Source organism: Canis aureus, chromosome 20, assembly GCF_053574225.1.
Source record: "Canis aureus isolate CA01 chromosome 20, VMU_Caureus_v.1.0, whole genome shotgun sequence".
NCBI classification, from domain to species: domain Eukaryota; kingdom Metazoa; phylum Chordata; class Mammalia; order Carnivora; family Canidae; genus Canis; species Canis aureus.
Genome location: NC_135630.1, coordinates 13,528,279 through 13,672,457, shown reverse-complemented (window position 1 = coordinate 13,672,457; position 144,179 = coordinate 13,528,279). Strand labels below are relative to the sequence as shown.

The following is a 144,179-nucleotide window of genomic DNA, read 5'->3' as shown; positions in this document are numbered from 1 at the left end:
TGATTTGAGAATTACAGTTAAATTTTAGTAAGCAAATTCACAAAGGTAGAACCCAGGAATAATGAAAATAGACTATATAAATGTTTATCATATATTTAAATATAAAAAAGGCCCACAGGGCAAAGAGAAAGAAAATTCTTATTAATGTCATTTGACTTATGGAAAAATCCTGACCAACACTTTGTTAAATCTTGAATTTAACTGAGAGTTAAAATACCAATATTCTAAAATGCCTGAGAAAGATGATAGGTAGGAAATCTCATATGTGAGCATACTTAATATTTGATAGTTCTGTAAAAATAAAAACAACCATAATAACCAAAACTTGCCAGAGGAGAACACACACCAATGGGACTGTCTCAGTAAGAAGGCTTCAAAAGGAATTTTAGGATCTGGCCTTACATTAGGTGATTTTTGGAGATGGTTTTAAGAAAATGATGCTTTGTTCTGAATTAGATAGGAAGAAGAGGTAATTCTATGGTAACTTATTTTAATACAACTTCTCTAAAACACAGGAGGAGTGTCATAAGGCTAAAATTGTACTAACTTGCCATCTCCTAGCAATATCAATGCCCAATCAATAATCCCAGGGGTTGTTGCCAACGGTGAGGGACTGTTTTCTTTTTCTCAAGGATACAAAGTATTAACAGCATTCATTCCAAATAACCCATATTGCATCATCTCTACTATCATATATGTTATTGAAGATCATGCAGGCCATCTGATCATGCATTCTTCTTTTGTGCATGTAGGAGATAGTAATATAAAAATGAAAGGGCATGACCTGTATTAACCCAAAGTATTAAAATTTGTTGCTGGAAATAGAAACAAGAGTTTTAAAAGAAATATTGCACAATCATAAAATATCCACAGAAAGTGTCAGTTTATTTTTTTTCCCTGAACAAATGGAAGATAAAAAAAATAAAACCTTAAAAGAAAAATCCCAGAGTTTTACATTTTGAGCCTGGATATTCCCTCTAGTTTTGTTGCCTACCTACTTGTGCTTCTGTATACTTTTCCTTCAAAAATCAACAATATTCTCCTCTTAGAAAGGCAGTGTGATTTCTACTTTTTGTAGACATTTATCTCCAGAATTATTGGATGTGCATTTTATCATGAACTCGTAGCCTGGCTTAGGAGGTTATTATACATGGACATTATAGTTTGTTGTTAATCTAAAAGGCCATTATGATATGAAGCAAAACGAAAATCAAAAAGTGGTGCCGATATGTTGTTATATCAGCAGCCAAATGTTTTTATTAATGTTCAAAAATATATGCGTATTTTTAAATCAGTGAATATATATCTAACTTTATTGTTAAATTGTACTAGTCATATCCACAATGTGTCTTCAAAGTTTACATTTTAAATAGATCTTGGATACTGCTCCTTCAAAGAGTCAGAAAATCATTGGGTTTAAAGAGAATAGTTAAATTAGTAGTCATTCATCTGCTGCTCCAAAAAAGCCATTGAATAATAATGTTAATTTACACACACATGTGCACACAGGCACTCACATACACACTACTGCCTTTAAGTGCACTTTGGACTAACCATACATAATCTGGGGCTGCATTTTCCAGGGCCAGGAAGTAGTAGATAACTTCCAAGTAATGATGATTTGGGGGCATTTCAGTAGATACCTGAATATTGAGCCCTGAATGTTGAAAATACTTGATATCTGTAGGTCTTATGTTGTGCTGCAAGCAGATTGATAAAATCATGATTTTATTTTCTATATACACATGCAGAGAGACAAAGAGACAGAGACAGAGGAAGAGAGAATGAACACTGAATACCACATTTCTAGTTCCGTATCATCGACCCACCTTCAAACAACACATTTTCTCACAGATAAGTTAGGTTATTTAGAGCAACTACTAAAATTTTCCTTCTACAACGAAGTTGGTAGATTGTGGGGTTGAGTCCAGGTGTGCCCTCTAGGCCTCATGTGAGAATTCAACACGAGGTTCCACATCTATCCCTTGTTTACCACCATGGGGCCTGCTTGACCAAGTCCCAGGTCCAGGCTCTGCAAAGCCTTGAGTGTAGGTCTGAGTCAGCTCCTGGAGTTGACATTCTCACTAATCACAGTCCTTTTGAATATGCCTTGATTGTTTATGACCAGTGTAAGGGCCTGTATCTCTGACACAGGATTGTGTCCTCAAGGTTTGGTCTTCCATGACAATTAAACAGGTCTAGAGGAATACTTTGTTATTAGATACATTTAGGGTCTTTTTTTTTTTTAAGATTTTATTTACTTATTTATGGGGGGGGGGGCAGAGACACAGGCAGAGGGAGAAGCAGGCTCCCCATGGGGAGCCCAATGTGGGATTCCATCCCAGGACCCCAGGACCGCAACCTGAGCCAAAGGCAGATGCTCAATCAATGAGCCACCCAGGCGTCCCCATTTAGGTGGTTTTACTGAATTACTGTTCACAACAATGATATATCTGTTGAGTTGCATAAGAAAATTCCAATTTACAATTCCTTTTTTCCCTTAACATTTTTATAATTTATTTTGATTGGGACAAGGTCAGTGATAATTCAAAGATCTCAGTGTAATTCTTTATTATGCTTTTTATACTTTTATTTTTATTAAGCTTGTCAAACTGAATGTAAAAATAATAGCATGTTCTTAATAATGTAAAAGAGACGCTATTTTTAATTTTAATGTAAATGCTACACTGAAAGGAGAAACCGCCTATTTGAGCTATTATGCATATTTCATTGATAAATTATTTTAACAAGATAGAGGTTATTGGAAATTTAAATACAGGACTTAAATTGTAATTAAGAGTTTTTCATATATCAAAATAAAACAGAGATATGTAATCTTCCTTTCTTATAGTCATCTGATTTCCATGTTAACTACTTAGGTAACATGAAAATGAGTTTAAATCTCCTTCATAGCAATAGAGGCCTGTAGTTTAGTGGCTGCTTTTTCTAATAAAAGCTATTTTAAATAAATTAATCTTATTCTCAAAACATCAAGACAAATTGATCCTGACATAAAGGTCAATTTCAAACATTGATCTGTTGTATAAGAACTTGATAATAAAATCAATTATTTAAAACTAACGTAATATCCATGATATATAATTCTAAATGTGCTCCAATCTTAAGGCTTTTTCACCTGAAGAAACTCAAGTGATTGGTGACAATATTTTCTTAATAAATAATAAATACATAGCAATTGTATTATTCTTTGAGAAAACAAACTAAAAAGTCATTTTTCTTTCTACCCTGTTGATTCCCTGCTGGAAAACGGATTGAGAGGGAGTTGATAGCATTTGCTGAGGACCCAGAATGACAGTGTAGGATTAAATCCATGGGCAGAACTTAGAATTCCAGGTGCAGGGAACAAGAAATTAATAGAAGAAGGCAGTTGTGGCTTTAACATCTATTTTTGCAAAGACTGGCATTCAGAAAGAAATGGGAGTTAGAAAATTAGTGAAAATAAAACATTTACAGAAGTAAAAGTACACCTCTAGAGCCTCAATAAATGAGTCTAATCATTGACAAGACACCATGAATTAGTAAAGAATTAATACATTTCCTTGAAGTGGGAAATACATGAGTATTAGAAAAGAAACTTTATTCTGTTGGCTTTTGTCGCTTTTTTGCTCACCAATTTTCAGCCTGTTCACCAATTTAAAGGAGTAAGTGAGCAAGGTTTCTAGTATTTTCTAATTTTATTCTATCATCTGTTTCTTAAAAGCAATGATGTCCTCAGGTCTCTGGCCTCAGATACTCTGTTGGTACTTTTCTAAAATAATTTCCATTTGGGTTTCATTTGTCACTTTTAGTCAAATCATTATCAAATCTGCATCTCAAAACATGACCTTCAGAGTCTATTCTCAAATGCCAGAGAAGCACCTCCCCAAGGTAACTTGAAGGCACCTCAAACTTAACACATCCTTCACTAGGTTTTCTAAAGTTTTCTAATTAAAAAGAAAATGAGATATTTTAAAAAATAAAAGTGGAGAAAAGAACAATATTCATTGTCCCCACTACCTGATTTAATCTTTATTGATATTGCAGTATAGTTGCTACTAAGTTTGTTTGTTTTCTATTTTTAAACAAAATCACTCAATAGCTTTTATAAAAATGGCATATTGTTATCATAAAAATTTCAAACATTACAAAAAAAAAAAAAAAAAGCAGTGTACTATCAGACTAAAGCCCATGACCCAAGTTAGGAGCACGAAGTGAGTATCACTGCAGAAAATTCTATTAATTCAAAATTTACCATGAGTTCTTTAACACAGCCCCTCCTTTACGGAGTTCAGCGTATAAGTTCACCTTTCATTTGACTAAATGTAGTGGTCAAGTGGGTAATTTTCTGCTTCACCCTGAAGAAAAACTCAAGGATGGTATATTTACTGAATTTGTTCATATGGGAGAAGTCTGTTGATTCTAATCCTAAATGGGCTGTATGTATACTGGCAACATTTCTCAAGGCACTGTCAGCCTCAGATTTTGCAGTCATTCCTACATTGTCTTTTAGCATTCATTCTGTTTGCTTGCTTTAAAAGGAGAGAGAGAAAAAGAGAGACCTGAGACCAGCTTGATCATTTTCACCTAATTTGCTCTTTTTTGCCCATTTACAAAATATTTTTTAAAAAATATGTTTTTTATTTATTCATGAGAGACACACAGAGAGGCAGACACATAGGGAGAGGGAGAAGCAGGCTCCCTGTGGGGAGTCCGATGTGGGACTCGATCCCAGGACTCCGGGATCACGCCCGAGGCCAAAGGCAGATGCTCAACCACTGAGCCACCCAGGCGCCCCACAAAATATTTTTTTTCTTTCCCCTCTCTTTGAAAAACAATTGTTGTATGGGAATATGTGTCTCTATTTTCTTAAATTCGTTAGGATATAGGACCCTTTTATGATATTTCATTTTAAGAAAGTACACTTTATTGTCCATATTATACCTTTGCACTCTAGAAATATATCATGAAACATCCAAGTGTATAGTCTTTAAATGTTTTTTCAACTATTACAATCATCTCAAGCTTTTCCACTTCGAAAGTGATTTGGTTTTTAGTGGTATATTTTCTCTTTCTTGTTCTTTCTCACTATGAAGTCCAAATGGGTGCTGTGTTGATTCACAGTTTCTTAGGTCTTCATTAATCATTTGGTGTTTCAGCTCTTATTTTACTAAATTATATTCTTACTGAGCTGATTTATGTAGCTGGAAGTAATTGCGAGAAATTTTGTTTTCTTTCTTGAACTGGCTTCTTTGACTTTGGGATATTATGTTTCTCACTATTTCATCTGTTTTAACATATTTTTCATGCATTGGTATATATTTCCTTCATTACCTGATACTATTTTTGTAGGCTTACTTATTTGGGGCCAAATCCATCCAACATTGAAATTTGCTTTGAGGACTGCATGAGAATTCTTGTCATTCTTCCCACATATCTGAGGGCAGTTTGTTTTCCCCTCTGAGCTATAGTTGGAGGTCTGCGTGTGGTCTAGAGTAGATGGATAGAGAAGGTGAAAATCTCAGATGAGCAGATAAGGCCGAAATGTATTTCAGAATAAATGAGCTATGCTCTTCCTTCTGAGAGTTTTAAAAATATCTGTACAGAAGTTCATTCCCCATAAGTGTCAGGGATCCAGAAGGGAGTACAGTTTTTATGTGATCCCAATTATTTACTCAGTTTAAGAATAACCCTGGAGAGTTAACTCTATTTAGAGAGGGTCATCTCCTTCATTTATTTTCCCCAGCCTACCTACTTATCCCAGCAGCTGTTTCCACTAATTCTCAAACAAAAAGAGAAAATAAATGATGTGCTATTCAGTTTGCTACTCCCTAGAATTGAGAGCATTAATAAGGATTCTTAAGGTACTGTGAACTCAACTCTTGTGGCACCAAGGGGTGGAACACTATGCTTGTCCTCTATTTAAGAACCTTCTATTACTTTGACATTCAATGTTTAAAAGTGTAAGACATTAGAGTAGGTAGGCTTTATCCTTTACTTGATTACCACTTGAAGCGTTTTATTTGTTTTGCTTCTTACTACACTTAGCTTATTTTCATTGGGTTATAAGAGAGTCAAATTCTAAGACAGGGTTTCATCAAACAGCCTTCCAAAACAGCCTGAATTCCTAAATTTTGCATTCCAAACCACTATTTATTCCAAACTGTCAGTTCTGTCCTCTAGCTAATCTAAGGGTATCACCAAAGGTTTTGACTCCTCGTTTCTTGTTTCTCTGCAACATCCAGTCACCCTTCGAGGTGTATCAGTTTGATGCCTGAAAATACCTTGGTGATGCTTTATTGTTTGTTTCTGAAATACATGTTCTTAATTCAATTCTACATTCCTTCTCTAATGGACTATTAGGCAAACCACTTAATTAGAATTGCAACCACTAATCCCCCTAACTTCCAAAAATAACAAAGAAACAAGTCTTTATTGCTACCAATCATGCAAAATACATTTTACCTCTCTCTTTAGTCTTCAAATATTTTGTGGCTTTCCTGTTATTACAGACGCGCCCCAGATAACACAGCTAGCTAATTAGGGACAGGATCAGGATTTGGATCTACATTTGACAGAATCCACCCATTTCCATTCCATTACTTTAGAGGTTCTTCCCTTTCTTCATATGACCTTCAGCTCAGGTCATAATCCTGGAGTTCCAGGATGGAGCTCTTCACTGGGCTCCCTGCTCAATGGGGAGTCTGCTTCTCCTTCAGCCCCTCACTCCACTCTTGCTCTCTCACTTTTTCTGTCAGATAAATAAATAAAATTAAAAAATAAAATAAAATATAAACCTAAAAGGACATTAAGGATTTTTTTTAAAAAAGCATCCACATCAGATGATCTCTCAGTAAAAAAAAAATAATAATCTTGCAATATGTGCTTCCTGACTTTGCTTCCTGACTTTTCACTATTACCAAAAGCTACTGACAATATTTTTTATTAGAACATAAATAATTGGGACACCTGGGCGGCATAGTCAGTTAAGCAGCTGCCTTCAGCTCAGGTCATGCTCTATGGGTCCTGGGATCAAGCCCCACGTGGGTCCCTGCTCAGTGGGGAATCTGCTTCTCCCTCTCCCTCTGCTCCTCCCGCCTGTTCATGCTCTCTTTCTCTATCTAAAATAAATAAATAAAATATTTTTTTAAAAAGGACATAAATAATGAAATAACTACATTTGCTCCTTTGAGATTTTTTAATGTTGAGAAGCCCTGATCAATTGGGAATAAAAATAAAATAGAAAGAAAGGAAATTATCTCTTTTTCCACAACTAAATATTCCCATTGAAAATTAAATCAAGTGTCCAAGAAACACTTCTGATTTGTTTCTCCCACTTAATAAATACTATGTATTGATTTTACAAACCAGTAAAATAGGGTCTTTTTAATAATAGTTTAAAAAAGTATGGTGTAAACATTTCAGGATTTTTTCACTTGATATTATTTTATTTGCTGTAAATGCCTTTTCACTGGCAAGGAAACTAGAATTCCATGCATTAAAGTTGTATGTGTTTACCAGTGGCCCAACAGGGTTTGATTGTATATCATTTATCCTAATTTTAAATTTTCTTCTTTTGAAATGATGAAGCTACTTTTAGCCAGAGTTCAGTCCTTTACATTGTAAGCAATATATTCCATGACATACTAGGTATACTAAACAATTTCGATCCTTTAAAATGAATAGTAATGACTTCTTGCCCTTTGAAGAGCTCTCTTTTTGAAGACAGGTATTATGATAAACTTCTAAATCAGCTTTGTGGTAACAATAAACTAACTTTGCTATTAATATTGAAATATCAAAATCAAGTTTCTATCATTTAAATACAAACTGACCATTATGAGATACCCGTGGAAGGAAAACAAGTTTACTGAGCACACAGTATGTGGCAAACAACGTATTAACCACTTTACATTTATAATCTTGTTTAATCCTAGAAAATAAAAAAGTCTACAGAGTCATATTTTATATAAACTTCAATAGATAAGGCTATAGAAGCTCCCAGAAAAATATTAGCAAGGAAATGCAGCTACCATATAGTGGAGTGAGTATTTCAACTCAGCTCTGACAGGCTTCAAAACACATATTATCTTCATTACTCACGCCCACATTAATGTGGTATAAACAAACCTTCATCCACCCACTAGACAGTTATCACCCATAAATGTGCAAGAATTTGCTGCACTCTAGAGTCAACAGAAACACACAGGAAAAGCGGGAGACAACACAAAGATACAAAAATGCTCCTCTCAGATTAGGGCGTATCCATTCAACCAAAAGTTTGCTCAGGACCAAATTCATAATCAGCTTTGAAAGCTTGAATAATAGTTCCTTACTTTGGAACAGTGTCAGTCCTCTGACTTTAAAATGATATTTACTGAATCTCAGATATCCCAAAGTCATATAATGGTTGGTTCATGATAATAACAGGATTTCCAAGCAGCTGCTTTATGGTGGGCAGAGGAAATCAAATAAATGTAAACTGATTCATGACAGGAAGCAATGCAGCCTGCTGCAACTGCCAGAAATTGACAACAATCAATCAATTTGACACTTAGCAATTAAAAACAAGGTAGCTGTAATTGAGCATATGTGTCAAGCAGCTTATAAATCAAGGGGCGGAGGCAGAGGCACAAATAGTTACGAGATCTAAAAACACCGCATCTTTTCATTAATCAAAGGGCAGACTTCATAACTATACTCTGTAATGAGCCTTACAAGTAATGTCTTTTTTGTTGTTCGAGTATCTTCTAAGTAAAAAAATGTGGATATATGTAGAGTCATACATAATTAGAGTGTAAAGCTGTGCTTTACAAGTCATGCTGTGTAGGCTTAATCTTCATTCTTTTAAAACAGTGCTAGAAATAAGGGGTGCTGTGGTGCAAAAAGGTTCAAGCAATTTTGCATAGCATTTGTGCAGCAAGTTGACTGGATGGCATTAGTGGAGAGCTATGTGCCACTGATGGTAAGAAATAAAATAAATCCTTAGGGGAAAAAAAAATTAGATTGAGCTAGGATATGACCCAGATTTTCTGAATCTATCTAGCTCATTCTGCTTCACTATATTGGTTCCATCATTAATATTTGAAAAACTTTTACGTAGTAAAACAAACGTCTATTTGAAATTAGGGGGTATGGATTTTACTCTTTAAGAAAAAAATTAGAATAAAATCATTAACTTCATCCTTCATGGAAGCAGCAAATGAGCCAAGGGAAAACTACATTGTACCATCAGTATGAAGTAGCACTTAGAATTATATAATTCTCCTGAAAATGGGAGATAATGAATCCACTCAAAGTATGGGTGATCCAAGACATGTAGTTGCAAAGAATCAGTGCCCCACGATCATGACAGGAGGATACGAACTGCTCCCTCTGGCTTTTTTTTTTTTTAACTATAGCTTGTTGAAAACAGAGATAGTAGGCAAAACTTATTCCCTGTAATAAAGCTACCAAAAACCAAAAGGCTAAAGTGGGAGGAAACGTTTTTTTAAAAAAAAGAAAGTCCTATGCTTTTTCTATTTTGATAGGCAACAATTTTTCAAGAGGAGAAAAATATTATATATATATATATATATATATATATATATAATCTATCTATCTATCTATCTATCTATCTATCTATCTACAATAGAGTCTATAGAAATATATATACATTTCTCCAAACTCGGCACTCCCACAATAAGAGAGAATATTTGAAAAAATAATGATTTTTTGATCCAATGAAAGGCAGTAATGTTTAATCTTGTTCAATCTATATACCTATTACATACAGCTAAAGCTTAAATATCTGGTGAATTTGTAGGTGGTTAATCTGCATGATTCAAGTGCTTATTGCTGTGTTATTGTTACAGTTTTACAAGTTTTCTAATCAATGTTTGGACCCTGACTAAACATAATTAGGCCTCATATATTCATCTAATCTTCCTCTTCCTAAATTCACTGCATGAATACTTGATTTTCACTTTTATTTTTTATGTTTTCATAATTTTATAAATACCAGATACCAGAATGATAGAGAAATTGAGAACCTTTTTTTTAAATCATATAAAGGCCATGTCAAAAGGTCATCAGAGATGAAAAATACAGGTACATCATGAAATATTGAACACTGTACTACTAACCCGCTTTGATAGACACATCAGAAAATATCACATAAATGCAAATGGCATTCCAGAACAAAAGGCTGTCACTTCTTTTTTTGTGAAAAATAGCTGTCTAACCTATATGTCTTTCCTCACCCTCCTAATTGCCTTCGTAAAAGTGGAAGATACACAATATGCATTGAGAGGCACATATGTGTATGTAAAAGAAAAAAAAGTGAATTCATAAAAATGAATACAGTGATGTAAATGAGTAAAAAATGCCTATATGCAACATGAAGATCTCAGATCTATCAAGAGAATAAGTAGTCTCAAGTTTTCCAAAGATTTGTAGTTCTTATCCAGTAACAAAAACAGATCATTTATTTTTAAAACATTATGAATTTTTTCTAATTTATTTATTCATAGACACACACAGAGAGAGAGGCAGAGACACAGACAGAGGGAGAAGCAGGCTCCATGCAGGGAGCCCGATATGGGACTCGATCCCAGGTCTCCAGGATCACACCCCAGGCTGCAGGTGGCACCAAACCGCTGTGCCACCAGGGCTGCCCACATTATGAATTTTTTCAAAACAGCACCATAAAACCCAGATTTAGTGATCTTTCAAAAAGATCTTTTAGTCACTTGTCAGAGTTAAAGTATTAGAAATAAGGACTGTCATCCAGCATGAAGTAATAAAAGGGATAAGGACACATATTCTCCAGGGACGTATGGTCTAAGCATCATAATTCATGTGAACAGTGTGAAAATTACTTATAAAAGTATTAATTACTTGGTGTGGTGTTTAATTTTATGTATCAACTTGACTAGATCACAGTGTGCCCAGATATTTATTCAAACATCATTCTGTAGGAGTGTTGTGGACAAGATTCACCTTTGAATTGGTAAACTAATAAAGCAGATTGCTCTCCCTACTGTGGATGGGCCCCACCCAATCAGTTGAAAGGCTATATAAAATAAATGACTGACTCTTCTGTGAGTAATAGAGAACTCTTCCTACCTGCCTGCCTGGAGTTAGGACATTGTTTTGGTTGTTTGTTTGTTTGTTTGTTTGTTTTTGTTTGTTTGTTTATTTTCCTCTCTTTAGTCTCAAGTTATAACATCAGTTCTTGGATCTTAAGCCTACCAGCATCTGGACTGAAACTGCACTATCAATTCTCCAACTTGCCAACTTCAGATCTTGGGACTTAGCCTCCATAATTGCATGAGCCAGTACCTTATAATATGTCTTTTTATATATATTTATATCCTATAGGTTCTCTTTCTCTTGAGAACCTTGACTTGGCAATAATTAAAATTGGCAAATCCATCTATTGCCTCTAGGATTTATATGTAAGAATGGCCCAGTTAAACATGTATTGGTCAAATGTTATATGTAAAGCAATCTTCAGTGCACTGTTTGAAGTTAAAAAAAGTTACATGTTCTCTGTTGTTAAGAATTTATAATAGAATTGGAGACATATACAACTAGTAATTGTACACAACTAGCAATAATGCATGCCCAGCAATTATTGGTATAATTAAGAGATACATAAACTACCAGGGTGCTTAGGAAATGAAGTGATTTAGTCTATTTAATATGAAGACTCGAATATACCTCCTGCTGCATCAGTAAGAATTCCTTCAGCAGGAAGTTTTGATGCAGACATAGAACACTTACCAATGAAGAACAGTAATATATATATAAAAAAAAAAATAAGTTAGCACAGAGCTTTTGCAATAGCTCTTCTCTTAACATTTACTTGTGGAAGATTCAACTTCTTTTTTCTCAACATTATAGAGCCTTAAGTTAGTGTAGTAGGGCCTTATCTAGTCTAGACAATGGCTCTCTTTTTACATATAAAATTACATTGGCAAAGCTCTGAGCTTCTTAAACTGAGTAGGAGTCAGGCTAACCATAAAAGACCGCAGACTTCCTGGTACCCCAAACACACACATACAGTAATGAGATTCATGACATCTATTTCCCTCAAAGACGACTATAAAACTTTAGAGTTTGTATGATAAATTATATTATACTAAAGCATATACAACACTGGGATTATCATACTCTTATGTGAACTGAAATAACTAAAGATTTTCTCAAACAGAGCTACAGAAGTAATAAATGAAAATCATATTACTTCAAACTAATCACACTGACTAACCTGCCATAGCTGGAAAATACTAAAACTAGATTCAGATTTAAGGAGCAACAACCTTTATTTTATGGACATCAACATACTGACTCTAAAGTTTATGAGAAAAGGCATAAGACCCAAAATAGTCAACATAATCTTGAAGAAGAACAAAGAAGGAGGACTGACACTATCCAACTTTGAGATTTTCTATAAAGCTACAGTAATCAAAACAGTATGGTATTGGGGAAAGAATAGACAAATAGATTGATGGACCAGAACAGAGTCCAGAAATAGACCCACATAAATAGAGTCAACTGACCTTAGAAAAAGAAGCAGAGGCAGTATGATAAAGCAAAGATAGGTTCCTCAACAAATGATACTGGAACAACTGGAGATCCACTTGCATCAAAAGGACTCACCACGGACCTTACGCTCTTCACAAAAGTTAACCCAAGATGGATCATGAACCTAAAGGTAAATGCAAAACTAAGACTACTAGGATATGACATAGGAGAAAGCCTAAATGGCCTTGGGCATGGCCATGATACAACACCAAAGACATTGGGACCCCTGGGTGGCTCAGCGGTTGAGCATCTGCCTTTGGCCCAGGGCCTGATCCTGGAATTCCGGGATCGAGTCCCACATCGGGCTCCCTGCATGGAGCCTGCTTCTCTCTCCTGCCTGTGTCCTGCCTCTCTCTCTCTCTCTCTCTGTGTCTCTCATGAATAAATAAATAAAATCTTAAAAAAAAAACAACACCAAAGACATGACCCATGAAAGTAATAATAAACTGAACTTCATTAAAATTAAAAACTTCTGCTCTGTGAAAGAGAATGTCAAGAATACAAGAAGACATGGGATGCATGGGTGGCTCAGTGGTTGAGCATCTGCCTCTGGCTCAGGACCTGATCCCAGGGTCCGGGATCGAGTCCCACATCAGGCTCCTTGCAGGGAGCCTGCTTCTTTTTCTGCCTATGTCTCTGCCTTTCTCTCTGTGTCTCTCATGAATAAACAAATAAAATCTTAAAAAAAAAAAAAAGAATACAAGAAGACGAGCCACAGAATAAGAGAAAATATTGCAAAAGACACATTCGATTAAGGACTATTATGCAATATAATGCAAAGAACTATTGAAACTCAACAATAAGTCACTGAAAAACCCTACTAAAAAGAGGACCAAAAATCTTAATGGACACCTCATCAATAGATAGCAAATAAGCATATGACAAGATGCTCTACATCATACATCATCAGGGAAATGCTAATTAAGACAATAATGAAATACCACTGCACACCTATGAGAATGGCCAATTCCAGAACACTGACAACACAAAATGCTGGTGAAGATGTGGGTCAGCATTATAAATCATATGCTGCATTGAGAATGCAAAATGGTACAGCCACTTTGGAGGACAGTTTGGCTGTTTCTTGCAAAACTAAACTTACTCTTACCATATGATCCAGCAATTGCATTTCTTGATATTCACCCAAGGACTTGAAATCGTATGTCTACACAAAAACCTGCACATGGATATTTACAGCAGCTTCATTCCTAATTGCCAAAACTTGGAAGCAATCAAAATGTCCTTCAGTAGGCAGATGGATAAACTGTGGTAGATCCAGAAGATGGAATATATTCAGCAGTAAAAAGAAATGAGCTATCTGGCCATGAAAAGACACAGAGGAAACTTAAATGATTATTACTAAGAAAGAAGCCCATCTGAAAAAGCTACGTACTACATAATTCCAACTATATGACATTCTGGAAGAGGCAAAACTATCGAGACAATAACAAGATGAGTGGAAATAAAAAAGATGAAGGTGGAGGTTGGACAGAACACAGAGGATTCTTAGGGCAGTGAAATTGTCTCTGTGATTTTATAATGGAACATATATGTCCTTAAGCTATTTTCCAAATCCATAAAATGTACAGCACCACAAGTGACTCCTAAAGTAAACTATGGACTTTGGACGATTATGTGTGAATGTAGTTTCATCCTTGGTAAAAATGCACCATTCTGGTGAGGGATCTTGATAATGGGTGAAGCTACGCATGTGTGAGGGCAGGGAGTACACAGGAAATCTCTGCATCTTCCTCTTACTTTTGTTATAAAACTAAAACTGCGCTAAAAAATAAAACTAAAAAAAGAAAGGACTTTTAAACTTCCTAAATAACGACAATAAGAGCTGATTGTCACAGTCTTTGAAGATAGTTGTTTCTGAAATAAAAATAAATGGGAATGGAAAATAAAATAAAAATGTTCTGACATTCTTTATAAATTCTGAATTTTATGTCAGATTCAGAAACCTGGCGACCATGTACGATACTTCTAAAATATTCCCACTTATTGTCTATCTTCATATGTAATATGCATACTCTTCCCGGAATACCACAAAGGACTGAGCAAACATTGACTCTACGACAGAAAAAAAGGCAACGTGTGCTTCCTTAAAATTGACTTTTTTTGCATGTCCTGATTTTGCTTTTATCTGCCCTTATGGATTAGAAAACTAAGAGATCCTGCTACCAGGAAAAAAAAAAATGAGTTTACTCCAAGATTTATTTAATTAGCATGACCAAGATTTATAGAATTAGCATGAGTACTGCTATGGAAATATTTTCCTAAAATCCATGATGTACCAGGAGACAGGAGACATGCCAACATTTGTTATGTTTTATGATGCTCCTTAGATGAGATTACAAATACGCACATGCCCAAATCCTTATTGGACTGACGTGGGGAATTTGCTAAGTATTTTGCTTATGGATTTATAGAACAACTCTTTTCCTGCTAGGTGTTAGGTACTACTCTCAGCATGGAGCTTACTTTCCAGAAGGGAAGGTAGAAACGAAACACATAAATATATTATCACACTGTTGGGTGTGGTAGCGGGAGGAGGGAGCAGCCAGGTAGAGAGATAGTGAAGGCCAGTAGGGTATCTTTCACATAGTAATCAGCAAAGAGCAGCCTGAGACAGTGACATTGAGAGGTGCTGAGAGAGTGAGTGGAAATAGCATTTCAAGCAAATACCTGGAGGTGAAAACACGTTGGTGCTGTGAGGCTCACAGGTTTTCCCTGAGTTATCTTTAAAGAAGAGACAAAAGACACTCAAGTTATTAAACAGCGACTGGAGCACAGCTAGTGTGGAAAAGGGGATACATTGTCAGCACTTGCCTGACTCTTGCTTCTCATGCAAGTCAAGGGCTTCCCTTAGCTAGAGAATTCTCTTTGTGCATGGCCAGGTGGCCAGATTGCAGATTCTTATCTGCCAAAAGAAATTCCGTGGTCAAAGAAATTCCTAGGTCCGGGTGGTTGTCACAGCAGCACAGCAGGCGTGCGTGTGCATGTGTGTGCACGCCTACATGCTTGTGTTTTGCCTCAGAGCTCACCTGCAAAATTACCAAACCCTGCCCTGCTCTTTTCCAACCCCTTGATTTCTAGTGGAGTTTGTCCTTCTGTGCTAAGCTGGTAGTTTTGTCTTCCATCTGCACTGACACGCTCTCTGTCCCCTCCCCAAGTAACGCAGGTATTGTGCGGTCAGCCCCACGTCTGGACGGGAGCACCCGCATTTCTCCAGCTCACCAGTGTCTTCTCTGCTCACTACCCTTCAGGTTCTGATGCTCAGCTCTAACAGCGAGGACGAAAAAACAGATGTGGAAAGAATATTTCGAAATCCTATTTGTATTGCAAATAAATATTGTTTCCTTGCAGTTTCACATTTTCAGAGGTTTGGCCCTGTCTTACTTTCATTTTCCGATGACTGCCACTGCATCTAATGTGACCAGTACACAACCATAAGTCTCCACGTAACACTGTCCTCTTTCCCATCATTAATCTTTGTTTCAACAAGCCTCAAAACTATTGATTGATTATATTTCATTCCATTCCCATAGGAAGGCTCTTTTGAGACACAGTCAAGCCACCTTGGCTGCCTCAGAAGAAATTATCCAGATAAAAGGGCCAGGCCAGAAGCAAAGTAGAGTAAAAATAAAGAACTTTCCTGGCCCACCGTTTCTGAATTTTTATCCCCAATCCAACACTTCTATCATTCTTTCTTGACTTTCCTTCCTTATCACTAATTACATGTTTCCTCCCTCTCCTTCCTTCCTCTTCTCCCCTTTTCCCTTTCCCTTTCCTCTCATGCTCTCTGTCTCTGTTTCTATCCTTCTCTCTCTCTCACTCTCTTTCATCTGCCTTCCCCAGTAACTTGTAAGTTTTGGAGACAAAGGATTTTCTTTTTTTATCCTGAGTCTAGAAAAGTGTCTGACTCACATAGATGAATACTTTTATAGAATGAATGAATGAATGAATGAATGAATGAAAGCCAACTAGAAGTACTGGCAGGTGACTACACAGTCATGCCATGCAGGATTGTCTATCTGCTGAATGCAAAGCCTGTCTCTTAACATTGTGGCTCAATGACAACAATAGTCTCTATGCAAAAGATTTTCCTGAGAGTACCTCTGTAGCTCTCTGATATTCCCAGTATATTATAGTTTTTGTTTGAAAGTCAGCAAATGAAGAACTAGATACCTAAAGACACCCTTCTTTACCTGAAATGGTAAAAGTTTAGTTGCCCATGGCAAAAAAAAAAAAAAAAAAAAATTATCCACCTAGATGAGCCTTGTTTGCTTGAAGACAGTCTTTTCTATGCTTCATGGATAGAGATTCTTCTCATCCAGGAACATCTTTCTGAAGGAGTAGCTGTGGAGGCAGAGCTCATAGACGCCTCTGACTGGGTGCATTCATCATCATTGTTCACTGAAACAAGGCTTGGCCTACAATGATACCAGATGTTCTACAGGCAAATACTCAATACCCTCTGTTTTTCCAGAACATGAAATCCTCCTCAGCTTGCAAGTGATGGGATTTATTGGTATGGCCACAAAATGCCCTTCAGTTCTGGTGGTGGAACAATGGTACGTGAAAGGGAAGATACACTTATCTGAGCTTGAACTTTGGACAATTTTTTTTTATTTGAATAGATTCAGTAAGGCAAAACTTAGAGTTCACATTCACCACAATCCAGTCTAATGGCCATCAGTCAGTTTCTTGAACATCTCAAGTATTATTTCAGCCCAACAGAAATGCCTCTTCTGGCCCTTTCTTAGGTGTCAGTTTGAAGCTCCAGGCCTCCTCCCTCATATTTGTGGAACCTGGAGTGAATGACAATAAAGGGCCCTTCCTATACCTTATACCAAAGTATAAAGATAAAGGGCACAGCTATGCAGATGGCAAGGTTTGGTCAAGACTACTGATCCCAACCGTAAGGAGTTAGGGTCCAACTTACATAGTTTGAGGGAAAAGTCTACACAAGATCACCCTAATTTTTTTTTAAGGATTTTATTTATTTATTCATGAGAGACACAGGGAGAGAGAGGCAGAGACACGAGCAGAGGAAGAAGCAGGCTCCATGCAGGGAGCCCGACATGGGACTCGATCCCAGGACTCTGGGATCATGCCCTGAACTAAAGGCAGACGCTCAATCACCGAGCCACCGAGGCATCCCAAGATCACCCTAATTTTTGACACCAACTTCAAATGTGCAAGTTTCTCAAAACCACCCTCAGTTTTAATACTTTTCTAGAGATTATTTGCTAGTTGAGTCTTTTTTTTTTAATTTTTATTTATTTATGATAGTCACACACAGAGAGAGAGAGAGAGGCAGAGACACAGGCAGAGGGAGAAGCAGGCTCCATGCACCGGGAGCCCGACGTGGGGTTCGATCCAGGGTCTCCCGGATCGCGCCCTGGGCCAAAGGCAGGCGCCAAACCGCTGCGCCACCCAGGGATCCCTGCTAGTTGAGTCTTAACAAAACTCAACTCACTGAAACTTATACAAAAACTTAAAATACTCATATTTACATGTATTACAGGGAAAGATACATTAAAATAGCTATGGAAAGACACACATAGGGGAAGAGTTTGACAGGTTTCCAAATGGCTGTTTCCATTGTCCCCAAGATGCTTTACTTTCCCAGCATTGAAGTGTGGTGATACACATGGAATATTGCCAACCTTGGAATCTCCTGTGAATCAAGATGTCCAGAGTTTTTATTGAGGCCTTATTATATATGCATGATTAATTTATTACCTATGTAATTGAGCTCAATCTCCAGCAATCTCCTGAAAGTTGGGCTGGTATCACTTGGCCCAAAGCCCCTACCCCCAATCATATTGTTGGTCTTGCTGGTGTGGCTACTCCCACTCACACTATTGGGTGTGGCTGTCCCCACCCTAGTAAGATCTAAGAATGATTGTGATTACTAGGAAAGAAGAGGTTTTCAACTGGGGAAATGTTAACTGAGGAGATATCCTTAAGGGTATAACTATATACCAATCCCAGAAGCAAGAACCCTTTATTACTACTTTATAAGATTATTTGGGAGTAGGAGACACACAGTACTTAAATCTGGGGTTAAGGGGCGAAAAGTCATTCCCAGTGTTCTGAGATATCAATAAACATAGAAGAAATGGAAAGAAATGGCAATACCAAAATTTCCAGCATTTTCTTGTTTTATGGAGTACAAATCTAATTTAGTGTTGGATGTAGGCAATTTCTTTGAGATAAAAATATAAGAGACATTTTAGTTGCACAAAGTTCAACTCCTGTTTAGTTAAATCTCAATGTTTAGAGACACAGCAGTTTCAAGGAGCTGGAAAAACACTGTTTTGAGGAAAAATGAGGCATATAGGTAGACAATTGTATTTAAAAAGCATATGCTAGATGAGAGGTAAGGATTACTGGTAGAAAAGATGGTATGATATGTGCTCCCAGTGTGGCCCTTTACATTGGATTTTCCTGCTTGGGTTAGAAGAGTAAAGGACAAATGTTGACATGCTGGCTCCATCGGCATGATCACTGTAGTCTTATGCATATAACACATTATAATTTACTTTTTCTACAGTGTGTAGATTGTCTAAATATTTCTATTATACTACAATTTTACAAGTGTTTACTATAACACCAATGGCATTACTGATGGAGATACTATATATATGAATTTCTATTCATATATCTATTTCAATCTCAGACACTTTTACAGATGTTGACTCACTAGATAAACGAAATGTATGTCATCTTAACAGTTCCCTGTGCTCATGGATACAATATAAATTGGTACTGCCATTTTTAGTGCAATATGATGAATATGTCCAACATGTTGTACCAGTTTCTCTCATCAGGCCACAACATTCTTCTCATCCAGCCATGAACATAATATTTTGATAAGATCCCACTTCAATCTATATAAATGTCAATAAATAATAAAGTTATCAAATTTTCATCTTTCGAATTCGTATTTTTTATTACATTCATTTCATTTTTATAACTGGCACATCTTGGTTACTAAAAGGTTGTTCTCCTTTTATTCATATAATGGTTATTTATATATTTTTTCTATTGAAGTATAATTGACATATTACATTAATTTAATTTACTTTAAAAATGTTTAAAGATTTTATTTATTTATTCATGAGAGACACAGAGAGAGAGGGGCAGAGACACAGGCAGAAGGAGAAGCAGTCTCTAGGCAGGGGGCCCAATGTGGATTCGATCCCGGGACTCCTGGGATCATGCCCTGGGCTGAAGGCAGGTGCTAAATTGTGAAGCCAACCCAGCGTCCCTTACGTTAATTTTAGAAAAGTAACATAATGATTTGATATTTGTATATCATGTAAAATAATCACCACAATAATTCTAATTTACTTTCATTCCCATACATAGTTACATTTTTTTTCTTATTATAAGGATCTTTAATATTTCTCTTTAGCAACTTTGAAATACACAGTGCAGTATTAAGTATAGTCATCATGTTGTACATTATGTCCCTATGACTTAACATAAATAAGTTTGTGGAAGTTTGTGCCTTTTACCCTTTGCAACTATTTCACCCACCCCTCTGTCTCCACCCCCAATCTCTGGCGGCAATCAATCTGTTCTACTACATATAAGCTTGGTTTGGTTGTAAGCCTTTGATTTTGACATTCCTATGTTTCTCAATACCATCATTTAAAATGTGTAGCTAGTCACATCTATCTATCATCACCATTTCCACCTAATATGTTCTGTTGATTTTTAGAAAAGTTTTCTTTATGTTAAAACTTTTAAACGTTCACTTATATTTACTTTGGTTTTGTATCTCTACGTTACGTATTTAATTTCCTTTTAAATCACTTTTTTTTTTATAATGAAAATTTAAATACAGATGATATAAATACAACTTGGGCCTCTCATGACCCAATCTCTTTTCCAGGATACCACAATTAAAACTAGAAATCTTAATGAGCAATATAGAGCTTTATTCTAAATCTCCTTAAGGAGATTTTTCTCACGTAGTCTCATTAAACATCCTATTTATTCAGTTCTCCAATTCTCTAAATGTTTCCCCTCAAGGCAAAATTTCTCTCTGATAGCTTCCCATCATTCTCTGTTCTTCACCCCCAACATACACTCTTATGCTTCTTTTCACAATATCATTCACCTGCCTAAAGATAGTTTCTGGACACTCAATCTTTCTTCTCTATTTGTCAAGAGAAGCATGTAGGACACAGTTAAAAAAATATAAATCATCACTTGCTCTCACAAATTTCCTTCTAAAAAATGTCATGGATAATAAATATCTTTTTTGTTGCATATAATCGCTAGCATTGTTTTCTGAGATTACTAGTTTTTCCGATTGACCGGTCTATTCTGTACCTGTAGCGTGTCGTAATTATTAGAGCTTTAGGATTACTTGTGCCGGTTCTCTCATTATCCCACTGCTTAAATAGCTTTATAATTGTCACTTGTTTGTTGTTTCAAATGGGTTTTGAGATATTTGTTGGAGTTTAATAAATATCCATTTAGAGTTTCAGGGAAATCATACTAAATTACTACACAAAGTTAAGATAAATGTGTACATTTTTAATAATTTTCTTCCAGTGCATGGCCATGCTATAGCTTTCTATTGAGCTGGTTGTTATTTATAGTTATAAATAAAATGGAAATAAAATTAATAGGAAAGATAAAAATTTACTAAGATAGAAAGTTGATAACATTGAACTTTTCATTGGCGTTTGTATAATTTGAAGCAGAATGTGATGTGATAGCTATATTCACAGCCTGATAAGAGAAATGGTTTTCTTTATTCAGTCCATGCACATTGCTATTATTCTGTTTAGAGTATTGACTTATTATTTTTATTATTTTTTTGACTTATTATTTTTAAATCACATTTTCTCAGTAAAACAGCAATTAACCTCTCCCAAAATAATTCTCACCAAAATTTTGTAGAGATCATTTGGATTAGCTTCCTGCAGGGAATATCAGATAGAAACAGAAACAGAGAAAAGATTTTGAGGGAAAAAAATGTGATTATTTTATATATGACATATTTAATAGAATTATTTGAGTATATTTTACTTGAATGTCCAGTAATTTGGAAGAGGAGGAAAGTTGAAATAAATAAAAAATTAATCAAAATATAGCTGATAAATGTTAACTCTCCTTTTGCCAGTGACCAGTGCAAATGATGTATTCATTGTCGAATATTTTTGAATCCCTTGTTTTTTTCCAAGTCATGTCCTCTTCAGTGGTAATTTTATCTTAGAGAATATAAATATCATTTCTGTATTGCCTAATTAGTTTCTCTTATTTCACCTGTGATATTGGATAAAACTTACTGAACAGTGAAAGAGTAATGTTGATAGGCACACCCTTATTTTATTCATTCAACAAATAACTATTGAGTTTATATTGTGTTAGGCCTCACAGATACTGTAGTGATCAAGCCCTTAGGAAATGTATTATTTATTAGTGGAGATAGACATTCATTAATAATATAATACATATGTAATAATATAAATAAATAATGTCATTGTAGATTTCAAAACGCTAATAATTGGCTTGTCAGATAAAATTCCAGGACACCCATTAAGATCCAAATTTGAGATAAACAATGAGTAGATTTTCATTTTTCAGTTTGTTTTTTTTTTGGGGGGGGGTATAAATGTGACTCAGATATTGCATTGTACATACTCATACTAAAAAACGACATATGTGCTGTTTATCTGAAACTCCAATGAACAGGTTATCAGACATTTCTATTTGCTAAATCTGGCAATTCCGTCTAAAGAATATAATGAAACAAGAAGCTACCTCAAAGGAACAGAAGAAATGAGAATTGAGAGATGGATATAAGCCGGTCTGAAAAGAACTAGGAAAAACCATACCAAACTGTAGGCATGTATGTGCAGGCTCATAGGAAGGAATAGGCTCCGTTGCCTTTAAGGAATACAAAGAAGGCCAGTGTGGCTGGATAAAATGAAGAAAAGGAAGAAGTTGAAAAGAATTGAGAAGCCAGATTGTGCAGAGCCTTTTGTCAGCAAGAATGAAATTGTTTCTGAAGCTAATTAGATTCTTCTATGGGTCTTTTCCCCGTTCTGTTTCCATCTCTGTTACTTCTATTTGATAGAAACTGTTATCTATTCTTCTATATGGTAGAAATGGTTATCTATTCCTTTTTTCCCCTTAATAACAGAATTTTCAGGTAGGTGCATGACAATTAGACTAAAACAAATACTTTTTCCAGTATCCTTTGCAGATGTGTGTGATGATATATGCAAGGGCTTATTTCTGGGCTCTATTGTATTTCTTCTGCCTATATGTCTTTCTTTATGCCAGTTCCACACATTTGGTTACAGTGGTGTTATAGTAAATTTTGAAATCAGGAGCCTTCAAATTTTTTTGTAGGATTGTTTTGGGTCTTTGCGATTCCTTGTAATTCCATATGAATTTTAGGGTGGATTTTTCTTTTTTGACAGAAATTCATTGGAATTTTGATAGGGATTACATGGAATCTGCATATCACTTTGAGCAGTGTTGATTATTGATTGTTATTGAAGTTAACAATATGAAACAAAATTTCATATTTGAAAATTCATTTTTTAAATTTTGCATACCAAGTTTATTTTTTTAAAAGGCATATAGACAATAAACAAAGTAAACGATCAGATCTTCACTTCTACCCAATATTATCTGTCTTAGAACTGTTCCATTAAGTTCCAGTCTCTAACCATCCTAAATTTCAATAATCATCCTCTTCATCAGAGTCCATGACTTTTCTTCTGTTGAATTTAACTGTGGTTTTCTTTTCTGTTTGTTGGCTTACTTTCTCAAGGATTTCTATTAAACCTTGTTCTGATACCTCCCCACTGAGTTGTCCGTATCTTGCCATCTATATGAGGTAATTCTCTACTGCTTTAGTTTTTTCAGACTTTACAAGTGCTAAGTTACTTAAACGGGCCCTGGGCTGACTGATCCAGGACTTGGGCTAAGATACTGTTTCTCATTTCTGCCAATCCATGAACATAGGAAATCTTTCCATTTATTGATATCTTTAATTTCTTTGAGCAGTGTTTTGTTGTTTTCTTTATGCAAACATTTATAGGTATACATTTCCCTCTTAATATTGCTTTCACTGTATCCCATATGTTTTTGTATGTTGTATTTACATTTTTGTTTCTCTCAAGGTGTTTTCTAGTTTCCCTCATGCTTTCTTCTTTGACCTATTAGTTGTTTAAGAATATGTTATTTAATTTCTGCATATTTGTGAGTTTTCCAGTTTTCTTCCTCTGTGAACTGCTAGTTTCAACTGTGATCAGTAAATATATTTTACATGATTTTTATTTTTTAAATTTATTAATATTTGTTTTGTGGCCTAACATGGTTTATCTTGGAGAACAGTCCATGTGCTCATTACCTTCTTTCTTAAACTCTTATCACCAGCCAGACCTGGCTTTTACTTCCCACCTGCTAAAAAAACTCACTAATTTTTGTCTCACATTTTCCCCTAAGCTTTCCTTTCTGGCTTTCCTCTTAACTCAGGAAAATGAAATCTAAAACCACTCCCCAGGTAATGGCAACCGCCCAGACAAAATCTTTAATCCACCCAGACCACCCAGACGTTTGAACCACACCTGATTAATGCCTGCACAGAGAGACCTTGTAATGACCTCTGAATTGACCTTTCATTATCTTTACCTTATTATAATATTAAAATCTCCACCCACGGAAGAGCCTCAGCCTCATTTACATACCATACAATGTAGGTGTGGGCAGGTTTCATTAAGGCGTGTGTGTGCCCTTATGCACACCTCTACATAGATGATAAGGTTTTCCTATCTAAATATTCATCCTAACCTTAAAGAGCTTTATTCACTCTCTCTCCAGGAGTCCCGGTTTTGGAAGGTATTCCCTGTGATCTTTTTTGTTGAAAATAAAAGTTTTCTCTATGTGACAACACAGCTAGTATAGCTTCTGACTTGCCAAGGAATGAACTCATATTGGTTTGATTACACCCTCTCTTCTTCTTTCTTTTATTATTTGGATAAGATGCAACCAAGACTATAATCTTTCTATTTATTGCATTTCTTAATGAAAAAGGAGAAAATAACATGTGTACCTATTATTTTACATGTATCTTTTCCTGGGCTGTACTTTTGCTCTAAAAATATCTCTTAAAAATATTACTAATTCTTGTTTTTAGTGCTGCATTTTCTTACTAGAGCTCCACTTGTTTTTAAGAATTAATTGGTAGATATTAATGGCTGGGTCCACTTGGAAAAAAAACAGCATTAGTTTTTGAGCCAGAGAACGTGCTAGATCACTAGCATCTAATATAGAGATTAAGTTTTTGCTTTTAAATAAATATATCCCAGGCATAATTTCACTTTGTCTCTGTCCTCTATTATTTTGAGTTAGGTAAAACAAAATAAATCAAATCAAATCAACTCTAAGAAAAAAATTAAGCACTACAACTCATTCTTGAATCAATTAGAATTGGTAGGCAAATTATAAAGATGCATTAATCAGCTAAATATAAAGGGAACTTCAAATACTTTCAATATTAGATCATGATAATTAAATAATTAAAACTTTTTTTCAAAAATGACTTAAGTTGCTTTTCTGGAATTTTACAGACAAGACTAAAATTTCTACTCAGTAGGGTTTCATATTTTTACTGCTAGACAAATAGGCAGGCTTAGATTTTTAATGTCTCTGGCTTTATTATTTATACATTTCACCTGCATATCTTACTCATGACAACTGAAATGTTCAAAAAGAAATATGCAAAATAGATCTTCTGATGACAATTCATTTTATTTGAAAAGATCATATGCCTTAATCCCTAAGGTAACTTCTCAGTCAAAGGCTGAAATAGTACAAGATTCAGACGCCATGTTCTATCAGAATTCAATGCTTACGTATTTTTAAAACATGTTACATTATCTTTTTATTTATGATATTCAAAATCACTCGGAAATTCCCCTGCAAGTATTTATAAAACTATTTGATCATCAGAATTCAATTCAACATGGTTTATAAACAACTTATAAAAGAAAGTAATAGAGAATAGGGTTCAACTGAATAATTGTAACAGGCAAAACATTAACTTCCTTATTATCCTATACTTTCTAGCTTATAAAATACAATCTTTACTTGAATTTTCCATAGGTAGAACACCATCACCATCTATCCAATTGGTTATACAAATTACACTTTAAAAGATGCAAATTTAATTTTAATATGTATCTATTGATTTCATAAATCATCGTATTTATAATTAAATTGTCATCCAACTGATGAAAGGACACAGAAAAAATGAAACAGCTTAATGAGCTTTCTCTAAGCCATTGCCCACCAGCTTAAAAAGCAGTTCAGTCTTGTTTACATAAAAGAAATACTTCTGTAGACCCACTATAAACTATAGATTTACAGTTATAATTATTTTTCTCATTGACTTCTCTATTATACGAAGGACCCTGCTGTGATTCAGGATCTGCTTTTAGATGCACTTTCATCAGACAGTTTTTAAAGTATATTGGCATATCTCAATTCAATTACATTAAAATTATTTTTAATCTGAACTGCATCTTTTAGTTCTTTTTTCCCCTTCCAAGTTGAATCATTCTGCCCTTGTTTGTGTAAAAATTCATGCTGATTTTTCATTTTTTCCTTATGATTTGAGAACCAACTTTGATCTATCTAATTAAAACTTCTGTGAGGAACAAAACATAAAATGACTGCCAGGAGGCAGTCTGAAGTTATTTGAAATGATTTGAACATCAATGCTCTAACTTTCCAGAGCACCCTCAAGTGTTTGCAAAACCAAGTAAACAAATTGCATGATCCTTCCGAAGTATAATTAGTCTTCGGTTATACTATACTCTGGTGCCTTGATAAGCCAATCTGATACACAGCCGTTTTAAAATGTTAGCAAAACAATTCTGATGATAGGCTATCTATAGATGAATATTGTTTGGGTGGAACAAAGGACTTTAAAGAAAAGAAATGGGATAAAACAGACTGCAGACTTTACTCTTATTTAGAAAACCAGAAAAAAAGAATAAAAATAAGAGAAATGTAGGCTGACATAAACAATAAAGAAAGGAAAAGAGCCAAGTCCCAGAAGGATGTTGATAGGAATGAAAATAGAGACATTTAAAAAATGTAAACTAGAGCTATTGCTTAAATTTCCTGTCCATAGATAGCTTATTTCCTTCTATGAAGCTCTGCAGTATTATTGCTGAGTGAGTAAGCCAAAATGTAAATGAGGCTGTTGAAGCATAAATGGAGACCTAAGAGGTGAGAAAATGTTATGCTAATAATCAAAGAGGTCTCTGAAGGTCATGGGGAAAAAGTACATACGGGCCAAGGTAGAGTTATCCGTTTGGTCTCTGGGACTTGCTAGAAATTATTCTAATGTATAAGAAAAAAGAGATTCCTAGTACTTTTGAAGATGCCTATTATATAAAGTGAATAATATGTTTTTTCTAGGATAGAAATTTCAGACAGTACAATTCTTTAGGACTATAATAAATATTCATTATACCCACTATGCCAAAAGGATATCCCTGGTATTAGACATTTATAAACATTTAATTTGGGGAATTTAAACTCAAGAGTGAAGAAAGTACTGAAGAGGTAGTTCTAAAATAAGTCATTTTACTGTGTTTTGGACATGGCAGTGATTATGTAGTTTTTATACATCCAATCATTGACTCATCTATATCTAAATCTTTCTAAGATATGATTGTGGATGCATTTTGTACTGGGAAATGCTTTATTTGGATAATAAAGTAAATAAAATGTACACGTAGTGATACACACATATCTTATTCTGTATGTCAGTCAAACATCTGAAATGTTTTATGTTGGGAATATCGTGGCTTTGCATATAAATTCTTAACTCAATAACAACTATAATAACCACTTTGATGCAAGCAGGCCGTGTCTAAGAACCCAGAAAGGGTCCTGCAGGACCAGCCTAAAGGTCTTCTTGAAGGTTGGAAATCAAACACGAGCTAACGGAGGTGAAAGCAGAGTTTTATTAAAGATATACAGAGAGATTCAAATGGAGCATCTCAGAGACTTGGAAGGGAAAGAGGGAGTCTCATTTTTGCTTGGGATCTGGGGTTTTTATTGGCAATTATGGTCTGATGCACGTGTTCTTTCAGGCTCCAAGGAGCAGGCATCCAGGAACAAGGACAGGATTCATGCATCTTTTAGAAACCACTCATTCCATGAAGCCAGGGGTCTTGATGTCAAGATATCTTGAGCTAGGGGTCTGAAATATGCATATGGCGGCTCGGTGTGGTCATTCCTTAGATATCATTTATGTTCTGGAAGACTCCAAAGATATCATTATCTCTTTGTCCCTTACAAGGAAGACATACATTAAGGCATGTATAGGGGCATGGGTGTACATCCTAGCAAGAACAGAAGCAAGAAAAGAAGCAAAGCAGCAGGGGGTGGGGAGGGCAAACAGTATTTTCTTTCAGGGGTTCCTTTTGGTTTTCCAGTCTCAATTTCAAAGGTTATACATAAAATACAAACTGCTAAATTAAAAAAATAATTGATGCATTCTTTTGAGCTTCCTTAATCATTAAAGTAGATCAACTGCATAGATACCGTAATCAGGGTAAATGCATTTAATTCAGGTTAAAACACTCTCATGTCTAATGATCATAATATTATTCTTGTAAAATGATAAAAATAATAATGAAGAACAGAAGAAAGGCAGGCAAGGCCAAAGAGGACCCGCCCTAAGAGGAAGTCACACTTACCCTAGAAGGAGCCATCCACCCTTTGCCACGTGAACAACTCCCGGATAGGTAGAGGAGCACATGTACAAAAACCTGATTGGGTGACAGGTACATGGATTAAAACAGCCCACCAACATTCTCATAAAAATCTCTAGACTTAGAAACTCCTCTGGTGCCCTGTCACTCTTCAGGAGCTTTTTGCTATGGCTCAATAAACTTTGTTGTGCTGCCCACCACTCTTCATCTGGTCTACCCCTTCGTTCTTTGCAGCAGTGACCAAGAACCGCGGGCACTAAAGAAAAAGAAACCCTGAAACAATAATAAAAAGATTGATAGATATAATTTTAATTAAAATGGGACACAAAGATGAAAAAACCAAAATGAACATATTTCTTCCGTGTAAGAAATTTAATATGGAAAAATAAATGGAAGGCAGGAACACAGTAAGCAAATCAGTGAAGTGCGCTATGTTGTCACCTTGATAAAGAACACAACAGAAACATCATGACAAAATAATGCACTTTTGTTCCATACATCAGGGTTTCTCACATCATCAGTTGTGCTATTTATTTCATTGACATTTGAACTAAAAAGTCCAGCTCCTGTGAGTTAAAAAACAACATTATAATTCCATATTTTTAGAATTTTGTTAAGAATGTCACACTTTTTTAGCAGCTTTATAATACACTTCACTTTATGCTTCCCCCAGCATTTTTTGAGGGTCCATTTCATTACACTTCACCCATCCCCAGAATGAACAGCACAGTTAACTCTTTGCAGCTTTGGCAAATGAAAGTTGGTGCTTCATTTTAGTGTATAGTTCTTTGATCACTATTAAATTGAGCAGATTTCCATATGATTATAATTCATGTGTTTTTTTTTCTCCCTGAAAATTATTTGTTCTTGCTCTTTCCTCACTTTTTGTGTTGAAGTAGAACTTTATTGTTTTAAAGTTTTTACTTTAATTCTAGTTAGCTAACATACAGAATTATATTAATTTCAAGTGTGCAAGATAGTAATTCAACACTTCATACAATAGCCAGTATTTATCACAATTGTAATCCCTAATCCCCATCACCTATTTCACCCATCCTCCCTCCCCTCGGATAACCATCACTTTGTTTTCTACAATTAAGAGTCTTTTTCTTGATTTATATCTCTCTCTAGCTCTTTTTCTTCCCTTTGCTCTTAAATTCCACATATGAGTAGAAATCACATGGTATTTATTTTATGTCACTTAGTATTATACTCTAGCTCTATCCATGTCATTACAAATGGCAAGATTTCCTTCTTTTTATGGCTGAATAATATTCCATCACACACACACACACACACACACACACACACCACCACCACCACCACCACCACCATCACCACCACCTCTTCTTTATCCATTCATCAATGGATGGAGACTTGGGCTACTTCCATACCCTGGCCATTGTAAATAATGCTACTATAAACATGGAGGTACATGTATCCCTTTGGATTAATGTTTTTTTGTATTCTTTGGGTAAGTACCCAATAGTGGGATTGCTGGGTCATAGAGGTAGTTCTATTTTTAACTTTCTGAGGAACCTCCATGCTGCCTTCCACAGTGGCTGCACCAGTTTGCATTCCCATCAATAGTACACAGGGTTCTTTTTTTCTCCACATTCTCATCAACACCTGTTGTTTCTTGTGTTGTTGATGTTAGCCATCCTGACAGGTGTGAAGTGATCCTCATTGTGGTTTTGATTTGTATTTCCTTGATAATGAGCATCTTTTCATATGTCTGTTGGACATTTGTATATCTCCTTTAGAGCAATGCCTGTTCATGTCTCTGGCCCATTTTTACCTGGATTATTAATTTTCTGGGTGTTGAGTTTTATAAGCTCTTTATATATTTTGGATACCAACCCGATGTATCAGATACATCATTTGCAAATATCATCTCCCATTACTTAGGCTGCCTTTTAGTTTTGTTGATTGTTTTCTTTGCTGTGCAGAAGTTTTTACTTTGATGTGGTCCCAATAGTTTATTTTTGTTTTTTTTTCCCTTGCAACAGGGAACCAAGGTAGAAAAAAGTTTCTATGGGAAATGTCAGAGAAGTTACTGACTCCACTCACTTCTAGGATCTTCACATTTAGGTCTTAATTCATTTTGAATTTATTTTTATGTATGGTATATGAAAGTGGTTTATTTTAATTCTTTTGTGTGTTGCTATCCAGTTTTCCCAACACCACTTATTGGAGAGAATTTTTCCGATTGAATATTCTTTTCTACTTTGCCAGAAAATTAGTCAACCAAATAATTGTTGGTTTATTTCTGGGTTTTCTATTCCATTCTATTTATCTACGTGTCTATTTTTGTGCCAGTACTCTACTGTTTAATGTAACTTGAAGTCTGGAATTGTGATGCCTCCAGCTTTTCGTTTGTTTTTGAAGATTGCTTTGGCTATTTGGGGACTTATGTGATTCCATACAAATTTCAGGACTCTTTGTCCTAGGTGTCTGAAAAATACTGTTGGCATTTTGGTGGGGATTGTATTGAATGCGTTGATTGTTTTGGGTAGTATAGACATTTTAACAATATCTGTTCTTCCAATCCATGAGTATGGAATGTCTTTTCATTTTTTTGTGTTGTCTTGAATTTCTTTCATCAGTGTTTTATAGTTTTCAGAGTATAGATCTTTCACCTCTTTGATTAGGTTTATTCCTGGTTATCTGATTATTTTTGGTGCAACTTTGAATGGAATTGTTTTCTTAATTTCTCTTTCTGGGGCTTCATTATTGATGTACATAATTCTATACTTTTAATCATGGGCTGACCCAATGTAAACCTTTTCAGTTTCATTTTTTAAAATAAGTGAAATAATTAGTAAATATTCTTGCATGAGAATGATTCTTAGTTTGAACTTCAAGTAAAGGCAATGTTCATCAACAAATGTTGTGTGGTGTTTACTTAAGCTGCTTTTAACTTATTCCCAAGGTACACACTTCTGATCCTACACAATTTACCAAGAACTTAACTATTTTGTTAGTATTTCTTTTTGAGAAATGAAATTAGAGAAATTTATCTGGGAAATTAAGATTAAGTAATAAAGATAACCTTTATCTTATTGTGCAAGTTTTCTTATAATATAGAAAATTATGTTTGTGCAGATTTATATAAAAGACACATTCATTAAATATAACAAATAACAACCAACAAATTTCAAGAAGATGTAACCAATTGCTGCAGTTTGTCCTGAGATTAGCCATAACTGATATTCTTTATATTTTTCTTCCACTGCTCATGTAGATTTCCCTCAACTTGAGTCAGCACTTCAGGTGGCCAAGAGCACTGGTGCATGGGATAAATCATACTTTCATGCCGGAGGGTTCCAATTCTTTGGTTATCATGTCTTTGCTGCGATTGCCATTTAAGATTTTGACTCAATTAAAGCATTAAGAGGTTCCCTAAGGAATCTCCTTAGCTCCAGATCTATTCACATTCCACAGCAGCAACACCACCTCCTCATGATAACTGAGGTCAATTATCTCTGCCAGTATAGTTAACTTTCTTTTTGATTGTTGTTTTATTGGCAAAAGGAGCTCAAAATAACAAAAGTAAATAATTTTAAGTTTAGTGAAACTCTTCACATGTTCCTGGGTAAACACATCCCTCCTCTCAGAAGCAGGACTTCTAGTCCATAAGGCCAAAAATTGCTAAAGGAGGCAAAAAAGCACTCAATTTTGTCACTGGGAACAATGATGAGAACGTACTCAGACAAAGGTATTTTACATTGGAAATATTATAGGCATTAGGTTCAAAGGAATCCACTCTTATACCATTTTTGCTATACTGTGGATTGCTTTTCCAAGGCACTGTTTGTGATCCCATTATAATAAATCAGTTAACTTGTCCCTGAGAAAATTTGCTGGCCAAGACAACGCATATAGAGAAGGAAAACAGAAACACATAGCCACACCCATGTCAAAGCAAAAATTGCACCAGACAGTGTTAAACAAGGAATCTCAATCTTATTTGAGATTTTGCAATAGGGAAGGGGACTGAATTCACACCCACTGAAACAAAACACTGGAGAGTTTATTAGCTTTGGGATGAGCTAGTGGAAAAGTATTCGAGGATCTTGAAGTTGGAGTTATCAGTGGCACGTATCCAGCACATTGAGTTATTTGTGAGTTTGCAAATGTTTTTCTCTAGGATCAGGCTACCTACATTTGCTAATTGTTGTTAATTGAATTTAGGCTCCTACCCTCCTTTAGTTAGAGACTAGGTAATAGGAATGTCATCTCCTTTGATGTTCACATTTTTTAAAAAGATTTTATTTATTTATTAATGAGAGACACAGAGAGAGAGAGAGAGGAAGAGACATAGACAGAGAGAGAAGGCTCCATGGAGGGAGCCCCATGTGGGACTCGGTCCCAGGACCCTGGGATTGTGTCCTGAGCCAACGGTAGACCCTCAACCGCTGAGTCACCCAGGCGTCTCTGATGTTTACATTTCAGAGAGATTGTTCCTAAGTCTTTGAGACAGACATTCCCTGAGTTTAAAAAACAAACAAACAAACAAACAAACAAAAAAACTGGCAAGAGTTTAGGAGAAAATTTATGCACATTTCAAGGGAAGAGAACAAAAATTTCCAGTCGAAAGCTTTCTGAAGTAAATGCCATAAATAATGCCAGGTCAGGGGCCTATACTCTGGAAGAAGCCTGTCTAAAGTTTAGCCAAACTGAGGAGAGCTCTAAAGTAGGTCTTGATGACTCAGGATAAATACCAATCCAAAACAGATGAATTATTTACTATTCAAGGGTAGAAAGGATCCAGTGTAAGCTATCTATCACAATCTATCACATTGGCTAGCTGAACTCCTCCAAGGAGGGTGCTATCCCTAAGGCTGACCTTAGTGTCTACTGGGAATTGGTTGAGCATTCAGCATTCTGTGGCAATATCCCAAGCTCAGTGAGAGGATGCCCATGTTGCTGGGGCATATTTACCAAGCCAGCTCTTATGGCTTTTCTTTTCATTAGGATGACTGTAAGCTATAAGGTGACTGACGCTAGGATGTTTTTGTTTTCTTGTTTTTGATTTTATTTTATTTCGTATTTTGGCAAAGCAACAGTTATTAAATCTGTGATACATATTTGAGAGAATTTTGTTCCTTTATCTCAAGGAAGCTTATTTCAGGGATGGAAGAGGTTTCAGAGCTGTGCTACAGTCCCTTTAATGGCCATTATTTTGTGTGCATGTGTGTGTGTGTGTGTGTGTGTGTGTTTTCCTGTTCACTTTGACTCCTGGTGTGTAGATCTGACTTTCAACTCAAAGTATCTCCTCACATTTGCATTCTTAGAATCCTAGGATTTGTGTTAAAGATAGCAATAGTATTTAATTACTTAATTAAATCCTATCACAACAGGAATATATGCACATGTATGAGGACTTCACATTCAAAAATGTTTTTTGATGTTTTACGTAGATGTTTTCGATGTTTTGCAACAATCTTCTTAATAGCCAAAATTCCAAATAATCCAAATGTTCATGAGTAGTTGAAGGGATTTATAAATATATTGCTACATGGGACATTATATAGCCTGAAAATGCATGAACTAAAAAAATTAACTCAAAACTGAGGGGGGTTACACAAACAGCATGTCAAGCAATTGACGTCAGATCCAAATGAATAGATACTGTGTATGATTCCATTTAGATAAAGTACAAAGAAATCAAGACTACGATATTGTGTTAGAGTTCAAGGTAGTATTTATTTTGGGAAAAGTGAGGGGCCTGTGATTGGGAGGAACATTAAGGGACTTCAAGAATGCTGGTAAAGGCCTATTCTTGACCTGTTTGTGATTACACAGAAATTTGTGTGAAAATCGTGAAGCTATTGCACATGCAAATCCTTATATCTTGAAACATGGTGAGAGTTTATTAGTACTTAGTAAAAATGTTTTACTTGAATTTTTCCTTGTTTGCCAAACAAATTCAATGTTATGAGAATAAAATGAAGAGGTATTTTTTCCCTGATTTTTTTCCCTTAAATTAACTTGTATTAATTAAATATGCCTTCTGATAACCTAATTTAATTTATTCTCCTTCTTCTTCTCCCTCCTTCTCCTCTTCCTCTTCTTCTTCTTCTTCTTCTTCTTCTTCTTCTTCTTCTTCTTCTTCTTCTAATTGGTCACTGAGACCCTTTCATTTTGCACCCAAAACTGTTGAGGATCTTGCCTGTAGATACCCTCTGAGATTATGAGATTACACTATGGATACACATGGCTCCAGACACATGATGAGAAGCAAAGTGAGAAAAATAATGTTTTGGGTCAATCACATGATTACAGAGCTAGAGTTACCAAGAGGGTTACAGATGGTCAAGTTGCGCCTCTGTGACACTTCTAAGGAATCAGTGAGAGAACATTACAGGGATGAGAGATGGGAGTAACTACAAACTAAGGGCCTTATCACTTGGGACTTTGAGCTTTCCATGGGAAAATCAGAAGCAGAGGTCTAATAAGCCCAATAGTGATGGAAGGACTCAGGAGCTTGCGTGCGCAGAACTTACATGGCTATTGGGTTTCTGAAGTTCCTGCCAACAAACTTAGCCTTGCTGTCCAGTTCTTCTTTATTTCTGAGGTACTGGCAATATTCGGCCAAGTGCTCATATTAGCAAAGTGTTCCAGTTTTGATCTTCCTGGAGCAGAGCCCCACTACCAGGCCAGCAATGAATGTGTCTTCAGTATCCCACAGGGATGAGACACCATGAAGCTCCCCCGCCCCTCCCCCGCCATGCATCGGACTGGACCAACTTGCTTGCCTGAAAAGATGTCATCTCAGAGCCAGTTTGGTTCACTTTAAGCAGGAGACAGTTGCAAGACTTCTCACCTACGAAATCTTAGAAATCTGTTTTGGGTTGGTAACTCTTTTTTTTTTTTTTTTAAAGATTTTATTTATTTATTCATGAGAGACACAGAGAGAGAGGTAGAGGCACAGGCAGAGGGAGAAGCAGGTTCCATGCAAGGAGCCAGATATGGGATTCGATCCTGGGTCTCCAGGATCACACCCCGGGCTGCAGGCGGCGCTAAACCGCTGCGCCACTGGGGCTGCCCAAGGGTTGGTAACTCTTGAGACCATTCCCTACCACCTAGATTCCTGTCCTGGCTATGAACTTTTTTTCAAGCTTCCCAGTCACCTTGGTTAAAGGGATGTTCTATAGACTGGGTAGTCCTTGATGAAGAATTTGGACAGGTCAGTCAGTTTGTCGGATGTGATATACTTACTTAAATCCAGATCACACTTTCTCTGCCCTGAAAAACTGAGGCAGCCACGTCCATGCCAATGGCAACCTTATGAGTGTAAGCAGTTATCTTGATCTCATTCTTCAGCAGCTGCTCTTTTATTCTCTAGAATGTTAGGAATAAACATGCTTCCATCCCCCATATTGTGGCATCTTTCCCATGTTTCTTATTGATGACATTTTTCAGGTTCTGGTGAACCTTTGCTCCAATGCACATGGCTTTCTTGAGGTTTGCTGCACCAAATGCGAGGATCATGAACTCCTGTATGGCCAGCTCATTGCCAACACTGTTGATCATACTCTCACTTCAAAATTGTCAGCCAAGACAGTAATGTGGAGGTACAGGGGCATCCCATTCTCAATAGCTCCAGCTTTGCAGACAGCCAGAGAAACTCCCAGAAGGGAGTTAGCATCTGTTCTATCTGTCTTTATCATCAGTTTCTCAATCTTCTCCTAGTCAGGTTCTTGCTAATCAGAGTAGATGTAATAGTTTTATTGATGTGCTCACAGTCTTTGAGACACCTTTTACCACGTAGCATGTTTTATCATTGTCTAGGATCTCTAGGGCCTCTTAAACACCAGCTGAGTCACTTTTGAGGTACAGAGATCAACTTAAAACAGTGGGATTCCCATGAGAGTGAAAGATCTCTCTGGTCGAGATCTTGAGAATAGTCATGGTTCATTTCTGGCTGCCAGATGTCATGATGGGGCAAAGAAAGAGAGGGTGTTGCAGACACCAAAGGGTGAACAGCTGTAAGGTGTGTGTGCACCAAGTTGCCCCTGAGCTCCTTTCTGTGCTGTCTGCCCCAATGTCCTGCCCTGCTACCAGAGACCTGACCATCTTATTTTAAAATGAAAATTTACAATATAAAGTTCTTTTATCTCAATAGTACCTGTCTACTCTGTCAACACATTTAGATTTGTTAGAACACTTGGACTGTAATAAGACATTTCATTGTACCTTTTCAAATACATTGCCAAATATTTATTTTATTATTAATAAAGATAATAGAATTAATAGTGGGGAGTCTTGAAAAATGTAAAAATTTTTCAGGTATTTCTAGAATAAATTTCATAAATTACTATTTTCCAGTATTTTGTATAATCTGAAATGAGGTCTTTTGTAAATTATATGAATTATAACCATTTTTATCTCTGTAGTTTGTGCTTCTGTTAATGTTTCTGTCATAAAAAGAATTTATTATTTTGTTTTGTTTTTTGTTTTAAAGATTTTATTTATTTATTTATTCATGAGAGACACAGAGAGATAGACACATAGGCAGAGGGAGAAGCAGGCTCCTCGCAGGGAGCCTGATGCGGTACTCGATCCCAAAACCCCAGAATCATGCCCTGAGCCGAAGGCAGACACAACCACTGGGCCACCCAGGCATCCCAAGAATTTCTTATTGTAATAGTCTTTTTGTTTAAGTTTTTTGCATCTATGTCTATGAAAGATATTGGCTATAACTATTCTTTCCATTATTAACTTCAGATGTTGGTGTCAAGAATTGATTTACAAATTGTTAGGAAGTTTTATAACTTTGTATTCTCTGAACAATTTTATGTAACATTCTTGAAATTTCTAACTTAAATAGAAAAATACATTAAGATTTCTTAAGTGTTCTTCTTGAAAAGATTTCAATAATGGATTTAATTTCTTTAGTAGATTAGAATACATCAGATTTTCTATTTTGTCTTATGTCAGTTTTGTAAGTCACAGTTTTCATGGATTTTATAAAATTGTTAAATATATTGAAATAATGTGTATATAATATTTTATTATTCTTATATCATTAATTGTAGAATCTTAGTGGTGTCCCTTTTTAAAAATTCTTGATATTTTCAATGTGCTTTTTCCCTCTTAATAAGAATTGTTAAGGCTTCATTCATCTTAAAAATCATTTCAAAGAACCAACTTTGTTGGTTTTGCTGATATTATCTACTATGTTGATATTACTCCCTTTCTATTTTATTAGTTTTAGGCTTAAGTTGATTATTTCCATATTATATTTCTGTTTTTTATAATAAATTTATTTTTTATTGGTGTTCAATTTACCAACATACAGAATAACACCCCGTGCTCATCCCGTCAAGATTCCATCAAAATCCTAGAGGAGAACACAGGCAACACCCTTTTTGAACTCGGCCACAGTAACTTCTTGCAAGACACATCCACGAAGGCAAAAGAAACAAAAGCAAAAATGAACTATTGGGACTTCATCAAGATAAGAAGCTTTTGCACAGCAAAGGATACAGTCAACAAAACTAAAAGACAACCTACAGAATGGGAGAAGATATTTGCAAATGACGTATCCATATTATATTTCATTTTGGTTTCTTTTATATATATTAAATAATATATATGAGTAAAATACATATTATAATATATAATAATATATATTATATATATACATTCTAAGCACCAGTTTAGGAAAATCTCACAAGTTTTACTATGTCTGCTCATTTTTATTATTTCAAATTATTCAAAAACTTTTTGTGTGATCTTCTCTTGACCAATGTTTATTTAAAATGTATTGTTTGATTTTGTATTAATTGGATATTTTATTATTATCCTTTGTTATTGATTTGTAGGTTAATTTTGTTGTCATTAGAGAAAATCATCTGAATAATTATAATCTTTTGAAATTTGTTTAAGCCTTGTAAATTGTGATTGGTTTTCTGTGTACACATGAAAGTGATGAAATCTGTTATTGTTGAATGTAGTATTTTAGACATCAGGTTTGTCAATTAGGCCAAACATAATATTGCCTTTTAGATCTTTTATATCCTTATTGATCATTTGTCTGCTTGTTCTATCACCTATTGATAGAGGTAGATGTTTCTATCTCATCTTTGTTCTGCTAATATTTTTAAAATATTGTGAAGCTGTTATATTATTTTCATAAGGCATTTTATTTTGAAAACTTCTGAGTAGACTGACTTTTTATTATTACTGTAAAATGTCCTTCTTTATTTCAAATATTGATTCTTGCCTCAGTAATAGGATAGCACATTTGTATTAACTTCTTAAGTGTTGTCCTTCATATTTCACTAACTTGATCCAGGAGTTTATTTCCTAAAAATCGTCAATAAATTAGGAACAAAGAAAATGAGGCCCATAATTGCTAAATATGGGTTATGTAAAGATGATTTTATAATTTTGATACTCATTCATTCATTCACTCATTCATCTCTTCATTTATTTAACTGGATTAATGTACCCTTTGTGTGTTTGGTACTAAGTGAGTTGAAAGGGTTGAGGAAGGGATATATTCGGCTGAGAGGGGGAGATTCTAGAAAGTTTAGAAAATCCTTGGGCAGGGGCACCTCGGTCACTCAGTCAAGCACCTGCCTTCAGCACAGGTCATAATCTTAGGGTCCTGGGATTGAGCTCCCAGTTGGGAGTCCCTGCTTGTTGGGCATTCTGCTTTTCTCTCTCCCTTTGCTCCTCCTCCCTGCTCATGTTTTTTTTTTTTTGTCTCTCTCTCAAATAAAATCTTAAAAAAAATAAAAAAAAACTTTGGGCCAATAAGAAAGATTATAGATTTTTAAGTGCTCTATATGTAGCTTGGTCTTCCTAAAAATAAGTTTCTAAACATTAACAAGTTGATGCCAAATACTACATTTTACATAGTTTCTTCATATAATCCTTGTTATAATTATAATTAGATGAGATCATTAGTACCAACAATCAAATTGGCAATATTAGGGACTAAGGAGTTAAGTTTTTGAAATTAACTTGTATTAGAATATAGGCTAGTGTTTTAAAAATGATCAAATAAGAAAGAATATGTATATACATTTGAGCAATTTTTAAAGGGAAAATGGAAGGACTAGAAAAAGAGGTCGGGAAAATTCTCCAAATAGATATGCAAATTGGCAAAAAAAAAAAAAAAAGCACTGAGACATAGCAGGTGAATTTAGGGGTTCCAGTTTTCATGTAAAAGGAGTGTTAAATTACCAAAGACATAATATAAGAGAGGAAGTAAAATCCTCAGAGAACAATTTCCAAATGCAGAAGAAAATCAATAATCTTCAATATGAAAGGCACAGATGAGTAACAGGTAGAGGAGTGAAAGGTGTTGCATATGCAGATATGTATGAGTAAACGGAAAAAAAAAACAAGGAACAAAAAGAGTTTACTGAAGTATAAAGGAAGAAAGAATATTTTTTTAAAAATGAGAACTGAATTAATATAGAATCTCTTCAGAACCTAAGAATACTGTAGGACACTAATACAATGATTGGGCGTATTTTGGATACAAAATTAAAAAAAATACCTAGATAATTAAAGATATGAGGCATAAAAATTATTTCAGGCATGAAAAGTTTTAGAGTATTTAGTTCTTATGCATCTATATCTAGGAAAATAAGTGAGATGTATTTCTATTTTTAAAAATCTAAGAAAAAGGGAACAGTATGAACTCCATGGGAAAAAAAAAAAAGTCCTGAAAAGATACACTCCGAATATGAATCAAATCAAATCAAATACATTTGAGCAAGTGATATAATAAAAGAAGACAAAATCCATTTGTTCATATACTTGAAGTATTACAAAGTAAGTGGAACAAATTTTGTTTCATAAAGTTTTCTTCTCTTTGCAAGTTTATTTACAATACTTGCTTCTGCAACATATATTAATAAATCATAGTATTGTAAATCTGTGTTGTTGGACCTTAATCTTCAGAATCTCTTTACAGACAGTATATTCACATTCAGGCTAGAATAGAATGTAAGTGTTCTAAATTTTGACAACAATAACAAAATAATTACAAATTTTGACAACAATAACAAAATAATTATATGGTTGATAGAAGTTGGAAAAGCAAGGTTACATGGAAAGGAACAGGTTAGATAATTCCATACCATGTATCATGTGGAGTTAAGGGGAAAATTCTACAATTTAAAATTTTAAACCTAACCAATGAAGATCAAAACCTTCATGAAATATTTGTAAGAGGAAACAGAAAATAAGTTGGGTAATTGTATAAATGCGCTAAACGTTGTTTCATAGCAGCATATCAATGGTCACCACCTAATTCGGTAAGTCAAGAAATGGAAGAATGACTCTAGGTATCTGCAAATTGTTATTATAGACTCCACGTAGCTTCTCTAAGCAGGAAATAATTCCCTAAAAAATATTATACGTCTCACAGCATTTTCAGGAGTGCCAGATAGTTAATCTTGGCTATTTTACAACCAGGCAAAAAGTAGATCCATTGAATTCAGGGAGAAAATTAACACAGTGCTGGAGTTCTCCAACTCAAGTAAAACCACATGTGTCACCTATCCCTCTGCATGTATGACTCTGAGGACTAGTGGCACCACAGATGTGCCACACAGCAATCCTGGACTAACAGGAGTCCTTGTATGCTTGCTACAACAAATATGCAGCTGCCACTCTGTGTGGCTCTTTTCTAAATCCAAATCTAATATGGAAGCATCTAATTATTAAAAATGCCACTGCATTCCAGAGGCAAGTGAGTCTCAGAAATGTAAACTAGCACCACTAAGATATGTTAGTGGCCTTTGTTTGTTTGTTTAAAACACAGAAATGTATTCATTCATTGATTTTAGAGGCCAGAGTCCAAAATCAAGGTATCAGCAGGGCTATGCTCCCTTTCAAGGCTCTAAGGGATGATCCCTTCTTGCCTCTTCCAGCTTCTGGTGGCCACAGGTATTTCTTGATATGACACATCATCCAAATCTCTTCATCTTTTTTTTTTTACCTCTTTATTTTTTTAAGATTTTATTTATTTATTCATGAGAGACACAGAGAGACAGAGAGAGAGAGGCAGAGACACAGGCAGAGGGAGAAGCAGGCTCCCTGTGGGGAGCCCGAAGTGGGACTTGATCCCAGGTCTCTAGGATCAGGCCCTAGGCCCAAGGCAGGCACCAAACCACTGAGCTACCCAGGGATCCCTTTTTACCTCTTTAAAATTGATAATAGATATATATCATTCATCTAACTGTTCCCTAAATTTTTCCAGCATCATTAAGATGTTGACATATAACATGTGAATTTAAGGTATACAGTGTGATGATTTGACACACATATAATTGCAAAATGAACAGCACAATAGTGTTAGTTAACACCTTTATCTCTTCACACCTTTTCTTTTTAGTGTAATTCTAATAGGTGTTATTATGAGTTAGTTTCTCAAATATTTACATTTTTTATTTAGGAAATAAGATGAAAAATGTTTTCCTCAGTAGAATTTTGTTTATTATATTCCATTATATATATAAAATATTCATTATATATATTATATATTCGTTATATATAATATATATATTCATTATATATAAAAATGTATGTCTATCAACATTGTAATACTTTTACCTTCTCAAATTAATAAAAATAATTATAGTTTTAATTTTCTGAATACTTATCTATGCAAAGCATTTTTCTCTTTACATTCTTTTACTTAATTCTCACAGCAGCTCTTGGATGTAGACAAAATAGTCTCAAATTACTAAAAAAAAATAAAAATTCTTGAAAGTTAACAGAACTTTCATACGCTCAATCAAGACAGAAAATAGCAGAACCAGGAGTGGAATTTAGATTTTTCATTTTTAATATCGAAAAACCTATAAGAAAAGAAAGTTGTGATTATATATTTTTTTAAAAAAAGAGGAAAACTTACAAAAAATTCAATATCCAACTTACATAACACAGATTTACCATTCTGGGTGAAAAAAGATATGTAGGACAATAATAAATATTTTTAAACAAACTGTTAGTGAATGTCAATATAATCACAACTTTCATAAGTGCCTGCTAATTTAATATTGTTCAAAATTTCTTTAAAAGTAATTCTGTTCAAAATCATCTCAACTCTTAAATAAAAATTAAAAAAAAAGGGGGGGGATCCCTGGGTGGCGCAGCGGTTTAGCGCCTGCCTTTGGCCCAGGGCGTGATCCTGGAGTCCCGGGATCGAATCCCACGTCGGGCTCCCGGTGCATGGAGCCTGCTTCTCCCTCTGCCTATGTCTTTGCCTCTCTCTCTCTCTCTCTCTCTGTGTGACTATCATAAATAAATAAATAAATAAATAAATAAATAAATAAATAAATATTAAAAAAATCATCTCAACTCTCAACTCTCCTACTATGTATTTACAGTTGATTTTGTTACAATATCTAAACTATCAAAATACAATTATTTTCAAATAAATATCTAGCTACAGATGTATATGTAATTTATTATATACCAGTGTGTCACACCTTTCTTATAGCTTTTGATTTACTATTTTAAATAAAAGTCCTCATAAAAATTCAGCCAATATAAGAAACTTTGAAAACTGTCATGAATAGAAGACACTGATGGTTACCAGAAAGGCAGGAGGGGGGTTGGGTGAAATAAGGGATGGGGATTAAGGAGTGCACTTGTGGATGAGCATTGGGTTTTGTATGGAAATGTTGAATCACTATATTGTGCAAGTGTAATATTATGCTGTATGGTAACTAACAGGAATTTAAATAAATCTTTAAAAATTCCCATGAATAGGGTTATTTTTGTATTGTATGTTTTAATGTAATTCCTTGATGACTCTGTACATTTGAAACTCTATGTAGCTTAAAAACCACTTCTTTTAACTTCACAAAAATTTATAATAACTTTAATTGCAATTTTTAATTTTTAAATAAATAACAAATGCAATGAATAGTGAAAAGTATTTAAAAACAAGTTTCTTTGGAGAATCATGGTTTAATGTGTACAATAAAAATGTCCTAAATAGCCTCTCATCCAGAAATTGCTACTCATTTTACATTATTACTAAAATTATGCATTAATAGCCCAGTAACTTCATTGATTTTTTAAAGACTTTTTCAAAGTTCTTGGCAACTAAATGCTGTTGATGAATAATGCAATAGTTTGCTAAAACACCTGGAGTTTCCTATTTAGGTTGGCTGTAAACCTGTGTTCCCTACTAACCGTTAGCGTTCCATCTGTTATATAAGCGATGTCATTGGAAAAGGGAATATTTTTTTCCTGTAAACTAACTTTAAAGGTTTCAAATATTGAAAAGCTCTGTTTTTTTACAGTATGTTATTCTAAGTGACATCTCCTCTGTCACTTTTTAAAAATTATTTTTGAAAAAAATTATTTTTGAACTGTGTATATGGTAACTTCAGTTTATTATCCTTCATTTTCATTTACCTGCTCATTGAGTCATCTAAAAACAGTATCTCTGCTCAGTGAAAAGGAATAAATTGTATCACATTTGAACTACCTTTCATCACAGTACAAATATGTTCACATACAACCACCAGGATTAATTTTTCTCTATATTGTATGATTCATCATATTTTGTATTATTTTTACTTCTTATAGGAAAGAAAAGAAAGCTTATAGTTATGAATTTCAGGGTTTTTAAGCATCCAGTTGACAGAATAACACTTTCCAGAATTCATTTAAACTTCAGAATTTTATGGTTATTGTGTTTTTTAAAATTTGTATTTATTCTCAACATTTTTGTTGCTTAAATAGGAAAAATATCTTACCCAATTAAATATAACCATGATGTTCATTTAGGGATGATGTGATAAAATCCTAGAATATATATTCAACTGACTAATATAGACACTTTTCTCTCTGTATAAGCCTTTAAAATAAGATCTAAAATTACCTTTATTTTATAAATATAATCACAAACTGATACAAGAATATCAGGGAAGAGGTTGTGTAGACAACTCATATACCACAAGTGGTGCCGCCATGGCGAAATGACTTTCCAAAATGTTGAATAAACTTTTGGTTAAGTTCTAAATAAAGCAAAATACAATCTCCCCAAAATGTACCCCGTAGCTCCACTCGATGTACATTGAAGTTGTATAAAATCTGTTTTTTATTTATGTGTAAAATGGAAGGCAATTCTAGGTTCTATTTAAAGTAGAGGGATGCCTGGGTGGCTCAGTCGGTTACATGACTAACTCTTAGTTTCAGCTCAGGTCATGATCTCAGGGTCCTGAGACAGAGCTCAGCATTGGGGTTTGGGCTCAGTGGAGAATCTTTGCTTCAAGCTTCTCTCCCTCTGCCCTTACCCCATAGCACTCTCTCTTGCTCTCTCTCTCTCTCAAATAAATACAAAAATTAATTTTTAAGAGAATTATTGTATAATTCTCTTAAAAAAAAGAATAAGCAGACACCTTATCCCACTCTTCCTCTATCAAAACCCATATCACTTTATAAATTCTGATAATATATTATTTTTGTCCCTCTAGTTATTATCTATTTCCTCTCCCATCCACACACACCCAGACACATTTACACACATAACACACACATCGTCTGAATGTGAACTTCTTGAGAGTGGGACCCTTGTCGGCCTTCCTCATTGCATCATCACCAAGACTGAGCCTGACACCTGGTAGGCACTCAATAAAATACCTGGTAAATAAATAAAATAACTTACTTTTCGAGCATTTAATTTCAACTAAATGTCCTTCTCAATGAATCCTATGTAATAGCTTAAGACACAAAGTAATTAGGACAAGATCAGAGCAATTCAAGCTGAACACTGCATTGTGATTAGTTGTAGCAGTGACTTACATGGTTATTTTAATGTTAACTACCCAAGAAGACAGCTTTCACATAAAAAAAAAAAAAGTATTGTTATAATCTGAATTTCTAAACTAAAAGTCAAATGAAATTATTGTAACCGTTGCACAAGGTGTTATCCAATCACAAACTTTGAAGCATTGACAGTTTTAGTCTCTGGTGTAAGAAACATAGACGTAAGAAACCTAGTCATTCAGAATGAGCCAAGGTACCCTTTAGCAGAAATATGGAATTACAGTTTGCCTGAGGAATACCAGGATTGCTCATGTTTGCGTATTTAGATTAATAGTACATTTCTACAAGGTTTGCGCTATAATTGGAACTTAAGTAACATTTGTAAAGTGTTATCCGTCAGAGCCTGAAGAGACCCAAAGAGAATGTATGTCATTATGCAAAATTACTAATTAAGTACAAGTAATTTAGCAGATAATTTACATGTTCATTTTATAATAGAAATTATTTAGTTTTAGGGTTCTCTTTGTATTTCTAAAGTAATCTTGACCCAAGGGATCACAGACTGTTAAGAAGAAGTATAAATTATGGAATGAGACATATGTTTAACTGATTCATAGAGCTTTTGTTGTGGCTAATGATTCCTCTAACAGTAATTGCATAAGGGAAAACATTTTCTTTTTAAGTAAATAATGTTCATTACCTCTTAAATCTACTGTCACTTGACAACACTAATGTGGAAAAATTTCTACCTTCTTGATTAGCTCTCCAAGGATATCCAGCAGCTTTAAATTAATATTGATCAAACAGAAACCATCATATCTATCAAAATGTTCTTATGAATGTGGATGCATGGGAAAAAAATTTCAATAGGTTCTAGGAAAGAGAAACACTTTCTTGAAATATACTGTAAATATATTGTAAAATATTAGGATGAGGAAATTATGCTGGAATGTGGGGTTTATTTTGTGGTCATTGATAAATACCAGATCCATTGAGAAAATCTTACATATTTCAATAGTAAAGATTTATAGCTGTACAGTCAAATTGTGGCCATATTACATTTATAATTATTACCTTAACACTACCACTTGGGGGAGAAATGAAAACAAACCCGCACTCCCCAACTGACAGTTTTTATCCAAATCATCTGAAAAAGGGTAGGAACTCTATTTATTCACAGCTTTAGTACCGATATCCTAAAACAGTGCTGAGTCACGCTTTAGGTGACAACTCCTCAAGTTCTATTTTCTTTTGGTTTAATTTATTGTTGGCTTTCAAGTAACTTTTCAAAAGTTTAGTGTTTAGTTATTTTATTTTTCTAATTGTTATTGGTGTATATATTTAATGTATATACTTAATGGTATCAAATTTCCCCCTCATAATTCCTTTAGCTATACCTCAGATTCTGCTATGTTTCATTTACATTTTGAGAAATATTGCAGTTTGACATGAATTTCCAGTTCCATCCAAGAGTTGTTTAACACTGTGTTTAATTTCTAAATTAAAAAAAAAATAAATAAATAAATAAAAAATTTCTAAATAGGAGAGCTTTTTGTTTTTCCATCTTGTTATTTCTAGTTTTATTGAAAAGAGTTCAGAGAATGTTCTTTGTCTTATTCTTATTTTTAAGAATGTATTAAGATTTCCTTTATGACATTAAAAAAAGATAAATTCTCATGAACATTTTCTGTGCATTTAAGAGAGGTGCAGTATCTTTATTTGGGTTAAAATTTCAATCTGTAAAGTCTAAATTATTGAAAACAAATTTGTAGTACTTCAATGTATTTTCAAAATTTTTGCTCATTTGATCTGCCTTAGATCAAGAGACATGTCTCAAATTTTATTTATTATTTTTTTAAAGATTTTATTTATTTATTTATTTGAGAGAGAGAATGAGTGTGGGGAAGGAGAGGGAGAAGCAGACTCCCCACTGAGCAGGGATCCCAGTGCAGGAGTTGATCCCAGGACCTTGGGATCATGACCTGAGTCAAAGGCAGATGCTTAACCAACTAAGCCACCCAGGTTCCCCTCAAATTTTATTTTTATTAATTGTTTTTGTCTATTTCTCCCTGAACCTGCTGTAGTTGCTGTTGAATGAAAATCATTGCACTGCTTGCATAAAATTCATGACCATTATAATTTCACAGAGAAATATTTTTTAACTTTATAAAATTATGATTTCATCATTTTATACTTCCTTTAGTCTAAGTTTTTTCTTTCCAAATATCAAGATTTTAGCCTGTACATTATTTTCCATTACATTTGAATGGAGTATATTGGTGCACCTTTTTTATTTTCTTCACTTCTTAAGGTTGGTTTATTTTTTTGACACAATTTTTAGCCAATAAGAAAATATTTTCTTTCTACTGGTGATTTAAGCCAACTTAATTATTGATATAATTGATATATTTAGACTCCAATTTCTTATATTTTTTTAAGTTTTATTTACGTGGAATTATATCAAAATGTAGTAATTTATTCTCTCATCATACATTTTGGTATTTATAAAGATTTGTAGTTTTAGATTAATGGTTACTTTTTTACTAATATGTTTTAGAATATTCTCAGTCTTCTCACTTTGCTGGATTCTGTCCATTATTCCCTTCTATGAGTAATATTGAATTTAACTAAAAAAAGAAAAAAAAATATTGAATTTAACTAGAAACACTGTTTCCTCATCTCCCTTTCTCTCCAAATTCAATTTGAAGTAATGTCTCATACTCCCAGTTAATACTTATAAGGCAATTAGTGAACTGATTTTACTTTCCACATCCACTTTCAGTTTTCTAAACCACTTTTAATTGTGTTACTTTTATCTAAAACATCAGAGCAGCCAACTAACACATGCTTTATAGGTGCTCCTTATGTTTATCACTTCTTACAAATAAATATATATTCAATGTTTATCACCAGTTTTAATCTTATATCCTTAATTGTTTATATTTTCTAAATATAACTTTCTAGCAATTTTCCTAGGAAGGACTTATCGGAACAATATTCCCTGATTTCTGTCATATTCTTAAGCTTGTCCATGGCCTTCAGACTAGAAGAAGATCAATTTAGATAGTAGATCTTTTGATCAAACTTGTTTCCCTTAGGATCTTAAATGAATTGTATGGTTTTCTGGCACAAAAAATTGCTGTTGAAAATTGTAATGTCAATCAGATTCCTTTCCTTTGTAAGTCAGTAAATTTGAGTAATTGGCTTTATTTTGTTAAATAATTCATGAATCTCATCTAGTAGATAGGAAGAAGTTCCAAAGAGTTGTGCAAAATGGAAGGGTTTTAAAAGCAGAAAGAGGGCAAGACAAGGAAAATAGTGTATTGTTTTGGGCATGGTCACCTTCCTTTTGGGGATGGGAAGGTCTATCAAGTAGATAGCCACACTAGTGCTATGTGATAATTCCAGATCAGCTGGTTAAAGGCTATAATCCTTGGAGAGGCTGAAACTCCAGTTAGGTTAGGTATTAAGTCTTGGTTTGCTGATGGTAGGCTTAGCACTAGTGACTCCATTTTGGGCCTGTTGTCTCTTTTTTTAGCAATTTCCCTTTTTTGATCAGACTCTTGGCCTGAGATATGATCAAAATTTAAGGCTTTAGCTTCACTCTCAGCTATTACTCTGTAGTTCTTGTAGCTTTTACTGATCTTCTGTATGATATTCACAAGTCATGATGTTTCTTCGCAGACTCTCTGTGTGGTATTCACAGGTTATGACTTCAGATTCACAAATTTAGTCGTTTATTTTCTTCATTCTTTTTTGGCATTCCACTTTTAGGAAGATCATTTGCTTGGTGGTTCATGGTTGTGAACAAGCATTTAAAACTTTTGAGAGGTGGCCCCGGTGGCTCGGCAGTTTGGCGCTGCCTTCAGTCCAGGGCGTGATCCTTGGGACCCAGGGTCGAGTCCCACGATGGGGTTTCTGCGTGTAACCTGCTTCTCCCTTTGCCTGTGTCTCTGCCCCTCTCTTTTTGTGTCTTTCATGAATAAATAAATAAAATCTTTAAAAAAGTTGTTAAAACTTTTGAGAGAATACAATGCCTTTAGGAGATTCTATGATTATTATAAGTAAGATAATTCTCAATGTCTGGAGTGTACTTTGGAGCTATGATGCTCAAGACCCAAACCAATGAAAATCAAGTAAGTAAAAAGACCCCCTCCCCCAGAGGAGTCCCCTTTTTAAGCCAAGTGGCTTGCTCAATCGTCTTATATGACCAAATATCTACTATCTCAGAAGTGTTAATCAAGATGCAGCAGGTAGTGTTGGCCAAAGCACAGATACCTCACTGCTCAGCCAAGATAATCAAGGGCTATCCTAACATCAAGAGCCTTGACCAGAGAGTCTAACGAGTTTTGTTGGCCAGCTATTGTTCTAGCAGCAGATTCTGCAATATTTTCAAGAGGTAAGGAGAGGTTCCTGATCATAGTCTTTAAATTTATACCTAGCAGGAAAAGTAGAGCCAAAGGAAGTGAATCCTGAATCATGAACTCCTCCTGGTCAAGTCCTGACTAATTTGATGATGTAGATTCAGGGGATTTGAACAATGAATTGTCTTGGTTCATTTGTGCAGTTAGGGGGCGTAGTTGGATATCCTCAGAGGCATTGCCTGGTTATGTGCCAGATATCTAGGCATTCAGAGGTCTAAGGGAAATGATAATCACCACAAAGATAAATCCTGTCAGTGCACAAACCATTCCAGTTAATGTGGCATTATTAATAGATTCATTCACAGGGATTATTGCATTTGCCTGTTCAAACCAGGTGTCAGTTGGGTTTTCAGCACATTCTGAAAGTAAGCCTCCCAAGCTGAAATAATTACTTTAAGTACTTTGCAAAGATGGGTGCTACTGTTGAGATTTTTTTTCATGACTGGGGGAAGACCTGATTTAGATAATCATGGGAATGTAGAGGTGCAACTGTACTAAGAGGTACATAGGTATTTGTGTTTAGTTGACCAAGACGTTATAATTGGAGAAAAGATAAAAAGCCACTGGATGTTCTGGTCATAAAAGTTGAGCTTTGGAAGAAGCTTCTAAAGGCTGTCAATCATAGTTTATGGTGACACTGGGAATTGAAGAGAAATTGGTCATAGGGAGAATGAGGAAGTCTCAAGCATCATGGATAGATTGAATTCTTTGATGACAGATCAAGCAGTCTATAAGGTTACCTCCCTTAGCAATGGCCTGAGAGACATAGATGAGGGCCACCTCTTTCCAGGCCAATGCCAGAGTAAAGGAAAGAAAGAGAAGAAAGAGTTTCTTATTTAGTTAAATAGTGAAGTTTTGATCTGGCATCTTGGGTGGAAGCATTCTATATGGTTGTCAGATACTTCTTTTCTTTATCATTTTGATTTGGAAGTCTCCTGTGTCTATATAGGACTACATGTCATACAGAGCCTTCTTTAGCTGTGAGATGTGTACCCAAGGTTCAATACCTTCTAGTTTTTGAGCAGTGTCAGTGGTCAGGAGCACTAGGAAAAGTCCCTTCCAGCAAGGCTCAAGGGCTGTCTTCTTCTGATATGGTTTCTGGAATACTCTAGTCACCAGTCTCCAGGCTATGACCAATAAGACCCTCTGAATTCGGTTCCAGCAGGTTTCTTCAACCTGTCAATGATATGCTTTGGCATAGGACATTAAAGACTTACAGTAGTTGGTCGTATTAGCATAACACAATAAAGGATCAGCAGAAAGTTGTATGCCAATAGACATTGGCCTACTGGTGACTACTTCTTGTGGAGTGAATTTATGTTTCCCAAAGGGGGTCTGTGACCACTCAGGGAGGCCAGAGGCAATACCTTAGGCCAAGGGAATCCAGTAGTTTCAGCAAATTTAGAGACTTGAGTTTGACGGTCCCATTAGTTCTCTCAACCATGCCTGATGATGGAGGGTGATAGGCACAGTGATAATTCCAAGAAATTTGCAAGGTTTTTTGCTAAGACTCTTATGATTTGTCAACTAGAGTGGATACCTCAATCACTAGAGATTGTAGGAGGTATACGGAGTGGGAAACACATTTTCTAACAGTTTACTTGCCACTGTGAGAACATCAGCCTTGAGGCAGGGGAAGGCTTCAGCGCATCCAGGATGCATATGTAACAACATGTTGATAACCCATACTGGGAGGCAGTTGCATGAGGACCAACTGTAGGTGCTCAGAGGGTCCAAAAGGAAAAGGTTTGACATCCCTAGAAACAAAAATAATTTTTTGAGGTGTATGGGCCTGACATATCAGACATTTGTGGTAAAATGTGACATTTTTAGAGTCTCCCCCCCAATGTTTGTTCATAATTTGAGTCATCGTAAATGCACTACAGTGGGTGAAGGAACGTAAATTCGGAAAACTGGGTTATGCCAAGGAGCTTGGAAGAACCAAGCCATCTCTGGTTTCCAAGTTTCATTGAACTTTAACCACTGTCTTGTGTTTCTTAATGTCCCTGATTCAGAAGTAGATTGTTGCTGTGTTGCAAGGACATCAGGATGCCCAAGTCTGGCAACATGAGGTCATTTGTTTGTTGTTTGTTAGCAAAAGCAGAAAAAATTTCAACTACAATTGTCACAAATTTCATAGATTCTATTGCTGCTGCTTTTGCATGAAAGTCAGTTAGGACATTCTCCTGACACTCAGCTTTGGTCTTTTGCTTCAATTTTGATGACAGCAATTTCAGTAGATAAGAGAATAACATTAAGAAGGTCTTTTACTCATCCATTTTTGGTTAGAATCCCAGTGGGCATAAGAAAACCCCTTCATTTCTAAAACACCCACAAAATCATAGATGACTCCAAAGATACATCAATATAAACAGTTTGTCCTTCTGATAATTGGCATGTTCTGGTAAGGGTCTAGGGCTCTATCTGTTGGACTGGTTTAGCTCATGGGAGATCTCCCCTCTCAAGTAGTTCATGTTGGATAATAACAGCATACTAGCAATTTTCCAAGTAACAAAGATATGTCTTGCACATCAAGATGTGGAGTCACAAAATGGGATGTTATTACCTCATGGTCATGGGGCTGGCATTCATCAGACAAGGGTATAATGTAACAGGATTTAGAATGTTGAGACCTTAAGGATTTAGATTAAGTGGTGAAAGCAGAAGAATCTCATTGGAAGTTAGTCAGCTTGCAGAGAAATGTTGAATCAATTCAGAGTTAAGAAGACTTTTGTATAGCGTGTGGGGTTTGTAAGTAAATGTCATTTCCTAGGGTCAAATCCACTGGGGCTTCTACTAATTTTGCAGCTGGAGCTCCATAGCCTTAAGGCAGTTCAGATATGCACAGACAACAGAATCCAGTTGTAGACTACAATAGGCCATACAGCTATGTTTATTACTATATTCTTGTGTGAGCATTCCCAGGGCTTGGTTATCCCTTTCATGCACAAATAAAGTGAAAAGTTTGGAATGGTTAGGTAACCCTTGGGCGGACAGCTCTTGTAATACTTGTTTTAGTCTTATAAAGGCCTGCTTATATTTTTGTTCCAAAGGAGGAGGTTCAGGGGCTGAAATTTTAGTAAATTCATAAAGTGAAGTGAATAAAGAAAAATTAGGAACCCATGCTCTGCAATAGCTACCAAACCTAGAAATCCACAAAGCTGCTGCTTAGTTGTGGGCCTGGAAAACTCTTGAATGAGTCAAATTCTTTTTGGAGATAGCTGGAATCCTTCAGCACTTAGATTATGACCTAGGTAATAAACAGTGTCTCCAAATACTTGTAATTTCTCCTTAATTACTTTGTCTTTCAGTTAACTGTTGTAAGCAAATAAATGGGATCCTTTATGGGTCAGTAACTGAGCATAGGTTGTCTGCATATTGTAAGAGGGTTGATTTTCTTTAAATCTTGTGGAGTGCTTGAAAGAAATAGGCAGGGGTCTCAGTAAACCTTTGAGTTATGACTATCCAGATATATCGTTGATTGTTCTTAGTAAAGACAAATGGATATTGGCTGTTAGGTCCTCTTAGGTCCTCAGGGATGCTGACAAATGCTTAACAAAGTCTGTAACAGCGAACCGTTTTGAGTCTGGTGGGACTTAAAACAAAAAGCTTTTCAAATTTGGAACAATTGAGAAATAAGGGAATAATTATCTTATTAATAGATCTCAGGTCCTGAACAAGTCACGATCTCAACACATTAGGTTTTTGGGCTAGGAAGATTGGCATTAGAGGGGCTACTCCAGGGGATATGAAACTGTGGGCAATTAGGTCTACTACTGGTGTGAATCCTTATATACCCTGAAGTTTTAATGGATACTGAGGTAATTTGGGAAGAGCTTTAGTTATGCCTGTATAAGTTTTTTTGTAGGTTTTGCATTTTTATTCTCCCTATATCAATATAAGAAGTAGCCAAGTTTTAGAAACCTTGATTAAATCAGGGGACTTTTGGGATCCCTGGGTGGCGCAGCAGTTTAGCGCCTGCCTTTGGCCCAGGGCGCGATCCTGGAGACCCGGGATCAAATCCCACGTCGGGCTCCTGGTGCATGGAGCCTGCTTCTCCCTCTGCCTATGTCTCTGCCTCTCTCTCTCTCTCTCTCTGTGTGTGTGTGTGTGTGTGTGTGACTATCATAAATAAATAAAAATTAAAAAAAAATAAATCAGGGGACTTTTGTTGGAATTCCTACTCTTCTATCAAGGACATATTGTAAGGAACATGAAAGTTCAGGTTCAGGCTGGTCTGAAATCTCTAAGGTAAGGTCTCCATTGGAGGCAAAATGTATTAGCCCTTTTAACTTAGAAAGAAGATCTCCACCTTATTGATTGACTGGGGTTGTGTCACATAGCAAAAAAAGAGAATGTTTTTCAGTAAAAGTGGTATCAGAGTCACTTGTGCTTGTTGAGACAGAAATTCTCTTAAAATTTTACTAGATACCTTCACTATGGAAGCTTTTTCACTCTAAAGGATTTTTTTTCCTGAAGGATTTGTTGTCCTATGAGAGTGGGGTTTATTTATTTATTTGTTTGTTTGTTTGTTTTTATTTTTATTTATTTATTTATTTTTTTTGAGAGTGGGGTTTAAAGTAGCAAGTGTGGCTCTGACATCTACTGAAATTTAACAAGGATTCCCACTAATTTTAATTGTAGTTCTCTCTTAGCAGCTTATGAGAATTATTGGTTGAAACCTTGGAGTTCCAACAACTCTGGGAGAGACTCATTTGGGGGCCTTTCTATGGGGATAATTATGAAGGCATTTAGCTCTGTATGACCTGAAGTATTTGCATGAACCTTTGAGAACAATCTTTTTCCCAGTGTCCCAGTTGACTACAAATCAGACATCAATCTGTGGGCCAGTGTTTTGATGATGGATCCCTAGAGGGTGCAATGTGAGAGGACCCATGTTAACTAAAGTCTCTGGCCTTGGACCTGTTGTAGTTGTAAGGCCAATAGTTTCATGGACTTGTGTTTATGATATTGTTTCAAAGTCCTTTCAAAGTGTTCAACTATGGCCATAAGTTCAGTCAGACTGGTGGTCCCCATCCCATTCTCAGCCTTTTTATAAACCCACTAATTTCAGGAGATAATCCATTTACAAATAGGGCAGCTACCATGTCAATCTGAAATGCCATAGGAAGATGACTTCCAAATGGGCTTAAAGTCTGCCACAGATTCATCTTTCAAATGGGGAACTGCATCTGTCACCAGTAGTTCCCAATATGGAATTTGAGGAAGGATTCCAAACAAATGGGGAATTATAGGACTAAATTGCTAGCATTTCTCAACATGGAGTCTGGGTATTGAACCCAGGGCTGGGTTTCCAATAAAATAGGGAATTGTCTCAACGACTAACAGTTCCCAGTGAGGAATAGGAATTCCAATCAAATGGCGACCCACCTGGAAAGCCAATTAGACTGGGAACTCAATGCAAAGAGAGCAGAAGTCAGAACCAAGAGGAACTTACCCACAGCACTTGGAAACATCAAGAAAGACACAGAACTCAAAATGGTTTGTGGGTACCATGATTGTGTTTCTCATGGTCCCAAAAGCTGTGGGAAGACTCCTCCTGTCCTAATGCTGCCACTACATCTATTAAAAAAAAAAAATTCAACTGAGTAGATTTGAATACCTAATTGATTTTATTCAATAATTCATGAATTAGGAAGCACCTCATCTAACAAATAGGAAGGAGCTCTGAAGAGCTTTTAATGAAAGGCTTTTAAAAGAAGAAAGGGGGCAAGACAAGAAAATTAGTGCACTGGTTCAGGTGAGATCACCTTCCTTTTGGGAATGAAAAGGGGTCTATTAGGTGGATTACCTCACTAGTGCTGAGTAGGTAATTCCAGGTCAACTGGTTAAAGGCTCCAATCCTGGAAGAGGGTGAAATTCCAATTAGGTTAGGTATTAAGTCTTGGTTTGCTGATGCAGAGCTTAGAACTAGTGACTCCATTTTGGGTCTATGTCTCTTTTTAAGAGCACTAAATCCAAAGCAAGCAAAAAAAGGAAGGAAATAGGAAAGATTAAAACAGAAATAAATGAAACACAATGAAAAGAGAAAAAAATAGAAAAGTAATGGGGAAAGCTAATGAAACCAAAAGTTGATTACTCGGAGATAAACAAAATTTATAAAGAGAAAGAGGATAGGGACGTCTGGGTGACTCAGAGGTTAAGCATCTGCCTTTGGCTCACGGCGTGATCCTGGAGTCTGGGATCGAGTCCCATATAGGGCCCCTTGCCGGGAGCCTGTTTCTCCCTCTGCCTGTGTCTCTGCCTCTCTCTCTATGTCTCTATGAATAAATAAATAAAATCCGTTAAAAAAGAGAAAGAGAATATATCTTGGCTGTGAATATACCCAAGAGAATTGAAATTACATATTCACAAAAAAGTTTTCACACTAATATCGCAATAATCTTATTCACAATAGCCAGGTAGTAGAAACAACACAAGTGTTTAACAAGTGATGAGTGGATAAACAATGTGGGATATTCCTCCATAAAAAGGAATTGAGTAGTGATGCATGGTTGCAACGTGGATGGAACTTTAAAATATTGGGCTAGGTGAAAGAAGCCAGGGACAAAAGGTCACATATGATATCATTTATATGAAATGTTCAAAACAGCAAATCCTTATCAACACAAATTAGATTATAGTTGCCAAGTGCTGGGCATGGGGAGGAGAGAGTGGGGAATAGGACTGCTAATGGATACATGCAGTTTCTTTTTGAATGATGAAAAGGTTTTGGAGTTGGATGATGGTGATGTTGCACAACTTTGTGAGTACACTAAAAAACACCGAATTGCACATTTGAAAATTGTTCATGAATTATAGCTCAAAAAAAAAAAAAGACATCTAGGATAATTTTTATGGAAGCAACCCAAATGTTCATTCATGATAAAAGGATAAATAATTTGCAGTATAGTCATAAGACAGAATAGTATATGACAGTAACTATGAACCCATTACTAGTACGCTAAGTAGTATGTGTGAATCTTACTAAAGTCTCTTGAGTAAAAGTGACACAAGAGGCTGCATATTCAATAAATCAGTTGGAGTACAATTCAAGGTAACTAAAATTAATCCTTAGAGTTTAACAACAAGATAGAAATTACATAGAATAAGTGTGATAGAAAGTGATTAGAAGGGGGTTAGAGGGTGTAGGTAAAGTTCTGTTTCTTTCTTGGCTTGAGTGGTAATTACACAAATATACTTATTTCTGAATTATTCATCAAGTTATATGCCTAGACTTTCTACAGTTTTCTCTGTACACATTATATTTTAATACAAATTTAAAATATTAAAAAACTAAATAAATATCCTTCACCCATATGCAGATTTTCCCCAGCGTTTTTCCCCCATACTTTCTAAGGAATATGTTGCTGCTATGTGTGTACTTCCTAAGCCAAACACAGCAAATTTGCTAAGATGTGATGACTTGCTGCTGAGTGTCATTTCTCTACCCTGTACTCCACCTTCTTAAGAACTTACAACCTGCTTTACTTTTTGGCAGCACAGTTTCCATCTCATGTTCCTTCTAGACTTAAGATCAGATTTCCGACAAAGAAACATATCTACTCTATATCCTAAATCATGAAAAAGCATAGGTCGGGAGGACAATGAACTTTTGTTTAAAAAAATAATAAAATATTTAAAAATAACATTCTAAATGTTTGAAGGTGAGCTTCTTTGACCTTTTCAAAGGACTTGCTTTTTTCTCCTTGCAACACTATGCCATGTGGTGTAATTTCAAAAAAGGTAATGCTGTGCATAAGGAGCCTTCCTTGACCCTTGTGACGAAAAATAAAAAGAAAACTATTTCCATTTTGAAAAGATCTCTTATTTACTTTGATCTGGCAAGAGATCCCCCCTCATCATTTTTTTTTTTTTTCATAAGCAAGTTGGAAGGCTCCTTTTACCCCTTGCAATAGACAACACACTATCTGATAAAAAGTTAAAGCTCTGAATGAGGAAGGGATTAACTTGATACTTGGTACTTGAAATAAAACCAGTTTATTTCCAGCATGTCGACTAAGGGAAATAGTAGCATAAGAAAAGGATTAAAAAATACACAGAGACCAAAGAATGTAAGGTCTCCTCAGCCATGGTAAAGGTTTATACCTGACTTTAAGAGTAATGGAAGACCATGACAAGTTCTTAAGCAGAATGACACGATCAAATTTGCATTTGACAGTTTCATTTTGGTCAAAATCAAAATAAATATTAAAATCAAATAAGATGGGACACCTGGGTGGCTCCGGGGTTGAGTGTCTGCCTTCGGCTCAGGCCATGATCCTGAGATCCAGGGGTCAAGTCCCACATGGGGCTCCCTGCGAGGAGCCTGCTTCTCCCTCTGCCTATGTCTCGGCCTCTCTCTGTTTCTCATGAAGAAATAAGTAAAATCTTTTTAAAAATTAAAATAAAATAAGATTACCACGTAACTTCAGTGCCAATTTTTTTTTTTAATCAATTGTAATCTCGGCAATATAAATGTCATTTGTAGGGGCACTTGGGTGGCTCAGTGGTTGAGTGTCTATCTTTGGCTCGGGTCTTGATCCCAGTGTCCTGGGATCGAGTCCCGCTCAGGCTCCCCAGAGGGAGCCTGCTTCTCCTGCCTATGTCTCTGCCTCTGTGTGTCTCTCATGAATAAATAAATAAATAAAATCATAAATAAAATCATAAATAAATAAATAAATGTCATTTGTATAAATACTCTGTGTAAAATATTAGTGAACAGAGTGGTGAATAATACTAGATTATCATTTCTAACACCTCCCGTGGTATTTCGGTAAAATAATGATGTGTCAAAATAGGCTAGTTATAATTCTAATATTTGGTTTACATTCAAATTGAGGTACTTCTTTGATTAACAAAGATTTTCTGGAATTACTATTATAAGGCCTTACTTTAATTTCAAGGAACTAGGAATGGCAATATGTCAAAACCATGGTGTGTTGGTATGCCACTGGCATATGTACAAAGATAAAATGTAAATCAAAATTGTGATTCACTGTAGACTGTCAGATGTGGTTTACTGAGATAAGAGAATCCCAATGGAAATACCAAATTAAATACACACACACATACACACACACACCCACCACAATGAATCACGACCAATATTCACTCTGTGTGAAAAATAAATATGTAAATAAATAAAATAAAATAAAATAAAATAAAATTATAATAACATCCACAATTTCAGTGACATTGCCTTTGGAACTCAAATGTGCTGTTAATATTTGGCAGAACTTCAAGCAGAGATCGTATTTTTAATATCCAAGTGATGTAAATATAAATGGGTTAACAAAATCTGATGCAATGCCATTGTGCAAACTGCCAATATCTCTCATAAGCTGAGCATTTTCTTTACTATGGCAAAGAAGGCCGCTAATAAAATTATTTTTCTTCTTTTCCTTGATGGATTCAATGGTTTCATTCAGGGAACTTCAATAGAGTTAAGACCATTCTATGAACACTAAGATAAGACATGGCCACGAGACAAAACCAACACAAAGCTATAAATATTTCCTCTGAGCATACCTGCAGAATAATCTGACCTTAGATTCAAATCTAAATATAATTGTAACTCAGAATTTAGTACGTCTGTATTTTTTTTTAATACAGAGTGCATGGGTAAAATGTGTGAGGATCATACCACATTGTGTAAACAGAATTAAAGCTTGAAAAGCTTTAGGGATGCCTGGGTGGCTCAGTGGCTGAGCTTCTGTCTTTGGCTTAGGGTGTGATCCTGGGGTCCTGGGATCGAGTCCCGCATCAGGCTCTCCAATAGGGAGCCTGCTTTTCCCTCTGCCTGTGTCTCTGCCTCTTTCTCTAATGGGTAAGTAAATAAAATCTTAAAAAATAAAAAAGAGAAAAGCTTTACCTAAGTCCAATTTTGTTAATTCCTATAATTTAAGTGTACTAATGGGTCTAATAACAAATAGTTTTGTAAAGAAAATTAGCACCTATGAATTTATCTTTGTGGTTAAATTACTTCTATATATCGGAACCATTTTATAAGCATATAACATTTTAGATGTGTCTCAAGATTTATTCATCACACTGTCAGTAGGAACTTTCTTTTAAAATTCTTTATATAGAATATCACAATAGTTGGTGATTTAGGAATATGTCAGAGATATTGTGGGTTTGGCTCCAGACCATTGCAATAAAGCGGATGTCACATTAAAGTGAGTCAAATGATTTTTGTTTTGTTTTGTTTTCCAGGGCATGTAAAAGTTATGTCTATTATATACTGCAGTCTATTAAGTGTGCAATAGCATCATATCTAAATGCAATATACATACCTTAATTTAAAAATAACTTTATTGTTGGGGTGGTTCAGCGGTTTAGCGCCGCCTTCAGCCCAGGGTGTGATCCTGGAGACCCGGGATTGAGTCCCATGTCAGGTTCCGTGCACAGAGCCTGCTTCTCCCTCTGCCTGTGTCTCTGCCTCTCTCTCTCTCTCTTTCTCTCTCTCTGTTTCTCATGAATAAATAAAATAAAAAAATCTTTAAAAAAATACTTTATTGTTAAAAATGCTAGCCATCAATGGTGCTCTTAGCAAGTCATAAACAGTGACCACAGATCACTGTTAACAAATCTAATAGTAATGAAAAAGGTTGAAATATTGCAAGAATTACCAAAATAAGACAAAGAGATACCAAGTGAGCAGATCCTGTTGGGAAAAATGGTGCCAGTAGACTTGCTTAATGCAGGTTTGTTATGAACTTTGAATTTGTAAAAAACACAGTATCTGTGAAGCACAATAAAATGAGGTATGCCTGTATAACAGTAAAAGAAGAGTCTCTTCCCTCTGGTGCTATGATTCTAAAATGTTAACATGCATGAAAACATATTTGGCTTTGACTATACCTTATGTTAAAACTCAAGAAACCAATACCTATTAAATGTAGATTTATTTTCAAATATTACTGTACGAAACCATTTGTAATCTGTTGACAATTATTTTTGCTGGAAACCCATTTGGGTGACTAAATTGAATCTAACCTTTGCAGTTAAATTTTTCAGCAGTTGCTTAATTTAGACCTAACAGAGTATGATTGTACAAAAACACAAGTCCCATTACCAAACAAAAATGAATTCAATCTTATACAAAAGATATTGCATAATTTGATCCTTAGGATTGTACAATTTGAGGTAGAAAAAAAATCACCTTTTTTGACTTATGTGAAAACTAGTTGTAGGGAGAAAATGGAATTTTAAGAACTGTTTGTAAACAAAACTTTAAAGAAGAAAGAAAATAGCAAATAAATAATGAAATTTACAATTAGATGTAAATAATAAAAAATATCCAGTGTTTAGTGGATGTATATTCCTAAACTTATTTCTACTCTTTGACCTTCCTAAGTGCATTCTGCACAGAACTTAGAAAGTTGATTATCTGTCACTAGAATTGAAGAGACTGCAAAGTGGTACAGAAGTCTTACTAGACTATGCCTGAAGATATTTAAACTCTGAATATTTTGTTAGGTAAAATTTCCTTTTCTAGTATGAATTGGAATTTTCTGCTAGCCAAAGATATCATGAGGATATTTAATTTGTTCTACTCTTTAAAATGTAGATTAAGAAAATCTTTTTTATCTGCTGTTTCATGTATTTTTAAAAATTACATTAGGAGGCATATTTTCCAAATACAAGTAATCTAATTCTAAATACTCAACATGTAAGATGAATTTTACTTTAACAATTAAATGCAGAAGTGTTTTAAAAATAGTCAATTATTCCTGATCAAAATTTGATCTGTGTTTGTGCCTCTTTTTAAACATGGTCCCATAATTACGAGTAGCTGTAAAAGAAATATTAGTTTATACGGAAGTCGGTGTCTTGCGACATGAAACACAAGTATCTTCATTTAAAAATTCAAGTTGTTTTCAGCTTACTCCTAAGACAAACCGATCTTTAGAAAATCAGAAATACTCAAAAATTAAATAAAAAGATCATTTTTAGACCCGCTTTTACCATCGAAAGATTAAACCTTATTTGATCTTTTCGCAATGGATTTATAAAAAATACTAAGAACAGGACATTACCAATTCTAAACCACTTTAAAACATTTATTTTTACTGACTACAGATTTTCACTTACAAACTTAAAAATATTTAGAAATTTGAAAATTTTAAGTAATGTTAGAAAGGCACATTTATTGAACTGGCTGTGCACGCCAGCAGGCCTCTACAACAAACTTGGCAATGCGTGTGGGTAGAGGAAGGCAAGAATAGAAGCAGTGGCTCAAGGCACCTTTGTAAATTAGCTCTTACTGGAATGCTTATCAGAAAAGTAAAGATTCTTCTTATTTATCAAGGCACTTGGGCATAATGATTAAATTTTCTTCAAAGGGTGAACTTGTACTGCCAACTAGGATGACTTGATATTATCACACACACACAAAATTGAGAATGAGCAAAATTCAAATAAAATAATCAAGAAAATCCACAGGATTATATATTTTTGCAAACTGACTTTGTCATTTCTTATGGTAAATATTAAAAATAAGCTATTTCCACTAAAAAGGTAGAATACAGTGTCATGAAGCTACAGCTACAATTCATCTAGACATCTGATATTATGTCCTATTATTCCCTTGTGTACACAGCAGAGAACTCAGCTCCCTGATATTATCTTAATCATCCATTTACGAGCATTATGAAAAATTGTTCAAATATTTGGACACTTTGATAGACTGGATTATCCAGAAAGAGATGTCAAGGCTTGACACACCTACTACACTTCCCAGGCCTGTCGTTCTTCTTAAAAACTCTCTGTTTTAGAGGTATAAACTTTTTTTTTTTTTTTGAGGTATAAACTTCTTAACACAGTGATTCCGAGGCCCAATGAATTAGAGTTGGCATATGAGTTTCACACAGATTCTTATAGTAGGTAGGTATTTACCAAACATATTAATGAAGCTTGAAAAGTAAGATACTTTTAAGGAGATTTACTATAGGCTGTGGGCAACATACTTCAAAGACAAAAGTCTTGTTAGAAATTATTCAGAATATAAAGCTCTAAATGTAACTGAAGATAATACAGATTAATTGCATGTGTGTATATTTGAGTTCTCAAAGTGTTTTGAGTCATAACATTAAATCCACCTAAGTAAAAGACTGGAAATTCTGAGTTTAAAGACTGAACTTTGGAATGACCCTCAAAACTATAAACAAAGTGAGAATATGGGAGAAAAAAGTGTAAGATTTTGTTCAATGTAACAAATCTATACAAATGAAAAACAACCCAAAAAGAAAACAGACTAAGATCATGAAACATTCAGTTCACAAATATGAAAACACAGATGGCCAACAAATACAAGAAATGCTGTTTAACTTTTGTAGTAATAATAAAAAAAAAAAAAGTTACCGTGAAATATTTTGCTTTACATTATCATTCTGAATTGGCTAACAGCTTAAACAAAATTTCTTATTCTTGAAGTATATGGAAATGGGCAGTCCTCCATACTGGTAATGGAAATGGAAATGGCACCAGGTTTTCTGGAGAGCACTCGGGCAAAATTTATCAAAATTATTTTAAAAATCTCTGCCCTTCTAAACATTAATTCCAATGAATTACAGATTTTCTTCAGAAAGTAACTGGATATATCAGCATATATAAGTTTGCTAGGATGTTTATCTCCAAGTTGTTTATGACAGAAGAAAACAAGAGGGGGTTAGGAAACAATCTACAACTTTTATGTGTATCAAGAGGAAATGCATTATAGTACAAACAGTGAAAGAATAAGACTCATTAAAATGATAATGCAAATAATTATTTGTGGATATGGAAGTGGACTATGGCATATTGTAAAATTTAAAGAGTAATCTGTAATAAGGTTACAAGGATTCCATTTTTGTTAAATTACTATGTGTATATGTCTAAAAAAATTGAGGGGATATGCAACACTTTTAAACAGACGATTTGTCTAAATAATAGAATTATATGTTGCTGTAAGTTTTTGATCCGTAATTTTTTCATTGTCTCAAAGAGACTTCTAACTTAGAAAATGTGCTATGAATAAACCTGTAGTTCATACAAAAATAAATAGAAGCAGATTTTCTCATTCTTTCATAGCTAAAGTATTGCCAAAGAAAATATTTTAATATAGGTTTTGTACTGGTAATATACGAAACAGAAGATTTGAATATATGGTTACAGGAAACCTGTAAGCAGAGTAAAAGAAAAAAATAAAATAAAACAGCAACAACAACAACCACAAAGCTATTTTCCAGACACCTTTGGTAAAACAGAATTTTAAAAGTAATTATTTAAATGTAAATAAATAATTCTTGTCTCCGTTTCCAAGGTGGATTTCAAATAGCACACAGTAAAAATCAAAATAAAAACACCCTCTTTTTTAAAAAGTATAAAACAAAGATGAATAATAGAGATTAAGGAGAAGAGAGAAAGAGAGATCTGAAAATGGGATTAAAAGTTATTCTAGAAAACAGGCAAATTGATGTAATTTCAATTTATCAGAAAATCAATTTAGCGAGCTTCTGATAAATCGAGGCCAAAACTTAATGGGTTATGTAAATCTCATGCTCTAATAAAAAGAGACATGAGTCCATAAAAAAAAATAAAGAAACATACTCTTCTGAACCCTGAGATAATATCATTACATCGAACATAAAATAGAGATCGAAAAAGAATTGTTGAACTGAATTTCTATATTCTCTATATTTGACTTTTATAATACTGGTGTCTGGAAGAAACGTAAGGCATTAATACTAACCTGTATCGATTTGAAGAGAATTAAGACCAGGCCAACTTTTTGTCACCTTAATTGATACAAATTTATGACTTAAGGAATGTAGAAGTTCAGGTTTTACTATTCGAGCCCCAATGTTGATAACTAGCAAGCACATAGATGACAGCCTGCCAATGGAAAGAATAGCAAAATATCCTAGAAGTCAAGTTTGTAGGAAACCTTAAAAACCTCCACCATTAATTTCAGCCATCAGAAGGACAATCATGCCAGGATATAAATTCAAAAGGCATTCAACTCTTTCCTAGTACTTTAAACATTAATTCAAAATATAACTAGGTATTGAATTTATACTAGCAAATCTTAAACCTTTGGTTTCTTTAAAAAGCTCCGACGAGAACCTAGAAAATATCTATTTGGAAAAATAAATTACTTTGCAATCCTTCGGCCTAAGAACTGGTTTTTAGCATGTTTTCACAGAAGAAACTAAAGCTAGCAATAGTATTCAAATATGAAAGAAGATAGGGGCTTGCGGTTCCACAGTGCAGTGGTTATCACGTCTGCTTTACACGCAGAAGCTCCTGGGTTCGATTCCCCAGTGGAACCAGATGCAGCTGCACTTCTTAAAAAAAAAAAAAAAAAAAAAAAAAAAGACATAAACTTTAACAACTATCTCCTTTCCGATGGTTCAAAACGTAATAAAAATATATCTAATTATGCTTATTGCTACGCATCCTAAATCAAAATCAGAGAGACAATATTGTAATTGGAAGGGGTGCCTCTGTCAAATGAATCCAGCTTGCAAGATTCATATTTTTCCCCCCACACGAGAAAAATAGCTTTGTCTACAAAAACTCTTATCGCAAAGTCTACTGGCATGAGCAGCCCTCGGCTGGGATTTGCGGTCCTCTGTGGGGTAAATGGGGCAGAGAGCAGGAGCCACTGCAGGCCTGCGGCTGCAAGCCCCTTCGGCTGCAAGGCCCTGCGGCTGCAAGGCCCTGCGGCTGCAAAGCCCTGCGGCTACAAGCCCTGCAGCTACAAGCCCCTTCGACTGCAAGCCCTGCGGCTGCAAGCGCGTTTGTAAGCCCTTTGGCTACAAGGCCCTTTGGCTGCAAGGCCTTTGGCTGCAAGGCCCTTTGGCTGCAAGCCCTTTGGCTGCAAGGCCTTTGACTGCAAGGTCCTGCGGCTGCAAGGCCCTGCGGCTGCAAGGCCTTTGGCTGCAAGCCCATTCAGCTGCAAGCCCTGCAGCTGCAAGGCCCTGCGGCTGCACGGCCTTGTGGCTGCAAGCCTCTGTGGCTGCACGGCCCTTCGGCTGCAAGCCCTTTGGCTGCAAGGCCCTTTGGCTGCAAGGCCTTTGACTGCAAGGCCCTGCGGCTGCAAGGCCTTTGGCTGCAAGGCCCTTTGGCTGCAAGGCCTTTGACTGCAAGGCCCTGCGGCTGCAAGCCCTTTGGCTGCAAGCCCTTTGGCTGCAAGGCTTTTGGCTGCAAGGTCCTGCGGCTGCAAGGCCTTTGGCTGCAAGCCCATTCAGCTGCAAGCCCTGCAGCTGCAAGGCCCTGTGGCTGCAAGGCCTTGTGGCTGCAAGCCTCTGTGGCTGCAAGGCCCTACGGCTGCAAGCCCCTTCTGCTGCAAAGGCCCTTTGGCTGCAAGGCCTTTGGTTGCAAGGCCCTGCGGCTGCAAGGCCCTGCGGCTGCAAGCCCTGTGGCTGCAAGGCCCCGCGGCTGCAAGGCCCTGCGGCTGCAGGCACCTGCGGCTGCAAGGCCCCGCGGCTGCAAGCCCTGTGGCTGCAAGGCCCCGCGGCTGCAAGGCCCTGCGGCTGCAGGCACCTGCGGCTGCAAGGCCCCGCGGCTGCAAGCCCTTTGGCTGCAAGGCCCCGCGGCTGCAAGCCCTGCGTCTGCAAGCGCGGCGGCTGCGCCCGTCCCGCCCTCCTAGGGCCTCTGGGCCAGGGCGATGGACAGCGGCTTGGAGCCCAGCACGCGGCCGTTCATCTCGGCCAAGGCCCTGGCGGCCTCGTCGGCAGAGGAGAAGCAGATGAGGCCAAAGCCTTTGCTCCGCCCTTCCTCCCGCATGATCTTGACCCTGCTGACGGCTCCGAAGCCAGAAAACTCCCTGCGCAGCCTGTCCTCGTCGACGGCGTCGTCCAGGTTCTTGACGTAGAGCTTGGCGCCCTGGGCCCTGCGGAGCCCGTCCTGCTGCCGCTGCTCGAAGGCCCGCCTGAGCTCCGCCTGCCGCTCCGCCTTCCTCTGCGCGCGGCCCACGAACAGCGGCTGCCCGTCCACCTGCCTGCCGTTCAGGGCCTCCACCGCCCGCCGGGCCGCCTCGTGGCTCTCGAAGCTCACGAAGCCGAAGCCGCGGGACCTGCCGCTGGCGTCGGTCATCACCTTGACGCTCAGGGTCTTGCCGTACTCGCTGAACACGGCCCTGAGCCTGGCGTCGTCCATGCGGCCGCCGAAGTTCTTGATGTACAGGTTGGTGAACTCGCCGGCGCGGCTGCGCAGCTCGGCCTCGCGGGCCTGGCGGCTCTGGAAGCGGCCCACGAAGAGCCTGCAGCCGCGGAGCTGCGCCCCGTTCATGTGCTCGATGGCGCGGTCGGCGGCGCTCTGCTCCTGGAAGTGCACGAACGCGTAGCCGCGGGAGCCGCGCTCGTCGCTCACCACCTTGGACGACAGGATCTTCCCGAAGGCCGAGAAGCGCTCGAAGAGGGCCTTGTCGTCCACGGAGCGGTCCAGGTTCTTGATGAACACGTTCCCGACGCCCGACTTCCGCAGGTGCGCGTCGCGCTGGGCCCACATGAGGCGGAGCGGCCGGCCCCGCAGCACGTCGAAGTTCATGGTGTCCAGGGCCCGCTGCGCGTCCGCCAGCCGCAGGAAGTTCACGTAGGCGTAGCCCAGCGAGCGGCGGGTCAGCAGGTCCCTGCAGATGCGGATGGACAGCACCGGCCCCGCCGCGCTGAACTTCCGGAACAGCGCGTCCTCGGTGACCTCGGCGTCGAGATCCCCCACGTACAGGGACGCCTGGCGGTACTTGGCGGCCACGTTCATCGCTCGGCTCCTCCCCCGCGGCCCCGGGGCGACTCCGGCGCCTCCTCCCGCCGCGCCCCGCTGCGGTGCTGGCCGAGCCCCCCGCGCGCGCGCGGAGCCTGCCCGCGGGGCCCGGGGATGGGGGGTGCAAGGGGGCGGCTCCTGCAGGGGAGGGCAACGGGCTCAGCTGGGGAGCGCAGGAAAGAGAAAGGAAAAAAACAAAAAGCAAGCTCCCTGCCTCCCGCGAGCAACCAATTCCGCCTCAGAAGGCCACTGAATTTTGCAGTCTGCGAGACGGGCTCCGGGGCGAGGGCGAGGGTTGGGGTGGGCGTGGGGGGTGCAAGGCGTTGCTTTGCAAGGGGCGGCCCGGCCCTCCGCAGTCGGAGGCTTCCCTACACGCACGCGGGTGGCTGGTTTCCGCATAAAAGCAGGCCTCTCCCGGGCTTGCTGCAAAGTTACGGGCGCCGCGGGGAACAACTCCACAAGTGGCGTTGGCGGCGGCTGCTCGGGGCGCGCGGGGCGCGGGCCGGACCCGAACCCGAACCCGCCCGGGCCGGGGTGTGCGAGCGCGCGGGGGCGGCGGCCTGCAGGGCCGGGGCCGGGGCCGGGGCCGGGGCTGGGGCCGGGGCTGGGGGCTCACCCGGGGCTGCGGCCGGCGGGGGACCCGGAACTCGCGCGCTCAACTTCCCGCTGCCAAGCGGGATGTTTGTCTTTTTAATATTTTTTTGGAGAGTGCGTGCCCTCCGCCCGCCCGGCCCGCGCACCCCCTCCCCGCGCACCCTCTCCCCGCGCACCCCCCCGCCCCCGACAGCTGCGCGGCCGAGCGGAGCGGGGGGCGGCGACCTGGGTGGAGAGAGGCTGGCGCTGGGAGTGGCCCCGGGAGCCCCCGCCCGCAGGCCCGCCGGCGGCCTGCGGGATCCCGGGCCTGCCCTCCCCGCCGGGGTCCTCCGAGGGCGCCGCTGCCCCGGGGTCGAGGCCCGACGTCCCGGCCCCCGCGCCGCGCTGCCAACTTGCTGCCGCGCGGCCCTTACCAAACCCGAGGCACACTTCTTTATTTCTATTATTATTCTACCCCCCTCCCCCAACCCCCCCCCCCCCCAGGGCCGGCTTTGCAAGAACGTGCATCTCAAGAAATCCGCGAACGTGCCCTTTGCAAAGGGAGCTTCTCCCTGAGTCTCTTAGGAACGCGTCGGGTTCCCTCTTAGAGACCCACGGCCGCCTCTGGGAGTCCGGGACCCTCGCGGCCCTGCTCAAGGGATCCCCAGGCCCCACGTAGGGCCCTTCAGAAATGGGTTTGCTCCACATCTACCGAATGTGTTGAACGTGGTATTTACTTAGCCTGAGGCTGGTTTTCGTGCCCAGAGACATGGAGAGAGAGTGCCCCTCACCTCCGAGACTAGCCTAAGGATTAACTGGATTGACAGGTTTGGAAAGGTCCAACCCAGTTCCTGACAGTCAGAGGTTTTTTTTGTTTTTTTTTGTTGTTGTTGTTTTGTTTTGTTTTGTTTTTTTGGCAATAATGACCTTATCTCCACTAGCATTTAAGAGATTGCTTAAGATTCTCGTAAGACTTTAAAATGTGGTGGATCAGTTTATAGAACGCTGATTTAGTGCTTTTCAGACTTCCATGGACATAGGAATCCTGCACCTGGGGGATCCGGTCTGAAAGCAGATTCGGATTCGGGAACGTGGAATGGACTGGAAATCCCATTCCTAAAAAGCTCCCGAGTGAGGCGAATTCTGTTGGTCTGTGAACTATGCTAAATAGCAAGGCTTAAAGCTAAGATGCCCCATAGTGGCGTCTTTTCTAATGCAAGAACTAAAAACACTATATTTCTCCTTCAGAAGATAATGATACTCTAACAGTTTAGTGATACATTAAAAAAAAAAAAAAACCACTAAAACTGGAGTGTGATTTTCATGATAAAATCCAAATTGCTTTTAACATATCTAAAATGGAATAATGGGTCCGTGATTCCTCCCCAATGCATCCCGACCAAGGGCTTCTGTTTTGTGAAACTTATGGTTACGTGTTGCTCCTATACTATTATTAGTTCAAATAAATAATCTTTTCTTTAACCATATCTTCAAGGCTTCAACTTATAAAAGGAAAAATGACCCGTTGTATAGTTGGTAGATACATCAATAGATATCAGCAACATTCCGGTACGTGCTTTGAAAATTCAGACACTATTTGGCATTATTTAAGGTAAATAAAATCATCTTTGCATTCAGAATTATCATTTTTTAAAGGAAATTTTCGATTATATATTTCATCATCACGTTCAGAATTATCATTTTTTAAAAAGAAAGTTCCTGATTATATATTTCTTAAGAATTTTGTCTCAAGACTTCTTATTTCTAGGAAAAATGCCCAAGATCACATTAGGCCTTTGTACAATAGTCATTCAGGTACCACAAGGTATCAAAATATTTCAAGAACTCACGGGCTTTTCATTTTACTTGATGTGATCTTCGCTCAACGTATTGTGAAGAGTGAGGAAGAGTTTCCAGATTCAGGATTTAGAACTATATTTTTTGTCTCTAATCAACTGTGTGCAATAGGTACAAACCTCAGTGTGTCAAATTACTACCAATCATGCTCCTTCCTGTTTATTCTACTCATTATACTGTTTTTATTTCTTTTTTATTTTTAGATTTTAACAAAGCAAGCGTTTTACGCATCTGTGATTTTTCCCTCTCTTTAATTCTCTAAATCTCATCTTTTTCTTTTGTCAGTTGTGTTCATTCACTAATTTCTTAATTTGGGTGGTCTTTCCACTTGCCCTGTTTTTCCATTCCAGCTGCCGCTGTCTTTGCCTCATTTCCTTGTGTATTATTGCGTGAGTTTTATTCATTCATCTTCTTTTGCCTAGATGCCAGTCCATCTATACGTCAGTCCATCTTGCATTTTGCTGCCAGAATTAATTTTGCTAACGTTTCTTCCATTGGATTTTAGTGAAAAATAACAAATGGCTTCCAGAACTTTGCAAAGTCAGTCCCATCCTCGGTACATAGATCTCTGTCAAGCTAGTCCTTCATCTGTTTTGCATGCACATGAAGTTCTTTTATTATCCAAATTTTGTCATCCTTCAGCTCCATTTGTGACATTTTTTTTTCTCTCAATAGTCCAGCTGACTGGCGTGGATTACTTCTTTAATGAAATAATTTATTTAACGTATCCATTCCACCCATGAAACTGATTTTGGCATGAGTTCATTGGCTTTGATGAACCTTGATGCAAAAAACGATGCCACCTATGATGTTGTCTTACACTTTCCTTAGCCAGTCGTTACAGCTGTGTGTGGTGTCGACTTGAGCATATTTCAACTAAGTGCCACTATTTGCCTCATTTTGAAGTAAGTTGTAATTTTGTCAAGCTTCTGTTTCTTTTAGCTCAATTGTCCCTTTAATGTACAGATTTGTTATGTGGATGGCTCACAGAATTAAGCGGGAAGAAGGTGCCGCTTCGCTTAAATGACAGGAAAACCGTCGATCTTTCTATTCATTGATATTGATATCAGCGCAGGTTGTTGCTTACTTTGGTATTTATTTTGGGAAACTGAATTGATAGCTATTTTGAGTATGAAAATGCATTTTAAAATAAAAATCTGTTGTAGTAATTAGACCAAAGTAGTTTCTGACATCTGTTTGAATCACTGCTCTGTTGTACTCAACAATTAATAAAATTTTCCTTATTTTTGCTCAGAATGATCTTCAGTGTCTTAATGAAAGTAATTACATGAGTTAAATTTCCTTTTATTAAATTTTGAAAGTGCCATGCTTAATATTTACTCCAAAGTATATTGTGTCTTTCAGATTATTTGGGTTGCATTTCATTTGACAATTATGCTCTCTTTCCAGTTTTAATTGCTTTTATATATATATATGTATATATACATATATTTGTGTATACATATATTTTTTATTCAAATATAGTGTTAACTTCTTTGGCATGAGGATTGTGATTTACATATCAGAGTTAACCTCCTCCACATGGGTCATACTGAAACATCACACACAATAAGCAATAAGCAATGTTTGATTACTACTAGATATTGATCAAAAGTTCAGTTCGATCCTAAATATCATTTATTAGTAAAATATCAGCCATCATTGCAATAAAACCGAAGAAGATAGCATCTTTCTGCAAAAGTCTCACAACTCTTACTAGGGGAAAAAAAAACAAGTTTATAACAGTGTGAAATCAATAATCTGAAATAGATAAGATGGAAATTTAGCACAGAGGCATATGCACCATTCTGTCTAGGAAGGTTAAAAAAGCCTTTGCAGAGAAGATGGGGCATAAAACGATTTGGGAGTCTTTTTATGAATCCCCGGAGAACTTAGGGATAAGGAAAGTTAGTAGCAACCAGTATCCATTTAATATTGTGGGAATACAAAGTGTGAAGAAGGAAGTGGCAGGAATTGAGGCAAGAGAAGACGAAGGCAATAAGCCAGAGTGCCTCACATGCCAGGCTAGGATACAGACCTCATTCTGAACGGGAGCTATTGGAATAATTGATCAAAGTGACATGTTAATGGAACATTTCAGAAAGGTAATGTGAAGATAATATGAAGTCGCGGAGTCACGGAAACAGGAAGCAGGAATAATGGAAAGAAGCATAATCATGAACCATTTTGAATATGAAAATGCATTTTAAAGTAAAAATCTCTCATCATAAGTACACCAAAGAACTTTCTGAAGTCTTCTTGAATCATTGCCTGAGGTAGTTGATCCTTTAGAATAGTTCTAGAAACTGAGAATATGGTGATTATTGAGACAACTGGTGGTGAAACACATTAAAGCTGCAATCTGACTGCCCTCAGATGGGTGCCCAAAACCCTTTCATTTTTGTCATTGTTCCTTCCCTACTTCACTTCCATCCTTGCTCCACATGAACTCTGACTTCATCTTAGGTTTGTCCCATATGACCAAAGCCTAGAAAACTGTTCACTCTGTAGTCTTAGATCCTTCGGAGTTCCTTTCTCCAAAGCAGTAAGACTTGTTCTCTGTCATCAGTGCTGATCATTTCTCATAACATCAATCCATTGTATTATTATGCCAAAATCTCAACCTCACCAGGGGTAAAGTTAAGGAAGAACAGAGGGATCTGAAAGGGTCAGAACATACCCTTTGGCTAGCTCGCTTTTCTTAATGGAACCCATGTGCCGGTGCAAAAGAGAATCTTTTTGTGGTTTGACCGTGATGAAGAGAGAGGGATTGGAGGCTACTTACTAGCTTACTCTTCATACCAGGAAGGTCTACCAGCTTTCACAGAGACATTCATCTCCTTACTGGTCATTCACACAGAGATGACTTTCTGACAGCCATTGTGGGCAACTGTCATCTACTTTGGACAGAGATCTTTTTTGCTCATCGTTCTAGTTTTTACTCATCTACACTGCAGCCCTTCGCATTAGTCAGTCAGATTCCTACCCAGAAGGCAGTGTCCCAGTTTCCCTATATAGGCTTAACCTCTGTACATTAAGATATATGGAAGTGAGGCGGTAGAAGACATGGTCCAAGATTGACAGGGTTACTGGGAATCGATCTTTAGGCGTTGGCGGAATTTTCCTTCTCATTCTCCTTCACTCCTTCATGAATACCCCTAAAGGGGTACCTTACTAAGTAACGTGAGCAGGCTGTTACCAGTGTAGAGTGGATGATTATTATCTCCCCCTGGCCTGTGCCAGGCCTACTTCTGTAATTGGGTGAAAACATTCTGTGATGCAACAATTTTCTGCCTAAGCGTAGTTTCTCGCTATAACTAGCAAACTCAAATACTCAAAATGCCTTCTAGTGATAAGGTTCCTTTCCTGTAGTTTGCTAACTTCTGTCTTCAAAGTAAATTCTTTTCCTTAGGTAGCAATTCCTGCGATCTCGCCTAGGTGTGTTCCTGCATTTCCTGATACTTGCTATTCTGTCAAACTGTCAGAACTAATCAGTTGGCTTAGGAACTGCCCTATTTAGATATTTGCTATGTCATGTCCTCCTTATTCGATCCCATTACTACATACAAATGAGCCACAAACAGGCTCATTATGGTATTTTTTTTTATTTTCTGTCACTGCTTCCCCCCACCAACACACACACGCATGCACTCCACACCACCATCACCGTCTCTAAAATGTAAATTCTAGAGGGCAAACACTGTATTTGACTTAGTCACCACCATATTCTCTCTTTTTTTAAAAATTTTTATTTATTCATGAAAGACACACACACACAGAGACAGAGACATAGGCAGAGGGAGAAGCAGGCTCCATGCAGGGAGCCCGACATGGGACTCGATCCCAGGACTCCAGGATGGCACCGTGGGCCAAAGGCAGGCCCTAAACCATTGAGCCACCCAGGGTCCCACCACCACCATATTCTCAATGCCTAGAATAAGAGCTAGCATGCAGTAGGTTCTCAAAGCATATGTTTCGAGTGTCGGTAGACAATTATTATTCACAGACCTCTTAGTTTCTGCACAGCTTGTCAATAAAGGCACTAGAGTTTAAATTATGTTTCAGACAGCTTTGAAAGATAGAGATAGTGTTCCTCTCTGAAGCAAAGTGCAGGTTTATTCACAGCCTAGCAAGACAGAGGTACCGTCTCTCTTTGGAGCATGAAACAGGCATGTTAAAAAAAAAAAAGAAAAAGAAAAAGAAACAGGCATGTTTCCTCTTCATTATGAAGCATTTAGGTCTTCTAAGCACTGGGTTGCTCTCCTTTTAGGGAACTTGCTATGGGGTGTTGGTGTCACCTGGATGTTCACACATCACCATATGGGGAGTTTGGGCTTGCAGTACTGTTACACACACACACACACACACACACCCTGCTATTGTGTTTGCTATTGTCATTACTATGAATAATAAAGTCTTCGTCTCTCACCCAGAAACATGGTTTATTTTACCCACCGTTTTCCCTAAAATGGTGACAAGCTAAACTTGTAGCTTACAAGTGAAGGTGAAATCTCAGATTCTCCATAGTTTTTGGCAGTTTTAGTGATGAGAATGGAATACTGACATAGCCATAGCTCTATAGAAAGGAAGGCTAAGAGCCTCACAAATGGATTAGTGGGATTTGAGGGAAGTCTATGAGTTTCAGCAGCAAAAAGCATTGATCAAATAATACCATCTATAGGACAAAAAAAAAAAAAAAAGGCTCCTCAGTTTCTTGGCTGTTAATGGGAGGAATTGGGCAGGTCACTTCAGGGTAACAGTAGGGAAATAGATATAAAGTCAACTGCCCAGATGGCGCCCTGGCTGTTAATTTCTTGGGGAGGCAATTTCCTCACTAATCTGGTAATCAGCCTCACGTCCGTCCCTTTGAAACAACTAATACTAAAATTAATCCAGGGCTGGCACACTGTTCTGATATTTTTCAGACAACAGTTGCAAGAACTTGTATCTTTGCTGAATGTGAAAAGAAGGAAATTCATATAAGCTGCTCTTATAGTCCATCATACCAACCTCAGAGTCATTTGAAAACAAGAGTAAAGGATCTCAAGTCGTGTGTGTGTGTGTGTGTGTGTGTGTGTGTGTTTGTTTTTCAGCAGGTACTGACTACTAGAAAACAGCTTTGGCTTCCCAGATTTTCCTGAGACAGAAGAACTCTTGTGGGAAACTGTCAATGACTAATTGACCAGAATTCATGCTCTTACTGCTTTGATGGCACTTGAGGAAGATAAGCCACTGGAGAATATGTTATTGATTAAATAAATTGTATACAAATTCTTGCAGTAACCCCCTTTCTACTATTTTGCAAAAGTCCCCTAGCTTCTATGTTAAAATAAGGTGAAAGTGAAGGCCTCAGATTTATCGCTTTAGAAAAGCTACTATGCTGGGGATCCCTGGGTGGCTCAGTGGTTTAGCACCCACCTTCGGCCCAAGGCGTGATCCTGGAGTCCCAGGATCGAGTCCCACGTCAGGCTCCCTGCATGGAGCCTGCTTCTCCCTCTGCCTGTGTCTCTGACTCTCTTTCTCTGTGTCTCTCATGGATAAATAAAATAAAAAATCTTCAAAAAAAAAGCTACTGTGCTAGGAGGTAGGCCCACATTGGCTGAAGTACACAAGCCCAGCAGCCCCAGTTGCAAATACTTTGGCTGTGGCTGTTAAATAGGTGTCCTCCAAGACCGAAAGAGATGGTGGTAGTCATTAGGAACATACCTCCTGAGAGATCTTCGAGCAGGCTAAAAGTACTGGAAATTCATTTAGTTGAAACCCAGGCTGCTATCACTCCACTTGAACGTGATAACAAATGTAAAGCCTTATTTTATGGAAGGTGCTGTTTTCCTTATATGCAAACCCCAATCCTTTTCTCCTCTTCTACCTCCACCTTAATCACTTTCATGAGAAAGATAATTAATGAGTAGCCCAAGTCTCCCCTGTCCCCAAAAGGGAAACCAGATATCAAATGGGGCCCTTCAAGCATGCTGAAGTATTTTAGGGGAAGGGAGAGAGTCAAATTTCAATGGCTTTATTGATGCCCAAGTCACAATCCTACTTGCTCCTTTGGAAGGAGGGAGTGCCCCAATCCAACTGAAAGGTTTGGGCATTATTCATAGTAGGGAAGAAAAGCTGAATGGACCTTGTGGGTCATTAAGTGGTGACAACACAATATACTGTTTCTTTTGGTTTTACAGCTGGATTTACACTAGGAATTTAGGTGCCAAGTGGACATTCCTACCAATTTGGCAGATTAAAGACAATCCTCTTCGGGAGCACTGCCCTTTGGACATAAATAGCTTTTTCTTATTGAAACATCTGGGACTCTCCTATAAATGTCCTTGTTAAGGGAGGGTCATTGACTCATGGGATTGATAACCATCAAGGTCATGATTGAACTTGCAATTCTCTGATTGCCATCAATGCTGTGTGAATCCATCATTATATTTTATATTTCCTAACTATGTTTCCGATTTAGGAAAGGTCACACTTCTTTGAGTTTTACCCAGTCCTGGAAGCCTCTGTCAGGGTTGTCCTCTCCTGGAGCAGTGCACATACCACGACACATGCACCAGGTTATAGTGTTACTGTTCAAGCTCAGCCTGCACCATTGTGACTATACCATTGTAGCCCCAGAAGCCAAAATGTCTTATTTTTGTGTTTATTTTTTTTAAACCAAGAATATTTAGTTTGACCATGGAATCTATTTTTTTCCACAAAGCCACAAAGCAACGTGTTGATATTCATAGTGTTCAATGTGTTTTCCAGAGTCTGCACTATCCACAGGTATCCGGTGTTATGGAGAATTAGAATGTCCTTCTCAAAAATCAACTCAAAATGATTCTGACTCTACTTTCTTCAACTCCTCTTGGTCCAGATCTTTTATATCTATCTATCTATCTATCTATCTATCTATCTATCTATCTATCTATCATCTATCATCTATCTATCTCTATCTTTTTATTTATTTTTGGTCCAGATCTTTTAGTCAGAGATTTTAATCACTGAATATGGCTGTCCACAGCAAGTGATCATCTCATTTGGCCACTTCCTGAGAAATGATCAGGGTCGACGGGATGGGTTTTTTGGCCGAGTATGAATAGTTGGCGTTCTGCTCCATCCCTTCCTGACCATGCTGGTGTAACTTTCCCTTATTGTTATCATCAGGCCGCATGGACCAGTTAATATACCCTCCAAGTGGTAGCCTGTCCAAAAGGAATTCAAGGGTTTCAAACTCTCTTCTAATGCAGCTACTTGGATATCCTTCTTAGGCATATTTTTAGACCATAAGAATAATGACATCGGCAGCCCAAGTGGCTCAGTAGTTTAGTGTCACCGTCAGCCCAGGGTGTGATCCTGGAGACCCAGGATCGAGTCCCAAGTCGGGCTCCCTGCATGGAGCCTGCTTCTCCCTCTGCCTGTGTCTCTGCCTCTCTCTCTCTCTCTCTCTCTCTCTCTCTCTCTCTATCTCTCAGGAATAAATAAATAAGATCTTAAAAGAAAGAATAATGACATAATGGCCATTTATCAATTGAACACTATCCTAGTACTAGTAGTATTCAGCAGTACAATACTCACCAAGTCCCTTTATCGTGGTCCATGCCAACCAAAAGAGGGAACATTGTCTCTCAGGTACTTGACCTTTATGGATAAAAAGTCTGGGTGCAAATAGAAGATGATTGGGAAATGAATCAAACTACAGATCTAGAAATGGGACACAACAATTTTGTGGCAAAAAAGGAAGAGCATCAACCTAAGTACCCAGCAAATATCTGGGACTCCAGGACATATGGTGAAGGGACAAACGTCAATCATCTCTGCCTTTCAGAATCATCCCAGACGCTTGCTCGTGAAGAAAAACACCCTGGTGTGCTGCTTCCAAGGTGTGGAGAGCATTTTAAATGTCATTGACTACTTTGTCTTCCATCTCCTATCACGTGGCTCTGACCGTGATTCAAATGCCATTACCCCATTACCCTTAAACTCATTGTAAAGACTGTTGAAAACAGCAAGAGATGGTCTTGGCTCCTGTACTTCCTGTGTGAAACAACTGCCACCATCTCAGATGTTTTCCCTACTCCCTTTTCTGTGACGATCATTCAGTCATTCCACGTAGTAGATGAATGCCACAGACCAGGAGAATGGGTTGGACTGGCTGTTGCCAGACAGTTCCTCAGAAACATAACAAAACAAACAAGCAGACAAAAACCTGCTTTTTGAACTAAATTAGGAATGCTAAAGATGCACCAGCTAGAGAGGAGGACACATCAGTGGCACTGTCAACCTGTGACCCTGACTGATGTAAATCCCATATAAGGTCACAAAAAACTTTAATGACACTCTTTTTCCTAGAGGTACTATGTGGATCTGTGGGATTGTTTTTCTGTTTAGAAGACTGGCATTCGGGCAGCCTGGATGCCCCACCCTCCCCCGGTTTGGTGCCGCCTTCATCCCAGGGTGTCATCCTGGAGACCCGAGATCAAGGCCCACATGGAGCTCCCTGCATGAAACCTGTTTCTCCCTCTGCCTGTGTCTCTGCCTCTCTCTCTCTCTTCCTCTGTCTCTCATGAATAAATAAATAAAATCTTTTTTTTTTAAAGAAGATTGGCATTCACTTGCCTCTCCCCTGAAAACATGGTATCTTGCACCTTAAAAATGGTCTTAAGAGACCTTCATGTGCTTAAGGAAATAACATCTGTATATCTCATAGCTGTCAAAAGACCGCGGAGTGTTCTCCAAAATGAAGAAATTCATGGATTTTTTTCCCAGAGGATGAATGATTTGAAATTTATATGCAACCTAGGGACGATTATCCCTGTATCATGAGTCATCTGATTAGAACTGGTGGTATGACATTTGTTCCTGACTTTATCTGAAGTGATTAATTAACAGTATTTTGGCCCTGGAAGACACTCAGGTCAGCTTCAATTCACTTTTCCAAGTTTGTTAATGATAACAGAATTATCCAGACTTCATCCTTCCAAAAGCCAAGGTACTTTCTGTATAATCATGTGTACATCCTACCATACCAGGATTAGTACTCAAGCCAGATGGAGAAAAATAAGAAGTCATTCTCCATCTAAGGTAGAGCTGATGGTTTATAGGAATTGTTCAGTTGATTGGGTCTAGAAGTGTGGTATAAATGGTTGAGAGTAATATTATAAGTTTATCTCAGCTTGTTGTTTGGAGTCCTGTTGGTAGCAGCCTTAATATCAATAATAAATATGAGACAAATTGAGTGGATCTGTTCCAGCTTCTGTTGGTTAGAGTGGCCAATCTACTCTACCATGATCACTCAGAAGACAAGATGGTCTAGAAGAGATGGATATTGATAACGAGTGACTTTCCATGGGTCTTTTGTGTCACTGAATGAAATGTGAGGAACGGCACTATCACCGTTCCAAACTTTTCAAGGATGTTTATATAGTGAACAGCCTTGGAAGATAGAGATGGTGTCTCTATCCAAGGCAAAAAGCCAGCATTCTTACTGTCCTTCATAAAAGATATCAGCTCTCTAAGCTCAAATTTCTCCCCCTTTAATGAAAACTATTCAATATTTAGGGATCAGTTGACTCTTTTCATATAACCCTTTGGTAATTGTGCTTCGGGAACGAGCAGAGGAAAATGTTTACACTCCAGCCACTGCTAGTACGTTGAGGGGTGAAGTCCTTTGTATCTGATCCAGGGATTTGATGTCTTTGGCAGCATCCATGAAATGCGGATGATAACTTGGGAGTAGGGTACTTTGCAGGTAGGGTAAAGTCAAAGCCTTCACAGCTGTTGACACTGAACAAATACGTGAGTTAAGGATAACCTCCTTTCCTGAATTTTTTTTTTTAGTATTTTAAAAAAAAATTTTTTTTTATTTATTTATGATAGTCACAGAGAGAGAGAGAGAGAGAGGCAGAGACACAGGCAGAGGGAGAAGCAGGCTCCATGCAGGGAGCCCGACGTGGGATTCGATCCCGGGTCTCCAGGATCGCGCCCTGGGCCAAAGGCAGGCGCTAAACCGCTGCGCCACCCAGGGATCCCTCCTTTCCTGAATTTGGAGGAAGACATCACTAACCTCACTGACATTCTTTTTTCTTTCTTCTCTGTTACCAGTCAGTATACCTCTTATACCTCTGCCGTCTCACACTGCACTCAGCACCACTTCTCCATCTTCACTGGCCCAACTGTGATGCGCTTAAATGCAATCAGTAAGGCTGCAAGCTGCCTGGGATGTGGCCTTTAGCCCATGTCTTTTGTAAGTTCTCCATTTTGAAAGTTTCCATGGGTTTCCTTAGCCCTCTTCCTTCCTAATGCCCTTAGCAAAATTAGCATTAGCCTCGCAACAAAATTGTAAACAACTTGGATTTAGAGTACATTTTTGGCATTTTCTACTCATCAAAAATGTACTGAGGAATATTTTTTAGCCTGTCCACCACAGCATGAGAAAAAGCCTCTAAAGTCTCCATAATCTTGTTTTTCAGGCTCCGGAACATTTCACTTTGGTCTCCAAACTCAAACACTGCTACATGAGCTCTATAACCATCCTGGGCTTTTATGACGTGAAGGTATTGAGGAGATTCTGAATTGTTTATATTATTTCCTTCCTAATACTGAAAGCTCATGGTCTCTTGGTGGATGGAGTATAATTCAGGATTGACTGGAATTATTCCTTAATTTCTCTCTCTCTCTCTCTCCACACACACACACACACACACACACACACACACACACACACACACTGGAATATTATTTAGCCATAAAAAAGAACAAAACTCTGCCATTTGTCATGATTTTGTTTAGAGTAACATAATGTTAATTTTTAAAAAATATTTTATTTATTTGTTCATGAGAGAGAGAGAGGCAGAGACACAGACAGAGGGAGCAGCAGGCTCCATGCAGGGAGCCCGATGTGGGACTTGATCCCAGGACCTCAAGATCATGACTTGAGTCAAAGGCAGACGCTCAACCACAGAGCCACCCAGGTGCTCACATTATGTTACTTTAATATTTCATTCTTAAAGAGCCTGCTCCCCCAGGGATGAGGAGAGGAAGAACAAGGGCTTAAAAGAGACAGAGAGCCTAGACAGCCACACCATTATTTGGATAATTACCAACGATGACCTGAGTTAAGACAGCGGCATTGGGAAGTAAAATAGCTTAAAGTTGTTATATATACAAGAGATCAAACTGACATATAATCTGAATTATGTTTTTTTCTAAAATTACTCTAAGAAAATGTTAGTATTTAACTACTAAAAGCAACTATGTGTTGCATATCATTTACTCCACCCAAACTGTACATTTCTATATAAAGTATTGAGCACAAGAGAAGAGTACAACAGTTACTATTTTTTTTAAAATATTTCGTTATTATCAGTTTTTTATACTCTTACCTATTCATTTCTGCCAGCAGTTGCAAAGGGGAGATACATTTCCCATCATCTTAGATTTGGCTATCATATGCAGAAACTTTTTATAAGTTGTCCAGTACAGTAGTCCCCACTTATTTATGGTTTTGCTTTCCCCGGTTTCAGTGACCCACCATCAACGACAGTTTAGAGGCAGAGGATCCTTCTTCTGACTTAGCATTAGAAGCTCAATAGTTGCCAAACATCACATCACAATGCCTATGTCATTCACTTGACTTCATTTCATCTTGGAGGCCTTTTGTTAGCTCACATCCTCACAAGAAAAAGAAGGGTGAGTACAGTATAAGATATTTTGACACAGAGAGAGATACCACATTCATTTAACTTTTATTACACTATATTATAATAATTACTGTGTTTTATTATTAGCCATTGTTAATCTCTTACTGTGCCTAATACACAGTTTAAACTTTATCATAGGTATATATGTATAGGAAAAATATAGTATAAATAGAATTTAGTACTATCTATAGTTTCAGGCATCTCCTGAGAGTCTTGAACTGTATCCCCCCTACAGATTAGAGGACACTACTGTAACCAGACTAGAGGAGAGTGAGGATTTCAATCTGTGTGTCTCTAATTGCCAAAAACATGTTCTTTCTGTTGGATAGATAACATTAAAGTTAAATATATTTTTGATGTCTCTGTAAGCATGTCTGTGTCTCTAACTTTTCATTGAGATTCGATTGAGATGTAATGTTGTATAAATTTAAGATCACAACAACATGTTGATTTGATGATACATTTATACTGCAATATGATTACCATGGTAGCATTAGCTAACACCTCTATTATGTCACATAATTATCATTTGTTATTTCTTTCCTGTAGTGAGAACAGTTATGATCTAGTTTCCTACCAACTTTGAAGTTTATCTTATATTACTGTGACTGTAATCTCCGTGTTGTCCATCTCTAATTTTTTTAACTACAACTAATTTACTCTAGTAGGCATTTTGAAAACAAAAGCCAATAATAACAAAGCTTAAAGAAACTTTCTATTTCCATCATCACTCAAATTTGTTTTCCCACTTGTTGACTCATTCCAGTAGCCATTTATGATATCTAGTCTTCATTCTTTGTGCCTTTACTCCTGGTATATCTTTAATTGACCTTCCCTTTATATCTCGCTACTACATCTCTTCCTCCCCTCAGCTAACTAATTAAACAATTTGCAAGACCATAGTGTGTGAGTTCCTAATAGACAATGTGTCAAGGAGACACTGAAGACAAATGCATCAACAGGCCATGGATGAAGTGTCAGGGGATTATGGGAAGATGTACCACTTTGACAGACAGGGACTTTGAGCCAATAAATCCCCCAGGGATCTCCTTGACCCTCTGGAATTTTCACACAGACACAGCTAAAACCCTCTCCAGCTGTTCTGTTCCCAGAAGAGATACAGGCTAATTTTGGATGAACCACAAAAAAAAAAAAAAAAAAAAAAAAAGAAAAAGAAAAAAGAAAAAAAAATCCTCTCCTCAGGAAATTTTTGGAGGAGATGATCCAGAAGGTAACAGAATGAGAGAAAAAAATGATATTGAAAAATGTTATGTTCAGAAATAAAATAAATAGACCTGGAATCATATTAGGTCAGTCTGAGGAAAAAGGTTATTTCTCTAGTAATGTAAGGCTAGTCATCTTTATGAATTTTTTCTATAATTAATTTTTTGCATTTGTGAAGGAGAGATTGTGACACATGTATGAATGCCAGATTATCTGATATAATAATGAAAGCCAACAGTTACTCTGTGCTTACTATAAGCCATATTCGATTATATATATGAATTATCCCCTTTAATTTTTATAAGACAGTATGTGGTAGATACTATTATTAACTTCATTACAGATGAAGCCGATGAGCCACAGTAATTTAATAACTTGCCTAAGGTCATATGGATACAAACCTAGAGAGCCTGACTCTATGGTTAGTTCTTGGCTTCATTGGTGAGGCATGTTGTAGAAGTAAACCTTTTACTTCAGACACCCCTGAATGGTAATTGTGAGGCTGTTTCTGGAAAGGTAGTGGAGTGAAGGTGTCTACTCTGTCTCTGGTTTCCTCCGGTAGCTCTTCTTTGCGTTGTAGCCAATATTAGTCAGTAGGCTCTGACTCAAACACACATTTAGTTTACCTTTGTGCCTACAACCCTCTCCATGCGTCTCTAACACTTTTTAATATTCTGGCCTCCTTTATTTGAACTGGGTATTACTCCAAACACTGGTGAGCCACTGAAGGATTTCCCTTGCTCTGAAGACACCGCCCCTCCACTCTCTACCCACCTCCCTCTCTCTAGCTCCAAATACTTTGCACACCATTCCCTTAGTTTCAACCTTACCAACATTATCCTCATCCCCATTCCTAATACAAAATGCAAATTAGGCAGGGGCAGACATTCAGCCAGCCTTCTTACAGTGCAGGAGAACTGGGTGGTTAGAAGACTTAGATACACAATTTCTGTTGGCAGACGTTCTAAGCTATGACAACTTTTTATTGAACTGGAGTTTTCATTGATTTTTTTTTTTTTTTTTTGCTTTATGTCGTGTGAATTTTATTTATTTATTTTTTAAATTTTTTATTTATTTATTTATTTATTTATTTATTTATTTATTTATTTATTTATGATAGTCACAGAGAGAGAAAGAGAGAGAGGCAGAGACATAGGCAGAGGGAGAAGCAGGCTCCATGCACCGGGAGCCCGACGTGGGATTCGATCCCTGGTCTCCAGGATCGCGCCCTGGGCCAAAGGCAGGCGCCAAACCGCTGCGCCACCCAGGGATCCCTGTCGTGTGAATTTTAAAATGTCCTCAACAAACCTCTATTCTCTCACCAATATAATTTGTCTTTAAAAACATTTCAATCTTTTACTTCTCTAGTAAACTACAACTTATTTTGTCTTTCTTTGTTGATTATTAGTAAGTACTTTTTTTTATTGATACACTTTAATCCTTTTATGGGGATTATTCATTTTGAGTGGTGTTTATTTTCTACTCGCTTCAAACACACACACACAAAATCCATTTCTCGATCATAGACTTACCTCGTTCTGTAGAGTGCAGTGCGATTTGTGGGGAAGATGTAAAACTCTTTCAGTAATTTTACTCCCAAAGAAAAATTCTCTAGTGGTTCCTATCATATTTCTCTTTCTCTAATAGACCTTAACATTACCTCTCCTTCCTCTGTCTGTGCACCATATCTTATGTCTCATGTGAGTGATATTAAGTGTTTTCTGTAATAACAATTCATGTGGCTCTTATGAAGCTCACAAGTGCTACTAAAAAATTGCCACTGTTATTTTGAAAATCATAGTCTAATTGTTATAGTTGATATTTGTCTTTTGTTTAGCACTAAATGGTAACCAAATTGATTTTTTTATTTTTTCTTCTAAGAAACATTAAATAGCCTTCATGGCTTATTTGTAGTAATAGTAGAACAAGCTAAAAATAGGACTTATCACAGGACATATATGGAAGAACAAGGAAATTTGGCTTGGAAAACAGGAAGTTCATGGAGAATGTCAGAATTATTTTGAGAAGTCGAGTTCTAACAATCTCTTTATGTTAAAGAGCAGGACTAGTAACATTTATTTTGAGAAGTCGAGTTCTAACAATCTCTTTATGTTAAAGAGCAGGACTAGTAACATTATATAAGGGGCATTTCAGCATAATCTGGGTATTCATTAAAAATAAGAGGAGTTTAAAAATGAAAATTCAGGGTTTTTGAAGTAACAAGTTGAAGTATTCAAGTAGAAGCGATATGAATACACAGCAAAAGTGTGATAAAGAGGATTACTTCTTGGGAGGCTGGAATAGATGATCACTAAATTTATTCCTATTTTAATATTTATGGTATATTTATAATTTTATGGAAGCATGACATTAAAGAATTAGAATAGGTGCTCAAAATATGTAATAATTTAATTCAACTATATATAGGAATGTTTCATGTCTATTGGATGTTTGAGTAATTATAGTAGAGAGATATTTTAAAGAGAATATGAGGTAATCAGTACATATTGTTGTTTATTGTTAATTCCTTGATATGATTTTTCTATATCCATAGTCTTTTCAGTAAACTACAGATGCATATTCACAGAGTTTCTTTTAAAGACTGATAAAAGCAACAACACTAATAACTATCGTTAAAATTGAAATACAGCAACAAAATTTTATTTCCACTGTTTTCTTCACTTTTACATACACCAGGGAGGAATGCCAATATCTATAATTCTCAGAACCTGCATTTAAATATCTTCAGATTACCTGAGTAAATATTCTACTTGATTTCTGCAAGGGCAATTAGTATAATTCTTCCCTCAAATATACACTCTGGGTTTAGAAGACTAAAACTCTACAAATCTATATGCATATATTTTTATGCACAGATGTTTATGGATTATATATAGCTAAATGTTTGTATGTGTATTTTTTATGTTGAAGGGAGTAAAAATATATAGGAAATGTACAAGCGTGTCTGAATGTCAAATCCTCCTTTATTTGAGGATATGCTATTTCAGGTGATTTTTGATACATATGTAAAATGGTAGTAATCAACTAAGATATGCTTTCAACAAGTGTTTGCTTGATAGTTGCCAAGCATTATATAAAATGCTGGCGGGGCGGGTAGGCGGTGAGCATGATGTTAGATATAGTTCTTAAATACTGCTGAATACAGCATAGTGGAAGGAGGGAAGCAGACATGTAAATATCTAAATAAATAAGTTACAATAAAGCAATGCATATATCTTCAATATTAGTGCCTATCATTCATTCCCAATTGGTAATAGAAGTCTTCTTTTTTTTTTTTTTAAGATTTTATCTATTTATTCATGAGAGACACAGAGAGAGGCAAAGATATAGCCAGAGGGAGAAGCAGCTCCCTGCGGGGAGCCTGATGCAGGATTCAATCCTGGGACCCCAGGATCATGCCCTGAGAAGAAGGTAGACACTCAACCACTGAGCCACCGAGGCATCCCTGGGAATAGAAACTTTCATTTGTTTTCATCTTTTATAATCACACCCAGGGCTTACTTGAGTGATCTAGGTAAAGTGAATGTCTAGGAAATACTGTTGATTTAATGAGCAGCTAAATTGTTAAATTACCAATGTAATATCTTTGTATTCAGCAAATTGGTTAATCAAAATAAATAAAGCATAGTTTTGATTGGTTAATATATTGCGTATCTCTTGGTAGAAACAGGTTATTGAAGAACAGCACTTAGATTTCCCATGTAAGAATATCTGCTTTGAAATACAAAGTCCATAAACTATGGACTGGAAAAGAATTGTGAGTAATTTGTTTCTCATAAATAAGAAAATGAAAGTTTCTTACGTGTAGCAAAGACATGTAAATGTATTTGGCTTATTGACTTACAGAAATTGATATTGGCTAGGAAATAAATTATAAATACCAAATATTATTTTTCCTAATGCCACAGAAATCTTTTCTTCTCTGGTATTCTTCTCAACCCAGTGAAATTGTTTCTTCTTACCCACCTGATATTTATTTAATAAAGATATTAAGGGCCCCAAAGACTAATTGAAAAGTAAAGTTAGAAGTAATTTATTTGGGAGAGTGATGAAAACTGTGGCAATTAAAATCTATAATTTCCCAAACAACTTAATTAAAATGTTTTTTTCCCCCAAATTATAAAGTGTTTGTTCAAATAGGCAGGTTTAAAATATCCATGGAATACTGGAGATAGGTGAATTAAATCCATTTTTCTCAACCACTGACTCCTTGGAGCTCTGAAAGTTTGACATCCAGCTCAGCATTTGTAAGCTGAGTCACCATAGGCAAGTCACTTCATTTCTTTATGTCTCACTTTCTTAATTTGTAAAGCTAGGTTGCTGCTAGCATGTCCTAACTCATACAATAAGGTTGGTATATACGAAACATTCAATATATCTACATATTTATTTTAAAAATTATTCCCTCTCTCTACATGTTCTCAGTGAAAATCTAGCCACATGGCAGTTGAATACAAGGTCTAACAATCTGCTGAGTGGCTGGTAGGCGGAGCAGAGGGACTGGGGTTCTCTTACTGAAAATTAACCCTGAGCTAATTTCATCAATGTAAATCTATCTGTCTGGCTACACTTCTAATTAGTGTGTGAGGACTTCAATTTCATGTCAAGAGAGGGAGAGGGAGAAAAGAGGGGGGGAACAATGTAAGGGTGAAATGGAAAGTTTTATTTGGAAAGTTTTATTTAAATGTTTTGTGTTCCCTTTAAACCAACACCAAAAAGAGGGAAAAAAATTTTTGCCGTCCCAAACAGGAGTGTTCCTTCAGAGAGGAGTGGGCAATGCCTGTTAAGAGCTGAGAAATGTCTGTCTGTCCAGGCTGCTGCTCTTCCCAGCCCAGGAAGCCCTGGGGTCGGATAGCCAGTCCTAGTTCACTTCTTGGGAGACCCCGGCAGCCTTGGAATGAGTGAGCAAATCCCTTTCCTGTGGAGGAGAACCTGGTCTCCCTTGCAGTAGGGACTTAGCATGATGGGGCCTGGTGGTTCCAGGAGGGGAGCAGAGTGGGAAGGTCAGATCTGGAATGTTCCATGGAGGCTCTGGGGCCTCCAGGTCTGGAGAAATGTGTTTGCTAGAAAAATAAGATGCTTTGAGTATTTCCCAAGGCTGAAATAACCTTAGGAGACTAAGGTAATCTATGGAGATTTCATCAAAGCTATAACTATTGGGACATGGTCAGAAGACCAAGGAGATAAAAGAACTGAGTCTTTGGAAAAGACTGGATTTATTTATTCATCCTTTAAGTCTTAGGAGATTTTTAGTTCAGATACCCATCTGACACAATATATAGTCTTCTTATTCCCTCCTGTTTCATGAGTGGTAAGAGAATGTAGACATTGAGTTTTGTCTGCACTCATCTAGCATTCGTTATTCTAATAATTGCTAGAAAATCCTTTTTTGTGACCAAGAGATTCTTGAAAAACTTGTTACACAATATTCAATATTAGAATGATATACACAGTCAAAAGAAAACCATCCTTATCTTCAGTCACATTAAGGGTCTTTGTTTTAAAAGAGAAGCTGAGATTATGGTAAACCCACCAAATACAAACACAAAGAACACACACATTAATCTATCTGTTACTCAAAGCAGGATATTCAAATATGAGATAGGCCTATTATTCGGGACTTTGGAGAAGGAAGGTCAAATTGTTACATGAAGTTCATTCTCCATCTCTTGCTTCCAGGAAAAAGTATTCTCAGGGTCTGGTTGGAACTGCCTGGGGCAAGTTGCCATGGCATCTGTGCCCAGAATGATTTGGCTATGGCTTGTTACCTCCAATTCTTCAGATCCAGGGAAAACCAGATAAAATAGAATTAAATTTCAAAGCATCTTTGAAAAGTTGAATGCTTTATGTCCACCACAATGGCCACACTACATAACGACGATTCAATAAATGCAATACTCCCTTTTCCTTCACATGGTATAAGAAGTGGAGTCTGTTTCACATCAGTCCCTTTCTCTGTGATTTTACATCACAATAGAGATTTGAATTAATATTGACTCAAAAGCTTTGTATTTTATAAGATGTCAGAAATCACTAATTAATTTTTATTACAGTAGCATTTCACATGTTATCTACTATTCTTATCCTAGAGTCTGCTGTATATAATTCTGAGAATAGAGATCTAAAAAGAAGACAGCTGCATTTTTTCTTTCTTCTTTCTTTCTTTCTTCTTTCTTTCTTTCTTTCTTTCTTTCTTTCTTTCTTTCTTTCTTTCTTTCTTTCTTCTTTCTTTCTTTCTTCTTTCTTTCTTTCTTTCTTTCTTTCTTTCTTTCTTTCTTTCTTTCTTATGATAGTCACAGAGAGAGAGAGAGAGAGAGAGAGGCAGAGACATAGGCAGAGGGAGAAGCAGGCTCCATGCATCCTGGGTCTCCAGGATCGTGCCCTGAGCCAAAGGCAGGCGCTAAACCGCTGCGCCACCCAGGGATCCCCATTTTTATTTTATATCATTACTAATTCTTGGAAAAAGTTCAGAAAAAATTAAAACATGAACAAGTACTATTATCAACTACTGTTTATGTAATAAAAATAATTAAGACACATATGTCCACCCAAGCATTGAAACTGGAGATGACTTTGGAGATCATCTTCAATTCATTATTTTTTTAAATGTAGAACAAAGCAAAATGACAATAGCAATAAAACTCAAATGTAAATATTTACATGCCTTATATCACATAGTTTAGCCAGATTTTTCCAGAAGTAGGAAAACAATCCATGCCTCTGGATGTCCACGCTTGTCTTGTTTCATGGTAAGTCCCACCTGTATGTTACCTAACTTCAAGGTTAACTACAAAATGAAGTTCAAGATAGAATGTTTTGTCAACATCGCTTAAAAAATTGATATTCTGTTTTGGAACAGGCCTGCTAAAATAAATATTTTTTGCCAAAATATGATGTTTTAGAGCTTCTACTTATTAATCAAGTGAAATCTTATTTTTCAGTTGAGTAACATTTAAAAATTCTTAGGTTTTATTTTAAATAAGTAAAGGTTAAATGTGTTTTAAAAATATTTTCCCCAAATGGCTCAGAATATAACATATACATAGTATCAAAAGGAATTTAAAATATCATTTCCCCATTCCAACAAGCATAATATACTTAATTGATTAGAGGGTCATGCTGTTGTGTGTGAAGGTAGGGATGAGGAACAATTATTGCCTCCATCTTTCATTATTTTAGAGAGTACAGAGGGCTTAGATTCCATTCCTCGGGAGAGTTCATATCAGCCTAGATATGTCCTATCCCTTCTCCACACTTCTTTGCTCACTCTTATGGAAGGAGAAATTCTTGATCTGATTGTGAAATTGGTGAGAAACTGACATCCACTGACACATAACCCATGTAGTGTGTGTACCCATAGAAAGTAATTTGTGAGCTATATAGCAGAAAAGGCCCAGACCATTTCTTTCCCTTCAGGGCCACCAGAAATCCTTTGTATCTGATTCTGTGAAGCCTGCTAGGATCTGACAGGTCCAACCTCTCTTCCTCTTTTGTACTTTCTGCTCTGCTAAATTTATTAGCTGCTTTAATCCCCCACGCAGCTGTCCAGATAAGTGTCTCCTACTCAGACACAATTTTTGAAGCAAGAGAATCCTATAATTTAGATTCCATTGGGTTTGTTGGATGGATGGTGGAGGGGGCAAACATAAGGAAGCTCAATTTTTGTGTAGAATCCAAAATGCATTCTCCATTCTCCCTGTAATAGGCAACTCTGGTATTTTTGAGTGTTATTGTGCTTTTATATAGTATGTTAATAATGTTGAAACTTCATTTTGTTCAACAACTCTATACATCTGAATCTCCATCCTTCCTTTCTCTCCCTCTAACCTAAATATTAAAACACAAAACCAAAACCAAAAAACAAAACAAAAAACAAACAAACAAAAAAAACCTAGGAATCCCTGGGTGGCTCAGCAGTTTAGCACCTGCCTTCAGCCCAGGGTGTGATCCTGGGGTCCCGGCATCGAGTTCCACATCGGGCTCCCAGCATGGAGCCTGCTCCTCCCTCTGCTTGTGTCTCTGCCTCTCTCTCTCTTTCTCTCTCTCTCTCTGTGTCTCTCAAAAATAAATAAATAAACAAACAAATAAATAAATAAATAAAATCTTTAAAAAGAAACAAGTTTTAGGACATAATATTTGTTAATTGAATGATGAATATAATATTGAGAGAGTGACTTTTATAATTTTTATTTTTAAAAGTTTAAAAATGTGTTATGAAGATGCATTTTGATGTGTTGGGAGTGAGGGAGGGAGTGGGAGGAAGATACTATTCAATATATCCGTTACAGTATTCAAGCATGAATTTTCATTTTCAAACTTTTCCCTTGGGTTCATTTATGTCCAAAGAGAAAAAAGACAGGCTAGAAAATAGGATAACTTTATAATTTTAACTGCAAGTTTTTACAGAACCCAATTTATCTATACTAGTTTAAAATGCAGGCAATATTCTAAAACACCAAATTGTTATTGGTTTTGTTCCTTTTTTGCTAGGTAACTGTCTAAAATGTAAGAGGTGAAATTGGCAAACAAGTTGTGTAGGAAGGGTCTGTCTGTTTCAGGTAACATGCTTTTCAGATTAACTGGAGTCTGGGGGTGATATCCTCAAGACTACACTAGACAGAAGGAAAGGCTCAAGAAGTCATGACATTTAATTACCTAACTAGCCTATCTCTAGCAAACCATATAGGATGAAATGTCATGGATTCTTATGTGCTAAACTTAGCTTTACCAGATTTTCCTATTTTCTTCCACCTGAAATTCCTTTCTATTTTAATATTTCTTTAAAAAATATTTTATGGTTTTTTAAACCACATCACATCTGCCGTGGAATGATGTGACTATAGTTGATGAAATAGGGTTCTTTCCAGTTTCGAAGAATTTAGCTTGCTCTTAGATGAGCTTTGTATGCTTGATACAACCCAAACTAGTACTTCAGAATTCAATCAACTTTACGTTGCAAAACTAAGTACTTACTGTTGAAACATTTTTTCTAAGATTGATTATGTCATAGGTGAGTACATTTGACATATTCAGCAGTATAGATGGGATTTTGTAGAAATATTTATTTTAGTAGGTAAACAGTGCCAGTCTGTAGGTTAAGTAATAGTATACTTACTTTCAATTTTTAATGTGGTTTTAGTGATTTTTTTTTCTGCTTAAGATTTTATTTGACAATATTTTCACAGAAAGAACAGAATAAAAATTAATTTAAATATCATGAAACTACACTTGCTACTGTGTAAAATGTCTTATTTGGAGAGCAATCCACCCAAAATGAGATATAAATATCCTTGTTGCAAGAGGGTTGATAGGAAATTATACTGGATAAAAGAAGCCAGAGAGAATGTTGCTTTATAAGAAGTTTGTTAAAAATTTCCTTTGTTCCTGGAAGTTTCTAGACTCGAGTTTCAGAAACATAACTCATTTTTTTTCATTTATCTTCCACAGAAATATGTGAATTTAATATGTGAATTTTCAAGGAGCCCCAGAATGAAGTAGATCAACATTTAAACCATTCTTGCTAGAAATTTAATACAAATTCAATTTGATATTTGACCTTTGTTTTTATGACTGAAATATTTGTCTCCATGTAACCTTTGCCTTTGAATCACTGGTTTTAAAATCTTTAAACTGAGTTAAATACCTCACTTGGAGCTAAACAACTCTCAAAAAATTAGAATCGCAAAGGCTTACTGTTACTGAGTCATTAATATTTTTAAAGCTCTCTATATTGTAAACATTTTGAAACAAATCATCATTTAAGTATTGTTGTTTGAATAATTTCACAGAAAGGCAGTAGGAGCTCTTTGGGGAAGAGTTCCCATGGAGTTGAGGCTCGGGGGTCTCAAGATATGATACTATCCTACTGTTGGTTAAGTGGTAACTCTTTTATTTATTTATTTATTTATTTATTTATTTATTTATTTATTTATTTATTTTTTATTTAAAAAAATTTTTTTAGTGGTAACTCTTTTAAGTTCAAATGTAATACATCAGTTTTTATTCCTTTAGTTATCAGTGTACTATGGATTGCCTCCCCCTCTTCCTTTTTTCACCTTTGGCAGACTTTGTTATTCTTGCTTCTTTAAGTGGTTATCTTTATTGGTTTAAGTGAAATTATTTAAATGAAATTATCTTACATCTGTGAAAGACTGGGAAGACAGGAGGCTGAATTCCAAAGAAGTTCAATGGCGCGTCCTGACTGCTACTGCTGGGATGACATGGAGGGAAACAGCAAATGCTGTTCATGCTTTCATTTTCTAAGACGCTTACATTAAGAAAATATGACAGAAAGTTGGTGCTCTAGTATCACTCAGCAAAGAGAAACAATGCTAAATAACTGACCCACAGCGCCTACCTGCTGTTCAGTATCCACAGGCACCCATGTGAGCATATTCATACTTCCATCTACTAACAACTTAGCTCTAACAGGATGCAATGAGCCTCTGAATAAGGATCCTCTCACCCTCCAAAGTTATCCAGCTCTGAGATGCCCAGGTGGCTCAGCGGTTGAGGGTCTGCCTTAGGCTCAGGGTGTGATCCCAGAGTTCCAGGATCCAGTCCCACATGGGGCTCTCTGAATGGCATCTGCTTCTCTCTCTGCTTATGTCTCTGCCTCTCTCTGTGTCTCTCATGAATAAATAAATAAAATATTTTGAAAAAAGTTATCCAGCTATCCCTGATGTTAATTCAGTCATAATCCCGATAGAACTCTACTGGACACTTGGATGAGGGCCACCAGCTCTCACATTAAACCCATATTAAAGTTTAACAGCTTAGTGAAACTGTGGTGAACCACCAGACATACAGATGCACATCTAATAACTATTTATCTACCTATCTATGTCTTGTATCTATGATTGCCCTTATTCTTTCTCTCCATTGCTTTCTTACTCTTTAACTTTCTCACTATCTGGCTTTTTGTTTTACTTGAAAATCTTAGTGAATTTAGAAGTTGATAAAAACAATTTGAGGGAAGAAATAAATAGTCCATATTTATAACAGCTAACGGAAAAAAAAAGTTGACAAAGTCTATAGATTTTGTCAGGAAAATTAGACCCAGTGTTTGGAATTCACAATCAATTCCTTGGCATTTTAGATATCTTGCGGGTATTTGACTTTCACCATTATTTTTTGTAAGAAATCTAAATGAATATATTTATATGAATATATTTCTAATTACATTATCATTTTCTTTCTTGATTATCAGGTAGGGCATGACTGATGAAGGTGTTAAAGTTGTAAAGGCAAAATAGGAAATATTTTATAAATAACATCACACTACAAACTTCTACTTCCTTATAGTCAAATCACTGAGTTTTTGAGAAAATTGAATAACATAAGGTATATAATGAGCGATTCTGATTCAAGCCAGTAGATTCATTACATATAAGTACTCCATTCTTAGAAGGTTGTATTGAAGTCATAGAAGATATATAAAGAAGAAATAAGTAAATAAAAAAACTATGAGGCACAGAAAAATAAGAACATATAAAAAAGCTTGGAAAAACTCCCAGGAGAAAGCAGATGGCAGCTGATCCAATTACATTAATTAGTTTTTATAATGAATAATGTTTACATAATCATACCACCATAAATGCTACTTATTAATGTTTAAGTTTTAGAGGCAACACATAGAACAATCCTAATAAAGTGAATTATAGGTATAGAACAGAATGTAAATGTGACTTAAATTAAAAAGGTAAAAAAAAAAAAAAGGAAGAAAAGACTAATATGGTTAACATAGAGAGAAAAAAAGAATATTAATTACCCAAATGTCCTCCTCTTTTATATTTGAAAGTCAATATTCCTAACATTTACATAAGTCAAAACAGGAGTAGAGGGATGCCTGGGTGGCTCAGTAGTTGAGCATCTGCCTTAGACTCAGGGCATCATCCTCGGGGTCCTGGGATCGAGTCCCATGTCGGGCTCCTGGTGCATGGAGCCTGCTTCTCCCTCTGCCTGTGTCTCTGCCTCTCTTTCTCTCTGTGTATCTCATGAATAAATAAATAAAATCTTAAAAAAACCCAGGAATATAAAATAGTTATATTTAAACTAACAAAGATGATCATTAAAAGAAATAAGAATAACAGAGTATGCCAAAATAAAGAAGTGAAAAAAGGAAGTAGCCAATAATATAAGGATAAATAAAGTGAAAAATGAAGTAACATTCTTGCCCTTGTAAGATTTACTACATAATTAATAGTAATTGTTTAATTTGGAATGATTTGCTACCAATTCCTTATTTTCTTGACCTCGACATGTTTGACAGACAGTAAATTTTTAGGCAGAATGTCTCTCAATTTGGGTTTGTTTGATATATCTTCATATTTAGATTCAGGCTGCATTTCTGGCAGGATTTCCAAGAAATGATAGCACATCATTATTTCAGGAAGCACATAATATCAGATTTGTGCACTATTTGTTGAATTATTAGTGATGTTAATTTTAATTACTTCTTTAGGGGAGTTTGCGTCCAATTTCTCCACTGTCTAGTTGCTCTTTTCCCACCACAACTAATTAGTAATTTGTCTGGGGTACTTTGGGAATATGCACTGTGGATTGATAATATTGTATTGATTTTAAATTTCTGGAATTTTATCATGTGTTGCATCTACATATGAGAATATGCTTATTCTTATAAAATATATGTGAAGTAGTGAGAAGTAAAGGAGTATAATATTCCCAACTTAATCCCAAATAGTTAAGAAAAAATAAAATGTGTATGTATAAATATATGCATAAAGACAAAGATGAAATTAATGTTGCAAAGTGTGAGAATTAGTGGATCTAAGTGAAGGGGGTCTGGGAGCTCTTATTGTTGCATTTTCTTTGTACATTTGAAAATAAAATAAAATGTTATTAAAATAAAAAAGAAATTCTTTAATATTTGACCCATCCATTGAGATAAAGGAACAGGGAAATTATTACAAGTGAAACTTGGTATTAATTTGGAATTAGTTATTTATTTTGCTGAAAGCAAAATGGAAGTAGCAGAACGAGACAAAAAAAGAGAAAATGTGTAAAATTTAAATAAGAACTCTTCATACATAGACATAAGTAAATAAACTTTTGTTGTCTTCTTCAGAAACATCTAATAATTATGTGTAGATATTTTCTACTTCAGTGTGTGATCTGAGAAGCTTTTCCCTTTCCCACCGTAATACTGTCAGTGTTCAAAGCATATTAAGAACTCTTTTAGGAACGTTTTCAGGGCTTTAGCATTTAACATTTGTAGCTTTTGAGTGTTGTTTGGATTTTGTAAAAAATACCAATGTACAAAAGCTAAATGTAGTGACTACAGAATGAATAAGAGAATAAAAGTAGATAACATAGATAACATAATTTGAGGTAATAAAACATTATATAAATATACAGTATCAAGATTGATTTTCTTGTTTAGCTTATCAGTTGAGACTAAAAAAGAGACAGTGCTAATTGATTTTTAAAATAAGTACTTTGGATTAAAGGCATTTTATTGCAAGTCACTGCACAAAATTAAGGTGCTCAAAAGAATGTACAGCATAACAGTACAGTATATGCTTGAATCAACTACTTTTGACATTTTGTGGCCATCCTATTAATTCATTTATACACTCAGCAATCATAAATTACATACCTGCCCCCGTACTAGTGGTGATTAGTTTTATCTATTGCTTTTTACCCTATGTCAGACACTGTTTGGGGAACCTGTTTCTTTACCTGCATGCAAGCTGAGATTTAGTCAACTCACTTATACCCAAGGTCACACAGCTAGCAGTGGTATAAAACAGATTTGAATCTGTGTAGTTTGATTTCAGAGTTAACCAGTATAAATACTATACTGTACTTCCTATGATTTGATCTATTCCCTCAAAAAACTCACTGTACTGTGACAGAGAGTAGAATTATAAACAGACAATCCTGAAAATAAACATGAGTTGTACTAGTGATCAAATGTGAACAGATTATTATTATTTTATTCTTTCCAGAAGCACAGAGAAAGAAAGACGAGTTTAAGGAGCAGAATAGTGGAGGAGTAAAGAGTACTCATGGAGTCATATATGAATTCAATCCTGCATCTATCACTTACTTACCCTGGACTCTGAAGCAACTGGAAGAGGTGAAGAAAGCATATGGAGAAGAAAAGGACAGTTCCGTTAGCCTTATGGCTAACTGCTACTGGAGTATATGGCTTCTACTGGGGAGCTAGTAGGTCCCTAATATTGAGCTCCACAAAGAAACAGTCTTTTCTATTCATGTCACAGACAGGAAGGCAGATCTTCAGCAGTTCCTACCTGAGGAGTCTCCTTATAAAACAGCAGGAAGGAATGTAGAAGGATGCTTGCTTCCTATGGATGGGTAGCTCACAAAGAAGGAGAAAGTACTCCCAAGGATTTTTGATTTGTTCTTACTAAATGAACCATTCGGTTAAGTCATTCACCTCCACCCTGTAAGAGTGAGTGACGGAATGGAGAAGGGCTAGAAATCTCACTCTCAGGGTGGGCAGTTTACATGGAAATTGAAAGCAACACGAGTAGAGATGTTCAAGATGTAATTATTCCCATTATCAGTGTTTGAAAAACTTAGGGGAAAAACATAGAATCACAGAAGATAGATGGAGTTTAGGTGAGGGCTGAAGTAGGATTAGATCTTTTTTTTTTTATATTTATTTATTCCTGAGAGACACACAGAGAGAGGCAGAGACATAGGCAGAGGAAAGAGCAGGCTCCCTGCAAGGAGCCTGATGCGGGACTTGATCCCAGAACCCCAGGATTACAACCTGAGCCAAAGGCAGATGCTCAACTGCTGAACCACCCAGCCATCCCAAGTAGGATCAAATATTAATAACTATGAAAAGAGGAACAGAAATATTATGTTAAAGAACAATCTGTGATAAGACACTCAGCAGTGAGGGGATTTGGTCTATTTCAGAATGATCAGAAATTTAAGGTGGTTAGTGGGAAAAGGTGGTTATGAGAAGAAGAAATAGAAAATAATGTGAAAGATGAAGAGAGGGAGCAGATGTTGAAGGAAATTTAATGCCATCTCAATGGGTTTGGACATTATCATGTATGAAAAAGTAATCTTTAAAAGAGCAAAAAATGATTTAGTTTTTATTGCTGTTTGTTTTAAAACAAATGATGCCTAGAGAACTGGAAGGTGGAAAGAAAAGTATCACGGGCTGTTTTAACACTCCACATGAAAGGTGATAGTAACTCTGGAGATAAATAAAATTTAGGGAAAGTATTTATTTATTTATTTATTTATTTATTTATTTATTATTTATTTATGGAAATAATGTAGTATTTGGAATTTGATTAGATTGAGAGATAGAGTGTTAATTCAATTATTGTCCTTGGCCTATGGCTCCAAACGCACAAAATATAAAAAATAGGAGATAAAGATCAGGTATAGGGAGAAATATGGTAAAATTAGCATTGTAGATTCAAAATAACAAGACTCTAAGAATTATAAAAATAAGTTTAAATCACAGTGCTATCCCTTATTATCTGTGTAATCTTGGGTTAATTACTCAAATTCTCTGATCCACAGTTTTAACATCTATATTAAAAATACTAAAAGAATTACAATTCAGAATATTTTAAAGGATTAGAAACATTACTAGTATCAGGACTCCCTGTTCTGGGCCCTTTGGTATCCTGGCATGATTGAAGACCAGTTGGTATTAAAAAACTTAGAAAATATTAAAAACTGTAACATTGAAAGAAGTAAGAATATGGCTTTCACCAACCTAGTTGAAGAGAGGATACAGCTTGGACATATTTACAGAAGGTACATATAGAAATTATTTCTGATATGTAAGAATTTTACAATCCTCTCCTACTTTCACTTCCACTCCATTACTCTGATAGGTAGAGGCAGTAAGGGTTTGGGGTCAGGGATCTTTCTCCCAAGAAATCTATTCATGGTGGGCCTATTGGTGATAAAAAGTATATTTTTTAGGAAGATATGTTATTTTATGTTCTGCACAAATCAGTTGATTTTTGGTCTATTAATAAGTCTAGCAGAAATATATTTGAAGTCTTCTGAATTCAGATGTCTAGAGGTGAGTCTCCCCAGTTTATTTTGGTTGCACAGCGTCTATCGCTTAGACTGAACAATATACAGTTCTTTGAAAATCAAACAATGTGTGCATAATTTATACCATTCTCCATAGAAAATATCAAAAATATATGTTTTTTAAAAAGCTGTAGGCGTGGTAGTCATGGTAAGGCATCCTAGTTGGACTAACTCACATATAACAATTCTAAAATGTAGAAAAAATATTTTTTAAAGATTTATTTATTTATTTATTTATTTATTTATTTATTTATTTATTTATTTAAAGAGTGAGCAAGTGAGTGAGAAAGTATGAGCAGGAGGAGGGACAGAGGGAGAGGGAGAAGCAGACTCCGTATTGAGCAGGGAGCCAAATGTGGGGGCTCGATCCCAGGACCCTGCGATCACCACCTGAGCCAAAGCCAGACACTTAATGGACTGAGCCCTCCAAACACTCTTAGAAAAAAAATATTTTTTTAAAGATTTTATTTATTTATTCATAGGAGACACACACACAGAGAGGCAGAGACAGAGGTAGAGGGAGAAGCAGGCTCCCTGTGGGTAGCCCAATATGAGACTCGATCCTGGGACCCCAGGATCATGCTCTGAGCCAAAGGCAGATGCTCAACCGCTGAGCCACCCAGGGCGCCCTAGAAAAAATATTTTTAAAAAGTATTTGAATGCACTGAAGAGTGATGACAAGATAGAGCTACAAGGGTTTTATTCTTGAAGGACAGAAAGTGTAAGGATAATATTTTGAGTTTACAGCTCTCTGCTAGAGGGCCTAGCCCACTCTGCACACATCTCCAGGAACACAAAAGCAGATGCTTATTGGATGTGTTGTCAGAAGGCAGATTTCAGAGCTGGAAGATCAGATGGAAAGATAGAGGGAGCCCCCACATCTGCATTTAAAAATTCCCCCAACCCTGGGATGCCCACCCAACCTACGTTGAGAGACCTGTTGTGCCAGTTTCTACCCTACTCCACATGGATCTATGTCCTGATTTTGGAGCTCTATGCGCTGTTTCAAGGGTCTCCCATTCCTTGACTTCCTGAAATTAAGTTTAGCCAAATGAAAGGAGGTAAAGGTGAAGCGGGACAGTATTATTTATTTTCCTAGCTCAGCATCCCCTCCCCAGCCTTAAGTTAGCAGAGGCTGTTTTCCTTAACTAAGGTCACAGCTATTGCTAAATGGCCTCTTCCTATACTCACCACAGATCTCTTCATTAGTTCAGGTGATTTTGACCTCCTCTTGCCCTCAGAGGCCTGGGGATGATGAGGGCTTCCCACCGTAGGCTTCTCAGCCCTTCTTGCTCTCTTTTAAGCCTGTCTAAACCTTTTCAAATGACCCCTTTGTTAAAAAATTCTAAATTACTCTGACCGTGCCTTTTGTTGTTGTTGTTGTTGTTTTAATGGCGAAACTTGACTAAAACAATCTATTTCTTCTTGCTTATTATTCATGGATAACTTTTGCAAAGAATCACTTGGTGTGGCATTTAAAAATGTTTTTGCTACAGTGATCTTCAAATATGGAAAGGTCATTTACATGACTTTTTTATATGCTGAAATTATGTAAAGACTTTCAAGTACTATATTTTCTCAAGATACATTATTTGCCAAGGAAATGTTCTTAGCAACATATATGCAAGCGATTCATTTAATAATCAAGTTTTCAAAGTTAAAAACTTTCCAGGCACTGTGCTGGATACAAGCATACAAAGAGTGAATTTCAACTCTATGTCTATGTGAGAGTTTTAACTTCAGCTACAGTTTGTTCAAACACTATAAAATAATTTTATGTATAATGACCATCCTTAAATACTATTTTGGATTTTGCTTCTTTTAGAATTGTTGTAAGAGCTGTTTACAGGCCATATAAAAATTCATCTCATTCCTCAAAACTGAGTTTTTAAACAGCTAAACTATTGCCAAGCATGAATATCCATGTTTTTCACCAGATGTAATTTTATATTACATTTTTACATTTGGCTCTTTCCAAGTAGCAAAAGCATCCTCAAAAAAAAAAAAAAAAAAAAAAAAAAAGTTGTCACCAGTGATTATATATGGAAAATGTGCCCTAAGTTTGTTTAAAAGACATAATGGCTTTGTAATTAAATATCCAGAGGCTGGAGCTAGATATCGTGGAGTAAATCCTAGCTCTGCCACTTAACAGCCAAATGACGTTGGCCAAGGTATGTATCCTTTCTGTGACTTGGTCTCTTCTCCAAAATGTGGATAATAACACATCCACATGTGGATAAAAACAAATTGTAGTCTTTTTATAAAAATTGAATGAATTTATATTGGTACAACATTTAGAACGCCACCTAGAACATTCTAAATACTAAATGTTAGCTGAGGGGATTTAAAAATGAATGCTTCCAATGAGTATGGCGACGACAACCATAGTATAATCAAATATAGCAGCAGAATATATACTTTTACAAAGGAAACTATTCATTTTGAAGTATTGATTCTGGTTTATTATTATTATTACTATTGTCAAATGACTAGCAAAACTCACAACTTGTATGTTGAGAATCCTCTGATTTTTTTTTTTTTGTGTGTGTGTGGTAGATACTTACTGGGGATTTTTCTTTTCAGGACATATTATTCCTACCTTTTTTTTTTTTTTTTAAAGATTTTATTTATTTATTCATGATAGACACTGAGAGAGAGAGAGAGGCAGAGACACAGGCAGAGAGAGAAGCAGGCTCCATGCACCGGGAGCCCGACGTGGGATTTGATCCCGGGTCTCCAGGATCGCGCCCTGGGTCAAAGGCAGGCGCCAAACCGCTGCGCCACCCAGGGATCCCTATTCCTACCTTTAAATGAATCAAAATAACATAAAAAGACAAAGCAAACACATAGGAAGTTTTACCTATGTACTTATATGCTATGTATGTATTATTTATGTATACATGTGCTATAGTTTTTAAAGCATATATCTTATTTGGCTGTATAATATGTTAATACCATGCATTATAAAAAAAAGAGTAATACCTGAAAATCTCTTACTCAATGTTATGGAAAAACTTTTTATATAATAATTGTGTTGAATATTAAAAAATGTTCCTTTAGATTATTAAAAAAAATCTCTGGATTCAGTTAATCCATATGGGAGCAATGGATTTATTTTAGGTATCTTTGGAGGACATTTTATAGGACATCATGCACTATGCTTATTAAGAAAAAAAGAAAAAAGTAGAGATGTCTCAGGTTTAGTATGAGATATACTATGAGACATAGTACTATGCCTAATATCTAGGTCTCATACTAAACCTAGGCATAGATATTCTATCTTAAACATTTGGTTTGTTTCTTTTTATTTTTCTTTTTTTAGTTTAATTAATTAATTTATTTTAGAGAGAGAGAGCACCAGCAGGGGGAGGAACAGAGAGGGAGGGAGGGGAAAGAAGCTCAAGCAGACTCCATGTTGATGCGGGACTCGACCTCAGGACCTTGAGATTACAACGTGAGCCAAAACCAAGAGTCAGAGGCTTACCTAAGCCACCAAGGCATCCCTTGGTTTGTTTCTTATAGATAGCAAGAATCCTGTAGCTGATAGAGATCAGTTTTTTCTTTTTGTTTTAAAGATCTATTTTTAAGTTATTATTTAAATTCCGGTCAGCTAACATATAGTTTAATATTAGTTTCAGGTGTACGATATAGAGATCGAACAATTCCATACATCACCTGGTGCTCATCACAGCAAATGGTCTCCTTAATCTCCATCACCCATTTTAACCATCCTCCCACTAACCCTCCCTTAGGTAACCATCAATTTGTTCTCTATGGTTACAATCCTTTTCTTAGTTTGCCTCCCATTCTGTTTTCCCTTTGTACTTCTGTTTTGTTTCTTAAATTCCATATATGAGTGAAATCATATGGTATTTGTCTTTCTCTGACTGATTTATTCTGCTTAGTATAATACTCTCTAGCTGCATCCATATCATTGCAAAGTGCAAGATTTCATTCTTTCTTTATGGCTGAGTAATATTCATTATCCATTCATCAGTCAACAAACACCAGGCTGTTTCCATAATTTGATTATTGTAGAAAATCCTGCTGTTATTATATTATATTAGAGTACATATATCCCTTTGATTTAGTATTTGTGTATTCTTTGGATAAATACCTGATAGTGTAATTGCTGGGTCATCAGGAAGTTCTATTTTTGACTTTTTGAGGAACCCCCATACCGTTTTCCAGAGTAAATGCATCAGTTTGTATTCCCACCAACATGCAAGAAAGCTCCCCTTTCTCCACATCCTCAGCAACATCTGTTGTATTTTATTTTAGCCATTTGTCTGGTATGAGATGATATCTCATTGTAGTTTTCATTTATATTTCCTTGATGAGTGACATTGAGCACCTTTCGTGTGTGTATTGGTCATCTGGATGTCTTCTTTGGAAAGATGTTTATTCATCTTCTTCCCATTTCTTTTTTTTTTTTTTTTTCTTTTCTTCTTCCCATTTCTTAACTGAATGATTTGTGTGTTGGGTTTGGTAAGTTCTTCATAGATTTGGGATACTAACCCTTCATCAGATATATCATTTGCAAATATCTTCTCCCATTCTGTAGGTTGCCTTTTAGTTTTGTTGACGCTTTCTTTTAATGTGCAGAATTTATTTATTTATTTATTTGTTTATTTAATTATAACTTTTTTAAAAAATTAAAATTTTATTTATTTTTTGAGAGAAGGAGAGAGAGAGAGAGAGAGAGAGAGAGAGAGAGAGAGAACAAGCAAGGGGAGTGGCAGAGGGAGAATCAAACTCCCTGCTGAGCAGGGGACCCCTCCCCAACCTGGGGTTGATCCCAGGACTCCAGGATCATGATCTGAGCTGAAGGAAGATACTTATCTGAGTCACCCAGGTGTCCCAGAAGCTTTTTGTTTTGATGAAATCCCAATAGTTTATTTTTGCTTTTGTTTCCCTCGCCTTCAGAGACATATATAGAAAGTTGCTAAGGGTAATGTCAAAGAGGTTACTGTTTATGTTCTCTTCTAGGATTTTTATGGTTTCTGGTCTCACATTTAAGTCTTTCATCCAATTTGAATTTATTTTTGTGTACAGTTAAGGAAAGTGGTCCAGTTTCATTCATCTGCATGTTGCTGTCCAGGTTTCCCAACATCATATGTTGAAGAGATTCTCTTTTTCCTATTAGACATTCTTTCCAGCTTTGTCAAAGATTAATGGCCATACAGTTGTGGGTTCATTTTTGTGTTTTTCTATTCCATTTTGTTCATCTGTGTGTCTATTTTTGTGCCAATACCATACTGTTTTGTTTTGTTTTTTAGTACCATACTGTTTTAATCACCGAAGCTTTGTAATATAACTTGAAGTCCACAATTTGATGCCTCCAGCTATGCTTTTCTTTTTCAAGATTTTTTTTAGCCGTTTGGGGTCCTTTGTTGTTTCACAAATTTTAGGATTATTTATTTCAGCTCTGTGAATAATGTTATTTTTTTTAATAGTGATTGCATTAAGTGTGTAGATTGCTTTGGGTAGTATAGACATTTTAACAAAATTTGTTCTTCCAACCCATGAGCATGGAATATTTTTCCATTTTTTTGTGTCATCTTCAATTTCTTTCATCAAAATTCTATAGTTTTCAGCATATGATCTTTTACATTTTTGGTTGGGTTTCTTCCTAGGTATCTTAAGGTTTATGGTGCAGTTGTAAAAGTGATTCATTCTTTAATTTTTCTTTCTGCTGCTTCATTATCAGTGTATAGAAATGTAACAGATCTCTGTTGATTCTGCATCTCCAACTTTACTGAATTTCTTTAAAGAGTCTAGTAGTTTTTTGGTGGAGTTTTCCAGGTTTTCTACATAGACTATCGCGTCATTGCAAATAGTGAAAGTTTTATTTCTTCCCTGTTTTTTTAGATGTCTTTCATTTCTTTTTGTTGTCTGATTGTTGAGGCTAAGACTTCCAGTACTGTGTTAAATGGTAATGGTGAGTGCATATCCTTGTCTTGTTCCTGACTGTAGAGGAAAAGTTCTGTTCTCCACTGAGGTTGCCTCTGAGTTTTCATATATGGCCTTTATTATGGTGAGTTATGTTCCCTCTAAACCTACTTTGTTGAGGGATAAGATCTATTTTTACCCTTCAGTAAGCACAGATTTATTTAAAGCCAGTCTTCTCTATAGAAATATAAACTTGGGACGCCTGGGTGGCTCAGCGGTTAAACATCTGCCTTTAGCTCAGGGCGTGATCCTGGAGACCTGGGATCGAGTCCTCCATTGGGCTCCCTGCAGAGCCTGCTTCTCCCTCTACCTGTGTCCCTGACTCTCTCTCTCTGAGTCTCTCATGAATAAATAAAGTCTTAAAAAAAGAAATATAAACTTATATGGAGATATGAAGCTATTTTTCCATTCTTCAACATCATACAACTGATGCAGGTATAGTGCCTTATCCATGGTAGGAGAGATTCGGTGGCAAATGTTTATGGTGAAAGAAGGAAAATTTAAAATGTTAAGAGGTGACATGGATTCTTCCTTCTGGGCTAATTCTTTTAAGTTGCAGCTTGCTGTGCTACTCACAGAAGGCATATAAAGGTAATGTTAAAAGATGCATACCTAAAAGAAAGTTCTTTAAAATCAAAACATATTCACTTGAAAGAAAGTATATAAAAGTTACAACAATATTTCTATCAAGGTTGAGTATGCTATATTTTATTTGTCCCAAAATACAAAGGAGGGAACATGAAGTGTTGTTTCAAATAATCCTGATATATGTTCATAGCATTTATTTATTTTTCCCTCAAAATTTTATTCAACTCATTCACAATATCAGCCTAAAAATCCCAAACATTTACCAGTTTGTCATTCTGGGAATATTTTTGCTGATGGTTTAAAGTTAATATTCAGAGATTGTAATAAATAAAACTTGTGTTCTATTTTATTATGTGTATGGAATCTAGAATCCACAACTATTACGTATTTCTCTGAGCCTGTTTTACTTATTTTGAGACACTTTTAAAGAACAAAATGAAAAGCATATAAGAAAGAAAGAAACTACAAAACCTAATTATATGAGTTATTTCTCTATACATGTATCTGAATATACACACATATTATACATATATATATCTATTATATTCTTTCTTATCATCACAAATAGTATATGCATTAAAAACTTTGCCAGAAAAAAAAAAAACAACTTTGCCAGCATCTTAAGCCAGAAAGGGCATCTTATTAAGTTTCAATTTCTATTAATAGAGAAGTATGAATCATTATGTTGATGCTTGTTGGTCCTTTATGTTTCTTTAGTTAATTACGTATTCATATTGATTATCTACTTTTATATTTGCATTTAAATGCTTTTCATTTGTGAAAGTGCTTTCGTAAAACCAAGGATACTAATATCAAGGATTAACCCTTATAAACATTCATAACTAATATTTATTACAATTTTACACATTTTTCTATACTATTTGTCTACCGTCTATATCAAATTACTCCTAAAACTTAGTGACCTAAAATTGTCATTTTACTTTGTTCATAATATTGCAAGGCAGGAATTTAAGAAGGGCTTGATTGTGTGTTCACATCTGATCCACATGGGATTGGCATGGTACCAGGCTGGAGGACCCACTTCAAAGTTGGCTTCTTCAATCACAGTCCTGGCACTTTGACACTTTTATTTTTTTGTTGTTGTTATGATGTCTTTTTCTCCATGGGCTTGGACCTTTTCACAGCATGGCAGTTTTAGGCTAGTTATTTATGATGACTAACTTTTCCCAGGCCTAACACTTAAAAGCAACCATTGCAAGTTACCTGGACAGTAACTAGGTCATTCATTTATTGTTGGTAGGAACAAAAATGGTATAGCCACCATGAAAGACAACTTGGCTGTTTTTGTTTTGTTTTATAGAGCCAGATATGAAATTATCATATGACATAGCACTTGCATTCTTAAGCATTTTACCCAGAGAAATAGAAATTTTTGTTCACACAAAAACCTGTTTATAAATGTTTATTGTAGCTTTATTCATAATGATCAAATACTATAAGTAACCCAGCCACACTGTGGTATATCCATACCATGGAATAATTCAATTGCAAAAAGGAATAAACTATGGAAATATGATGTAAAAACAGGAAGAACCTCTACAGAATTATGTTGTGTGAAAAAAGTCAACATCAAAAGGTCACAGAGTGTACGATTGTATTTAAATGACATTCTTAGACTGTCAGATTACAGAAATGGAGGACATAATTGCAATTGCCAGAAATTAGGAATGAAGGCAAGAAATAAAGAGGGTAAATGTGGTTGGGATATCACTTGGTAATGGAATTGTTCTGCATCTTGACTTATGGCAGTTGAAACATAAGGACTTGCAGGTATAATGCAATTACATAGAACAAAACATACAATGCAAACAAATACAAGTAATACTGGAGAAAGCTGAATCAGTAGATTGATGTCAATATCTTGGTTGTGATACCATTTTATAGGACTTTGCCATTGGAAGAGACTTTAAAAGGCTACACCAGATTTCTCTGTATTCTTTCTGAAAACAGCACATTATTCTACAATTATTTCAAATAAAAATTTTAATTTAAAAACTAAAGCCAAAAAGACAATTACAAATGTAAAAGTGTGCTAATATTTTAAAGTACCACCCTTTCATATCAGGAGAAAACAAAAAGCTACCTCATATCATCACTTACATTCAATAGGTCATTGACTGTTTTAGCTATAATAATAAGAAAATTAAAGCAAAAAAGATTAGAAGCAAAAAGAACCTTAAAAAAATCAGTATTTACAGATGCAATGATTGTATACATAAATGAAACTCAAGTTTACCAAGAATTAGACAATTTTGTCATATACAAGTTTAATGTACTAAAATATAGTTGATTTTATATAGTTTATAGTTTATATATATTATAGTTTATATATATAATATATAATATATAATAATATAATATATAATATATAACATAGTTTATATGTTATAAACTATATAATATATATAATATATAATATAATATATATAATAATATATAATATATATATTATAGTTTATAGTTGCTCCTTACAAGGAGCAATTAGAATATATGATTTAAAAGATATCATTTAGACTAGTACCCAAACTAAAAGAAATTATGTATAAGACTAGCAGTAGTACTGTAAGATCTTTTAAAGGAAAATTGTGCTATTTTATTGAGAAGCATTTAAAGTACTTTGAAAAATAGTTATATTCATAGGTAAACATTCATATTATAAGCATGATTATCATCTCTAAATTCAGGTACGGATTTAATATGATTCTAATCATGATCCTAATAGTGTGTTTTGTTGTTGTTGTTTTTTTTCCACTTGACAACTTTTTCCAAAATTAATCCAGAGGAACCTCTATGACCTTCCTAGTTTGAGAGGAGAAGTCAATGCCCAGCCTCAAAGCTTCTAAGGACAGGCTGACTGTCTTTCGTGTTAGGGGTAATGCACCTGGTGACTTTAAGTTGGAGCCATTGCTCACTGACTATTCTGAAATCATAGAGCCCTTAAGAATTATGACAAATCTATTTTGCCTCTGCTCTCTAAATGAAATAACAAAGCCTGGATGACAGTACATCTGCTTACAACATGGTTTATTAAGTATTTTAAGCTTATTGTTGAAGTCTACTGCTCAGGGGGAAAAAAAAGCTTCTTTTCAAAATACGACTGCTCATTGACGATTCACCTTGTCACCCAAGAGCTCTGACAGAGATGGACGATGAGATTGTTGTTTTCAAGCCTGTTAAGCACAACACCTTCTGAATCAACAGTCCATGGATCAAGGAATGATTTTGACTTTCAAATTTTATTATTAAAAATATACATTTGATAAGGCTCCAGCTGCCATAGATAGTGATTCCTGTGAAGGATCTAGACAAAGTAAATTGAAAACCTTCTGTAAAGGATTCACCATCATAGATGCTATTAAGAATGTATGTGATTCATAGGAAGAGGTCAAAATATCAACATTAATGGGAGTTTGGAAGAAGTGGGTTTCAACAGTCATGGATGATTTTTTGAGGGATTCAAGACTTCAGTGAAGGAAGTAACTACATATGTGGTAGAAATAGCAAAAGAATTAGGATTATAGATGGATCTGAAGATGAGAATGGATTCCTGAAATCTCATGATGAAACTTTAACAGAATAGTAGTTGCTTCTTATGGATGAACAAAGTAGTTTCTTGAGAGGGAAACTACTCCTGGTGAAGATGCCCTGAAGATTGTTGAAATGACAACAAAGGACAAGTTTGCACTCCTACTCTATCTTTTTTTTTTTTTTTAAACCATGCTCTCTATCCCCCATACTTCCCCCTCCCTTTATCCAGGAGAAAGGATAGAAGAAGAGGTCTTGTTTATTCATTTTCTGGTCCCAGAGTAGATGATTTCCCACTTTTTAATAGATTTATGTATTTTATCATTGTTCAATTTATTTTTCATTTCCATGGTGATTACATCCAAGCTTTCTTGTATTTTTAAAAAGGAACCTTAAGGTCAGCCCGGATGGCTCAGTGGTTTAGCGGTGCCTTCAGCCCAGGACATGATCCTGGAGTCCTGGGATCGAGTCCCACATCCGGCTCCTTGCATGGAGCCTGCTTCTCCCTCTGCCTTTGTCTCTCTCTCTCTGTGTCTCTCATGAATAAAAAAAACAAAATCTTAAGAAAAAAGGAACAAAAATGGTATAGCCACCATGAAAGACAACTTGGCTGTTTTTGTTTTGTTTAAATTAAATTTTATTGTTAAATTAAATTTATTGTTAAATTATTGTTAAATTTTTTTGTTAAATTAAATTTTATTGTTTTTTTAAACCACCTAATATAACAGATATGTTCACTCTACCCTGTGAAATTCACATAGATTTGCTTACAACTGACCTTTTCAGTAAATTTCAGACTTTCCTGGGTTTGAGTAAATTCATAGAGAATCATGCTTCTATAGTATACACTCTGCTTTCAGATTTCTTAATAACATGTTATTTTTTTCTTTTTTTGATGGCATGTCATCCCAGACCAAAAAAAAAAAAAAATCCATCCCTTTCATTACTGTCAATTGATTAACAGATAGGGAGATAGAGAGACAGTCCCCGGACCCTGAGCAACTTAGATTTAAATAGAAATGTTAAGATTACAGAGAAGTGTTTATAATGTAACAACTCAAATATTTTTTTCTCAAAATATCTATTGACTATTCTAGTTTGTGAAGTTTTATTATCCCTCTAAATTCCTAGTGCCTTCTTTCTATCTAATTGGTTCTTCACAGATTTTATTTCTCCTCCTTAGTTTATGTTCTTTTTTTTTTTTTAGAGAGACAGAGATTTTAGTTATTTATTGATGAAAGATGAAAGACACACAGAGAAAGGCAGAGACACAGAGACAGAAACAGGTTCCCTGCAGTGACCCTGATGAGGGAATCCATCCCAGGACCCCAGGATCAGGACCTGAGCCAAAGGCAGACGCTCAAACACTGAGCCACCCAGTTTATGTTCTAAGAGTAAAGAACAAAATATCTTCTCCGGCCTTATAAATCCCTCTGTTTCCCCTGTTGCTAACACCTAGATCTTGGGTGGAGGAGGAGTTCTCAAGGGATAAGTTCATATTCTATTTCTATCCACTTCAATAATATCCTTCTCATTGCAAAAATGAATTTAAAAAGTTAGGAGAAATTCTTTCTTGTTGATAAAGTTTTCTCTACTTTAATGCAATTATAAGAGTGATACTATTAGAATTCTAACATATCTATAGGAACATAGAGTCAAAAGTGAATATTTCCCTCAGCCTCTCTCTGTCTGCCATATTATCACTACTCAGAATTTATTCCTGTTATCATTTTATTATGTAGGACTGTGGCATACATTTTCAGTGTATATAAAGGTTATTATGAAAGGTTTTGCTCTACATATATATCTTTTATAGGCACTTGTATTAGCATGTATACTCTCAGCTTTCAAGAGGTGCTGAATATTACATCATTTAATAAAATAATGACAAAAGTTTGTCATCATCTTGTGTACTTTCCCATCCTTGTTCTCTCCATTTTACTATCTCCTTATGTGACAAAATTCTGTGACTGTCAGGGGAGGATTTTCTTTTTCTTTTTCTTTTTGTTTTGGTGGTGGAGACATCTAGGGAATGATGGTATGAGGTAGGTACTGCAGGATCAGAATGCTTTTTACATATACAATTAAGAGTATCTATGACTATAACTGCTGACCATGAGAGAAGAAATATAGCAATTCATGACCATTTCTCTGGAAGTCTCACTTTACTTCAGAACATTCTACTCTCACCTTGTCAAGTAAGGTCAGCACTCCAACTTTGAATCCCAGACTATTCCCCAATAATTGGAAAGAAAACATTTGGATGGAAAGGAGCCCTTGGGTGGTTCAGTCAGTGTCTGATTCTTGGTTTCAGCTCAGATCACAGTCTCCAGGGTTGTGGGATTGGAGCCTGGTGGCATCAGGCTCCACACTCAGCAAAGAGTTTGTGTAAAGGTTCTCTCCCTCTGCTCCTCTCCCCAGTCGTGTGTATGCACAAATACTAGTTCAGTGGAACATACCCAAGAAGCCAGTCTCTCTCTCTCTCTCTCTCTCAAATAAACATATCAACTTTTTAAAAAAAATATTTGGATAGAAAAATTCAATAAATAGATTAGAGGATAAACATTGAGTTCTGCTGTGTGCCAAACTTTGAACACATTACATTATTCAATGTGAAGGATCTAGACAGGAACCCTATACTATACAACACCCTATACTATAGGTAGATGTGTCTCCAATATATTGCAGGTGGGAAACTGACATAGAGAGTTTAAGCAACTTCTTCAAAGTCTCTCCTTGTAATCTTTCTGCTACATTCTACCATTTTCTTCCAAAAGACAAGCAAACATCCCCTCAAAGTTAGACCGAAAAATTTGTAAGGTTGTTGGACTGTGTGGCCTTCCATTCTGCTAGTTGAATGACTCATGGTTGATGAGATCATTGGCATGAGCTGCGTAGATAACTTTCAACGGTGCTAGTCATGAGACAGCCAAGAAATTGACCCTATTAACTTATTCAAAGATATTTCTGATTTTATTTGAGTCAGGAAGTGAGAGTTCATGAAGGAATTTTTTTTTTTTTACTAATCAGAAAGTGTCGTATAAGGAAGGCTGTTAATTTTATAGACGGGGAAACTAAGTGTCAGAAGTGTTAAGTGGCATTTGTCCTGTAACAGAGTTTGTGACAAAACTCCCCATTCTCTGTGCTTATTTCCTTTCACGACACTGTTCTCACTTGTTCAGGTTTAGTTGTTCTGCTGAACAGCTTTGTTTCTTATAAACGAAACTAAAGTAGAAGCAAGAACTAGTTTCTCAGTATTCAGGTGCTCAGCAGGTTTAAGAATTACCTTCTACACTTGGTGTAATAAATGAAGTGAAGGAGGAAGTAAACAAAAAATAAACAAATATATGTTCCATCGTGAAGAATAACCACAATTATTGTATTGCAAAGATAACAGATACTTTAAAAGCCTCTCTATCATAATTGTCACGTATGACCTAGCTTTATTTATATGTTATTGCAACTGAAGTTTTAACTTAAAGCAATTTAACTTAAAGTGACTAATATGAAGTGTGGTACAACATGTCATTTTTTCCTTACCCTCTATGTCTATAGAACATATTTCCAACAATTTTGAAGTAGTGGATACAGCTTATGGAAATGGTGGTTTTCACGCTGTGTAGTAAGTTTTCTCTAATGAAATCTTCCCATAATGCTGTGGTAGGCCAGCTTTCTGACCCGTTTCAACCTCAGCACATGCAGTGTTTTTATGCTATAGATCAAAAACAAAAGAGAAAGCATTGGTCAAATTATTTTCCAAGGTGTTAGCACAGGGTTATTTCCTCATAATGATGGAGTCCAGGTAGCTGGCAGAAACGTTATAAAATGTCAGCCCTCCAATGTACTTAGTTTAAATTCAGTAGCATTTCACATCTCTGTTATGCAGCCCAGTCGTAACAGAGGCGGAATCCAGCCCACCCTTTGTGTTAGAATGGCATTAAAAGGAAAATGAGAGAACTCTTCACCTACCCACTGGTGTTCTGCACAGGAGCAACAAACTCAGGTTCAAGTTGCTGAAAACAAACAATTAGAAATCAAATCAAAGCCTGTTTGGCTTCACAATTGAATGCCGAGATGCAATAGGAATGGTAACAATGCAAAGTAATAGCCTGCCGAATTCAATGAATACAGCTTAATAACTTTGGACCATGGCAAGACTTGGGTAAAATTAAAAAGTAATGTAAAGCTTCTCGGGTATGTTCCACTGAATTAGCATTCTGAGGCACGTGTCTCCACACCATCCTTTATGAGGACTGCTGGTTTCATTTACAGACATTGCCTATATTAGCTAGCACTAATGTGTAAAACGTATTATGTGCAGGTCTATAAAGGCACACCGAATTTTCATTATGTTTCAGTCAAAAAGTGCTTGTTTTGCAGGATGGAGTCCATGTCAATAAAATGGATTGTATGTCACTTAAACCAAGCGACACGCTAATCTTTTAGAGGCCTCTGTCCTTAATCTCTGCAGGACATGAGTCAGTTTAGAAGTGTCGGCCGTTCTCACAGGTAGCAACTATTGAGCTCTTTAATATAAATTCAAAAGCAAAGCTTATCAGTGTGTTTCAGAAATTGCTTCAATGTGGTTTCTGTCTATGAAAAAAAAATCCCCCTTTTTCTCCCAAATCCATGGGCAACTTCCAAGTTTTTACAGCGCCTGGGAGCACCTTTTAATTATAGAGAAATTGGTTTTGGTGATAGCTGCCCTGTGACCAATTGGATCAGAGGCATTTCTTCTGGCTATTATGAAGCTAACTTGACTATCGCCCTCGTGTAGTTAGGCATGATGGAAATATTAAGTAAAAACAGTGTCTCAATCCAGAACTTCAAGACCCAGTAGCCCATTCTTTAAAAGTAGTGCCATACATAGCCATTTTATAACAGAAGAACAGAATAATGGGATTGCAATCAAGAATTCCTTGGTCTGTGAAAGGACTTACAAAGCTTATGGAAAATGATTTGGATTACTTTTCTTATATTTTAAAATCATATGCACTATGTCATGAGAAAACTAGAAAAGCTCCATCTACAAAACTTCTCTTGGACCTAAGAGCAAAATGGGTCGACAATAAAGTCTTTAAAACATGAAGTTAAATAGAAGCTTCCACCCTGTGACCTTTGTATTTTATTCTCTAAACACCAAGAAGTATACATTTTCTGTTTACTTGTTCTAAATAGAATAAAGTGCAATCTTTACAGAAAGTAATGATCTGTATCCCACCAAAGGATAAAATGCTCATATCTATTTCCATTTTATGTCTGGTATTAAGTGACACTTTATTGATAAATTCAAACATGAGATTTTGAAGGTTTAGTTTATGTATCACATAAAAAGATATAATCAACAAAATAAAATGATAAAACATTCTGTCATATATGAGACCAAAATAATAGAAAATAAGTCATGGATTTAAGGTGTGTGTTTGTATAAAGGAATATTGTTTTTTAAATTCAGAATTTTAAAAAGTAACTTTTTTCATTTACATTTTTTTCCTAAAAGTTTGTGCTAAATATGATTTCACTCTTTGGAAATAAAGTATGCTGAATCAAGTTTTATTTTTACTGATGATTTCAGATCTGTCACTGACTTGCATTGTTATATAAACATTTCTCTTAATTATTTACATATAAATACTGAAGCATATTGAGTAGTATACATCATGATTCCAGAATACAGCACTAACATTTGTCTTTTAAAGATATCCTTCATATAATTCTGTGTTATTCCCACATTCATAGTGTTAAGTAAATAATGTATGTGTTATTGAATGACCAATGAATACTGTGAGCTCTGGTTAATGAAAAATTACATTTACGACAATAAATCAGCTTACTGGAAGGAATAAAATACACCTTATTGTACTTTAGTGTAAAGAAACCTCCATCTAAAATCTTGGAGCCATTGACAAAGAATTATATTATCGTATCCAGAAAGCAAATGAATCTAATGACACATTTAGGGGGGAGGTTTTAAAAAACTGATTTGGAAATGACACTTCATACAGTTGTGAAGGATGTTGATTTTGTTACTAGAATGGCATTTGAGGAATATATAAATACATAGGTCATTATGTCTTTTTTTGAAGTATAGTAGACATACAACATTATATTAACATCAGGTATACAACGTGGTTCGATATTTGTATATATTGAGAGATAATCACCGCCATCAGACTGGTTACCATCTGCCACCGTATAAAATTACAATTCCTTTTCCTGTGATGGAACTTCTAAGATTTACTTTCTTAGCATCTTTTAAATTTCATTATTCTGGACGTTAAATACCCATGACTTATTAATTTTTTTATAATTGGAAGTTTGTACCTCTCCATATATTTCATATTGCCCACCCCCTAACACCCTTCCCTTTGGCAGCTACCAATCTGTTCTCTATCTTTGAGTTTTGGTTTTTAAACTTCACATATAAGTGAAATCATATGATATTTGTCTTTGTCTTCCTCTGTCTGACTTATTTCATTTAATATAATATCCTCAAGGTCCACCTGTGTTTTCTCATATTGCAATATTGCATTCTTTTTATGACTGAGTAGTATCTCATTTTATGCTTACCCATTCATCCATTAATAGACACAGGTTTTTCCATATCCTGGCTATTATAAATAATGCTGCAAAGAACATAGGGGTGCACATATCTTTTCAAATTAGTGTTTTTGTTTCCTTTGGGTAAATACCCAGAAGTGGAATAGCTGGATTATATGATAGTTCTATTCATGTTTTTTTTGAGAATCCCCCATACTGTTTTCCCTGGTGGCTGTACCAATTTACATTCCCACCAATAGAGTGTGAGGGTTTCATTTTCTCCATATTGTCTCCAAGACTTGTTTCTTATCTTTCTGATAATATTTATTATGACAAATGTGAGGTGATATCTTATTGTGGATTTGATTGCATTTCCCTGATGATTAGTGATATTGAGGTTTTTTGTTTTGTTTTGTTTTTGTTTTTGTTTTTGTTTTTCTTATGTTCCTGCTGGCCATCTTTATGTCTTCCTTGGAAATGCTCTATTCAGATCCTCTGCCAATTTTTTTTTCTTCTTATTTCTTCTTTTTTCTATTTTTTAAATGGCTTGTTTGTTTGTTTTTGAGCTGTATAAGTTCTACATATATTTTGTATATTGACCTCTTATCAGATATATGATTTACAAATACAGTTACCTTTGAATAACATAAGTTCGAACTGTGCAGGTCTTACTTATGTGGATACTTTTGATAAATATAGCACAGTATTGTAAATGTATTTTATTTTCCTTATTTTCTTGACAAGACTTTCCTTGCTCTAGCTTACTTTATTTTAAGAATGCAGTATATAATACATATAACATACAGAATATGTGTTAATAAACTATTTGTTACCGGTGAGGCTTCTGGTCAACAGTATAGGCTATTAGCAGGTAAAGTCTGGGAGAATAAAAAATTATTTGTAGATTTTTTACTATGGGGGTGGTCAGTGCCCCTAAGACACACCTTGTTCAAGGGTCAATTGTATCTTCTCCCTTGCCTTTTATTTTTATGACTTCTTCACTGTGGAGAGGTTTTTTAGTTTGATATAATCCTGTTTGTTTATATTTGCTTATGTTTCCATTCCCTTTAAAGTCAGATCCAGAAAAATATCATGAAGACTGATGTCATGGACCTTAACACTTACGTTTTCTTTTAGGAGTTCTATGGTTTTAGGTGTCACATTCATATCTAATCCATTTAAATTTAATGTTGTGTATGCTACAAGATAATGACCCAGTTTTATTCTTTTGCATGTGGATATCCAATTTTTCCAGTTGAAGGCATTGTCATTTACCCATTGTACACTCTTGCCTAATTTTTATAAACTAATTGACCATACACCCACAGGTTTACCTCTGGGCACTCTATTCTGTTTTATTATCATATTGTTTTGATTACTGTAGCTTTTTATTTTTATTTTTTTTTTACTGTAGCTTTTTAAAAAGATTTTATTTATTTATTCATGAGAGAGAGAGAGAGACAGAGACACAGGCAGAGGAAGAAGCAGGCTCCATGCAGGGAGCCCGATGCGGACTCAATACCGGGTCTCCAGGATCCTGCCCTGGACTGAAGGCGGCAGTAAACTGCTGAGCCACCAGGGCTGCCCTACTGTAGCTTTCAATATAGGTTTAAATCAGGAAGCATGATGCCTTCAGCTTTGTTCTTCTTTCTTAAAATTGCTTTAGCTATTTAGGATGTTTCATGGCTCCATAAAAATTGTATTTATTATTATTAAATTTCTTTCAACAATGCCTTATAGCTTTCAGTGTGGTCTTTTACCTCATGGATTAAATTTATAAATAGGCATTTAATGCAGTTGTGAGTGGTATTGTTTTCTTAATTTCTCTTTCTGATATTTTATTGTTAATGTATATGACAAAACAGATTTTTGCATTTTGATTTTGTACCCCACAACTTTACTGTATTTGTTTATTAGTTCTAACCGGCGTGTGTGTGTGTGTGTGTGTGTGTGTGTGTGTGTGTGCATGATTTTTTTGAGGGGGACTCTTTAGTGTTTTTTTTTTATAAAATCATGGAGTCCACAAACAGTGACAATTTTACTTCTTCTTTTCCAATTTGGAAGCCTTTTATTTTTTTCTCCTGCCTAATTGCTCTGACTAGGGCTTCAAATACTATATTGAATAAAAAGGGTGTGACATATCCTTGTCTTATTCTTTTTTTTTTTTTTTTGTATCCTTGTCTTCTTGATCTTAAAGGGAAAATTTTAGATTTTTTGCCATTGAGTATCATGTATATGTGAGTTTAGGCAATCTCCAAACTGCTGTTTTGGTATTGGGTCCCAGAACAAGCAAATATGCAGATGAGCTCTCTGATAGCAGAATTTCCATTTCCGACAGTCCTAGATGTAAGGCCCATTGGATTTCAAAGCCAGATATCTTTGGAGCTTGTCACTTTGGTTCAGGTCCTAAGAACTGAGGTGCTTGATGTGGGGCACAAACCTTGTGTTCCTCAGGAAGAAAGTCTCTCAATTGTGGATTGCTGCAGTGGGACTGAGATTTGGAGAAGACCAAGTCTCTGTCTCATCCACTCATCTTGATGTGGTCCTTTTATCCTTTGTTGTGGAAAAGATGTTCTGCTAGTTTTCTGGTCTTTTTCAGAGGGATTTATTTCATAGCTATAACTTTATTGTTTCCATGAGAAGAGGTGGGTTCAGGGTCATCCTATGCTGACATCTTGAACCAGCTCCTTGATCATACTTATACAAAAGTATAAGTATGTGTAGAATTGTTATTAGATTTGAACTCCGTACATAGTTATGGTTACAGATATTCTTGTATGTGAAAATGGGCATTCGTTTTAGATCTTATGGATCTTATGGATTACAAAGAAAGAATTTTTAAAAATCCAAGAGCTGTTGTAAGAATTTAATCACTAATACAACAAAGTCTTTGTACAGACCACATAATTTAATATACAGGTGCCACTTACTTAATGTTTGCTAATAAAGTACAGTTATATTTATTATAGGAACTGCTGTGTGTATGTTTTTTTTTTCTCCTCCATCACAAAGATCATGAAATAGAAATAGTCCCAAGTATCCTAGAAATAGCCCAAGTTCAGGCCAAGAAGTTTAGTAAAGGAACACGTAAGCCTTAGTTCAGAAGATTGGACCTCTCAAATCAGTAAAATTCTAAATATATGTTGAAAGTGCATTGTATGTTCAATATTGCCTTGATACTCAAACTCAAAGAAAAGAATATAGTGTCAGAATTCCTTCTGCTATTATATCTAGCAGTTGAAGTATTTCAAGAAATAAAACTGAAATTACTGTATTACTAAAGCTTGAAAGTATATACTAAAGTATATCCAAGAACATCACCTGTTATTTTGAATAATGACCTATAGCATAGATGAAAGAAATAATTGATTCTTATTTAAAAGGACATATACAAAAAGCCATCTTGAAGGATCCTAGCATAACCTAGATCCTTCTATGAATGAGCTCTTTTACTTTTTTTTTTTAATGGGCTATTTTACTAAGTGATCTCTTAGTATTTTATATTTAATCTGACTCAATGTCAATTTGTAATTTTTAAATAAATAGACTATATTTGTATGTGATATAGGAAATTTGGAGTCATTTTACATTGTATTACAAGACAAAATTACATAGAATAAAAATATTTCATCAATATTGAAAATAAAAGACAGCTATTCTTCATTTTTTTAACTTACAATATGTCAGTTTTCTTTATTTGCCTCCAAGTCACGTAACATATAAAACAATGGTAGGTTTAATAGAATATGAGATGAGGACATCTTTCTTCAAGGAAAAAACACAAAGGAAAGCAGAGCATTATCCCCATACCCTTTCTGAGGTGAGGTGAAGAGACTCTGAGTGTAAAAACCTTTTGTCTTTTGATGTGGTAGCAATTATTTATACTGTGGCCTGGAAAAATAGACATTTGTTAGAGCAGAAATAGAGAATAATTATTTCTTACTTTATCAACTTTAGAAACTAAATTAATGCAATAGCTTATCAGAAAGGAAGAGTTAAGCTGCATATGGCTAATTATATTGACAATGTAAATGAAAGGAAATATTATGCTAACATTTAGAGTATTAGGTGAAAGGAATTTTGGGGCAGATTTGACTGCAGTTTTAACAATTGAATCTTTGGTGATTATAGTTAATTCGGTCATACATATAGACAAAAGATTCATCTTATTTTAGAATATCTATCTTGCTTTGGACATAAAATAAATATAAAAAAAAATTTAAAAAATCCTTAGTGGTACATTTATTCCTTTTAGGGAGTAACACATAAGTTTACCTTGATTCACAGAGCTGAGGAGCACCGATTTGTTGGATAGCTCTGAACGAAAATCAAATATGGAATATATTACTAAAATGTCTAAAATATTACTGCAAGTTTACTATTGGCCAGAAAAGCAAGGAAGACATTTGTATATGTAATCTCATTGTAAATCTTAGAATAATCATATGGGAGAAATACTAATATATTCAATATTCCAGAATAGAGGATAAGATTAATTCTGAAATTGGCCAAAATCCATAATTTGTGTATCAGAGTTATACTTTGAATCTATATCTCTTCCCATAATATATATTATAACATGACTTTGGTGTTACATATTCCTTTCAAGCCTAAAAGTTAATGTTATAACATGCAGAACAATTGTAATTTATTAGATATTAATATGAGAGTTTCATATAGTTCTTATTTCTATTTCCAAACATTTCCTTTTCTATCATTTACTTTGATATTGTAACATACTTTTAAAATAAGTTGCAGTAAATTTCTTTTTTCTTTTCAGGTATAAATGATGTTTAAGCAGTTGTAATTTAAAACATACATTAGAATTGTTTTTATTTAAATGCACTCACTTTCCCTCTTTATTTTTAAACTGTTTGAAACTCCAAATACCTGCTCTTTGCAATATTTTTTTTCTAGAGTAGTTTTTTTTTTTCTGTTTCAAATTGAAAAATACTTTTGAAGCCTACCTTAGAATACAATTTGGACAACATAATGAGTTTATTTTAAGTTATATTTAAAATTGTATTTCTTTCAGAACTTATTGGTGATGATAATTTATTTAAAGAAAAATGTTATTTTTAATATATAAATCAATGAATTTGGAATATCTGAAGAGAAAATGGCAATTAAAAATTGATGTTTTAGCTTTAACATTATTATTTTGTTCTAAATTATTAAACATTATGAAGCAATAAGTTGTTCCTATTAAGGTTACAGTAAATTCCTCTTGTCCAATTAGAAAATATGCCTTTTTTAAAGTGGTTAAAATCTTAGTTTGCCAACAAATATGTAAAAAATTATGAAGTTCAACAAATTCTGTAATGTTGGTGTTGATTTTTTTATGCAAAAACTCTGAGATCTTTTAAAAATCGTTTTTGTATTAAAACTTCTGGCTAAATACATATAAAACATCAATTGGTGTTGGCCTTTCTGCCTAGGGAGAAGAAGACAGTAGAGAGAACTGTTTGCTTTTCCAATGAAAAAACTTGACATTGACACTTGTCTCTAAAATATATGATGTTCAAATGATTCCTCGGATGTCTTCAAACTAGTGTCCAGCTGTTGGAAAATGTTTCTGGTTTTGTATGGCATTTGCTCACAGATGCTGCAGCTCGATTCTTTCACACCTGTTTGCTGAACTGAGTGTGCCAATCTGAGAGAATCAGAGCATGTGGTGTGTGGATGTCTAGGCGTAAATGCTTAAATTGCAAAAAAGAAGGAAGAGGATAAAAGTACTGTGAAATGAAGGAAATCCTTGCTTTAAATATTCTGTGTTTGGAATTTAAGGGGCATTTAACATGTGTGAGCCCAAAGGAATTGTATTAAAAAAATGAGAAAGGCAAAAAAAAAAAAAAAAAAAAAAAAAAAAAGGATTTGAATGCTAAATTGTAATTCTAAAGATGGAAATTTTTTTTGAAATTATTTAAAGAAAACGTTTTTTTTTTTTTCTATAAACAAACGCCAACTTCGGAAATAAAGAAAAATATACTATGTAACTAACAAAATGCTCAGTCCCCACAATACAGTACTAAAGAATGATGTATCTGTGTTATAATAATGTGAAGTGTATATATATTGCTTTTCCCTCATGATATTACAGTCTTATTTAGGAAACTACTATCAAAAGTACTATTTTCCTTGATTGGATGCTGGGACAGAAAAATAAATTTAGTGGAAAAGGTAGAGGAATCTTAATAAAGTCTGAAGTTTAATAGTGATACAGCAAGTATGATACTTTGTCTTAATTATAAGATGTTATTAACACTAGGGAAAATTGGGAGAGGAATATATGAGAATTCTTTCTAAATCTGCAAATATCCCAAAATAAAATGTTTGTCTAAAAAAAATCATATTGTTTCAGATATGCAAATTTTATCCATTCATATGACAGATATTTACTCAGTGGCTATTGGTGCTTGGCTCAAAATGGGTAATGGAAAACTAAAAACAAATGACACAACTCAAAATACAGAAATCAATGTTTCTATTCTCATGGAACTTATAGGCTAATATGGGAAAGATTTACTAATAAAAAGAGAAAAGCATAAACAATTATAAATTCTAAATATTTTACTTTTAAAATTAATGAAAAATTTAATAAGGGAAAGGTTGCCAAGAAAGAATTTTTTAAATGTGTGCCTCTGTGATTTTTTTAGGGTTCCCTTTTATTGTGATAAAATATACATAGCATTCATTTAACAATATTTAAGTGTACAATTCAGTGACATTAAGTATATTCATATTGTGCAACCATCAACACCATCTGAACTTTCTTTTTTTTTTTTCCATCTGAACTTTCATCTCACCCCCAGTGAAACTCTGTACTCATCAAACACTAACTCCTCTTTTCACTTGGACCTCAATGCCTCTAGTCCTAGGTAACCACTTTTGTACTTTGTTTATATTTATCTCATATAAGTGGAATCATGTATTTGTACTTCTGCACCTCACTTATTTTACTTAGCATGCGTTACTGAGCATAATGTTTTTGAGGTTCATCCATCTTGCAGCAAGCATCAGAAAATCATTCCTTTTTAGGCTGAGTAATACTCCATGTTATGTATAAATTACATTTGTTCCTCTACTCACGTACTGAAGGATATTTGGGTTGCTCCACCTTTTGTTATACTAATGCTTTTTTTTTTTTTTATACTAATGCTTTATGTACAAATACCTGTTTGAGTCTCTGCTTTTAATTATTTGGAGTATATACCCAGCAGTAAAATTTCTAGATCATATGGTAAATGTGTGTTTAATTTTTTGAGGGATTGTCACAGTTTTCTGCCACTTTTGTTTTTAAGCAAGACCTGAAGTGAGCAAAAGGAAGACCATTTGGAGAATCAGTCAGATGGTGCATAGGTAGTAGGTATGAAGGGAGTTGGAAGAAGGAGAAATTTTGAAATAAAGGAACAGGGTGGTACAGTGGCTGTGAAGCCAGAAAGAGATGCACCAGGTTTTAGACTGAAAAGAGGACAGCATGTGGTTGTTCATGGAAAAGAAAAGGAGTTGAATTCAAAATGAGGTATGGACCCAGAGAGGGGCCAGATCAGGTAAAGTTATGTATGGTACTGCAGTGTGCTTGCATTTTATTCTGTGTAAAGAAGAAAATTGAAGTTTTGTTTTTTTTGTTTGTTTGTTTGTTCTTGTTTTTTTTAACTAGGACTATCTTATGGCTTTATTTTTTTTTTTCATGTGAAAAATGGATAGGAATAAGGCAAGAATATGTGAAGTAAGACACTTAGAGAGCTCAGGGCACTGAGGGGGCACTTGACGGGATAAGCACTGGGTGATACGCTATATGTTGGCAAATTGTACTCCAATAAAAAAAATAAATTAAAAAAATAAAAAAGTAAAAAAAAAAAAACATTATCACTAAAAAAAAGAAAAGAAAAAGAAAAAAGAAAAGCAGATAAAAGAAAAGAAAAAAAAAAGAAAGCTCAGTGCTCCAGGTAAGACTTTATTACTATGTGAAGAAGGAAGAAGGTTGGGTATGAAGAAGGTGGTATTTGTGACTGAGACATGGAGAATTAGGTGATGAATCCAATGCAGGAAATGTAGGAGGTAAGGGAACAGAGGTGTCAGAAATCACTTCCTGGTTTCTACTTGTAACAACAGGGTGGATGTGGTGTCATTTATCCACGAGGAAGATTTTGGTTTTGAACATTTCAAAGTTGAAGCATCTTTAAGATATCAAAATTCTTATTATCACAAAAATCTTTTCCTGACTTCAGGGTTATGTAAAAAGGAAGAACTTAGAAAAAAAATGTTTTTTCAATTTACTCTTGTGAGGCAGAGATAGTGAGTAACCCTATATTTTATCTTTTTTTTTTCTCTGTTCATTCTGGCAGTGGTAGACAACTAGATTATTATTATTATTTAAAGATTATTGATTGATTGATTGCATGAGTGAGGCAGAGACACAGGCAGAGGGAGAAGCAGGCTCCCTGCAGGAAGCCTGATGTGGGACTTGATCCCAGGATATTGGGATCATGACCTGAGCTGAATGCAGATGCTCAACCACTAAGCCTCCCAAGCGTCCTGACAACTGGATTATTAAAAGACAAGCAAGATAGCAAAATACATCTGAAGTTGTCTTTGAACAAACATTTTATTTCACAGAGACATTAAAATTTATTATTCATAATTATCTGGTTAAGTTACCCTATATAATCTGTCAAACATGTTCACTCAAACAAAATATGTACTACCTTTGAAATATGTTACAAAATGGCTTGACTATAAAGAGCTAATTTTACCATGTAAAGCTGAGATCTCATAATTCACTTCATTTTACAAATTTATTCTCAATTTTATTGTTCTCCACCTAAGTAGTTTTCTCTTGTATTATATGTTAGTCATTTCTATTGTTTGGCTGGAGTTCTTCAAGTTTTGTGGGTTTTTTTTTTTTCTCCTTCCTTTCTCACATGAATAGAAATGTTCTGGCAAAGAAAATTTATTTGTCACCCATTGTTAGGACTTTAAAACTGGCATCACTTGGTCACTTGTAATCTCAGTGTCCTTGGAATTTTATTGGTTTTATGCCACCTCACAAGCAGCTCATCCACTTTGATATTTTACAATATAATTATTTAATCTAGTGACTCTACCTCATGCGTTTCATTTCCCCAGAATATATTTCCAAACAAAATGCCTACTTAGGATCTTAGAGATAGTTAAATAGACCAAAAAAATGTTATAGTTCTACTGTGGTGATTCTAGCAGAGGATAGGTGGTTTTCATTTGTAATTTTTTATGTGCCTTGCTATCATGATCAGAATGGAAAATATTAGAAAAGGCTTAACTGATGCTGTATCAATATGACAGGCAAGGGGAAATTGTCACTTTGACTTTAGGGCTGTGATTTTTTTCATATTTTTATGGTTGCATGAAATTACCATATGTTTTACTGTCTTCTTCCAACTATTCATTAGCCATGAGCATAATAAAGCTTTACATGAAAAAGCACAGAAGAAATAAAAGGATTAGGTAAAGGAAGAAGGAGACGAAGATAAGAAAAGTGTAACATTGAAGGAAACATTAATTGAAAACTGACAGTTATATTCAACTGTTTTACTAATTATAAACATAATATATGATCCATAATAATAGATTATTTTAGGAAATTAGAAAATATAAAGAAGAACACAGAAGAAAATAATGTCACTGGTAATCCTACTAACCAGAAATAAACACTTATCTTATTTAGTGTATATTCTCCAGTATTTTTTTTTATAAGGGGATCCAACTGATTTTTTCATACACCTTTTTTTTCTCACTGCAGAGAAAATTATAACTTAAAGCTACCCAAATGTTAAAAACTACTTTCTAGTACACTTTCATCCAGTATAGAAAAATATTATTATTTATACATTTCTGATAAATTTGCATTGTAAAGCTTGTCAGTCTTGATCATTGATATATAAGATTTATAACTTGTGACTGCATTTACAAGTGACCTACACAAACTCATTTTAGGCACTAAGAGAAAAAGAAGACCCAATTGAGATGTGATAAGGCAGGGAAGGGGCAAAAACACAATGATCTTATGTCCAATCTGAGTACCTGAGCAGTGTCACTCTTTCTTTGAAAAATCTGTGAAAGTTTGTCTATTGAGGCTTCAGAACTTTGGGGGCCATTTAAAGGACAAAAAATTCAAAAACAAAACCAAAAAACCCTCAATATATATGCAGGACTGTGGAAAGACACTTGATATATATATTTTTTTAAAGTCAAAAATAGGCTAAAATTGACTCTTCTCTAAGGCTTCTTCTAAATATTCTAATATTTGTGACACAGTGTGCATGGGCATAGAAAGAACCACAGTACTTGGAGTCAGATAGGTATGGGTTTAAATTTTGACTTAATTCCTTACATCTTGAAATGGACCACGTCCTTTAACCTGTATATCGTAGCTTAATTTACTCATGACTATAGTGAGATTAATAATAAGAACTCAGTATTGATTTTTGTGATCATTGGATGAGACTCACAGTAAATAATAAATAAGCTGTACACATAGATAGTAGCTGTGGAGGTATTTCTTGCAGCACCGTTTTTTTTCCTACTTGAATTACTATAATGATAACCCTGATAGGTGCCATCTATCTCATCCACATTGCTGATGCCCCATTAAAAATTTGGGGAGATGTTATGCAAAGGCACAAACTTACAACTCATAGAGAAATAACTCCTGAAGGCCTAATGCATCGCATAGCGATTATAGTCAACACTATTGCATTATAAACTCCAAAGTTGCTAGGAGACTAGATCTTACTTGCACTCATCACACACACACACACACACACACACACACACACACAAGATAATTACATGATATGACAGAGGTGTTAGCTAATGCTGCAGTGGTATTCACGTTGTAATACATAAATATATCAAATCAGCACATTGTTGTATACCTTTAACTTCTACAACGTTAGGTGTAAATTATAACTCAAAAGTTTGTGAATTGCTTAATTTGTATGTGAAATTACAAATGTGTAGAAAATACACAGTTTCCCTCTGTTCTACTTTGTAAATTCAGAGAACTGTCAGAATTCTATGACTGCTCTTTGAATCCAAGGTTTGTGTCTTTTTGATGCCAGACCTTGTAAAGGCAACTTTATTTTCTCCTGTAAGGAGGCAAGCATACACTAGGAAAAATAGGCACTAACCACTGAGATGAGAGGTCTGGGTCTTAGACCTTGTACTGCCACTCAATATTTATTTGATCTCCAGCAAATAATCTCTCCTTTTTGGGACACAGTATCTTGTTTGGGGATGAATATATTAAGTTAGATCACTGTACTGAGCTCTAACATTCCCCTCCATTCCCTGTGCATTTGCCTTTTTCTTTGTAAATATCATAGAGCTCGCATAGCAAATCTTCTCAAACATTAAAGGCCACTGTTGATCATAAACTGAGGAAAAAGATGATAATTGAATTCATGATAGGAAATAACACTTTGCTTTATTGAGTTGTATGAGAAGCACAAGGGCAACATTATCAACGTATCAAAGATAGATCAATGGGGGAAGTTCTACTGCCAGAGGAAAGAGATTTGAGTTTCAGTTGCCAAAATACAGTGAGAGCTGACGGAGGCTTAAAGCAGAATCTTTAGGACCAAAGGCAGTAGCATCAAATTGGGATGAGCCTGGATGAAAAAGAGACAAATAACTTGTTCTTGTCCATCAAAGATATTTCATTAAGATGTCAATGAAAGATGCTTGCTTGCTTCCTTTGTGTGCTTTACATGCCCTTTCTGTGACTTGGCTCATCTAGGACTGAGTCCTCAATAGATCTATAGTAGCCCTTTCCCATTCTGCTCCAAACACATCTGAAATGGAGGGGACAGGGCAGGTTAAGGGCAAATTTAGCTGAAGGGAAGTTCCCAGCAACAGAGGAACGAGATCAGTGACTTGACTTTATTTACATTCTACAGTAACAGTTCTAACAATGCTGACTGTTACCTTATTTATTACATATTAATCTCCTGATTATGTCAACAACACTTTATCTGCAAAGAGCGCCTGTCATTTTTGATATATAATTTCAACAATTTACAATCTCTTCACAAAAAACTAATTTAAATTTTTCATGATTTTAAAATGTATTCCACGTTTTACATTTGTTGACATATCTGATTACTTATTTATACCCTCTCTCATTCCTTTTGGTTAGCATCCAAAACTATATGTAATATACTACGATAAAAAATAAAGATATAGGAAAAATACAGGCCAAATAGTACGCTGAATCCACAGGTAAAACTAATCCTTAAAATTTCACTTAGCATACTACTCTCTAGCTCCATCGATGTCATTGTGAATAGCAAGATTTCATTTTTTATGGCTGAGTAATATTCCTGTGTGTGTGTGTGTGTGTGCGTACAAACGCACTGCATCTTCTTTATCCATCAGTCAGTGGACACCTGGGCTGTTTCCATATCTTTGTTATTGTAGATAATGCTGCTATAAACATCGAGGTGCATGTATCCCTTTAAATGAGTACTTCTGTACCCTTTGAGTAAATACCTAGTAGTGCAATTGCTGGATCATAGGGTAGTTCTATTCTTCACTAACAAAACTGTTGTAATGCTCACAGAATTCACAAAACTTAAAGTAACTCTCTAGCTCCATCAATGTCATTGTGAATAGCATTGTGATTTTATAAAAATCATATGTATTTGCATGCTTTAAGGTGTTAATAGGTATTATAACAATTGAGCATATAATAATTCTGTAATTTTTATCATAACTAAATCAGACCAAAACATTAAACTTTTTTATTTTTTTATTTTTTAAGAATATTTTATTTATTTATTTATGAGAGACATAGAGAGAGAGAGAGAGAGGCAGAGACACAGGCAGAGGGAGAAGCAGGCTTCCTGCCGGGAGCCTGATGCAGGACTCGATCCTGGGATGCCAGGATCACACCCCGGGCCAAGGGCAGATGCTCAACCGCTGAGCCACCCAGGGATCCCCAAAACTTTATTTTTGTTAAAAATAAGACTATCATCTTTTTATTCTGCTAAAACAAAATTCAGAAGAAATATAAGACATATAAAGACACAATTGATTTTTTTCAATGTAATTTTTCTGTAAATTTGGTTTTATCTAGATTTCATGTAATGATATATGGTAATAGTTTCTTATATATTTACTCTTGATTTAATTTTGAAGAATAACCAAGAAATAATGAGAATATGCTGACCTAGATTTTTACATATAGTATTTTAAATAGTTTTTTTTAAGATTTTATTTATTTATTCATGAGACACACATACACACACACACACACAGAGGAGAGAGAGAGAGAGAGGTAGAGTCACAGGCAGAGGAAGAAGCAGGCTCCATGCAAGAAGCCTGACATGGGACTTGATCCCAGGTCTCCAGGATCACACCCTGGGCTGAAGGCTGCCCTAAACCTCTGAGCCACCCAGGCTGCCCTTAAATAGTTTTATATTTAAAAATTACCTGGACATTTATCTATATTTAATACTTCGATACTCTTAAAGCATTTAAAAAAATGTTTGCCTATGTCATTGTTTCAATTACTACAGAAACAACTATGAGCTTTCTCAAAGTTGCATAAAATAACTGAGGATGGAACTAAAAGCTTTTTTCCCAGAGGATACCTTCCTATATTTTCAAATAGTTAACAACAAACAGGTTTTACTCTACAGATTAGAAAGGCAAAACACAAAAACAAAGAAACAAAGAAACTAAAACAGTAAAAATGCAAGACAAAGTAAAACTCAGTAAGATTTTCAGTAAAGCAATTCATCTTTTTTTTTTAAATTTATTTATTTATTCATGAGAGACACAGAGAGAGAGAGGCAGAGATATAGGGTGAGGGAGAAGCAGACTTCATGCAGGGAGCCTGATGCGGGACTCGATCCTGGAACTCCGGGGTCACGCTATGAGCCAAAGGCAGAGGGAACCAGAGAGAATCTTAAGCCTGATGCAGGCCTTCATCTTATAACCCTAAGATCATGACCTGGGCTGAAATCAAGAGTCAGTCACTTAACTGAGTAGGCCACCCCCGCAACCCAAGCAATTTATTCTTTACTAAACATTTTAAAAGCCAGCATAAAGGCAAAGCACTACAAATAAATATTTAAGAATCATCTTAAAATGTTTGGATTTAAATTGATATTATCCCTAGTTGTAAACTTGGATTGAGGGCTTCATAAATTAGAGGTCCTTATGGGAGGAATCTATTGAGATAGAGTAGCAAGCAGTTCATTGGAGCTGAATGGACAACATACAACATACAGAAGCATGGATAGTACTTTTAGATTTCCTAGTGAGACTGTTTCATGGACTACATATAGATTTTAAACCAAACACCATAGTAGGTAATACAAATTGTCTTATAGGAGCCCCTGAGTGGCTCAGTCAGTTAAGCATCTGCCTTTGGCTCAGGTCATGATCCTAGAGTCCCAGGATAGAGCCCCTCATTGGGCTTCCTGCTTGGCGGGGAATTGGCTTCTCCTTCTCCCTGTAACCCTCCCTACCCATGCTCTCTCTTTCTCTCTGTCTCTCTCATAAATAAATAAATAAATAAATAAATAAATAAATAAATAAATATTTTTTTAAAAAATATTTTTAAAAATATTTTTTAAAAAATATTTTAAAAAAACATTTACATGTAAATTTTACAGGTATGATTTTATTTCCTGGTCTTGCATCTTTTACCAGATAGCTATTTAATTTCCTTTTAATTTGTGACACTTTAGTACTAACCATTTCATTTTAAAAAACTGCCCATTTTCTTAAAATATTGTATATAATTTTAAAAAGCAAAGTGCATTTGGCAATTATTTTACTACCTTCTGATTTATCGCAATGTTTACATTATTTTACTAATTCCTGAAATTATGCATTAATATAATTAAGAAAATATTTTAAATATTGAAAACGTATAGGCTTATGTTATACTGTAAATACACATTTGATGTATTAGTATGCCAGTCACATTGCATTTGTAATCTTATTTCAGATAAACACTTTTTTCTGCTTCCTTACATATTAACATATATGCACACATATTTAGCATGCATATCACTGATACACTAGTAGTGATTAATAATGGCAGGATTAGTAATAAAATGGAATTAATAACAGTGGAATTAATAATAACATACACTAGTAATAATAGTGATCTGATTTATTATGAGCTATATACTATATAACCATATACTAGTTAAAACATTATGGTGTTTCTTCCCCCACAAGCCTTGAAAAACATGTATGCACTTATTCACGGGGATGCTGTCATAGAAGAAGTCAAAACACACTCAGTCTTCTAAGTCAAGGATTCTAACTCTGTTCTGTTTGATTATGATATACACGTTTTTTCTACTCTAGAGTCTTTTTAATCCATTATCCATAATATATAGATTCCAGTGTATTGTAACTTTCCTACTTCATAAAATGTATATTCTACATGCACGTATTAATATAATATGCCTCAGTTTTAAATTGGTGTGTTGTTTTTATACTTACATTTTAAAGATAGCATAATAATTTTAGTATATTTCTCAGTGTAAAACCAATCTTATTCTAAATTTCCATACACCAATAATCCTTATAAGTAAAAAACAAAAACAAAAACAAAAAACAAAAAACTTATTTAAACAGATATGATGTGATGGCTGGCAAAATGATTGCATAAATAATAATTCTCACATATTTACTGATAAAATTAATATTTCCAGTTCAAGATCTCACATTTAAATTATATGGCATTAATTGTGTATTTAAATTGAAGTAGATTTTTCCATTTAATTTCCTCAATTAAATATAAACTATATTACATTTAATGTACTATTTCTATTTCTATTTCTAATTTACTATTTATTGAGGATATACTATGAACAAAACATTGTCTGAGAGCCAAATGAGTAAAAATACACATTCTGCTCTAAAAGAGATTTTGAGTTAGTAGTAAAGAAATAAAGCAAATGCACAAAAATAACCATAGTATGCATCTTATTACATGTAAATAATGAGGGATAAACAGTAATACTCACATGGCGTTAAATCATGGAGTGAACAAGTGCAACTGGGAAAAATCAAGGATTTTCCAAGAAGGAGATCATATTTAAGGAGGATTTTACTGGTTGATTTATAAGAGAGTGCATCCTAAATCAAAGGCAAAGGATCAGGGACAGAAGATTAACTGGCTGTTCAGGGAATAGCTTATTTTTCATTTGTGCTGTAGCATATGGTATGTAGAAAAAACGAGAGGGAGATAAGGTTTTAAGCCATGATGTAGCCTGCAGTGTCAAAAAGTTTGTATATCATATACCTTAAAAGAAATTAAAGAGTTTTTTAGCCAAGGTACAATATGACTAGAACTTGCCTTAGAAAAAATTTATCTTCTAGCAATGCTGAGGTTAAAATCAAGTGAAGAAGAGCTTCTCACAAAGCTTTATCCTTCTATGTGGTCCCTGGGAATACACTAGACAGCTTTACCGATTTTTAATACTTATTTGAATACTTTCTTATGTCAGCCATAGTAAATTTGGCTTTTTGTGGTCTCATCCTTTTCCTTACTCTGAAAAAGTAGACTATTCTTGAGAATGCTTGCTCAGGATATTTACCTTTGCATTCAACTGCCTGCTGGTACTTCAATGTACATAAAATTAGATTCCTTTTCCAGGATTCTAGATAGGATCCTTCTTTTAGTCACTTGTTTCTCTGATGGCACCATCATGCATCCAGCTACCCAGAGAAGAAGTCAGGCCATCATCCTGAACTATTTTTCTTTTTTAATCCTTAGCCCAAACAGTTAATACTTATTTCTGCTCTCTGGTCCATTTCTCTGTCTCTCATTACCAGCAACCTCAATGTTTATCAAAACTTCTAAATTCTCCATATCTACTATAACTTCCCACCAATTGTATTCTTATGTTGCTGTCTGAATAACCTTTCCAAAATAGTGCTGCCTCTGTTTCAAATCCATCAAGAAGTTCTCCTTTCCTGTAGGATAAAGAACATACTACTTAGTTTGGCATGTAAGACCATGGGATTTTTCTGGTTTCTATCTTTCTTTCCTTCCTCTCCCATCACTTCCTCTAGAGATCTACCTTCTAACAATGATGAGCCCCTTTGAGTTCCTTGTAAAGCATCATCTAATTTCTCATCACCAGGCATGAACTTCCTTAGAAAACATTTTCCTGTTCTTATCTTTCTTTATCCCTCAAAGTATTGCACCTCCATTAATCTCTCTCAAAATCACTTCGACCTTGTGCAACTGGGTGGCTCAGTTGGTTAGGCTACATGTCCAACTCTTGATTTCCAGTCAGGTTATCAATTTAGAGTTGTGAGATCAAGTCCTGTCTTGAGCTCCACGCTGGGTGTGAAGTCTGCTTGGGTTTTTCTCTCTCCCTCTGCCCTTCCCCTCCTCCTCTCTCTCTCTCTGAAAAAAAAAAAATCACTTTGACTTATATCTCTACAAACTAATCTCTGTGACCTTGATCATAATTATTTGCTCTTTGTACTATCCATATAGCATATTTCTATTGCAAAAAATGTCACATAATGTTCTCATTTGTGCTACGTAAATCCTTCTTTGCTATTAGATCAATGCAACATGAAAACAGGGAGTATCTTTTTTAATACTCTGGCCTCTAGAATAGTACATGAGATATATATGAAACTCAACACAGATAACTATTGAAGCATAAACTGGCCTCTGTAGGTGGAGTCTTTTGCTTAAAGAAAGTAACTAAAACAGAAAATATTTTAAGGATAATATAATAATAATCTGAATATTTAATACACTTTATTTTCAGTCCAGACTAAATTCCACTAGCGCCCAGGAAACTTAACTAAAGAATGTTTAATGAAAAAAAAAATCATTTTTCCTATGTGGAAAGTGATGAAAATTTGAATGTTTTAATATATGTTGTTTTTCTAAAACTTGAGAGTTAAGACTTCAGTATAGTTGAAATGAGCAAAGGTGGCAGAAAGAAGGTGGGAATATTTTCATTAGTATAACTATACTAGTCTAAGTATATCCCCAGTAGAATTCTAGGTCTTATTATTAGCTGATTAGATCAGTTAATAAATTATGATTTATACTCATGATGGCATTACTCATCCACACACAGACCCACGTTGATACAGGTATTTGCACTAAGAGCAATTAATCACACGTAGTAAAAAGTCTTACTTTATAATGGAAGTCATATCATCATGGAAATGGGTAAATGCTAAGTACAACTAGAAATTATTTTTCAAAAAAAAAGAAATTATTTTTCAGTTCTTTCCTTCACTTTTATTTTATTCCTATATTAGAAATAATACTATAATCAAATAATTTTATCTTAAAATACATAAAATTATCAATTTACAAAGTAAAGATATGTTTTACATTTTAAAAATAAAATTATTCTTATCTAAAAGTGCTCTTCTTTATTAAGGTAAAACAAAGATCTTTGAAATTTCTTTCTTTAGACACATTTATGACAACCATTCTGAATCAGTTCAACAAATTAAATTATCAGAGATAATTATTAAAAATAATAACGCATTAGCCATAAGAGTTAAGAATTGAACATAGTAAAATTTATTTGATAAAGAACATAGATAAGGCGATTTAGAAAAATGTTACTAACCATTAAATTGTGTTAAATCAGATAGATAGATGTAGGTGTTTTTGGAAATTAAAAGAAATCAATTATTTTTCTACTATTATTATGATTTCAATCTCCAAATTAGAAACATCTGTACTATTTTCAATAATGACGTGTTACTATTTTGTAACACTAAGCCTAATATATTAGAAGAAAATTAATTTTTTAAAATGTTATCCAGGATCCCTGGGTGGCGCAGCAGTTTAGCGCCTGCCTTTGGCCCAGGGCGCATTCCTGGAGCCCCAGGATCGAATCCCACGTCGGGCTCCCGGTGCATGGAGCCTGCTTCTCCCTCTGCCTGTGTCTCTGCCTCTCTCTCTCTCACTGTGTGCCTATCATAAATAAATAAAATAAAATAAAATAAATTTAAAATGTTATCCATTCATCTCTTCATATATCTTTTCTTTGACAAATAAGATATACATGCCATGGGTTTATTTGAAAAAAAAATTTACAAGTGAATTTCTTTCTCAATTATGTGAGATGAATTATCATTTTGATATACTAAATTTAATCATTTAAAGTAAGTGAATGTTTCTACAAAAGTGATTTCCACCACTTAAAATTATAATTCTTTTAAAAGAGTTTCTAGGCTCAAGCAGTATTTATTGAGCTGATTGATTTCGTACTAGAAGGATTTTAAAAGTCAATATTAGGGATGTTTCAGTAACAAGTGACAGCATTATTTTCATGAGATAAAAATCACGGATACTGAAATCAAAGATAAGAATCATTTTAGCACATGAATATAGGATAAGAGGAAATCAGAGGAAAATGGAGGTGCCAGTTCAATGGGGGATTGTACACCTAGACTCGATCACATTAATTCTGTAGTACATTTTTTAACAGAGAAAAGAATGAAGTGAAAAGTCTTCATTAAAAGACTTTGTTAAAAGCATGGAAAAGAAATTATTCGCTCAAATCGTAGATATATGATATTTCCAGAAACTATGGAAACAACTTGCAAGAACATTTTGAAAAGAAATTAAGAGGATTATTAAACAAGAATATTGAGACGCTGAAAATATCAAAGACTGTTACGGACTTCAAAGAAAACAAAATATCCATATATAAGAAGGGAGTAGTTATGTAGACTTATGTCCATTTTAGCTTTCTGATCTCAGGGTTGCCTCACTTTTTGGCCTTCAGTTTTCTTACTTACAGAATAGAAGTGCTACCTGTTGTATGTTATTCTTAATAAATAGTATGTTTTTATGTAGGCAGCATTCTAGAAAGATTGCAACTATGAAAACATTATTAACTTTTTTTGGCCCTGAAAAATTTCAAACTTCTTTTGCCATTTACCTGGGAAGAAATAAAATGTAACATGTAAAATACATACTAAGATATTATCCATGAACTAATATCATTTTATGACAGTGTACATAAAATTAATAAATGTGTTCCATGTATTAAAACATCAATGATATCACAATAGAATAGAATTGATTAGATTATTAAGAGTACCAGAAGATAAAAATTGAACTAACACTTGTAGAATTGAGGTCACTTTCATAAAGTGATAAATACAATATATAGATAGCATTTAGGAAAACCGCCAAGGGGTGTTACAGGACTATGAGGCTAGCAAGGGGAGTGGGGAGAGCTGTAACTACCTCTAGGTCTAAAGGAGCAAGATGAGGGAGATTACTGGAAATCAGAGGTGAAAGCTGTATGCAGAGGGATGTTCAAGATGCACTATGGCCTTGCATACAGCCAACCAATGGTGACCTGGCAGTGATTGAATAGAGAAAATATATACCTTGACCCCACTCTTCTCCTCCTCTTGTGTCCTTCTGATGACTCATAGCAGCCAAATCTTGAAAGTCTACAGTAATACAATTTATACAGCACAAACTTCTTAGATCCAAACTGGGTAGAGAAAGGTAGAATGTGGATCTGGAGGATGAATCATTTCATGAATATACTAAAAATCCATCAAGTATTTTTCTTCCTAACTAGTAGTTTTAATATTTTTTAATAACAGGTTTATATATATTATTTTATTTGGGAGAGAGAGAGCATGAGCTGGGGAGGGGGAAAGGGCAGAGGAAGAGAGAGAAATTCAAGCGGACTCTATGATGAGTGTGGAGCCCAATACGAGGCTGGATCCCAGGACCTTGGGAACAGATCTAAGCTGAACCAAAAGTTGAATGCCTAAGTGAGTGCATCACCTAGGTACCCCAAGTAGTTTTAATCTTAACAATTTCTGCCAATGGGGAAAGAATGGCGACTTGAGAAAATACTTCTGAATTTGAATTCTAATTCCATTGTTTTTGAGCTGATGGGCATTGGGCAAGTCCAACTCCTTCTCTATACAGCAGCATCCTTTATGAATTGGAGGCAGCGACACATGGTAATATGTGAAGGTTAAGTGGATTATAAATAAAAAGTAACCTTACAAAATTGAGCACAAAACAATTATTAAGAAATATTTTTATTTTTCTTTTCCTCTGTAAATCAGGGCAGTCAGGATATTCAAGTCCATGCATACCTATTTTTTTTTTTTTTTTAGAAAAAAAGCTCTAAGAACATGAAATCCTAATCAGTTTCACATTCTTTGAAGGCAAGAAAGAATTTGTGGGATTTTTTTTTTAATTTAAATTCAGTTAGCCAACATATAGTACATCCTTAGTTTCAGATGTAGTGTTCAATAATTTGTCAGTTGCATATAACACCCAGTGCTATAGGCAAGAAAGAATTTGACTAATTTGAAAATTCTTTCATATTCAATATAGTTAAGAAAATCAGAATTTAATGCTCAAAAGCTTTTACAAATCATATGCTATAACTGCATTGTAGAAGTTATGATGTTCTGTATCTTATGCCAAATAATTCTACACAGAGAAGTAAAGCAAGCTGGTACAATCTAACCAGGGCAGTTTACTGTCATCTTGGAATATGTGCTTTTGAAATGTTCACTTACCCTTGAATGAGATTTTTTAAAAATTAAATTTGTATTTAAAAAGAAACAAATTTTATTCTGAATTAATGTTTTAGGAAACATAAGTAAAATCATAAAAAAGCAATTGTACTATAAATCTTATTTTGCTGATGACTAAATGGCTATCCTGTGTTTGAGCACATATTCATTACACTTAAAGAAGGGAAAAGAAGGGAAAGAGCCAACATTATCCAACTAAATACCTCCAGGCTACCTTATGTGACAAATAATCAAGATATTTTAGTTAGAAACAGCATTTCAGTAGAGTTTCAAAATCTTTCAACCCAATTAAAGTGTCTTTTGAGCCAATTTCACCTGTATGAAAAACAGAATCATAAAAACATAAACAATTATCACCTGTACTTAAAAAAATATATATTCATTCATGAGAGACACAGAGAGAAAGGCAGAGACATAGACAGAGGGAGAAGCAGGCTCGCCATAGGAAGCCCAATATGGGACTCGACCCCAGGACTCCAGGATCACGACCTGACTCAAAGGCAGATGCTCAACCACTGAGCCACCCAGACTCCCCATTATCTGTACTTCTTCAACAATCCTTATTAGACTGTCTTAGCCACTCTTTTTTGCTGATGTCAACTAATAGGTTGGACTAAATGAAAATATGTTTCATTTCTTACTTCAAAATAAAGAATTATAGATGCAAGTGAGAAATAGATAAGTGCATAGATAATCACTTTGCTAAAATTTATTTGTTCTTTTTTTTTAAAGTCTCCACACCCAGCATAAGTTTAATGCAAGACTTGAACTCATGACCCCCAAATCAAGATCTGAGCTGAGATCAAGAGCCAGACAGCTAAACACACCATAACTGACTGATCCACCCAACTGCTCCAATCTATTTGTTCCTTATATTTATTTTTATAGTGACTGACATTGTTATTTTAAATGTATCAAGGAAACTTATGCAATAAAATGTAACAAATTTCATGTTTTATCTATATAGAAAGAGCTTATTATTTTCAAGAGAAAATAAGGAAAAGAAAACTGCAAGCTACATTTATACTATGGATTTTCTTCTGTCTGAACGGTTCATATACACACTATGCAAAAGATAAAATACTAAATAAAAATCTTAATTAAGAAAAATGCAATATAAAATAAGGCATCGATTAGTAGTAAAATTTAAGCTTGGTTAATAGTAAGTATTAAAATGTTAATACACCATAATTGTGTAAAATAAAATATTAGTTAAGTCCTGCCTGCATGAATTATTCAACATATTGATTTTGTAATTGAGAATAAATATGTCTGGTGATTTGGTTTTTAAAATAGTTTTAATATAGTATAGGCAGACATTAAAATTTCCATTTAACCAGAACATATTTTCTAATAACATTTTATACAAAACATTTTTCTTGCTTATATTATATAAAACTGTAAAAGAAAAAAATCATTGTTTTTAACTACATTGTTTAGATTGGGCAAAGAAACTCTATTTAATCCCCTTATTACATTTTAATTAATATATTTTTCAAAAGAAATGCAAGGACTCATTTCCTACTAATGCTTTGTGAAGAATGTTCTCTTAAAAATTTGAGAGACACAAATATCCTGGTTTTTAGTGGACATTTGATATGAAGTTTCAATGTACTCATTATAAATATAAAGCAATAGAACTTTATGATGTTTCAGATGGTCTTAAACATTGTGTCTTGTACTTCATTTATGACTGAACACTCACTGGGGTCTATTTTAATGTTTTTACTTAAGGCATAATTTCATGACTTGGAGCAGTAATGTGTGTGTGTGTGTGTGTGTGTGTGTGTGTGTGTGTGTATGTTTTAAACCTTTCTGCATAGATACGTACTCTGGGAGCTTCCAGAGAAGTATCATGACCTCCAACTTCAACATTCTTGAACAAAGTTCAGAAATCAAAATTCCTTGTTGTATGTAAGTCATGAATCACTAAATTCTACACCTGAAACTAGTATTACAGTGTATGTTAACTAACTGGAATTTAAATAAAAACTTGTAACTAAAAAAAAAAAAGAAAAGAAAAGATACAGACCCTTGTAAATGTTTGTCCATAGTTTTCAAATAATTTTAAAAACTCTCAAGTACTTCTGAAGCACATCACTGAAAATGAACAGTCCATTTTATGCACGTGCTCCTGAAATAAGTTGCCTCAATTGTTCATCTCTTCAGGTTACTCACTTCATAAATTATTTACTGCTGCCCAGTTGCTTAAGAAGTAATAATCAGTTTTTTAACAGGCATATTTGTGAGTAAAAATTGTGTGCATGAAACAATGTACACTACTAAATCCTTTCATACTTTACTAAATTATCTACATATTTACCAAAGAAAAGCAATAAGTCACCATTCACTTATTTTAAGAGTGGAAATTACTGACAGGGAATAGAATGTTGGCTGATTTGGACCCGACTTAGTGCTGAAAGCCTTCAAATATAGATTTGACTACCTTTTTTTTTTTTTTTGAAAAATTTGACACATTACAATTTGTAAATATAAGGTATACAACATGGTATTTTGATACATTTATATATTATACTAATATTGCTCCTGAAGCATTATTTATCACATTAGGTCATTATAATCTAGTATTATTGACTATAGTCATGATACTCTGCATTAGATCTCTATTGCTTACTTATTACTCATTACAAGTGTGTCCCCTTAAATACCATCAATCTTATCCCCCTACCCCCAATCCCCTGGTAACCACAATTTTACTTTCTTTATTTTTTCACAGTTTTGACTTTATTTTTAGATTCCACATATAAATAATATCAAAGACACTACTTGTCTTTCTTAGTCTGACATCGCAATTAGCATAATAAACACAAGGTTCACCCATACAGTTGTAAATGGCAGGATAGCTTTCCTTCTCATTGCTGAATATTATGTGTGTATAATATCACATTTTCTTTCTACCCATTCATCCATTGCTGGGCATTTGTGTTGTTTCCATATCTTGGCTACTATGAATAATACTGTGATAATATATATATATATATATATATATATATATATATATATATATATATATATTTCATCAAAATTCTGTTCATTTCTTTTAGTATGTACCTGGAAGTGGGTAGATTGTATGATAGATATATTTTTATTTTTTACAGGAACTTTCATTTGGCTCTCCTTAGTGTTTGGATTAATTTACATTCTTGCCAACAGTGTAAAAGGCTCTCTTTTCACCGTATTCTTGCCAGCCCCTGTTGTCTCTGGTCTTCTTGACGATAGCCATTCTAAGAAGTATGAGGTGATATCTTACTGTGGTTTTGATTTGCATTTCCCTGATAATGTTGAGTGTCTCTTCATATGCCTGTTGGCCACTAAAACACAATGATTCAACAATTCTATGCATTACTCAGTGCTCACCACAAAAAGTGTAGTCACCATCTGACACCAAATATTATTACAATATTATTGACTGTATTCCGTATGCTGTACTTTTCAACTTTGTGACTTATTTTATAACTGGAAGTTTGTACCTCTTAATCCCTTTTATCTATTTCACCCATCACTTCACCCACCTCCCATCTGGCAACCACCACTTTGTTCTCTGTGTGTAAGAGTCTGTTTCTGTTTGTTTTTTTATTCATTTATTTTGTTTTTTATTAGATTCCACATATATGTGAAATCATACAGTACTTGTCTTTCTCTCTTTTGTTTTCTTTTTGTCTTTCTCATTCTGACTTATTCCACTTATTCCACTTATTCCACTTAGCATAATATTTTCTAGCCTCAACCATGTTGTTGTAAATGGCAAAATCTCATTCTTTCTATATTTCTATATTATATATGTTATTATATATATGAAATATATATATTATATAATATATATATATATATATTTCACACATACCCACAGCATATTTTACCTATCCCTCCACTGATGAACACTTACGTTGTTTCCTTATCTTAGCTATTGTAAGTAATGCTGCAATACTTAGCATAGTATTGCATAGGGGTGCATCTTTTCAAATTAATGTTTTCATTTTCTTTGGATAAATACCCACCGGTGGTATTACTGGATATTGTTATTTCTACGTTTTGAGGAACCTTCATACTGCTTTCCAGAGCAGCCACACAAATTTGCATTCCCACCAATAATGCATGAGTGTTCCTTTTTCTCCACATTTTCATCAACACTTGTTATTTTTTGACTTTTTTATTCTTGCTATCTAACAGGTTCAAGGTGATGTTATTGTAGTTTTGGTTTCCATTTTTCTGATGGTTAGTGATATTGAGCATCTTTTCATGTATCCATTGACCATCTGTTATGTCTTCTTTGAAAAAAAAAAGTCTATTCAAGTCCTCTGCCCATTTCTTAATTGGATTTTTTTTGGGGGGGAGATATTGAGGTGTATAGTTCTTTACATATTTTGAATATTAACTCTTTTTTTTTTTGATTTATCACTTTCAAATATCTCCCATTCAGTAAGTTGCCTTGATTTTTTTTTAAGATTTTATTTATTTATTCATGAGAGACACAGAGAGAGGCAGAGACATAGGCAGAGGGAGAAGCAGGCTCCCTGCAGAGAACCTGATATGGGACCTGATCCCAGGATGCCAAGATTATACCCTGAGAGCCAAAGGCAGACTCTCAACCACTGACTCACCCAGGTACCCAGTAAGTTGCCTTTTCATTTTATTAATGGCTTGTTTGCTGTGTCTTCTTCCCATTTTTAAATCTAATCTGTTGTTGTTGTTAAATTATATTAGCTTTTTATATATTTTGAATATTAAGCTTTATCCAGAATATGATTTGCAGAACTTTTCTGTTCTGCAGGTTGCTGTTTCATTTTGTTGAAAGTTTTTTGGTTTATTTGGTTTTTTTAAGCTATGCATAAGCTTTTGAGTTTGATGTACTCCCATGTGTTCATTTTTGCTTTTGTTGTTTATGCTCTTGGTGTCATGCCCAAAAAAAATCATTGCCAAGACCAACATATGTGAGTTTCTTCCCTAAGTTTTCTTCTAGGAATTTTATGGTATCTGGTCTTATGTTTAAGTCTTTGATACATTTTGAGTTAATTTTAATGAACTGTGTGAAATAAGAAGCAAGTTCCATTGTTCTGCATATATTTCTCCAGTTTACTCAGCACAATTTGTTGTTGACTCTTCCTATTCCATTGGGCATTCTCGGCTCCCTTGTCAAATATTAGTTCATCACAAATGCTAAGATCTAATTCTGGACTCTTTATTTTCTTCTATTGGTCCATGTGTCTATTTTTCACCAGTACCGTGCTGTTTTTATTATTATGGCTTTGTAGTATTGTCTGAAACCAAGAACTATGATACCTCTGGCTTTGTTCTTTTTTTCTCACAATTGGTTTGGCTGTTTAGAGTCGTTGTGGTTCCACACAAATTTTAAGAACATTTCTTCTACTTCCGTGAGGAATGCCTTCAGTATTTTGATAAGGATCGTGTTGAATCTGTAGACGCTTTGGATAACATGACCATTTTAAACAATTATTTATTATTTGATTCATGAATATTTAATGTCTTCCTCTTTCAGAAATCTCATAACTTTCATTGTACAGCTCTTTCACATCCTTGTTGAAATTTATTACTAATTATTTTACTGTTTTTGATACTACTGTGAATGAGACAGTTTTATTTCTTTTTCTGATGCTTCATCATTAGTGTAAAGAAATTCCACTGATTTCTGTAAGTTGACTTTGTACCTTGCAGCTTTACTGAAATCACTGCTTAATTCCAACTGACCGACTTCTAATTTTTGACTGACTTTTTGGGATTTTCATATTGTCAGCAAATAGGGAGTTTTACTGCTTTCTTCCCAATTTGGATGCCTTTTATTTCTTTGTCTTGCCTATTGTTCTAGCTAGGACTTCTAGAACTATATTGAGTAGCAGTAGTGAGAGTGGGCAATCTTGTCTTATACTTGATCTCAGGGGAAATCCTTTAAATTTTTCTCAATTGATAATAATAATAGCAGTGCATTTATAGCACATGACCTTAATTATGTTGAGGTATATTCCTTCTACACCCAATCTATTGAGGGTTTTTATCATGAACGTATGTTGTATTTTGTCAAATACTTTCTCTGCATCTTTGAGATGATCATGTGATTTTTAATTTTTATTCATTTCATTGAGGTGAGGAGTTATATTTATTGAATTGTATATGTTGTAACAGCTTTGCATTCCAGGGGAAATACCACTTGGTCATGGTAAATAATCATTTTAATGTATTCTTGAGTTATGCTTCCTAACATTTTGTTGTGAATTTTTGCATCTGTATTCATCAAGGATGTTGGTCTATAGCTTACTTTTTATGTAATATTCTTATTTATCTTTGCTATCAAAGCAATGCTGGCTTTGCAAAATGAATTGGGAAGTGGGTTCCTTTTTTTTTTTTTTTTTTTTTTTTTGGTATTTTTGAAGAGTTGAGATAGATTGGTGGTTATTCTTCTTTAAATGTTTGATAGAATTCACCAGTAGAGCTATCTGGCCTTGGAGTTTTCTATCCTGGGAGTGTTTTTGATTAGTGACTAATTTTCTTGACTCATTCTTGGTCTGTTTAGATTTTCTAGTTCTTCCTAATTCATTCATGGTAGATTGTGTGTTTCTAGGAATGTATTCCTTTTTTTCTAGGGTATGGAATTTGTTGGCATATAATTGTTGATAGTAATCTCTTATCATTATCTGTGTTTCTGTAATATCATTTGTATGTCTCCTATTTCATTACTAATTTTATTTATTTGAGTCTTCTACTTTTTCTTAATCTAGCAAATGATTTGCCAATTTTGTTTATCTTTTCAAAGAATTAGCTTTTTGTTTCATTGTGACTACTGTTTTAATTGAGAGACATACACATTATAAATTGCAATCTTAAAGAATAAATATCATGAGGATAATAATATGCAGCATAATTAATAATTGTTTAGTTGGCATTTAGCACAATTCCAAATGGATCTTGTTTTACAGTTTACAGCTAAAAGATGAATAGACTCAGTATGACAACAGCAGGCAAAATTAGATACTGTGGAAGCAGGGTGTTTAATAAAGAATTATTGAAGGTATAATCAAAAGATACCCAGAACATTGATATGGAAATGACTTTAAGAGATATTTCAGAGGTAGAAATAGAGAAACAATATGATTAAACGGATGGAAATTAGTGATAAATTTCCTGAAGTCTGGCATGGGTAATATGGTATTAGATCTACTTTTCTTCATAATGAGAATAAAAGAAGAATGGAATGTTTTTAAGTGTGATAGAGAAGGATGATACACTCT

The 144,179-nt window shown here is 35.6% G+C and overlaps 1 protein-coding gene, 1 long non-coding RNA gene, 1 other non-coding gene and 1 pseudogene across 4 annotated transcripts; 1 reads left to right on the top strand and 3 right to left on the bottom strand.

Annotated features, from left to right (window-relative positions):
• Nucleotides 1-27,590: 27,590 nt before the first annotated feature.
• LOC144291897 (uncharacterized) lies at nt 27,591-81,363 on the bottom strand. 2 transcript variants are annotated; one of them, XR_013359453.1, is made up of 3 exons: nt 81,079-81,363; nt 28,332-28,619; nt 27,591-27,832 (listed from the first exon to the last, which is right to left on the bottom strand). It is a non-coding gene; the product is annotated as an uncharacterized LOC144291897 (long non-coding RNA). The 2 variants fall into 2 exon arrangements; XR_013359454.1 differs by having other exon boundaries at nt 28,332-28,403.
• On the bottom strand, nt 34,852-36,263 carry LOC144291337 (alpha-enolase pseudogene; annotated as a pseudogene).
• On the top strand, nt 64,772-64,845 carry TRNAV-UAC (transfer RNA valine (anticodon UAC)). The gene has a single exon. It is a non-coding gene; the product is annotated as a tRNA-Val (tRNA).
• PABPC4L (poly(A) binding protein cytoplasmic 4 like) lies at nt 66,067-67,998 on the bottom strand. The gene has a single exon (XM_077861021.1). The coding sequence runs from the start codon at nt 67,274-67,276 to the stop codon at nt 66,164-66,166; it is 1,113 nt and encodes a 370-aa protein (XP_077717147.1). The 5' UTR covers nt 67,277-67,998; the 3' UTR covers nt 66,067-66,163.
• Nucleotides 81,364-144,179: the final 62,816 nt, after the last annotated feature.

Coding starts and splice junctions, on each gene's coding strand:
- PABPC4L (XM_077861021.1), bottom strand. CDS start 67,276: ATGAACGTGGCCGCCAAGTACCGCCAGGCGTCCCTGTACGTGGGGGAT.